At 46.7% G+C, this 143,785-nt stretch overlaps 1 protein-coding gene across 1 annotated transcript; it reads right to left on the bottom strand.

Annotated features, from left to right (window-relative positions):
• Positions 1–65,757: 65,757 nt before the first annotated feature.
• CDH20 (cadherin 20) lies at positions 65,758–112,796 on the bottom strand. The gene is made up of 11 exons (XM_037035291.1): positions 112,404–112,796; positions 103,058–103,352; positions 102,378–102,497; positions 99,630–99,797; positions 96,901–97,088; positions 88,778–89,031; positions 82,681–82,817; positions 80,513–80,634; positions 75,611–75,728; positions 71,175–71,426; positions 65,758–67,337 (listed from the first exon to the last, which is right to left on the bottom strand). Exons 1-11 carry the CDS (start codon positions 112,647–112,649, stop codon positions 66,832–66,834), a joined length of 2,406 nt encoding a protein of 801 aa, XP_036891186.1. The 5' UTR covers positions 112,650–112,796; the 3' UTR covers positions 65,758–66,831.
• Between the last annotated feature and the right edge of the window lie 30,989 nt (positions 112,797–143,785).

Below are 143,785 nucleotides of genomic sequence, written 5' to 3'. Positions count from 1 at the left end.
TCCTTGTCCCCATTCTCAAGCCCTTCTGGGTGTGCCCTAATAATGCCCCAAGCCTAAATCACACCATTCATCTTTCTGGCCTGGCCAGACCCCACTGTAAACAAACTCACCCCTACAAGGGTCACCTCTTAGAAGCCAAGGTCAAAGTCCCAACCTCTTTTTGGACAGAGTTAAATTCCTTACTACATTGTCCTGAGGCACTGAATGACTCAACCAAGGTCACATGGCTTAGCCAAAGTATTCAAATCATTAAAACTCATTAATTCTTAATAGTCTTTAATGACTGGTACAGCATATAAAGCAACATAGCAAAATGGTTAAGAGTTTGGGCTCTGGAACCAGACTACAGGGTCAGGCTACAACACTGTCATTTCTGCTCTGTGACCTTGGGTAAGTTCTCACCCTCTTTGTTCCCCAGTTTCCTCACTTATAAAATGGGGACAATAAAAAAACCCTAACCCATAAAGTCAATATGCATAAAGTATCTAACACATGTTATATACTCAGAATCTTGTTTTTAATAGTATTGAGCCATATATATATATATATATATATATATCAGAAAGCAAAATGTATTCGTGATCCTCTCTCTTTTCTCTTCCCACCCAGTTGGTGGCTGACATGTTTCCAAACCTTTTCTCTTCATGAACAGCAACAAGCAAACGATATTACATAGAGCCTACAATTTCATTTTTACCTAAGATTTTCAGCAACAGTTTATTATTTTTTAATAAATAAGAACTTCTGAAATCCTGTAAATATTGAATGACTGTGAAGAGGCTAAGCAACAAGATGACTACATTTGGGGGGTGCACAAGCCTGAGTTATATGAGCAGCTGAAAGCCACCTGGGGTCTGAGAGGCCAGAGGAGTCCTCGGATTGTGTAAAGTCGCAATAACAAATGTTTGTCCCCCGCACAGCGCTGCCCCAGCTCTCTGATTCTTTCATCACATAGAGAAATAGTATTTTTGTCAGGAAACACCGCTCTCCTGGTGCCAAAGAAGAAAAGCAACTCTGTGGAAATTGCTGCTTGCCTCAGTGGCAAATTTCCAGTTTTCCGGTTTGAAGCAGTAAAACATTGTTTTTGAGCTGTTATGCCTAGAACTGAAGAGTTGTGTGTTCAAAAAAAAAAGACAATGATGTTTAATGAAGGAAAGGTTTGACTAAGTTCCTACTATATGCCAGGCACGGGCTGGTCGATTGGAGGGAAACAAGGTCAAGAAGACCTCCTCTTGGGTCTCCTGGGTCTCTGGCCTGGCAGGGCCCACAAATGCACAAGATGTGACAAATGACGTGCTAAACAGGGGTTCAGTCTACAGACGTAGAGCTGCCTCGGAAGAAGCATTTAGTATGATGGGACAGCGTGAAAGTGGGGACATGAGCTCCGTCCTTAATCTGGGGCATCACTGATGGGGGAGGGCGCCTACTCCATGTAGGATGAAAGCATGCACCACCTGGGCATCAAAGATTGGATCTAGCAAGAAAGAATCACTAAATCAAGGCTGGTAAGACTTAGTGTCACCAACCATGGGAAGTGACCCAGTGGTAGGAGTTTCCTCCTCACTTAAGGGAGAGAGACAAGGGTATGTCCATGGGGGCAGGGAGGTAGCAGGTGGAAGTGTCCTGAAGCCTGGCAGAAATGACAACTTCCTCTCCCTCCATTTCCGGTAGAGAGCTAACTGAGCAAACTAGTAATACCCGACATTTACAGGAGTACTTCTTAACCATTCCAGGGTTTTACAGTCATCGGCATGATTTGTACTCAGAGCAATGCTATGGGGCAGGTAGGGAGGGTGACCTTTTAACCCCAGTGAGGGCAGTGGGGTCCAGGATGGTGGTGTGAGCTGATTAGTTCAAATCATTGTCTTCCTTAGTGTCTCTTAGCATTCTTGGTATTTCATTTCAGCTCTCTGGATCTCTTTCTCTTTTTTCTTTCTTTCTTTTTATTATTATTTTAAATGGGCAGGAGTCTTTAAATTACAAGGCATGCTGGCACCATTTACATTTTAAGAGGCTTAAATTTTTAATTTTCTTTTCCATCTCCTTGCAACGTTTCAGGAAGTTGCACTTCTTCTGGCAGAGCACGTTCTGCACATAGCCTGCCTACCCCCTGGATCCTGACCCCTGCAGAGCCCGGGCAGGCCTGGACTTCCAGGGACGCAGTAAAGATAATGAGAGAGGTCCAGTGAGTAGAGAATGTTCCATCGAGCTGAAGTGGGCCAAAGCCCTCACCTTGTGAAACCCCATTACGTGAAGGAGATGGCAGGAGGCAGATTTGAGTTGCTAGATTCCAACAGCCCGAGTGCTCACGGCTGACCTCACATGCCCTCTGCAGCTTAAGGCCCTTTCTAGCTTCTGTCCCACGGTGTATGATCGAAGAGCCGTGTCCTTCTCTGGCCTTGGACTGCTACATTGCATTAGGCTGTTTGTCCCCGCATTCCATGGCTGACACTGACCATGTCCATCTACCGAATTTCCTTGCAAGTGTCGTCCTCCTTGGAGTTCAGGAGAAACGGCTAGTAGCTCTGTTATAGAGTTTCCTAACTTATTTTGGTTTCCCCCTTAAGCGATGGCTTAATTGGCTTGTCTCCCTTGAGACCTAACATTTTCCTGTGGTGGAAGCACAGAAAATTAATAGCTCCTGGAATACGGAACGACAGGGCAGGGATTTTGCAAGTAAGTCTCCCTTTCCTAAGGTTCTTCTTGGAAGGGACTCCTGCCCACGTCAGTGGGCCTGCACACGGCCTGAACGCCCCTTTGCCGACTTCCAAGTCTGCCTGCAGAACGAACAGCAAGCACGCCGACCTCCAGACAAAGGGAGGTCTAGGGAGGGGTGTCAGCGCTCACCAGCTCAGGCTGAAAGGCTGAAAGAGCCATTGCTGCTGAGAAAGCTCAGATAACACACAAACCAGCAGCAGGCGTCTGGTTCTCAGTAGCCATTTCTTTGTTCTGATCGTTCAACTATCGCTCCCTTTGAGTGTATATGCACAAGACTTGTGCGTGGAAAGGGATTTCCGCCTCTGACCGTGGTGGCGTTCCCTCAGTGAGGCCGTCTGCGGAGCTCTCTGCAGTGAGTGGCAGACTCAAAGGTTAATGGAAGTCTGTAGACTTTCTGTTTTAAATAAAAATACTTGGTTTTCCGTTTTCCTGCATCAGCTGACAGTGGGTTAATAATTGTCTTCCCTCCTAGGAAAACCATGGTCTTGGTGGCGGATGCTGGGACCTTTTCATCCCTGCCTCTTTCTTTCTCCCTGTCAAGTCAGCCATGCACATTCATTCATTCACATGCTCAAAACCTACTTGCCGATTCCCTTGGTGCCACGTACACTTTGCTAGGTGCCGGGCATGTGGTAGGGCACAGGTCCTCCCTCCATCGGCTTCACAGTCTTGAAGCAGAGTACTTTAAACATGTTTATGTGGACATACACACATGTATGTGGTGTAGATACACATATATACATGATACATATATACATGCATACATACACACAAACTGCCAATTGTGATACATGATATAAAGGAAAAGAACTGAGAGACTTCAATGAAACTGGAGTGGCTGGCAATGACCTTCCTAAAGAAATGATTTTGGGGCTAAGACTTGAGAATAGATAAGGCAGGAAAAAGGAATTCGAGGGAGAGGGGACCGGCTGTCAGAAGGTCCTTGAAAGGAGTGGCCCGGTTTGGGAAACTGGAAGAAGTCCAGAGTGGCTGACAGGGGTGAGCAGGAGCCCCGTGGCGGTGCACGCGGGAGTTCTGCTGGCTGAGGGTTAGAGCCACGCAGTGTCGGGAGAAGAGTTGAGGGTTGGAGTGATCACTCCAACTGTTGAACAGGGAATTGATCGGAGGGAACCAGGAGAGGAGAGGTGTTTGTGGTAGAAGCGGAGCAGCGAGGGAGGCGGGTGAGGCGTTTGAGTTCTGTGTCGATGGGAGAACTGATAGGACCTGCTGATACATTGGACATGGAAACCACCGGGAGCAAGGTGAAAAAAATGATCCCTTTTCCTCTGACTTATGCCCCAACTCCTTAGTGAGTTTCACGTCAGGTGACCTTCCTCCAGCGACTTCGCACTTGTCTCAGCCCAGCTAGTTTTTCCACTGCGTTCCAGGACGGGACTGGGAGAGGCAAGGCGACTGCACCGGAGGTTTCTCTGGCAGAGTGAATACCCAGAGAGGGGTTTTAACTCCTGTTCTTATACAAACAATAGAGAAAATTGGAAATACTAAAGCCACACTCTGTGATAGTGATTACTTACAGGTTTTATATTATATGTGATGAGTGATTAGAAATGTAAAATGAGTTCTGTTATAAATAATTCTTCTTCACTAAGGAGTTGGCTTGCTCTCCTAATGAGCATCAGTGCTGGCCAGGAATTGGCATCTCCTCCAGGTCCGGGGATGTTTTTGTCTGTTTGGTTGGTTGCACAGTATCAGCTTGCCCCAGGATAGCTGGGTAGGGATATTTATTTTTTGGTTTTAGGCTTTGTGGAAGTGACTGTTTTCTCTTTGCTTCTGTAAATATGTCAAGTGCACTTTGAATAATGCGTCTTGGCTAATTGGCTTCCACAGGAGGCTTTGTCTCTCTTTGAAACGCTCTTAAAATTTCATCATATGTTTTATTAGTAGACAATCATACTTAATAACAAATATAATAGCGACTACATATTGAATGCCAAGAAACCATGCGCACTGCAATTTAGAAATCATCTCATACGCTGGACGCCATTGTTCCCATCCAGGCTCATGGTCGGTGAGCCTTGGAGGAGGCGCCTGAAGCCACGTGGGCTGGTTTCAAAGACAGAGCATCGCCTTGGGTGGCTGACGGAGGCCCCGGCCACAGAGTCCTCTGGGCTGAGCTTCTCTGTGGTGGCCACTGCGTGGTGTGATCTGTGATCGCCTTGGGCTTTGCCAAGGGGAGGGACATTTTAAACTGCCTGAGGAGGAAAAAGCTACCTCTTTCTGGGCCCGCCAAATGAATTCTGTCACTTCCAGGTCTAACATCCTGTGGGTTATTGCACACGCTCCTTGGTTTTCTTTTTGTTTTCAGTGTTCCTCCGTTTCACTAAAAAAGGAACCTTGTTCTCCAAGAAAAATTGAGTCGTCACTGACAAAAGTAAGAGTCAGTGATACAGTTTTATTTCGTAAAAGAAAAAAAGAGTCAGTTCTAGACTTGGTTCTGCCACAGGACACTTGTTTTTTAATTTGTAGGTATGAATATTATCTTAGATGAACCATTGACTGCCTCTTCATGTCAGTGTACAGTGGCTGATACAAAGCAGATATCTAATTGGTTCGTCAGTGTTGAACCCTAAACAAGGGATGGCGTAAGCCTTCGTTCACTCACCAAACATGGACTGGGGGCCCTCTACGTGCCTGGCACCGTGCCGTGGACCTGGGTGCCAAGAGGAAGCTGAGCTCACAGCCTGCCGGGTCAACCGGCTTGGATTCACACCTGGCTCTGCACCACTCTAATTGTGAAGCTGGGGGATTTTCTCATCCAACAGTGTAGGCTAATCAGAGTGCCTGCTTCATAAGACTGTTAGGAGGATTGAATGAGCGAGCATACAAGGCCCTCTGCATGGTGCCCGGCAGGTTGTTAGTGTTCAGTAAGGGAAGACCAAGGGGACATCAACTGCACCCCCAATGTAACGTATCTCAGCAACCACACTTATATATGCATGTCTGTACGGGGTGGGGCAGGGGGATAGTGATTTTTAATATTGGGAAGAAGAAGGATGAATATTTGGTCCAAAATTAGTTTTAAAAGCTAGGCAATGCACCTTCTCTATAACACAAACTAGGAAAGGATAACTTAGCGAGGTTTTCGACATTGGGGGTGTGCAGAAGTGAGCAGGGGTCTTCGGACCGGAAGCAGGAGGAGGAAGTGGGCAGTATAAGAATTTCTGGAGAGTCAAATTTTAGTCTGTCAGGAGGGATAGCTGGGTATGGAATAAGTGAACTTGAACCACAAGCTCTCAGTATCGCTTGAAATTTCTGTGGTTTATGAATCTATGAGGAAAGGCAGACCTGGTTTTGATGTCAATTTAGACTGTGGCAACTGGGCTACTAACTGGATTTTCAGAGCACAGACAGATATGCGCCAGTGACATGTAGACAGACGCAGGCTGGACAGGGACAGGCATGGGACCTGCAGCTATGGCAGCGATGCTGCTTGGTGGCAGCCGAGCAGCTGGTGTGAGGCTGAAGTCTGGTGTGGAGTCCAGGACAGAGTTCTGGAGGATACAGTGAGTGTGAGCCAGAGTCCTGGTGGCACTCAGCATGGGGCGAGTGTGTGGGACACTCTCCCTCCACCCCCTACCCTTCCCACCCCCCACTCCCCACCTGGGAGGCCAGGACTTTCCCAAGGCAGGCAGAGCATGTCTGCAGAGAATGCGGAGAAGGTGGGACTCAAAAGTCCAGCAGGATTGGCATCAGCAGGGAGCAGGGTTCTGATTTCTGCACTTGGGCTCAGAGAAGGGGACTGGCCAGAGCAAGGTGGGTCTTGATGACAGACCTTGAGCTCCACTTCCTCTGAAACAGTTCTGTGTCACGGGCTTTGGGGCCCAGAGCCTACCATGGACCTAGCAGCACCCCAACACCTTTATCTAACAGCTTCCTAGACTGGAGGTGGGACTGGGCTCTCGAAAGGGTCACGTCTGTTGCAGTGAGGAATGGAAAGGAGCATGAGACTGAGAAACCCAAAATTCCTTCCAGAACCTGCACAACCAATTGCTATCTTTCCTCACCTTCCTGTGTTGTAGTTGTATTTAAACCACTGCCAGGACACCACATTGCTTTACTTAGTAAAATGTTAAAAATCCAATCTACGCTATTGAAACTACATCCTGCCTCTACTAACCATATGATCTGGAATGTCCAGGGCGGCTGCAAGCTGCCATTGACTTTATTGTTTTCAATACATAGGTTAGCCAACTTAATGTTTAAAAATATTTTTATGTGTCCTTCTCTATAACAGACACATCAAAGACAATCNTAGACTGGAGGTGGGACTGGGCTCTCGAAAGGGTCACATCTGTTGCAGTGAGGAATAGAAAGGAGCATGAGACTGAGAAACCCAAAATTCCTTCCAGAACCTGCACAACCAATTGCTATCTTTCCTCACCTTCCTGTGTTGTAGGTGTATTTAAACCACTGCCAGGACACCACATTGCTTTACTTAGTAAAATGTTAAAAATCCAATCTACGCTATTGAAACTACATCCTGCCTCTACTAACCATATGATCTGGAATGTCCAGGGCGGCTGCAAGCTGCCATTGACTTTATTGTTTTCAATACATAGGTTAGCCAACTTAATGTTTAAAAATATTTTTATGTGTCCTTCTCTATAACAGACACATCAAAGACAATCATTTGTACTTCACATTGTCCACTTTTTGCTTTGGAAAGCAGTCCCTGTGCTGGGGAGTCTGAAAAAAGTGCTTCGTTATTGGTTTGGGAAAGTGGTCCCCTGGGGGACATTGCTCCTTTAATGGAAAACGCATTCCAGCTTCAAAACGGCCACACAGAAGTTCCTTCCGGGCAAGGTCTATTCAGGATACACGTTTTCCGGAAGCGTCTGTGTCCGCACAGCTGCACACAGAACCTTCTGTGAAATGCTGCTCAACAGTTGGCAGATGCAGCTGAGAATGGGGAAGTCCTTGGGAAGTGATGCATGCCCAAGCTCCGAAGCCACAGAATCCAAGGTGCTTTGTCCTCCGGATTTAAACAGGACCAACCCTGTCCACGGAGGGGCAACCAGCCTTAGTCACTGGGCCTTTCATGCCTACCCAGTTTTGTCCCTCCCTCCCTTTGAACAGGATGCTCCTTTGAGAGGGACGATTCCCCTTAATATCCTCAAATATCTGCCCACTCACAGCTCCCTCAGGTGGGAGTGTCAGCTACTGAATGCGACCAAGTGGATTCATCACCCTCCCTTCCCTCTCGGTCCCCTGGAGCCTCCTCTGTCCCTGTATTCCCCACAGAGTGAATGCCCCCACCATGTCCCTGGTGTCCAAGCGAGACAGCGTGCAGTCATTGTGCTGCAAGGAAACTGTGTGCTCCTTGGAAAACTGCGTGTCGTCTCTGGGATTCTGAGTCCGCGGGTGCTGTTGTGCAGCTCTGGAAACCGCAGTAACTGATAGAATGCAGAGCGAGGGTTAGCCATGAATGTGCAAATCCTAGTCTGTCTTTCAGAGGTTCGGCTGAAACTCCCTCTCCCATTGCACGGGGAGCTGGGTGTGCCTCTGTTTGCAGGTCCATTTCAATGTGCCTCATCTAGAAATGCGTCTTCTTTTCAATTTCTCCCCGGAAGCAGTTATAACATCTGCCCGGTTCCTGCTTTACGAGTAAAATGAAATCTTTAACATGTGTGCATTGCGTATCCCTGTGAGTCATGATTTTACCTTTTCTTTGTTGTTTTTTTTTTTTTGAATATTGCCCTTTTTTCACTCAGAGCTTCTCATCCTTCATTTCGCTCATCAGTCCTGTCCTGTTGAATGTCGCTCTAAGCTTTCTCGTTCCCTGCGGCCCCACTTGCTGCTCTCCCAGCTCAGGTCACTGTCACTTTTCACACAGACACTGCAACAGCCTCCTCCTGGTCCCCCCGGTTCCCCACCTGGCAGCCCCACCCCTCCCATGCTCTGCACACCCCAGCTCCTCCAACCGCAAAGCCATGCCTTGTGTTTCCCGCTGGAGCCCCTCCAAGGCTCTGCAAAGCCTTAGACCACCGGCCAGGGTGAGAAGTCGGGTCGTTAAAATGCATTGCGAGCTGGGCTTTCTCCTCTCTAGGTCACTCACTCTCTTTCTTCTTCAATAGGAAGGCTGACCACTGGGGGTTTTATTAAACACCTTTCAGTGTGCTGCTGATTTCTGGGCCTTCTCTGCTTGCCTCCCTTCCTCACCTGCCTTCACTGGCCTGGCTCCTGGGTACCCACTATGTCTCAGCTTAGATGTGTAGGGGTGAAAAATAGTTTTCCTTCTACCCTCCTAGTTTCAATGTCTAGGGCCTGCAAATCAAACTGGAAAAAAAAAAGACCAGTTAACAAGGGAAAAACAATTTTAATTATATACTTTGCATAGGACGTATACAAACAAAATGGAGTTCAAGGAGGAGGCTGAAATACCACCTTAGATTAAACAAAGGGAGAGGAGGGAGAGGGGTTTGGGCTTGAGGGGGGTGCGGGGGGCTGGGGAGGCCAGTTAGAGGGAGGGGTAGGGAGGAAAAGTATAGCCAACGGAATTGTCGATTGTCCTGTGATGGATTAGGTCCAGAGTAGCTCTCTCCTGGTCCAGGGACAGCTTTACAAATGGAAATTTTCTTTATACATGTAAATTTCCTTTACAACAGGAGAACAACCAGGTGCCAAAGAGAAGCATTTTGGGGCGGAATATTCTGTGGGAAGTTCTGTCTATTGCCTGCCCTGTTCTTTCTCTGTGGTAGAGTGTATGGCACCACGGGGTCACTCTCTTTACCCCGCAGGAGACTGTAATCTCCATGGAGACACAGATTGTCTTTTTAACTCTTATAGCCCCGATAAGAATTTCCTAGATGTGTGTGACTTGGGACCTGGGCATGGAGTGTGGCTCAGGAATGTGGTGCTGACTCTTTTTTTTTTTTTTTTACTAAGATTTTGGAATCGTTAATAAACTGTAGAGCTGGACAACATCCAGCTATCATCCCCCGCCCTCATTTCTTTAATAACGGGGAGCACACAAAGGGTCTTGCCACTTGGTTCCGAAGGTTTCTCGGCAGCAGCACAGGTTCCAGAGCCTTGCTTCTTGAAGTGTGGTCTTGGAGACCAGCAGCATTGGTCCTCCTTGGGAGCTTGTAAGAAATGCAGAATCTCAGGCCTGCATTTTAAAAAGCTGCCCAGGTGATTTGCATGCATATTAAAATTTGAAAAATGCTGTTCAAAGTTTCCACATTTACTAGCTAAGAGATCTTGGACACATTACTTAACCACACAGACACTTCAGCAAGTGTCAAACAAAGCTCCTACTTCATACACCTCAGAGGGCTGTTGTGGAGATTAAAAGAGTTAATATACACAACGCCTACAATGACAGCCTTGAGTAAGACCTTGACAAATATTAGCTCTTAGTAATATGATGCTTAGTAAGACAAGTCGTTGAGTGTCAGACAGCCGTCTGAAGGGGCAGCCTACTGGGAGGAGCATTCTTGAGGGCCAGAGCTTGAAAATCTACTTTGGAGATTCAGTTCAGGGAGTTCGTTTTACTAATGTGTGAGTCTCTCGCTTAGGAAAGACTCCTGTTTGTGGTCATCCTCACACGGGGCTTCACAACTAGAGCAGGGGCAGTTGGAAGACAGGGCCGGGTTCTCTGGCCTTTTTGTGAACTGTTTTATGTGTAAATTTATAATCCTGCGCATTTCTTCCTGATGGCTCTCAGGAAATGCCTCGCGGTTTTCCTTCACTCACTTTGTCTGCCTTCCCTGTTTCCCCTCTCTTGCGTCTCTGTCCTTGACATTGTCCCCTCCCTGGCCCCTCCACCCCGCTCACCTCACCAGATAGCTAATCCTACTGGGTTTTCCATTTCTGGGCTTTTCCTTGTGAACTGAGTTGGGGGCTTTCGACTGGTATAGGCTTGCATGGGAAGATCAGGGAACAGGGAGGGGAACGTTTCAGCTCATGGGTTTGAAGAGCTCGCTTCATTGTCCACGGGGTTATAGGATGGTCTGAGCAGCCAGAACAGGTCATTTTAAGGAAAGCTCTATACTGTTAAGTAATGTGGAAAACTGATCATCTCACCACTTAATATCTTGGTATGTATTGTTCCATTTTGCTAAACACATGTATAATTACCCTATCACCTCTTTGTTTATTTGCCACTGTTGGGGAGGAAACATTTTTTTTCTCCCCTTCTGTATTTTTCTGGCTGATCTAGTAATTAAAGGAACATAAAGCAGATTAACAGAAGAAAGAGCAATTCAATTACGTACATGTAGAAGCCCCACAAAGACACTGAGATCCTAGGACAAGTCGGACAGCTGAGGCTCCTGTGCTGTTCTGAACTAGGGAATAGCTAAGGGGAAGAGGGCAATCGAAAGGGCAGGCTCTGAGAAATGCACCATTCAGTGGTTTTGTTGTTCAAACAGCACAGAGTGTGCTGACACAAACCTAGATGGTACAGCCTACCGCACGCCTAGGCTAAGTGGCATTGTTACTCCTAGACTATAAATCTGTACGACATGTTGCTATACTGAGTATTTTATGCAATAACAACATGATGGTATGCATTTGTGCATCTAAACATGGCAAAGGTACAGTAAAAGCATGGTATAAATGGTCAAAAATGGTGCACCTGTATGGGACACTCACCATGAGTGGAGCCTGCAGGAACGGAAGCGGCTCTAGGTGAGTCAGTGCGTTAGTGGTGAGTGAATGTGGAGACCTAGGACACCACTGTTGGCTTTGTAAACACTGCCCCAGAACCCCTCTCCTGCCTACTTCTCCTAGGGTCAGAGATAAACCACTGAAGCTGCCAGGGCTGTTCCATGAACAGAAAGGTGGGCTGCATAGATTGGAAATATCAAGGAGAAACTGGCTGGGTAAGACACCGATCACCATAATAGTGGCTATCAGGAGGGAGTGAGAAGTGGCCTGGGGATCAATAGGAATAAGAAATCAAGGAGCTCTGGCTGATATGGCTCAGTGGATTGGGTGCCAGCCTGTGAACCAAACGGTCACTGGTTCGATTCCCAGTCAGGGCACAAGCCTGGGTTGAGGGCCAGGTCTGCAGTTTGTTGGCGGGGGGTGACGTGAGAGAGGCAACCACACATTGAGGTTTCTCTCCCTCTCTTTCTCCTTGCCTTCCCCTTTCTCTGAAAACAAATAAATAAATTATTTTTTAAAAAGAGATCAAGGTGGAGAGGTAAAGGAGCTTAGGGGACTGTCTTGGCCATGTGGTTTTGATGGTTGCACAGTGGAGCTACAGTCAGATTAAGGAACCTTGTGATGTTCATCAAAAAGAGGCTGTTTCACATGGGCTGGGTGTAGAACTGAGGCCTCGATATTTTGACTTTGGCAGTTTGGTTTCGGTCCCATTGATTGTCTCTGGTACAAAGGGCTCTCCCTGGCACTGAACTGATGGGAAAAATAAAACTCATCTACGTGTTACATTATTACAACCTGAAAATATTTTCAAGCTGTAGGACAGACTGGCCCCATATGGCCACGGAAAGCTTTTACTGAAGTGGCCGAGGCACTTCCACACCTGTGGAGGTACCTGTGGTGGACCTGGGTCCTTGTACGGGACTGTGGGTCCTCAACCAGGAATTTATAGCAATGACTCGAAGACCATCAGCTGGGTCGGGGGGCGCTGCAGTGTCCTCTGACTAGGTAGTGCTGGAGGGACAGGCTGCTTGGTGCAGACACAGGCTGACTAATCGAGATGTAAGCTGAGCAGTCCACATGGAGGTACTGAGAGGGAGAGGGAGTCAATGGCCAAGCCCCACAGATCCTGCTCCTGTCAGAGACGAAAAAACCTCCTGAACCAAAGATCTTTCCATTTTGTACAGGAAATTCAGTTTCATCATAATCTTAAGGGATCATCGTCACGGTATGAACTTTCCATCGTTGACAAGACGTCATTGTGCATCACCTGTCTGCAGTGTGATGTTTGTCTTGCCCTGCAGAAAGGTCATTTGGGGAAAAGGTTTCCTCTTTCTGGACCAGGGCCCCCAGCTAGATTCTTTAGGTGATTCGGGGAAAGGTAAACATTTTTCTCAAGTTTTCGGGGTCTTGATTGCCTTCAGGTCAGCCCTGGCCCTGCCCGCACCTGAAGAAGCTGCCCTCTGGCAGCCGGCCTGGCCTTTCCTCTCAAGGCCATCCAGCTCTGGCAGCGAAGTGCCTTGTAAAAGCAAAGACCTTCTGCATGTTTTGTGGCCTTCCTCCTGGATATTCTGAAGGGCTCAGAGATACCCGGCAAGGGGACAGCATTTGAGAAGACCTGACACGGCCTGCTGCCCTTGTCTGCACCGGGTCCTGCTACTTCTAGACCCCATGTGCGTGGGCAGGAGGCAAACTGCCCGCCTCCTGGAAGGTGGGCCTTGGGGGGCCTGGATCACCTGTAAAGCTCATCCAAAAATGGTCTGGGGATCTAGCTGAGCCTTACGGATCATCCCCACAGGTGGGCATCAGAGACTTCGGGGCTCAAGGGTTCAAGACAATCAGGGAAGCAGAGAATTCTCAGTGTCTCTGGGCTGATGCTCTTCCAGAGCAGGACTGCCTTCCCACTTCAGTTTGGGGGCTGCACGGAGCCTCCTCCACCTGGAAATGCCCATTTCCTCCTTCCCTCTTGCCTCGAGTGGCCTAGATTTTTCTTTCCTTCTACTTGAAATTCTGCTCTGAAAGAATCCCCAGGGAGGCAGGCAAGGGTGATGGAGAGAGGGAGATGGCAAACATAAATGTGGGTCTGGAGCAGACAACGTACTTCTGCACATTCACAAGAGAAAGAAGAAACACCCGCCCCACCCCCACCCCCCGCTCCACAAACAGGCGATTCACAGAGCCTGTCCATTTCCTACGGCTGCCGTAACAAAATTCCACACACTGGTGGCATAAAACGGCAGAAATGCACCGTCTCCTAGTTCCGGAAGCCAGAAGTCTAGAATCAGGGTGTCAGCAGGNGCAGGCAAGGGTGATGGAGAGAGGGAGATGGCAAACATGAATGTGGGTCTGGAGCAGACAACGTACTTCTGCACATTCACAAGAGAAAGAAGAAACACCGCCCCACCCCCACCCCCCGCTCCACAAACAGGCGATTCACAGAGCCTGTCCATTTCCTACGGCTGCCGTAACAAAATTCCACACACTGGTGGCATAAAACGGCAGAAATGCACTGTCTCCTAGTTCCGGAAGCCAGAAGTCTAGAATCAGGGTGTCAGCAGGGCCACGGTCTCTCTGACACCAGTAGCAGAAGGTCCTTTCTGGCCTGTTCCACCTTTTGGGTGGCCCCAGTGTTCTTTGGCTTGTGGTTGCATCGCTCCTATCTCCACATACCTTTCTCCCTGTAGCTCTTTACTGTGTGCCTGCCTGTTTCTGTTGCACACATTGCCTCTTTTCCCAAGGACATCAGTCATACTGGAGTCCACCCTACTGACCTCCTTCTAACATTCTGATGGTAACATTTTAACGTGATCACATTCTGACGTACTTGGGTTAAGACTTCAACATCTTTTGCAGGGGACACAATTCAACCCATTACACAGAGGAAGAATTTCAAAAAGCTAATGAGCTTATGATGCTAGGGTCAAAATCATGAGCAATCACAGAAATGCAAACCAAAAAGCTCTAATCCTATTAGTCACAAACATTAAAACGTTAGTGATGCCAAGTGCTGGGTGGCACCTGAGGGTATTGACATAGGTGGGCTGTGCCGATTGTAGGGAGAGCAGACTGGAGCTGCCGTTCTGCAGAGCAACCTTGCAGTCCTTGGCCAAAAATTTTTTTTTTAAAGGCCCTAGCATTTGNAAGAATTTCAAAAAGCTAATGAGCTTATGATGATAGGGTCAAGATCATGAGCAATCACAGAAATGCAAACCAAAAAGCTCTAATCCTATTAGTCACAAACATTAAAACGTTAGTGATGCCAAGTGCTGGGTGGCACCTGAGGGTATTGACATAGGTGGGCTGTGCCGATTGTAGGGAGAGCAGACTGGAGCTGCCGTTCTGCAGAGCAACCTTGCAGTCCTTGGCCAAAAATTTTTTTTTTAAAGGCCCTAGCATTTGGCTTCTAGAAATATATCCCAGACAAATTCTTAACCCACCACCTCCACAGGCCAGGCCCAGAGGTGTGTAACTGATCTTATTTTTAGTGACAGTGAATTGTAGGCAACTTGGATGTCCACTGAGAGAAATGACAGCAAATGTGAGAGTAAAAGGTGGGACTTCTGTTACTTTCTTGGGAACCACCAAAATTTCCTGGTGTGACTGTACCATTTTGTCCCCACTGGTGATGCAGGAGGGATCCAGTTTCTCCACGTCCTTACCAGAACTTGTTATTTCCTGTGTTGGTTTTTAATAAGAGCCGTTCTAGTGGGTATGAAGTGGTGTCTCACTGATTCGGATTTGCATTCCTTCGTGAGCAATAATGTTGGGTATCTTTTCATGTGACTTGCTTACTATTTTTAAAACAACTTCTCGTATCCATAATTGTTTCAAAATAAAAGGCTCATATGTATGTTTATATATCTATGTAAATTTAATATTTCATTCTACTTATCCATCTATCCATCCATCCACCCCTATACCCATACATACCACACAGTAATACCTTTTTGCTAGACCACAAGCAAATAAAAAGATGCACAGTAAACAGATTAGAATGGTTGCCTGTGGGGAGAAACGAATGGGATTTGGAGATAAAAAGAACAAATAAAGCAAGAGGTTCACTGAGAGGGACAAAGATGATAATCTACCGTGAACCAAGGAGTGTAATTAACTGAACCCTTTTCACGTTAAGTCCCCAAAAGTTAAAATACGATAAAAAGGAAAGCAGAGGGGTCGCATAGTTATGTCAGCAGTCATTGCCAGCCCAGCCCTGTCCCCCACCTACAGCGCTTGCTGCTGTTGGAAGACTGGTTTGTGGCCCTCAGGCCTCCTTTCACTGCCCCCTCCGTGCCTGCCCCCAACAAAGAAATTCAAGCTGGGGGTGCGTGGAGATGGGTAAGACTAGCGGTCAAAAGAAGGGTTGGCAGGAATAGCAGCGACTTTGCTCCCCCCCTCCCACCAGCTCTACAGCTGGCCCTTGTTTCCCCCTCAGTAAAATTCAGGACTCTTCTCCAGAGAATTCATCTTCTCCCTTCTAGCTGCCACATTCGCTGACATTGAAATTCAACCTTAACTTGATCAACATTCCCTGGGCCAGCAGAGCCCCAGGCCCTGAGCCCTGCTGCCCCAGCCCGTAATGTGAGCACCCCCCTGGGGTAAGCACCCCCCTCATTTGCAGGTGGCAAGAGTGGACAGGTTGTTCTTTAACAGGTGACCTCAGTTGGTCTAAAGCGTGGGGAGGAAACCAAGGGAGATTCATTTTTCTCCGGAAACTGTCACTTAGACAGCTTCAACCCTCTCTTTGACATTTCGGCATCTGCAATGCCAGCTGAGAGCAGTGGGTACAGAAAGGGGATTTAGTAAAGGGCGTCGTCAATTTTTAAAAACGCAAACAGAACTCAGAGAAGGTTGAGCCAAGGGTGGTAGGTTGGGAAGAGGAGAATAAAAGGCCTGCTTGTTTAAACTCCATTTAAATTCTTGGCTTCTTTTGAGTAAATACACTAATGGCACTCGCCAGAAATCCACTTCGAGAGCACGTCTGTGTGAGACGCAGCCCAGAGGGCAGTACTGGAAAGGCAGGGCTCCTCCTAGAGCAGGTCACTCACCAGGAGGCGCGAGGGAGGGCCGATTCCCATTATTCACGTTACAGCAGGGACACTTCCTGGTCTGCTTCGCTTAGGAAATAAGGATCTGGCAGTCCCGTGATTAAACACCGTGGACTGGTTGGGGGTGACAGCCACACCAGGGCCACCATGAGGAGCCGGCGTGGGTGGTGGGCTCGGCCATGCAGCCTGCGGCCTGCGGAGCTCACCCCTGCGAACCCGCCAATTCAGAATCCCTTCAAAGAAAATCCATTTTCTGTGAACAAAAGGAATTTGGAGATTAGAATCATAACGGGCCTGTGGAAATTTACAGGTGACAAACGCCCTTCAGGAGGGTGCCCCCTTTTCTTTCTTAGCATCAGCACTCAGATTCAGAATAACAAACAAGTAACTAGCTGGAGGGGGAAATAAATGAATTAAGGAGTTCAAACTCCATGTCCTGATTTACTTCAGAGAGCAAGTTTTCAGTATATAAATCAACCCTGGTTGCCTTTTTTTTTTTTTTTTTTGCCATTTAGGAAATTGCAAAAACAAAGAAAATGTAGAAAAAAGTGAAAAGAGTGTCCATTTTGGGGGGAAAAAAGACCTATCGCATGTGTGTTGCTTCTAGTTATTCTCAATTCAACAGTCTTCATTGCTACTAGAAAACATAAAATGTTCATATATCATAGCCCATTTAGGCGCGAATGTAACAAAATGAACTTTTGGTGACAGTGACTTGGCATGAATCCCACATGTGCTGGCACAGGAGGGGATGGCCTGGGAACTGTATTGGCTGGAATTTGCACCAGCTGAACCCCACAATTTTCATGAAGTGTGAGTGGCCATGCAAACGCAGCAGTCTTTATAGAGAGAGGTTGAGCAGCCCTCCCTAAGCCAGTGGTGATGGAGTGTGCAGCTTGGGTTGAAGCTCGAAGAACTGAGCAGGGCACCCTGCCCATGACTGCCTATGCACATGCCCACACCCGCGCAAACACGCGCGCGCGCGCACACACACACACACAGACTCTGTGCACTGCTGGGTGGGTGGCAGGTCCACCTCAGTGAAACTCCTCCCCCAGGGTTAGAAATAGTTGGGGAGAAAATTTTTTTCTCTACTCTTCTAGGTTCTTTGGCTGATCTAAAAGTTGAATTAACATAAGACAGATGAATAGGAGGAAAACAAATTTAATTATGTACACGCAAGGACCCCACAAAGACAGTGAGCCCCCAGGTAAGTCAGGCCTCTGCGCCCTTCTGAGCTCAGGCCTGGGGTGGGGTCTGGGGCTTCACACAGGAAGAGGGTGATTCACAGGATGATAACACGGGCACGTGTGTTAGGAATTCGATGTTTGCCCTGCCATACAGATGGGTTATTTAGGGAAAAGTTATCTTTTGCAATAGCTCTTTTTCTAGTCTAGGTTCCCTATCTAAATCCTTTTAGGTAATTGAGGAAGAGGTAAGATTCTTCTTGAGTCTACTAGGTCTTGATTGCCTTCAGCTCAAAATAATCCACATGCCCAAGCAGTACATTTTGGGAGGGCTCATTCTGAACCCCTTTGGTCATGCTGGACATCCCTAGAAGAAGGCCACAGCCGCTTAGGTGGTGTCCCATGAAGGCTCTAGCGTCCCATGCTCTGCCGGACACAGGTTCTGGAGGCTGTCACAGTAACTCGCCGAAGAAAAGAGAGGAGAGCCTGTGGTTTAATCATTTGGGTCGGGGTTCATCCTTTTGTTTGTGTCCCTCTAGGAAATGCATGATGTTTGCTAGTTTATTACCATGTGGAAAATCCTGGAGCCCAACCTTCCTTGCACCAAAACAAAACAAAACACCTGACTTAATTTTGAGATGCTTTATAAGATAGTCTCCCAGGAAATAGCCATTTGCAAAGTTCCCTTGGGGAGGTCAGATGTGAGAGGTTTTCTTGGGTTTGAGAAAGTAACCACTCTCGTAAAAATCATCAGCTGAGCACCTGAAAACCTGTCCTCTCTCTCCTTCCCATACAGTTAAGGGGTCCTAGGAGGCAGAATCCCCTACAGAGTGGTTGCCGAGTGACAGTCTTCAGTAATGGGCATTGTCCGCTTGGGACCACGGGCACCCAGAGGAGCCCAGAACTCCCTCTTTTGTTCAGCCTTGGCCAGGCGGCCTCCCACAAGTTCAAGTTGGGAAGCTTTGCCTGAGGGAGCATGTGGGAGCTCCTTGCAGGTGGCAGTTCTTCCCCGCTTGTCCAGCACTGAGGGTCTCCTGTGTCAGGACTCCCCTCTCCCCCGGACAAAGCCAGACATTTGGTCACCTGAACTCTCTCGGAAAAAGCAAAGCATTCCATTCAATCTGGTTTTGAAAAGAAAATAACCAGAGGTTCACTACAGGGGCTGTGAAAGATTGCTTTTATCTTAGTAATTTCCTCTCTGCTTATTTTTGTTCCCTCTTATCGGTTTCCTGGTAGTAAATCTCTTTTAAAGAAAATGGACTGTGCTTTGCTCCGGGCTGGGCAGGGAGTGGAGGCTGGGACAGCGGCCCACACTCTGCAGCCGGTTCACGACGGAGGAGCTCTCTCAGGCTTCAGTGGCTGAGAGAGGGGCGGGGGGGGGGGGCANTGAAAAGAAAATAACCAGAGGTTCACTACAGGGGCTGTGAAAGATTGCTTTTATCTTAGTAATTTCCTCTCTGCTTATTTTTGTTCCCTCTTATCGGTTTCCTGGTAGTAAATCTCTTTTAAAGAAAATGGACTGTGCTTTGCTCCGGGCTGGGCAGGGAGGGAGTGGAGGCTGGGACAGCGGCCCACACTCTGCAGCCGGTTCACGACGGAGGAGCTCTCTCAGGCTTCAGTGGCTCATGGCAGCTTCAGGCCACCCTGGGGGCGGGGGCGGGGGGCAGGGAAAGGAAGAGCGTGGTGTTGAAGGAGCTGGTCTGGGCACTCAGTGGCCTGAGAGTGGGCGAACTTTTCCAGTGGGTGTTCAGCCAGCCTCCTGGGTGTGGCTCCAGCATGCACAGCCTGGCACTCTTCCCTCCACATCAGACCTTCCTCCCCACTGGCACTTCAGGGATGAATTTCTTGCTTTGCCTGGGGAGGGGGAGAAGGGAGCAGGGACCTGGGACCGAACACTAAAATGTGTCTTGAGCTCTCCTTACACTGCCTTTCTTTTCATTTCTTCCTCCTTGCCCTTTCCTCCTTCCTTCCCTTCCATCATTTTGATCTTCCTTTTTTTGTTTTAGGGCTCAATTTTGAGCCCCATCACCTTAAAGCCCAAGTGCCACTGCTGCCCCCTGGTGTTTCATAGCTGGAAGATCTCTGTCCCAGGCTGTCCACGCCCTTGGGAAGAACCAAAGACCTTGGGCTGCACAAACAGTTGTGGATGGAGCTGAAAGGTCATTGATTAAACATGTTGGCAAAGGACACACATGCCAGCTAGGGCAACATTTCAGGTGGGGTGGCCTCTGGGAACTGAGGAGTTCTCTAAGAGAGAACACCTTGATCTTGTCTAGGTACAATGAGCTTGTGCAGGTCTTTGCCTTCAGCTGGGATACACGCACAGAGCAGCACTTGAGCGCTCAAAGTCATTCCAGATTCCTTAACATTCTCAACTACTGAATGCCCCCGTTAATAGTGTGTATGTATATGGCAAAGGGAAAGGCTTTGAGGAGTATTAATGTGCATTTCCCAGGCTTTGGTCTAGTTGGCCCTAGCTCCTTCCACTTGCCTTGGATCAAGGGAGGGGGACCATGTAGGACTGTGAGATTTGTCGAATTACAGTGCAAATGCAGGGAGAGATGAGATAGCGTTGGGCCTCTGACTCGAAGGGGAATGAAGAGATCTTTCCAGTCCATCCTAACCCCCACTCCCCTCTCCTCTTTAACACAGAAAGGCCAATCCTGGACCACCCAGCCCAGAGCTCTACTGGGGAGGGCAGACTTGATAGGAGGGTGAGATTTACTGCCAGGTGGTGGGAGCTGGGAAGCCTGACTCTTCCAGCCCCAAGGTGTTGTGAGGAGGCCTGGGGGCGAGGGAGGAGCCCTAGGGTACGTCCCTCATGTGTGCCTCACTTGGCCGTGGCTCAAGAAAGGAGAGAGAAAAGCCGAGGGCTAGCGAAGGGCTCTGCCGAACCAAGATGCTCTCTCCACATGAATTCTCAGGTCTGTCCAGCTCAACCTGGGAGGCAGCTGAGGCCATCGTAGCAGAGAGGAGGGCCTGGGAAGGCTCCCTGGGGCGCCGCATGCAGGATGCTGAGCAAAGAAGAGCCTCGGCCCTCCCCCAGGTTGGCCATGGTGAAGGGACATTGGAGCTGAGGCTGGAATCGGTGGAGGTCAGGAAGTACAGAGGCCCCCCAGGATAGCTGGCTGGCGGAATATCAGGGGCTCAGGGTCTACAGCATGAGTGAGGGTTGAGTGAGTTGGTGGAGAGGGGGGAGCCAGGTGTACCACCGGAATGGTGTCCAGTTCAGGAAGGACCTGATCGTGTTTTATACCGTTTTCATAATTCCCCCAGGAATACCAGCAGAACCAACAGTCCTACAGTCCGAATGTCCTGGCTTGTCTACAGGGGAGTAGATGCTGGGGGGAAGCTGGAGGGACCCAAGAGCTGAGTGCCTTTACCCAAGACATACTGGATACTTTCTAAAGTGTTGTTTGCAATAGCCGATGGGATTTCATTTTCAACTGGTTTAGACATTTAGTTAAAAGTTTTTAAACCATAAAAATCATGGGAGGGAGGCCCGATTACTTATGAACAAAATTAAAAATGCCATTTTCCTTCTATGTGGGTTAAGGTTAGCCATCCTGATACAGTATGTATGCCCAGGCCAATCCATCAAGGGCCATGCAAGTCTTTTGTTGTCATTCTTAGTTGTTTCTTTATTATCCCAATTCTTTGCTTTGCTCATGTCCACTGCTTCCTGAAGGCAGTAGCCCTCTGTGCAGAAGAGAAATGTGAAAAGGGGTCATTGGATTAATAGAAGTATAAGTCAACTGATGATAATACCCACTGGCATAAAGATGATTTGGATCTGAAGACAATTGAGAACCAGCAGAAAAAGCTCTTGACTGCTGTCTCCTAACGGCCTGAGAATAAAGGATACATTTCTCCTCTTGTAAAGGAGATGTATATTTGTGCAGATGCCTCCAGACCAGGAGGACAGCTACCTTGGCAGATGACAGTCCCCTGAACAACTTTTTTCAGCCTTACAGGACATCCCTTCTTAACCACACTTTCCCTCCCCTCTGGTCCCCTTCCATAACTGGCCCGTCCCTCCCAGAAGACCAAAGCCCCTTTCCTCTGTTTAGTCTAAGATGATATGCAAGCCTCGATCATCAGTCCAACTCCTCAAGAATCATTTCCTCGTGAAACTCCTGTGCACACATACGTAATTAATTTCTTCTTTGTTAATCCCACTTTTTATCAATATAATTTGTGGGCCTAGCCCATGAAAAGAGTGACCCTCCCCTCTGCCTCCATCTGTCAGCCCCGGCAGCCACTAATGCACTTTCTGGCGCTGTAGACTGGCCGACTCTGGTCTTTTCATCTAAATGGAATCATATGATATGTGGCCTTTTGTGTCTGGCTTCTTTCACTGAGCGTGTTTGTAAGAGTCGTCTGTGCTGTAGCGTATGTCAGTGCTTCCTTCCTTCTTGTGGCTGGGTATAATCCATTGTACAGACAGACCACATTTCATCTATCCATCCATCCATCGGTGGATATCGGGCCATTCTTACTTTTGTTCTGTGATGACTAGCGTGGCTGTAAACGTTGGGTACAGTTTGGGTGTGGACACATGTCTCTAATGATCTTGAGCATACACCTAGGAGTGGAAGCGCTGGGCCGTTTGGACACTGCTTAACTCTTTCGGAGGTGCCACACTGTTTTCCCAGAGACTGTTCCATCCTACATTCCCACACCCTTGTCAGGACTTGTCATCCCTATTTCTGGTGACAGCCATCTAGGGGACGTGAGCAGTAGCTCATTGTGTCAGACAGCTTTCTGGAGGTGTCGAGTCACAAACTAACCTTTTGGGTAGCTGGCCGGCGTTTCCGCGAGGCTCTTGTATTCTTAGCATCGCTCCCTCATCCTTTTCTTCCTTTTGGTTTCATAGTTCACTGCCATTGCGCCTTCCATGGCTCTCAAACAAACACTTCTATGTAGAGTTTTGAAGCAAGTGACTAATCATCTGACTCCATATAATTTTAATTGCTTTCCAGATGGAGCCATTCATCTTTGAAAGCCCCCAAATAAAGTCACCACTGGCCCCTAGTGATCCTCTGGTGGCCTGGGGTAATTTTTGTGTCCTGTCAGACTCTGCAGACAGATGTGCATCCAAACCCTGCTCTGTTAATAACTTTACTTTTTAATTGAACTTTTACCCTTCACAGGCCAAGGGGCAGGTTCAATGGCTGGTTCTGAGTTAATTACCACTGCCATTATTTTTTTATTTGCGGTGCCTGAGCAAGCAGTAAAACAGCAAGTTAAGTCACATCTGCAGCGGGACCGTGACTCAATTAGTGCTTTTGAATAGTAGGCGGCGGTAATTAAGGGCACGGCGACCTCGGCCGCAGCCGTTTGTGGCAGCCCGGCTTCAGCAAAGTCTAGTCCAGGGAAGGGGTTGCAGGGAGACAGAATAACATAGATGGAGGTTCTCCTCCACGTCTCTTGCAAACTGGGCAAGAAAATTCTTGAGAATATCTTAAGTAGATTTTGCACCATCACTTTATCCACTCCCATTTCAGAAGCTCAAAATGCAATGCGGTCCTTTGGTCTGACAAGGTAATCTTTGCAGCTCACTTAATAACAGCTGTGGAGAGCCGGGCTCCCGAGACCAAAAGCCATATGCGAGCACTAACACGTACCTGTTATGCATGTGCAGGGGGAGATTAATAACCCTTTGAAATTGGCTTTGCAAACCCAAGTCTATAAAATTTTTTCTAGTTCAAGGGCGAATGTGCCCCCCTTAAGGGGAAGAAGACGGAGGCACCGCATGGCCACTTGACTTGGGTCTACTTCCTCCAGGAAGGGTCCTGGAGAGACATCTGGGTCTTATTTGAGATTTTAGCTGATTGTATCATTGTTACAGAACACAGGGGCCAAGGACGGTATACTAATACTGAAAGGACCCCCTCCTGGACTCGATTGTCCATCGCCAATAGGAAAGACATCTCTCAATGCCAAAGATTTGTAAAAAGGAAAGGAAAGGTTTATTTCATGCTATTCATTAAATGCTATTCATTTGATATTCATTAAAATATCAAAGTCCTTTAGGATACCCACAGTCGCCCATAATGCTTCCTTTTCCCCCTGCCCTAATTCGGGGTACCGTAACTCCAGAAAAGAAGCACCCATCCAGCCCTGGCTGGTGTAGCTCGGTGGATTGAGCGCAGGCCTGCGAAGCAGATGATCTCGGTTCGATTCCCAGTCAGGGCACATGTCTGGGTTGCAGGCCAGTTCCCAGCAGGGGGGGCACATGAAAACAACCATACATTGATATTTCTCTCCCCTTTCTCCTTCTCTTCCCTTCTAAAGATAAATAAATAAAATATTTTTTTAAAAAAGAAGCACACATCGATATTTCAGGCTGCTGGCACCATCAGCTGTGTCGCCATCCAGGCAGAATCTCTAATTAATTCTAAGCCATGTGGCACCTTCTCATGGTCTACTGGCAAGAGTTCTTTGTACCCATTTCCCAAGCAAAGTCTCTCCTGCTTCTCAGGCCACGTGGCCAAAGGGAGCACCCCGAAGCCACATGGTCCTCTTCTACCAAAGCTGCAGGGGTCTGCACTCTGCCCCAAACCATGTGGATCTCTTTTCCTGGCAAAGCCAAGAGGGGGTCCTCAAAGCTGCATGGCACTCTCTCCATTGGCTGCCATATCTGCCTTTAAATCCCCGTGCCGAACTTCCTCTGTGCTCCCATTTCTGACTCCTCCCACAATCAGTTACACCTGCCAGCACTCCTGTATTATTCCAAGTTTACTGGGCTGCCATTGGGAATCTGGACAGGTATGGCCCCATGTCATGGAGCCAATTCTTTTCAAGCTCCCACACACGCACCATAAGTCGGGGGACCTGCCCCCCAGTTACATCTTGGGGGGAAGTGACTTTCATCCCCCTGGCCCCAAGCATGGCCACAGCCATTTAACATATCCAAGTGACCCGCCAAAGGCTATAGATATGTTAAATGACCATGCCACGGATTAGCTGCAAGGCTGTGGCTGTACAAAACAGCCTTGTGTGTTCCTGCTCCATGTGTCCCTTCCCCCAACTCACACCTGTGGGGGGAAAAGAGTGAGGACATCTTAGTATTTCCTAGACACCTTGAGTTCTGGACCCCATTCCAAATCCCTTTCTGGGGACCCCTTCTTGGCTGCACCCTGTATCATCATGCCACCTCTTTCTGGAGCTGCAGGCCCTGGGACTGTGTGGGCTTCTTCCTCCAGCCTGATACTTGATCCTGCTGGTAGAAAATCTCCATGGGGTATAAAGAGAAATTTGATCCAAAAGATGAGGTGTTATGAATGTTAGGTGCAAGAAGGGCAACAAGAATGGAGGCCAAGATCACCCCACATTTCACCATGTATTACGTGCATATTTTTGCCCAGATTTTTGAGGTAAAAATAAGGCTATGCATTATACAAGGGTAGTAATACCTGAAACACCTTGTACCTGTTCTTGTATCTTGTAATCATTTGTTACATAAAATTTCTTATAATTTGTTAAAAAATAAATGCTAAAATGCCTTTATAATACCCAAAACAAGTATCTAAATATACATGAATGAAAAATGAATTACAAAATTAACACGAAAGATTTTTTTTTTCCTGAAAGTTTGGGCCAAAAATGTGGGTGCGCATTATACACAGCAAAATATGGTCATACTCTGAGTGGTACTAACATGGACATCAAACCACCCTTCAGCGCAGGGCGACTAGAGGGGAGAGGCTAGGCATGAAGATGGACTGACTGTCACCCTCTGTCTCCTACACCCGAGGCAGTTCTTGTCACCCAGAAGCCTCGTCCTTCCCGGCCTCAGGACAATGCAGGTGTTGGTATAAGAGCGCTCCTCTGGGCCCTGTGTGGACCCTCACTCTCTAGTTCTCAGTGACTTTATTTGGAATCACAGGCCAGTGAAAAGTCTTTGTGTCTCCTCAGAATTCAGGTGTTGAAATCCTAATCCCCAAAGACGATGGCACTGAGAACTAGGGGGCTGTGTGGAGGGGTGTTTCACTCATGGGGGGGAGCCCTCAGGAATGGGATTAGTGCCTTACTAAAGAGGGTTCAAGGAGGCCCCTAGCCTCGTCCATCATGTGAGGACCCAGGGAGAAGGCACTGGCTGTGAACCAGGAAGAGGACCTCCACCAGAACATGATCTTCTGTCACCTCGACCTTGGACTTCCCAGCCAAGATGGCTTTTCATACTGTCTCCAACTGTCTTGTCTCAGTGTTCATGCTTCACATCCTACTCCATCAAACCTTCTTTGACCTCACTCCTAATCTCTAAGACACACGTGTATTATAAGCATTGGGCTGTCTTAGTCCACTGGGGCTGCTATAAACAATGCCACAGAGACTGGGGGCTTAAACAACAGAAATGTATTCTCTCACAGTTCTGGAGGCTGGACGTCTAAGGTCAAGGTGCCTGGGGTGGTTTCTGGTGAGAACTCTCTTCCTGGCCTGCAGAGGGCCACCTTCTCACTGTGTGTTCACCTGGCCTCTCCCCTCTGCTTGCTTGTGGGGAGGAGGAGGGGAGGGGAGAAGAGTGATCTCTGGTGTCTGTCCTTCCCCTCCCCCTTCCCCTTCGTCTTTCTGTTAGAGAGAGGAAAAGGGAAAGAGAGATAGAGGGAAAGAAACATCTGGGGTGAGAGAGAAACATACTCCCCACCCTGGGTTTGAACTAGCAACCTCGGCTTGTGCCCTGACCAAGAATTTAATCGGTGACCTTTTGATTTGTGGGATGACACCCAACCCGCTGAACTATGATGGCCATGGCTGGTGTTTCCTCTCATAGGCACACTAGTGCTTTAGGATTAGGGACCCACATTTATGACCTCACTTTTCCCTAATTACTTCCCTAAAGTTCCTCTCTCCAAATACAGTCTCCTTGGGGATCAGAGCTCCAATGTGTGGGTTTCGCAGGGTAACAACAAATAACTCAGTTCTGGGGGTCAGCCAGCTCTCCTCATGTCAGAACCAGTTTTTACTTGTTTTAATTTTGCTAATTCTTTCTCACTGGTCTTACCCACTAATTCATTAAGGAAGGGCAGAGGCAGGTCTTACTTTGGGGGTCCCCTGTGTTTCATGGGAACACAGAATGGTGAGAGAATTTCTCTATGAACCCCGCTTTTATTGAACACAGGGCTTAAAGTTTAATGAAAGAAAAGGCCTTCAAATCATTTTGCTTGGTCATCCTTAACCATACATTTCATGAGCATATATGAATTTCATACATATACTATATTCCTCCTGTATTATATTCTAAGATATACATAGAATATTAAAAACAAATACAATAAAAATTTTAAAAATTGTTAAAAATAAGTAAAACTAACTTGAAGCAAATTGATGTAATTTCTCTCTACATTTTACTCTGGAGACCACTGCCCAATGGTCAGGTTAGAGGAATAAAAGCAATGGGTTTGGAACTACTAATTTTAGATCCTGCTTTTCCACTTATCCATTGTACTATCACCTCCGAGTTGCTGAGTTTCAGCGAAATAAAAGACCCAGGAATCCCCAGGTAGCTCTGATAGGCTGAGATTCCTGGCGGAACTTCAGCCTGTTTTGGTAGCAAATACATTTGATGCATCTTCCAGTGAAGGGAGGCAGGCAAGGGGGAAAAAAGGAAGAGTTGGGAGTTTCACACTGTAAAGAGGGCCAAGGTTCGGGTTTTTTATCTTTAAAGAGCACACTTAGCATTCCAAGCCAAAGCCTGCCCTTTAGCTATGAAAATTTCACAGGAGCTGCCTTGTTGTCATTGGCATTAAGGACAGTTCCAGAAAGAAAGTTAAATTTTATTTGCTTGCAAATGAATCCAGGCTCCAGTGGGTTGAGGATGCAAACGCAGCTTGAGGTCTAGTTACTTAGTTGTGAATTAAAACACGTCCCCCCCCCCCCACCAGGGAAAAGGGTCCCACCCCTGAGGAGCCCCCAGGGGAAGAAAGGGACAAAGCCTGGGCCTCCAGAGCTGAGCCCCTATTATTATGCTAATGAGCCTGAGCAGGTGAGAGAGTGGGTCCGGGAAGGCTGGGCTTCTCTCAGATTTCCCACGCTCGTGGCTGGATCACAGGGAAGGACCTAGTTAGGTTCTTACTCTGCACTCTTTAAGGATAATTTCTCAAGAAAGGCTAAAATCACAAATCTTATACGGATGTAAAACTGAACATATGCTAAAGATTTTGTTTAACTCATACTGGTAAGGTGTTACAACCTGTTCAATGGAAATGTGGGGTGGGGGTGGTAAGGGAGGAGCACCCATCTGTGGGGTACAGGAATGTTGCAATGATGGTCCAAGTCAACCCAGCCTAGCTTTTCTATTAAGTGAAGAGAGTCAGTGGAACCCCTGGTGTAGGACAGAATGTGCATGTCTGTAACTAAGAATCACTTTACATTGCTATCAGTTGTATACAATTCATAGGGCTATAAAATAGCTTTCACGCAATCACAAAACTCAGAGAGAAGTCCTCTGAGGTCTAGACAATGCAGAGTTGTCTGTGGAAGCACCAGTTTGTCCCCACTGCTTGACTCCGGGGATCAATGTGAGAGGTACCGACTGGAGTTCACATTGGAGTTGGGTAGCGCAGGACCCTGGGGCTCCCTTCCTACTCCCAGTTCCTGTTTTTCCCTCCTGTCCTATCCTTGGGGTCAATTGAGGTTCTCAGGCAAAGCACCCACACAAAAAGATGCCCCCCACGTTCCTTGTGTTGACGCAACTCAGAAAGAATCTGGAGGCTTTGGCTAGAAATAAATGATAAAGGTTTATTCGAGGGCCTTAGGGTTTGTGCATTGGAAATACAGTGAGGAAAAAACCTAGAGGTGTTTCAAAGAAAAGAGTTGTTATGGTAACTAAGTACATTCTTCAGAATTTTCAGTCCTGCATGCTTAGCCCTAGGATTGATCCAGAACAATTGTCAGTCAGATGTCAGGTGTCTGAGTGATGGGTGTCTGGTGGTCTAGTCATGTCCAGTGGTCGGAATAATGAGTGTTAGGTGGATGTCAGGTGGTCTGGATATGTGAAACCTTCAGGCGGTAAGCAGAGGGTTGTCTGGAGGTCTGGTATGTGTCCAGATGTAAATGCAGGCCTCAACGTGGGACTGGAGAATTCCAGCAGTTTAAATCTGCAGACTAGTTAGAGCAGGAAGAGAATTGTTCACTCCTGCCTTATCCTACAGGATCTGAGTAGGTTAGCAGCCTGGCATGGAGGCTTCCTTTCATTTCTTCACTCCGTTCCTCCGCATGTATAATATTCCTGCTTCTAGTTCTCACCACTTCTGCCATACCTGGAGGAGCCTGGAGAAGGAGGACAATGCCTCGCCTTTTATGTTTCTGTGGACCTCTTCCTCCTTACGGAGCAGTGTAAGGAGGCTGCGGTGAGGAAGTGGAGGATGAAGGGCAAGGTTTAGATGCGGCTTTCAGCTGTGACGTGCCTACAGGATGTCAGGGCACTTGGCTAGGAACCGTCTCCAAATTCTCTGCTTTTTCACTGCCCCGCCCAGCAGAAGTGGAGAGGCGGGGCAAAGAGAGTGCCCAGTGGAGAGCTCAGGAGAAGAGGGGGTCTAGGACTAAGCCCAAGGGCTTTTGGGGAGTACTCCACCCAGAGAATGCTGTTATGCCAGCCAAACGACTAGATAAACTTGGGGAAAATCATAGGCAAAAAAAGACCCCAGTGGCTCATCCATGCCTTCATAATTGGATCCATGTAGTTTTGATTTTTCCATGCAAGTTCAATTTCAAAACAAAACAACAGCACGAAACAAGAGAAAAATCTCTATGTCAGTAGAAGAAACATGGGTGGGAAGTCAGTCTGTCACCATCTCGGTCAACAGACCATGACTGGAAACTGAGGCAGAGCCGCTGGGTTTCCTGGGGGAGACCCCAACGAGACGCACACAGTAGCCTCTGTCTGTGGGGATTCGCGTTCAGAGCCTCACTGAAGAATTCAGTCTTACAGTGATCGGCTTGGGAAGTATTTTGTTGAACTTACCTCAAGTAGGAACTGTGTTCCTGGGAGTGTTTCATTCCTTTAACCTTCACTGATTGAACTCATGCTGTGACCTTGCAAACTCCACATAGTGTCATGGATGGGGTTGGAATCGGAGGAAATAACCCATACATATTGATAAAACACGATTCCTGTACTCTAGCAGCTTATCAGTAAGTGAGATTTTTTTTTTTTAATGTGGAGGCTCCCAGACGTCTCCTGGACTCACACATTATCAGCTCCACCACATTTCATTGATCAAAAAATGATCACAAGTTCTGCTTGTTTGATGGGAGGGAGATAACGGCACAGTGTGAAGTGGCTTGCGTGCTGGGCTGGCGGAAATCGGGGGCCAGTAAAGAATTTATCACACACACACCTTAGCCTCAGTATATCGATATAGTGTATGAGCAGAGGAATTTCTGTCGTGGCAGAATTGTTTCTCATAGTTGTCATTATTTGAATTCTAATAAACATCATCACCAGGTATGTTTTTTAAACCCTGGCAACCTTTTTGTAAGGGAAGTGTATATTTATAAAGGAAATCTCCATTTTAGGGCTGTCTTCCTCTCTGTGTCAATAAGAGAAGGATGACACTAAATCACAAGAGGTTTTTATCAATGAAAAGGCATTGGTTTAAATCTGAATTTAAAAACCTTACTTTTGTTTACCATACTTTTCTTGGTGACCCCTCTGTAACTGGCCTCCGCTTCACCCCACCTTTCTACTTCTGTTTTTAGCTGGAAATGGCATTGAAGCTGGAGTTCTAAGCTACTTTTTTGAGTTACTGATTTTTATCCAGATGTCTCCTATGTCTACATGAGTTAGACATGTTATTAAACTTCTGTTTATATTTCTCTTGTTAATTTGTCCGTTGTTATAGGGGCCCCAGCTGACAATGAAGAGAAGTGGAAGGGGCGGCTCTCTGTGGAGCGAGCTCACACCTTCCCCACGCCCTACCCCTGGGGGGACTTTCCTCGCCTCTCTCTTTCTCCTAACCTTCCAGAGCCCTTCTTTGCCTCTAACGCTTTTCCTGAGACCATTTCTTCTACGGCTCACTTTTTCCTCTGTAGCTTTCTAAATGAACTTTCTCTTCTAAAAAAAAAAAGGAAGAAGGAAAAATAGAAGGGAAATAATTTTCCTCCCCTACACGTCAACTACGTTGGTAGGACTTATGCAGTCTCCAAGGGAGTCCAGACTCAAGCTAGAGCATTTTCTCGAATGACGGTGCACTCGGCACCCCAGGCAAAGGGCTCAGATTACTGCTTGTTCTGGTCCCAGTCCTCCTGATGTGGGTAGGATAGTCTTTTTCTCACACTGCTGAGTAAAACTCAAATGCTGTATCTCCCCAGGGTTCATTAAAATCGGTTGTCTCCGGGCATTACCTATTTAGCATCTTGTCTATATTCGACATTTCAGCGTAAGAGGAACTCTCCAAGGGGCACAAGACATGATTCTTTCAACACTTACCTCACTGTTTTTGTGTCTTGCCGAGGAGAAGGCAGCTTGATTCTCTTGCTTTTGAGTAATAAAACATAAGATTTTCCCTGTCAGGCTTAGAACAAACCCAAAGCAAAATGATAATGAGAACAAATAGTTGAGAACTCCTCTAAGAGTTTTTTTTGGGAAAATTGCTCTAAGAGAAATTCCAATCAGCATAAACTGCTTTTGTAGGGAAAAAATCGTTACTACTTTCCTCCTCCTTTACTTCAGCACTTACATTGTCACCGTAGATTCAACTCGTGCCACCAGAGGCATCACGTGCTTCCATTCTGTCTAATGCAAACCTTTGGGATCAGGGAATGAGACTGGGTGTGAAAAAGGTGTGAATACCATAGCGGATGGGGGATGAACAAGTTCTCCTGGTGGAGGTACCATGGCTCACTCACCTCACAGCCCACAGAAACGACGAGCTTATTAGTCACTCGTAGGTAGTAGATGATTGATGGAGATTCACTGAGCTGAGTCACTAGAGACCGGTGAGCCTTGGGATTGGACGTAAGATCTTAGTCTTTTCAGATGACTGTTAGGTTAAACCATGAGCCTTTCTTGGGACTGCGTATCCATTCTTATTTCTAACTGTATTCCTGAACGTTTGCACATGGTTATCTCTTCAACACGACGTAAAATCCAAGGATATACCTCGTTTATCTTCTGCTTTGTTTAAATGAGATTGAAGGCAAGTCTACTCAGCTTACTCCATTATTAGTACATAACTTACATATTCAGAAAAGAGACTCAGATATTAGGGTGTGAGAGGTAGACTGCTAACATCTTGCACGGATGTCAAACTCATTTTCACCGGGGCCCACATCAGCCTTGAGGTTGCCTTCAAAGGGCCGAATGTAATTTTAGGACTGTGTAAATGTAACTACTCCCTAACTAAGGGCAAGGAGCCCAGCGCTGCCAGGTGGAAACAAGGTGCCGGGTTGGATAAAACTGGGCGGAGAGCTGGATTTGGCCCACAGACCTAGTGTTTGCCACCTGTGTCTTAGTGTGCACTGAGTACTATAGACACTTTGTGTTAACAAGTTCTGGAGTCAGTTTCATAGCCCCATCTTGAAGAAACAGAATGGCCAGACCAGTGATTGGTTGCTTCTATGTCTCATATCCAGTTTTTCGCCCGCTAAAGTTATAGCCGCTAAACAACTGTGCTTCCTGCAAACCTAGCAACAGCGTTGTGTTGGACACGCACAGGTGAAGTATGTAGGAACAGGAAGTGGGTGAGGCGGACTGAAAGGTAGTGGTCACGTCTCCGCCCAGGATTGATTGTCATTGTTTTTAAGGGAGAGAATAGATGTAAAGATTTCTCAGACAAGTGTGGTTTCCTGGAAATACGAGTAATTGCTCCCACTGGTGTGCTCTGGAAATGCAGCGGTAGTTGCCGAGATCGCTCACAAGCTGACATTACATTTCCAGGCTGGAGTGCTGGCCTTTATCAGAGCTTCTGAGGAAAAGGCGGCTGTAAGGCTGCAGAAGGGCTGACTGCTGAGACTCCCTCCTCTGTGTCGACATTTCAGGCCCTTTAATAACATGAAATGGCCTGTGTACATTAAAATCCCCCATTAGACATTAGCTGGCTGTTAGACACCCAGGCAAGTAAGGATGGAGGGAAGAAAAACACAAGTTAATTTGTCATTTGTGAGTTAATTTGAGCCACAGAAGATGATGCAGTTTACTTTGAAGATCATTCTTTGTGAGTCTATTCCCTGCCTCGATTTTGTACACATAAACGCATGTACAATGATCTAAAAGGAATCCCCAGTGTGTAGCTCTGTTTTCCTTTGTCTAAGACTCCTTCTATTCTGAGGAAAATGGGCAAGGCCCAGAGAACCCTACGGTAGAGGTGGACTCGGGGGAAGTCAGGGCTCCTGTGGGAGGGAGTGTGCAGAGAGAGAGAAGATCCTGAGACATTCAGGGCCAGCAGAAGGTACGACTGGACTTGCAAACGGATGGGGCAGCATGGTCAGGTGGGAGGTCAAGCCCAAGGTGTGTGGCCAGGCTCCTTGGATTTTTGTCCCAGTGACTCCTGATCCTGAATGCGTCAAGGGCAAGACATGCTTCTTTAAGCTTTCCCTTCAGGATTTGGGGGCAAATTTCCAAAATCTCCATCATATTTACCTCTGCACTGGGAATCTGTCCTTTGGGTTTGCCTGTAGATGAGGTGGGTAAATTGGAAGAGTCTGGAATAATCCACAGCCAAAGTCAGCTTAAGTATTTCTGATAGAGCAACAGATTTATTTTATTATTCTCAGGTAGATGAGAGAAGAGGGGAAAAAAATCCCATTTCATGCAGATGGACATGTAAACAGTTGTACTTGAAGCAGGAGGCAATTCCTAAGGGAAGCAAAGCCCCCTTAGACCTTTGTGCCTCTCTTGATTTCCTAACATTCCTGAAGGTGCTTTTTTGGAAAGGAGGAGGCAATTACTGAGCTAATTCAGAATCATTAGAGAAAATGTAACAACAATATCAACAAACACTTAGTCTGTGCTAATCTGGGCCAGATAAGCTCTGAGATGTTAACGCTTGATGACTCTACACAAATTGATGAATCTAGAAGGTGTGACTAGTAACAAAAATGTCAGGTAGCTGATGAGTAGCTGTTTTCTTCGACTTGTTGTGTATGGAAATGTGGGAGAATCCTTTTCCAAAAATCTAAAGATTTACAGCTTTCTTAGAAGAGGTCCTGGCAAGATCCAAACGGCTCTCCTCTTTATGAACATCGTAAAACATGGCACTGACTGTATTAACTGATGGCATGAACCTACCACTGAAGTGCTGGAACATTTACCAGCAAGCCTTTAACTGCCAATCACATCCCCTCTGGGTTCATAGCATCCTGAAGGCAGTTGGCTGCCTCTCTCTTGTCCTTAGCCCGCCATTATTCTCTGTCAGGTGGGACACAGATTTCCTTTCCTCTTGCATACAAAAAAATGAAGGGTAAGTGGGGTGTAACCAGAAAGAGACAAGAAGGAGAAGACTGCACAGGGGCAAGAGTGAGAACACCTGAAATGTGTGACGTCTAACCAAAATTGGCATGGCCACGTGGTCACCTGTAAGGGAAGCCTGAGCTGTATGCTGGTGTCTTCGGAAGCCCCAAGCATGAGGTAGCATGCGGTTGGTTTGTGTATCAGTTTCTTGTTGTTATGGTAAAAAGTTACTGCAAACGGAGCGGCTTAACACAACACACGCATTGTTTTACCCTTCTTGAAGTCAGACTTCTGAACGGAGTCATCCTGAACGAAAATCAAGGTGCTGGCGGGACTACTTCCTTCTAGAGGCTCCAGGAGAGAATTTGTTCTTGGCCTCTTTCTTCTAGATGCTGCAACCACCCCAGTCTCTGCTGCCACCCTCACCTCACCTTCTTCCTCCTCTGTGGCCAAATCCCCCTCTGCCTCCTGCTTGTAAGGACCCGTAATACTCAGTGCTCCTGTGGATAATCCAGATGCTCTCTGACTCTCAAGACCCTCGACTTAAGCACATCTGCAGAGTCTGGTGCCACGTAAGGCCACATTCACAGGGTCCAGGGATTAGGACCTGGACATCTTTGGGGGTCAGGATTCGGCCTGGCATGGCTCAGTTGTTGAAGGCAGCTGGCAAATCACCCTGCACCGTTGCTTTGCGATGGGAGCACCTACAGGTCTTGGGGAAGAGTGGTAGTACACGCCCTTTCCCTCTAGGGCAAAACTGACCAATGCCAACCAAGGTCAGCTCCTGAGCTTTCTGCTAGATCGATTGACTCTCTCTGGAGTTACCTGGGCCAAGGACAACCTTCTTTAAGTATGGACTGAAATGCAAATATGTTTCCAAAGTAACATTGGGGAGGAAATTTTTCCCTTTATTTTCTTAGGTTTAGCACCTGAGGGTCTGCAAATTAATCTGGCAAAAGAGATTAGCAAGAGAAAAAAAAAGTTTAATTACAGATGTATGATGGGAGTTCACAAAGAAAGGTGACTTGAGACCATTAGAGTTTGGGATTTATACACCATCTTTGTAGGGGATAGGTAAGGGCAGGGGGGCACTCTCGGGAGAACAAATGACTTCTTTGGTGAGGGCGTGGGGAGATAAAGGGTGCTTATGGAAAAACAACTGACTTATTGCAAAGATAAATGAGCCCTTAGGGGAATACATGGGAGTTGGGATGGTTCTGGGACAACGTATTTTTGAGTGGATATGCCACTCCCAAATGTCTCTCTTTGGCAAACACACCATTTTTGTGTTAAAGGCCATTAAGAACCAGTAATTGCAGAAGCAGCTCTAAAAACAGGGCACAAGTTATGCTTTGGTAAAGGTAATTTACACTTAGAAAAACACGTTCATTTGTAAAGGTGTCTCCCCTTGGGGAAGAGGAGGAGCCTGCTTAAATCGGCGTTACACACTTCACTGAACAGCCCTTGTGTCGCACACTCTGACTAGTCACCCCCCACCCAGAAGCCCCAAAGCCGCTTCTCCTCGGCTTAGCCTCTAAGAGGGTGTACGAGGTACAGCCATCGGCCTCCTCCTTTGCCTCTCCTTTCTTTGTGCAACTCCCATGGTTGCACATGTAATTAAATCTGTTATTTTTTTTCTCTTGTTAACCTGTCTTTTACCGTTTGACTCGAGGGCCCCAGCCAATGAACCTAGGAGAGGTAGAGAGAGAAATCATTTTCTGTCTCTCCTGCGTAGCCTCCAAAAGCCTCTTGTCTCCCCACTCTCGCCATCTCTTCCTTCCGTCTTGCACACCAGCCTGCCGGCAAGTGAACCGGGAGGAGAGGAGCGGCTCTGATTCTCCAGTTAAGAAGTTGCTCAGCATGTCTCAGGGTTGTTGAGGGGGCTATGAGGAGGCGGAGGGTCGCTCCCATCAGGGGGTGCCGCTGAGCTCTCTCACCCAGACTTCCTGGGCAATGAAGGAGAAATTGTAGACAGTTCACATTGGCTGCCTACCAGCCTGGGTGGTATTTCTTGAAGTGGAAGCTCTCACAGACCCCTCCTGGGGCTGGAGCAGGGCCGACAAACTGGAGGAAGGGGGGGCAACCTTGGGAAGCTGAAGAAATCATACTGGGGCCTCAGGCCCTTTGCAGAGTTGCTTTTGCAGGACTCTGGGGATAAACGCTCAGTTGCTGATTTTAACAATCTGATTATACGACGTTAAAAATGTCACAGTTATCTTCCTTTGATAGTTACAGGCTTCGCTTGGGGTGACTCATGTCAGCCTGTGACAGAGTTCACAGGGAGGCTCTTTATCCGTTTTTAAAAAGGTTTTATTTATTTATTTTTAGAGAGAGGAAAGGAGGGAGAAAGAGAGGGAAACACCAATTTGTGGTGGCCTCTCATGCGGCCCCCACCAGGGACCTGGCCCACAACCCAGGCACGTGCCCTGACTGGGAATCCAACTGGTGACCCTTTAGTTCGCAGGCTGGCGCTGAATCACTGAGCCCCACCAAGGGTCTTTATACTTACTTTTAACATAAAAATGTTAAAAAGAAAAATGGGTACAACCCACACGTATCACTTATTTCTTAGGGGAATCTAACACATTAATTTTTTGAATGTAAGCTGCATCTGTTGGTAATAAGAACCATCCATTTAGCTCTGTTCTTTGCTAAGGCAATAAATGCCATATTGCTATTGCCTTGCTTTTGCCAGAAGTCTCAGACTTAGCATTCTCACCTGAGGGGATGAGAGATGTGTGCACAGGTACCTTTGGCAAAATTGTTCTGCAAAGTTAGATGGAGTGCCTCTGAACACAGGTCCTGTGTTTTCACTTCGTTACGGAGTGGGAAGACTATGTTTTACAGCCTGGGCATCACCCACACCGGCCAAGGAGAACACAAACAAGCAAACACATAAACACAATTTTGTGAAAGTTAGAAACGATAGGAAGGCCAGAAGCAATCTAATTTCGGTAATATTTTCAATAAATTAATGACCTGTGTTTGTGGCAGCAGATACTTGGAAAAGACCGAGCCGACAGATGGGCACGCATAAAAGCCACCGGGAAACTGGGAAGGATGACAAATCTTACCTGCTGGCCATTTTCACGCCCCTGGTTAATTAACACCCTGCTCTTCTTACCACAGATAAGTTTGTTTTTCTCTTTCCTCTAAAATTCTTTCCTGCTGTATTGTTTTCTTTCAGGCTTTGGCACAGACCCCTCCTGTGTTTGTTCTACCCCAATCAGCTTCAAATACCCACTCCGTGTTCTCCTCCACTTTCCCTGCACCGAGGCTTCCGCGGGGGAGAAAGCAAGGACGTGCTCTTATCAGCTTCCTAACAGTGTTCTGGCTCTTCATGTCTCACGGCCTTCTAGCCCCAGGGAATACAGGGTCCTTTCCTTTTCTGTAAACTGCTGTGTCTGTTCCTGCTGCCCACCCCTAAAAATGCGACACGGCGTCACTGATCCCCTCCCCCTTTTCTTCCCCTGACAAGAATTGTTACAAGTGAATTGGTTGAGTCCTGTACCTTTTAATGGCTTATAGTTTCCGATGTCCAGTTTGGCAGCCTGGCAGGATCATGCAGCTGAAAGAACATGGGATTGGGAATCAGCCAGTTTCTGGTTCATGTTCTCGTTTTGGCTTTTATTAACTAGATGACCTTGGTTGCGTTCTTTAATCCCTCTGAGTGCCAGTCAATCCAAGAATGATTCCTACCGTCCCGGTCTGCCGATGGGTCTCAGCGAAATGTGGTGCATCCCACCCCGCACCTCCCTCCGCCTCTCGGGTAGCAGGGTGCCGGGAGGATGCGGCTGTCAGTCGTGACTTTACCTTCTGCGGAGTTTAATGCCTTCTTTTCCCGCCACAGAAGAGGCAGTTGCTGGATCAAATGAAGCCCTTCTGTTTTCAAGAAGCTTCACCTGGGCTTGCAAAAGGGGCTCCTGTCTGGCCAGAGGAAACTGGGTTTGTGGTCCCATCGTCCAACGGGTGTCTGCTATACCTCCTCTAGTATTCTTTTACATATACACAATATCTTATATATAAATTACACACTTTATATATATAATTTTTAAATTTATTGACTTGAGAAAAATATCAATTTGTCGTTCTAGTTATATATGCATTCATTGGTTGATTCTTGTATGTGCAATGACCAGGGATTGAACTCACAATCTTGACATATGAGGACGATGCTCTAACCAACTGAGCTACCTGGGCAGGGGTCCCTGGTATTGTTGCTCTCCCCTTTTATTTACACTTCTCAGGGGTTTGTGGGAAAGGTAAGAGACAATATGGGATGATGCTGGGATTCCTTCTGAGCAGCAGCCCAGGAGTGCTGGAAGGTCAAAGAAGTGTAATGAAACTTACCGAGGATTTGTCTAATTTGAGTAATTCTAATCTCAGCCACTATGACCCCCTCAAAGAAGGCTTCCCTGACCATACGATCAACACTAGTTCCTCCAGTCACTCCCTTATCATTGTTGGGGGTCTGAATGAGTCTCTTTGAAATAGGCATACAGACCATTTTGACCTGGAAGCAGTGAAGACCCAGCAAACTCAAACAAAAAAATCCCAAACCCCCAAAACTTGTGCCCCTCTCATTACCTAAAGAAGTTAGATAGAGGGCCTGACCCAGAAAGGGAGGCAACTTTTACCTAAATGACCTATCTGTGTGGCAGGACGAATCTAACTAGTAAATTAAACACCCGCTTTTCTTACAGGCCTGTGAATCGCCCTCCTCCCCTCTGCAGGCCCAGGCCCTTACCTCATTCCCCAGCCAGAACAGCAGGTAAGCCTGAACTTGTCCTTGGGTCTCATGGTCTTTATGGAACCCCCTCCCCCCCACACACACAATTAAATAGGGTTTTCTCCTGTTAGTCTGTCTATGTGAAGTTACTCACTGGTCCAGCCAGAAGAGCCTGGATGGGCACGGGAACATTTTTTTTTTCTCCCCAGCATCATCATTCTGCTGTACCGGCCTCACAGCACTACCTGAAATGACTTGCTAATTTATATGATGATTAGTTTACGGTCTTTGTTCGTTTCTACCTTTGAAATAGAAATTCTATGGCAGTTGGAGATTTATTTATTTTATTTTCTGCTATAGCCTCATTGCTCAGAGCAGTGTAGGATGAAACTGGGCCAATCAATGCTTGTGACATGAACAATTAGGCTACAGATCTTGCTAATATTGGACATTGCCCTGGCATCTGTCAATGAATGAATACAGCAAAAGATCTGGCTGGGGCTGAGCTCAGATTGTCTTAAGTGACCCATTAATAAATCTGCAGGGAGAGTGGACAGGCAGGTTTCTCTGTTAGACTCTGTGTCCTCGTTTATACCCAGCAGTGACGTGGCTCCTTAGCAAGAGCCAGGCCGCAGTTAAAACCAGTTTTAGTTCATTCTTGGAGCAGCAGTTGATTTATTTCTAACTTTTAAAAGATGTTTTAGCCTGTGTTCTAGGACATTGTTCTCTCTTGACTCTTCACCTACCTTGCCAGCGCTCCATTTCTGTAGCCACTGTATCAATCTCTATGCGCCCTTGTTTTCTAGGTGACTTGTCTAGTCTCATGGCCTCAACCCCCTTTCTGTTTTGACAGCCCTCGCATTTAGAGCTTCAGCCCAGACCTTTGAATTCCATACATGCATTCCTGACAGCCCATGCGACAGTTCTACTTAAAGTTCAAGCAGACCGGTGAGCATTCACACTGGTGGCCTTGTGACTCTGCATTTTGCCTCCCTGAAGAGGCAAGGTCAGCTCTTCCTGACAGCCCTGCCGAATCTGGGCTTAGCCTTGCTACCTGCTTTCCCAGTGGGGTGAGGCAGAACTCACGGTGCGCAGGTTCCCAGCCTAGCTCTCCAGAGTGTGTCCATTCCTCCTCCTACCGGTAGTCAGGTAATGAGATTGGTAGAGTGCGTCCTGAAGCAGCAGACCATCGTTAGCCCCCAGCAGTACATTAAATAATTGGGGCTTTAAGCCATTGAGGTTTTATTTAAAAAAACTTCAGATTTTGTTTGTGTAGCATAAATTGCATATATTTAAAAGGCATAATTCAATGCGTTTTCACTGTGCATACACTGAGAATCTAAATTCTTGGCATTTTGATAGGTAGATAGGGGTATCTCATTGTGTCTTAAATTTCATTTCCCTGATGACTAATAATGCTTATTGGCCACTTGTTTTGTTTTGTTTTGTTTTTAAGATTTCACTTATTTATTTATATTTAGAGGGGAAGGAGAGAGGGAGAGAAACATCAATGTATGGTTGCCTTTTGTGCATCCCCTGCTGGGAACTGGCCTGCAACCCAGGCATGTGCCCTGACTGGGAATCGAACCATGATCCTCTGGTTCGCAGGCTTGTGCCCAATCCACTGAACTACACCAGCCAGGGCCTGGCCACTTGTTTGTCTATTCAAGTTGTTTGCCCTTTGCAAAACTGTGTGATGTGTCTTCATAGCTTTGAGTTGTAAGAGTTCCTTATATTCTCTAGACATGCTATCTGGTAGATATATGTGTTGTAAATATTTTTTCCTGTGGCACATTTTGATTTCTAAACAGCAGAAGTTTTTAATTTTCATAGAGTCCAATTTATCAGCTTTTTAAAAAATGGGTTGCGCTTTTCATGTCCTATAAGCTATTGAGTTTTAAGGTGGATTGCCAGCCAGCACTACCTGGCTATGACAGAAGCCAAATAGGCATCTTAAAACTAATGTGTCCCAGACCAGACTCCTGATTTTTACCCGCTCAGCCCTTCTCAGACCTGTTTCTCCAATGGTTGTCCTCATCTCAAAGGATGCAATTCATTATTCCAGTTTTCAGGCAAAACGAAAAAAACAAAACCAAACCAAAACACCCTTTATCCCCCCTCTCCCCATCCCACGTCACATCCAACCATTAGCAAACCGGACTGGAACCCCCTTCAAAATGCACCCAGAACCTGACCGTCTCTCTCCATCTCTCCCGCTGTCAGGCTGGTCGAAGCTGCCGGGGTTCATGCCCTGTTCGTGTGTTTTGTTTTTGGTAATTTCTATGAGTTTATTTCAACCAAACTGACGATGTGCTGGGAAGCAAGATCTCAAATGCTCTGGAGAAGGACAGCATGACAGTTCTTACACATTTGGAATTAAGGAGGGAATACAAGGAACTTGGGCCCTGTTTTTTGTTTTCAGTTTTGCAATAGCTTCCTAACAACCTTTCCCTGCCTTTCTCCCATTGTGACCTATTTTCAATACAGAAGCCAGAGGGGTATTTTTTTGAAATTTAAGTCTGATCATGTCTGTTACCCGTTCAAAGTCTTTCCAAGGCTTCCCTGGCACTCCGAGTAAAACCCAGAATCATTGCAATCACACAAACGCCCTAAACACACTCAACCCCACCGCTCCTCCCTCTCCGATACCACCCCCCATCACTCTCTCCAGTAATACTGCTCCTGCATTCCCCGCCTCCCTGTTATTCCTTCAACAGTTTATGCAAACACCTGCCTCAGGGCCTTTCATCGTCTATTCTCTCCATCTGTAATACTTCCCTCTGATATTGCTGAACTCACAAACTCCTTTATCTTCCTTAGGTCTCTGTACAAATGTCTTTTCAGCACCTGGCGTTATGTGCCTTACTATTGTTATTTTGCATGGCCTTCTCACCACCTCATTTTTATGTATTTGTTTTTCTGCATCTTTTTTCCCTGTATCCTGCCAAACCTTTACAATGTGTATTTGGTAAGGGTAAGAATGTTATTTTGTTACTGTTGGACCTTTGGGGTCTGAAAAACTGTAGGTAATTCAAGAGCATAGTGATATTCTCTGCACCTTAGTCTAATGTAACATTGTGTTTCAACTGTAATCAAACATTTTTAAATATATAAAAAGAGTGTAGTGATAGAATATTAACCAGTAGATAGCAAAGTACTTTATTCTAGATATTTAAAATTTGTATCATAATTTTTGATAAATAGAAACACTACATGTTTTTTATACTTAGAGAGCAATACCTTTACAATGTTGATTTTCCGGAACAGTCTAAATGTTTGGTATTAGAGGACAACAGCCAAATATTGGGTTAGGAAACAACCATTCAATTGCTTTTTAGAAGATATGATGTAATGATATGAAAATGCTCCAGAATAAGTACTTTTGAGTAGAATAAAAATGATGTCTGTCATATTAGTGATGAAAAAAATAAAGGCACAGATAAGAGAAGGGGAGAAAAATACAACATAGTCTTAGAAAGCTGATTTCTTAGCAATAGAATAATGAATTATTTGCCTTTTTCTTCATGCTCTCTGGAATTTTTCACATTTTCTACAAGTTTATTTTCGAACAAGCCAGTACATTTCCAGTTCTAGTGGTAACTTCACCTTTGCCCTTCCATTGAAGAAATAATTTAATTTTTTCTTAAACTACACAAGTCTCGTAACACCTAGACCAGTGTGCTTCCCTCCGTTAAGAGTGGCTGTAATTAGTTCCTCTGAGTTCACGGCGACCTAGGAGGTTAGCAACATCCTCACAGATACCAAAGCTTGGGCTCAGCTGGGCAGCAGAGGCGGAGCCAGGACTAAAATACAGGCTAATTTCTCTACCCTAAACCCCCACCCCTTTTTGGAGGCGTGAGAGGACAAAGGTGCTGGCGGTGACCATGAATTTGAAGTGATCTTCCTTCTCTGGAGAACGTGAGCCTGGCCACTCCTGCCTGGTGGGCGTAATGCGGGGCGAAATCCTCCTTCCTGGACAACGGTGGGTCTCTCCCATCTCCCACGTCTGTCTATGCACTGGCCACCGTGGCTTTAACGCACCCCTTCCCCAATTGCCCACCCCCACCCCCCGCCGGGAAACAGCCCTAGGGACTCTCTCAACATGAAAAGCCAATGTCAAAAGACCAATAAAATCTTAATTCAAGGGTAAAAACAGGTTAATGCCATCCCATTTTTAAAAGATTGTCAAGAATCACGCAATTCTAAAACTGATGGGCAAAGGGAATTTCACAAACCTTGCTTGCACTTTTAGAGAGCTCGGCTTGTCACGAACCTGGAAGGCAGAAGTGCCAGCCCGGGTGTGCCCGAGTGGCCCTCTGAGCCACACTGCTGTGTATGTGCATGGAGCTTTTGCAAGCAAAATGTATGTTTTACTCATGCTGTTATTCTAGCATTCGCTGGTATTATTCTGTAAAATATTGTTACGACCCAGTAATGATGGCATCCAAGCAAGGCACACGCCCCCACCCTCCACTTTTCCATGCCTTTCCTTCACACAGTTCCATTTACCTGTGGTCAACCCGAGTCTGAAAATATTAGAGAGAAAAATTCCAGAAATAAACAACTTAGAAGTTTAATTTTTTAAAGATTTTATTTATTTCTGTTTAGACAGAGGGGAAGAGAAGGAGAAAGAGAGGGAGAGGACCATCAGCGCGTGGTTGCCTCTCATGCGCCTCCCTCTAGGGAGGGACCTGGCCGGCAACCCAGGCATGTGTCCTGACTGGGAATCGAACCAGCAACCTTGGGATCACAGGCCGGCACTCAATCCACTGAGCCACACCAGCCAGGGCAATAACTTACAAGTTTTAAATTGTGCACCATTCTGAAATAACAGGGTGAAATCTCATGCTGTCTTGCCCCATCCTGCCCAGGACATTGGGCCACCCCTTTGTCCAGTGTCTGCATGTGATTGAGGCTCTGCACCTCTTAGTCCCTTACTCGCCCCCTGCGTTGTCAGACTGACCGTCAGGGATGGCAATGCTGTGGTCAACTCACCCTTATGTTACTTCATAATGGCCCCGAAGCACAGGAGCAGTGATGGTGGCCATTTGGACATGACAAAGAGAATCCTTCAGGTGTACGGATGCACCTGTAGAATTTGTCAGGACCTGGGGTTTCAGGCATCTGCTGGCGGTCTCAGAACAGAAACTCCCACAGGTGAGGGAGGACTACTATAGCCATAAAATAGCAATGCACGTGCTCGTGCCGAGAAAACATGTCCCCAGGCGAGGACCCTTTGATACGACGTTGTATGTGACAGGTGCGAAGAGGAAGGGCAAACGGCCCTGAGGACACACGGGGCAGTTAATGTGGGAGATGACTCCATGCAATATTAGATAGAACGCTGGGGTGGGAAATGCGGCTTTAGAGGAAAAAGATATTACAACTTGTAAACGCACTCTGAGAATACCTCTGCCCTGTTTTATGTACGCCCTTCAGACAGTCATTATGGAATTTTGCAAGTTCTATTACCCAGGTCTTAGGAGATGCGTCTTTGGTATGAAATAAGACCTCCCCATATTTTTATCACCAAAAAAATAATCCAACTTAAAAAAAAGTCAGTGCTGCTTGGCATTTAACAAGTTTCAGGCTGTCTCTTTAATAGGAAAACTGCATTTTTATATTATATAACCCATTGGTTTGAATTGCTTAGAAAGTGCTCAGCAAAGTCCCATGTGCAAATAGGTGTCAAGACATTTTTTTGCGATAAGAATCAGATAGTTACTGTTTCCAAAGCATTTTGCCCAGACATGTGAAGAGCTAAATTAATTTCCTTGAAATGTGTAGGGGGATGCACAGTTATTAATCTCATTCAGTTTCTTATTAGTGCAAAACCCACTGGAGTGTTACAGTGTAATGGTCAGCTGTCGAGATGATTTATGCCATTTATTATTTTTAAAAGGAGGGGGTGTTTCGTTTCTTCTTCTTTTTTCTATTTCCACGGATAGCCCCAGCAGAGCGAAATCCCATTCCTAGCTTCCGCAGCGCAATACCAACAGGTTTGGCTTTTCAAGTTCGGCCGCGTGATCTGTGTAGTCTCCATCTGTGGTGCACAAGCCGACGGACAGCCGATTTAATCACAGTTAAGAGCCTCTGCTGCACGGCAGTGACGGAAGTGCTGTTTCTGTGAACCAACAGAATTGCCTGCTTCTACCAAGGGTATAAATTATTTTCCCACATGGTGGCCAAACTGCGAGGAATTCTGGGAACAGTGACAAACCTCTGTTTTCTTTGGAGAGACTGGCTCCGCGACCTCAGTCCATCCGTCAAGTCAGCTTTAATTAAATCTAGTTGAATGGACTACTGCCTAATAAAGAGAAAGCTTAAAAGAAAGTCACAGTTGCCCTGGCTGGTGTGGCTCCGTGGATTGAGTGCCAGCCTGCGAACTAAAAGGTTGCCGGTTCGATTCTCAGTCAGAGCATATACCTGAGTTGCAGGGCAGGTTCCTAGTAGGAGGCATGCGAGAGGCAACAATCTCTCATACATGGATGTTTCTCTCCCTGTCTTTCTCCCTCCTGTTCTCTCTCTAAAAATGAGTAAATAAAATCTTTAAAAAAAAACAACAACCCACAGTTGGGGCACACGGGCTTTCCTGTGCCCACCAGCGGCTGAACCACCAGAATGAAAGCGCTTCAGTGCAGCTTCCTGCACCCGGAGGCCTGAGGGCGGCTTCCTTTCTGACCTCCTTGCCCAGGTCTTCCCTTTCTAATGTAGAAAAAAGGAAGCTGCAGGCTACAGCCAAGAACCAAATGGATATTTAATTAGAGTTTCAATGTTTAAAAATAGAGATCGTTAAGAAACCTCTTCCCCTTCCCTATATACCCTTTCATACAACCTTATCTTTTTCTAAACGTTGTGATAAAATATACCAAGAATATGAAACTTGCCATTTTAGACATTTAAAGGGTGCACCAGTCCCTTTAAATGGGATGTTCGGAGTGTTGTGCAACCATGAACACTAGCTATTTTCAAAACTTTCCATCATCCCAAACACCAACTCTGTGCCCGTTAAATAACGATTCCTCATTCTGTCTTCCCCGAGGCCCTGGTAGCCTCGAGCTCCTCTCTGTCTCTGAACTTGCCTCTCCCAGATGTGTCATGTAAGGGAAATGGTACAATACAGCGATGGACAAAGGCAGGTTTATCATTTTAATACAAATAAGTAACACAAGAATTAATAAATGATGGCGTGAAATAAACCTATCTCAGGTACTCACAACTGTAAGCCCTGTTTGCCCACCCCTCTAATTTGTCCTCTCTGTCCGGCTTCCTTCGTTGAACATAATCTTTTTAAGAGTCATCCCTCTCATAGCATGTGTCAGAAATTCCTTCCTTTTTTTTAACGAAAAAATTGTATTTATTTACTTTTAGAGAGAGGGGAAGAGAGGGAGAAAGAGAGGGAGTAAAACATCAAGGTGTGAGAGATACGTTGATTGGTTGCCTCCCACAAGCCCCCAACATTCCATTGCATACACAGAGCACAGTTTGTTTATCTATTCGTCTGTCAGCAGACACCTGGGCTCTTCGCAGCTTTTGGCTTCTCCCCCAATCACGTCTTGACTGTTACTTCCCCTTAGTCTGGAAGGCACATCCCCCCCTGTCGCCTGTGCAGCTTTGGCTCCACTGGTGCCTCAAATGGAAGCCTTGCCGCTGCTCTGGGCAGGGCTGGACCCCGTCTCCCCGTGTCTCTGCAGGCCTTCCTGTGCCTGCACTTGGTGTGGAGTGCGCTGCCTTGGGACTGTGTTTCGCAGTGCACCTTCCCCATGGGAGGGGTTGCTCATGGAGGCCTGGGGTGTCCTCTCCTCGTTGTCTCACCCCCAGCCCTGCAGAGTGGATGCTAATCAGTGTATGTGAGTCAAGGGCATCTGGATCTATGTGTTCCTCCTGAGAAAAAACCCCTCTCCCCTTCCCACGAGTGGTAAATACAGACCAGTGGCCTGTCCTGCTCCTCATGTCCCTCATTCCAGGGGCTGGCTGTATCATGAGACCTTTGGGAGACTCACTGTGACAAACTGCTGGGATGTTCAAGGTTCCAAGTAGAATTTATAAGGTTAATTTGCCAGAAGGGAAGGAAGACGAAGGGAAGACAATGATAACATCCTCAAGTATGGTGGAGAGAGGGTGAGCCCTGAGGATGTGCAGATCCTGGAAAGGCTAGCGTCCAAACAGGACGTGCCCGTGGACTGGGCAGGGTGGGGTAGGTGGAGAGGAGAGGTTGGGGGAATGGAAGAGGCTGAGCTGCTGGCGACAGTCCAGTCAGGTATGAAAGGAGTGTGGCAGAGGCAGCCAGCTGTTCAGCAAAGTGGTGTCCCCTCCATGGAGTGGATTTGGGAGGTGGCTGCCCAGCCAGGGTCTGTGTTGCCCAGCTCTCCTCGTTTCCAGGTGGGACCCCAGGACTAGTTCCCACCAATGCAGCACGAGAACTGATGTGCGTCCTCTCCATCTACTCTCTTTCCCTGTTTACTTGCTCAAAACAAGAACTGCAAGGTCTACAGGATGATAAGTCTACAACACGGAAAGAGCCCAAGTCTCTGAATCAGTATATGTGGAAGAATTGAAAAACATGGGCTTGAGTGGCCAGTCTACTTTGGAAGCCAGGGAAGATGAAGGGCTTGGTCAAGTTCAAGTTCAAGGGTGGGGCATGGATGGGGGGAGTGGTGGGCCAGCTCAGACTAGAAAGAGCTGGTGCTGGTGACGAGTATCGATTTATCCAAGTTTACGCAGCTGCATTAGCCAGCTAGGGGTGCCGTAACCAAGTTACATAGACTGGGTGGCTTAAACAATAGAGATGTACTCTTGTACAATTCTGGAGTCTAGAAGTCTACAGTCAAGGGGTTGACAGTGCTGGTGTCTTCTGAGGCCTCTCTCCTTGGCTGCTAGATGGCCACCTTCTCTCTGCGTCTTCACACGGCCTTCCCTCTGACATGTCTGTGCTCTGACTTCTTCTTCTCATAAGGAAACCAGTCATATTGGACTGGGGCCCACCCAAATAAGCTTATCTTTTATTTAATTTCTACTTTAAGGACTCTCTCCACACATACTCCCTTTCTGAGGTTGTGGGGTTAGTTCTTTAATATATGAATTTTCAGGGACCTAACTCAGCCCCAGCCCCAGGATGCAGACCTTTAGATTGTGGCCATCGTGAAAATGCAAATTGTTTTTCTTCCGTGAATTTTATACACATTTCAGAATAATTTATATACTCAACTCACATCTATCATCAACTCGTGTCGAAGGCTGAGCAGAGAGGGTCAGGCTGGTCGAGGCCTGTCAGGAGGTCAGCACTAGGGGGCAGCATAACAGGCAGGTGTTGCTGGGAAAAGGCGGATTGGGAAATCCTGTTTCCATCAGCTTTGGTATCAGCTGTTATGAACTCAGGGGAGTAGTGGAGAATCAGATGGGTTCTCCACTTGTCTTCTCTTTCTGTACACACTCGCGATAGCCTTTCCTCTATGGGCCAGTAGAAATGCCCATCGTAGATCCCCATAGAACGTGTTATTTTGGAAACGGCGTGCTTGGAAACACCCAATGATGCATGTAATTCTGTAAAGGTGTAGGTTCGAGGGAAGTCCAGCCCCCACACCTCCACATTTTATTATAATAAAGACAAGTTTTGTACAAAAGTACAGCAAGTGGCCAGGCCTCCGTTTTTGCTCTGACTTGGTCCCTGGAAACTATGCTATAAAGCAGATTATTGCAGGAGGCAGGTCAATCTTAAGGGATTGGAAGGTTACTTTCCTGTTTCAAAGGAATTATGGTCCAGGCTAAGGATATATAATTGATGTAAAACTACTACTTCCATAAACCTTTATCATCATACAAATAGTGAAATTATGTTCAAGGTCATAAAATACACTTGATCTTAGCCAAAAGGCCAAAAAGAGACAAGGTCATAAAACAGATATAAATGTACTATCTATATTGACTATCAAATAGGCACCGATGTGTCACAGAATATGATTATGTTATGTTGAAAATACAACTTTATCATAAATTTGATTCATTTCTAACATGCTAGCTGTACTAAATGTACAATTAACATTAAATTGGTTTGACTTACAATTCTGAGGTGCCTTTGCGGTGAGCTTTGGATGACCTGCTTCTCAAGACTTCTCAGTAACACTGTACGGGCAGGTGGAACCGACGAGTTTGGTTCTCCACGGAGGCACCTCACGTGGCTGACCGAAGAGACGTTATTCCTCATGGTCACTCTCAGAGTCCGAGTCATTGTTTTCACCCCAGCCTCTTTACGTACCCGAAGACGGACTCCACATGCATTGCGTGGCCTCTGGGACTGGCTGTCTGCTGAGTCCGTTCATCTCGTTCCTCTTCGACGCCTCTGTGACTGCAACATCAACTGTCATTCAAGAGTCATTTTAGCCTCACTCACTTCCTATTTCCGGAGCCTCCTCCCCACACTGCATCTTGCGAGGAGAGGGTGGAGAATGCAGGGGGTGAGGGGCAGGGTCCTCCTCGAGCCACAGAGCCTGGGGTTGGAAGGGCCCTCTCCCTGCCCCTTGGCAGACAGCCCGAGGGACCGGACTCTGGCCTGGCCAGGCTGACCCTCCAGGCCTGGGACTGGATTTCTAGGAGGTGATGCAAAGTTGCAGGGTCAGCTGGTAAACAGTGTCCCCTCGGCCTGGAATGTGCAGCAGCAGTGTGCCAGCAACCCTGTCCCAGAGCCATTGTCCCTGCTGCCCAGCCTTCCTGGGGTCCTGACCATCGTGCAAGCCCAGTTGTTCAGACATCCTGCGGAGCTGCCTGGATCCTTTTGCTTCAATTGACCGGCCGTCTCTGTGCCTTGCAGCTATCTCTCTCTCGTGCAGCGAGCACTGGAAGGCAGAGCCTGCAACGGGCAGTGGCAGACATTTGCAGGGGGCGTGGAGCAGGTGGATGACACTGAGATGCTGACAGTATTTGCAGGTATTTCCTTTGTACCCAGGACTGCCATTCTTGCCATGGTAACTTTGGGCATTTGAAGACCTCACTCCCCACTGCCTGGCCCACCCAAGACACCGAGGAACTGTGGAACGAGTGGGGGTGAATGAATGGCGAGACCCTGGGTTGGAAGACAACGAGGAAGGGCTCTTTAGGTTGGAATGCATGGAAAAACCAAATGCCTATCAAACTCCTCTTTTTAAAAGAAATAGTGTTATTATTTTGTTTAAAATATTTTATGTCTGTTGATTTTAGAGGGAGGGAGGGGGGGAGGGAGAGAGAGAGAAAGATTTGTTGTCCCACTTACTTATGCAGTCATTGGTGGGGTCTTGTACAATACGTGCCCCGACTGGGGATGAACCCACAACCTCGGTGTGTGGAGATGGCGCTCTACCTAACTGAGTTACCTGGCCAGGGCCCAGACTCCTTTTTAAATGTTATCGGTAAATTTCCTTTCTTCTCTTTAATTCAAGATCCTTTTTTCTACTGCCCTTATTTAGACAGAAAGGGAAATGAGAACAAATGTACCAAATCATTGTTTTGTATCTGATCATTAATTATAATTAAACATNGCAGTCATTGGTGGGTCTTGTACAATACGTGCCCCGACTGGGGATGAACCCACAACCTCGGTGTGTGGAGATGGCACTCTAACCAACTGAGTTACCTGGCCAGGGCCCAGACTCCTTTTTAAATGTTATCGGTAAATTTCCTTTCTTCTCTTTAATTCAAGATCCTTTTTTCTACTGCCCTTATTTAGACAGAAAGGGAAATGAGAACAAATGTACCAAATCATTGTTTTGTATCTGATCATTAATTATAATTAAACATAAAGACTGTAATTTAGCTTCAGAATTACTGTCATTATAGAAAACCAGGAAATGCATTTATACTAATAATTTTATTTCCACCCAAGTTTATTAATTTTAAATAACTGATGTACATTCATATGTTAACATTTAAACATTTTTTAATTTATTGATTTGGCGGGGGGAGGGAAGAGAGAGAGGAGGAGAGAAACACCAACTTGTTGTTCCACTTACTTATAAATTTATCAGTTGCTTCTTCTATGTGCCCTGACCAGGGATCAAAGCCACGACCTGCGTGTATTGGGGCTACGCTCTAACCAACTAAGCTACCTGGATAGGGCTTGTTAAATTTTTAAAAAACATATATCCAGTGAAAAGTTAACCATTCTCTCCAGCCTTGTACTGTTTTCTTCTTCCTGTGTTTCAGTCTCTAGATACAAGCACAACATAACCAGGCTTCTTATGCAATTGCCTACTTCATTTCTGCATAAACATATATTTAGCTATTTTTAAAAATATAAATGATAGCATACAATATTCATTATTCGTAATCTTGCTCTTTTTATTTAATGTACAATTTAGAGATTAGTCCATTTTACTGCATGGAGAGCAACTTCATTTTTTATGGGAATTATTTCATTGTCTACATCTGTGATAACTTAATTTTTACCGATACATAGTTAAGTTGTTTCCAATGATCATAGTTACAATTAACTTCATTTTATACATGTGCAAGTACAACTCTAGCATGAAGTTCTAGAAGGAGAATGGTTAGGTCAAAGGGTCTGTGCGTTCATAATTTTGACCCATAATTCCAAATTGCCTTTCTTGAAAGTCGTACCTTTTCTATACAGGTCTTCATGAATAATTCTCATTGGTGTGAATATTGATATGTTCTTATTCTTTCTCAGTACTGTTATTTAACTTTTCAAGTTACACTTTAAGGCCTTACAATGCACACGTCATGCTGTTGAAGATGTATTTAGAAAAGGCCTGCAATAATACATTCTCTAAACTGTAGGTGACAAGTACAGTTAGGATCTAAATGTGCAATTCACACATATTGGGAGCTTCAGGAGATCTAGGTTATTTAGCTCCACTCTCCCATTTATAGGTAAGAAACTAAGGGAAAGAAAAAACCTGGACCTTTGGTTGCAACTAACAAGAAGTCAGGCTCAACCTGGCTTGCACAAAGAAAAGGCATTGGCTCACTTTAAAGGAGGCCCAGGGTCAGTGCGGGCTTTCGGGCTGGCTGGTCCGGCCAGCTCGCCAGCATTTTCAGGGATCCAGGTGATTTTCCACCCAAGGGCGATTTCCAGTACCAATTCAGGGCTACTACTTCCTCCTTCTCCAGGCGAGAGAATAGGATGCTTCTGTAAGAGCCTCTCAGAAGAATGGACAAATCTTACTGGGAGTCCGCAACAATCCTCTTCTCATACCTCATTGGCCCTGACTGGGTCAAGTATCTCTCCTCAGCCAATCATTGGCCAGGGGACAACACACCCCCAGACCAATCAAGACTACCCCTGAAGGTCAGAGTCTAGTGAGGGGGGTGGGCTGTTGGTGAAGGACTGGTGCCCAAACAAAATGAGAAGCCCATGCCAGTTATAATGTCACGTAAATCAGTATCACAGAAGGGCTCTTCATTGTTTTTAGGTAGATAGTATGAAAAATAGAGTCGGTTGAAATCTGTATCAGTGAGGGTTCTCTGGAGAAATGGACCCCATGGGATATACAAATACACACATCAAAATCAGAAAATTGCTTTAAGAATTGGCTCTAACGTGGAGCCTGGGAGGTCTGGAGTGCGCAGTGCAGACCAGCACACTAGAGACACGGGTACGAGTTCATTTTGCAGTCTCAAGACAGGATTCCTTCCCAGGTACACTTCAGCGTCTGTTCTTCAGACCTTCCACCGACTGGAGGAGGCCCACCCACAGTCACCAGTAGTCCCGGTCACTCGAAATCAGCTGATTATACATCGTGGTCACATCTACAAAATACCTTCATGGCGGTGTCTAAACTAGTCTTTGATCAAGCCACTGAGCATCATTGCTTAACCAAGCTGACACATAAAATTAACTTTCCCTCAGTCTTTATTTTCCACTTTTATTTTCCTTAATGTTTCTGGCTTCCAGTCCCCTTGGAGCAAGTGGCTGGTGTGATTTCAGAAACACAAACCTTACCGTGAACATCTGGCCACTCCAGAAATCCCCCTGAATCATTTTTTATTCGACCCATAGGGCCCATAGAGATGTCCCCAGAAATAGACAGGACCTTGGCCCCGATTTCCAGGCAAGAACCCTGTCCCGTTTATGCTCCGATTCAGATGCAATCCGTAGTGTTACACTGTGGGGACCCACAGTAACACGCAGTCAGCCCATGACTCAGTGAGTGTGCCAATCCACAGGACCCAGACTCAGCACATTAAGGGAGAACATTAGGTTTAGAAACATTTAGTGAATTTCATCCGAGCCACCCTTGGCTGGTACACTGTTGACGGCAATGATGATGACGGCGATAATAATGATAACACACTCATTCGGCAGGCCTGGGAATAAATACAGTGCATTTGGGTGTGTGGCTTGACAAATATTCCGGAGCAAGTTATGGGATTTTAGCTCAAGCAATCTCTCGGATGATTTGAGAGCTATTTTGGTGTTAGTGTGTAATTATTAGACTATTTAAAAAGCGTTTTTCATCTGCTGCGATTCCTTTTTGAGGAGGGGATAATTTTAGCAGGCTGTAATTTGGGTTTCTACATGCTGTGATCGTTCTCGTTCATCTCAAAGTTTAAGAAAGTCTAGGCTCTTTTTACCCGAAAAGACACTTCAGTCCAGTGGCTAACCCAAAGTCATGGAATTAATTACACTTCAGAGGCAAAAACCATGTGCACACTCACACACACACCAGCCCTCCATTGATTCGAAGGGAGCTTGTGAGTGAAGGTTTCCTGATAGCTGTCAGTGTGTCATCCTGTCTTATCTCAAAACCTTCTTTCTAATTCACTGGGGACAAGTAACACAGAGTGACGCTGGGTGGGTATGTTCACTCAGGGGCGTGGAGAGAACAGAGGGACTTTGGGGAGTCGCCAAGTTAGTGCAATGGAGGAATTCTTGTCTGGTGCAGAGCCAGCCGGATGGGTTTCCTCCCTTCAGGTGTTTGAACAACTAGTCGTTAAGCCAAAGGTATCTGACAGGTCACTGCTCTCCTTCTCGGGTCCTGTCTTAAATCTGGACGTTTCTTTCTTCCCCCTTACTGGGCCTCCTTTGCACCACACCGGATGTGCCTGAGAAGGGACAGTGTCCTGATGTGTCAATGGGTTGTCACCCTATTTCAGGCTCGGGGAACTGGGAGACCTCGCTGCCAGGGCATTGAACCTGAACTGCATTCTCTCTGACAGAAGGTCTTCCAATAGCTTCCTGCGATCTGTGTGGAGATTATTGTCCTCATAATGCACCTTGCTGATGGGAAAGGAATTATGTATGACCATCTACCCTGGTTCGTTTAAAAAAGATAAAATATTGAAAGTTGGGCGTGGCTGTGACCCCATCTTCCAGGTGCCCCAGTTGTGGGGACGTTTCTTCCAGGCTTCAGGTGTGCAAGGCGCACCGCCCTCCAGCTGTAGCTGCAGGGCCGGGCGGCGCGGGCTGCAGGGAAGAGACCTCGGAGGGGACAGGCGCCCTCCCGTGGCCGAAAGAAAGACTGCCCACAGAGAGAGGCGCGCCCCGGAGCCCGGAGGCGATGTTTTGCCGCAAATATCCTTGCCCACAGAGGTAAACAAAACAAACCCAACCTTCAGCCTCTGCGGCTCTAACACCTTGACTTAGCTTTTCTCAGAGGGGAGAATGGTGGACGCTGCGGAAGGAAAGGAAGGGCTAAGGGTTTTTCCCATTTCAGCTTTTGCCCCCTTTTCCCCACTTGCCTCCCCCCAGCCCCCTGGCTGACCCAAACGTCCTCTGGACGCGCCCTCTCTCGCCCCGCTTGGCCCCCTTGTCTGCTGTAGGTCGGGTTTCGTTTTGCCTCCCAGGGAGATTCGTGGTTCATCTGTCTGCCTTCTCCGCAGGCTGTTTCCTAGAGCACGAGGGTCCCATCCTAGGTGTGGCTGCTTCCTGCGTAGCGTGTCCGGCACAGTCTGTGCTGAAAGCAGGCTCTTCGCCCCTGGGAGGGCGCAAAGGAACTTCGTCGTGGGAAGAGCCCGGGTGCAGTTTAGGATTCCCTCCTGAGCCAAGAGCGGCGGGCTGGTTTTAAATGCCTGTCCTGCCAACTCCCTGAACGGACTTAGACTTTACAGAATGTCCTAGTTCACGTGATGTCACTCAAAACACTCTTGTCTTTGAATCAACTGAGTGGATTAGATGCGATAGACAGTACCAATTAAAAAATAATCAAAACATGTGCATGTGTATTTCAGGTGCCTTAGAGAGTCAGGTGAGACTAATTTATTCATTCAGCAAACGTCTGTTTTCTGCGTGCTATGCAGCAGGAAGGTTTAGGAGCTGGAGGTCTGAGAGCAAGGTCCCAGCAGGTTCAGTGTCTGGTGAGGACCCTCTTCCAGGTTTATAGATGGCACCGTCTTGCTCTGACCTTGGAAGGTAGATACTAACTGTCTTATTTTTTTAAACAGGGAAGTATTCAGAAAGTACAGGTGACTTGCCCGAGGGGTCCAGACAGGGGATCACTGCTCTCACTCTGTATCTCTTGCCTCGTTGCTCAGCCCAGACGCCCTTCCACGAAGTCACTCTTTAGGGCTCATGCCATCTGGGTAAGTGAATGACCCCCACATTCTTGCCGGGGGGTCTTTGGTGAGTTGCAGTAGCCATTTTCAGCCATCGATTTTGGTCCCATCCCCGGTTGGCCAGTGACTTACAGAGCCGATGACATCGGGCAAGTACCTGTACCTGCGTCTCAGTTCCTTCATCCTGAAAATGAAGATGACAGTAAATGCCGGCTGCCTGGAGTGGTGTCGTGAAGATTAATGAGACGGTGCAAGGAAGCGCCCTGAGCTCCTGGGGTGGAAGACTTAGCAGAAGCACAAAGTCTAATTATAATTTCTCAACAGATTCGAGGGAGCCTCTGGGAAGCCGGTTCTTGCTTCTATATTTGGGGAGGATGCCTACGGGGGGCGGAGGCTCTTCTTGCTGCTGGCAGTCCCCACTCTCTCCTGCTTGCAGCTGGGCTTGAGGGCTCTGCTCCGACCCAGCAGGGTGTGGTCTACCCTCAGATCTCGTTGACAAGGTGAGCAGAGCCCCCCCAAAGCCCTGCCCCATCTCCCACACTCACAGGACGGAGCAAGTGCAACCCCCTTGGGACAGGCATCAGCTGGGGATCTATTACTTTTAGGGGACTTGGGAACAGTCTCTTATCTGAAGGCAGGGACGCGGTACAGACCAATAGGAATGTAAGAAGTCTGCAGGGACCTTCCAGGAAAAGCCCTCCGTATACCCCCATAAAGAGAAAAATCTGGAAGAGAACCCGTCCAAGTCACATTCTTGGCTTCCTGCCTTTAAACACAGTGTGAGATCTGGTTCTTGGAGCCAGAACCACCGGCTCGAAACCTGAAAATCACAGCGATGTTGGCCCTGATACCACTGATGAGTCACCAAGGCAACATGGGAGCTCTTGTTTATGAAAAAAAAAAAAAAAGAACTTTGCTTAGGCCACTGTTAGTGCACTTTTGTGTCACTCAGAGAGACACTCCTGATACATGGCTACGTCCACTGTAGCCTGGGGGCAGGTGCAGGCTGCAGTTGGGCATCTCTGACCTGGAATGATCCTGGCGAGGTTTTGGGACACTGGATTTTATGCAGAAAATCTGTGGCTTTGCTCATTTGCTGCCCTCCTTTGACTTCTTTCAGGTCACTCCCCTAGCTGCGCATCGAAGGATCTGTCCTGAATGGAGCGATAAACCCAGGGCGCACGCCAGCTCCCAGCAGTGGGGAGCTGAGCCTGGACTCCCTGCTTCCCATTTCTCAGCTTCCTTGGCCAGGCCGGAGCCCCCAGGGCCACCCAGGCCGTGCCCGCCAAAGCTCTTTCCACCCCGACTCACCAAAACCTGCCCCGACTGTCGTGCCCGATCAGTGCCGCAATGGATAAAAATGGCTTGACGAAGAGCATTCATCTCCTTGTGCCTAGTCGTGTTTCCAGAGTTGGTCTGGGGAGGGGGGAAATGCTGAGAAGTTTGCGACTCTTTCTGGGACCCACGGTGGGCAGGCAGCTCCTTGGCCATCTTTGTGACCGGGTCCCTCCTGAAATGAGCGCAGGAGAAACGTGCATGGTCTAGCACTCAGCCGACTTCCTCTGGCTTCAGATTTCCTGCGATTAGGGGATCCAGAATTCGTCACGGCCTTCACATTTAAAATTAGTGGTGGAAAGGAAAGAAGAGGATGAACTGCTTGTCTCAGGAAGCCACAGAACTCGAAAAGCAATACAGATTTCCTAGCCACCTTTGGGAAGTGGGATGCCTTCCCAAGACTAGTGGAGAGCCAGCAGATACTTTGAGATGCTGAAAGGAAAGAGACTGGCTGAGCTAATTAAGACTTCCCCCAAATACCACAGACTGGGAAGATGAAGGGTGAAAGGGTTGCTTTCCAGGACCACTTGTTTGCCCCAAATGGTGATGTTGCCTGGAGAACCCCATCGGCCTCTAGTGGTTTGGGAGAAAACCTTATATCACCTTTCTCCGTGGGAGACTGAAGTCTGTGCTTCAGTACAGTGGGTCTGAGTCCTCCCAAGGTTGCAATGGGCTCGTGCTCAGGTCCTTAGGGCTCCTTCCCAGCCAAAATGAGAAACGGGCTTTGCCTTACACTTGGAAGGAAAATCAGGTATACACGGGAGCCAATAGGTACCACACCTGTAGGCCAAGTCATGGAGGCAAGTAACAAATGCATAAACAGAAATTCCGTTGAGCGACGGGGTACCGGTACATAGTCATCGATGATGTGGGGGTATGTATGCGGCATCTTGCTTTTTCAGATTAACTTTGCCTTTTGCCTCTTAAATCTTAAGATTCTTGCTCTGCCCTCAGTGATTAATGATGTTGGGTTAGTTCAAACACTCCAAGCCTGCCTCTGCTGATTGGCCTGCTCCTTTGCTTGCCCTGCTGCAATCACGGATGGGAATGGCATTAAGGGACCATGGAATGGTGGGCACTCATCTGTGGATGGACTGCTTTAGAGTGGCTACCAGAGGGGCCCGGTTCATTGTTTAGTAATGGGCTGTGAAGGGAGCCAGCACTAACAGACTTAGTAATTCAGTTGTCCTAAAATCACTGCTTAGTGTGAGATGAGAGGTACAGGAAGAACAGGAGGCATGGCCACTGTTTGTTCTGGAGTTTTCTTAGCAGGTGTCTTAGAGGCCTCGCTGTGGACCAGGCCCAGGGCTAGGTCTGAGAAGGTGCTGGGAGAGGGATTAAAAGACAAGCAAGACATTGCTTCTGATTTTGATGGGGTTTATTTGGTGAAAGAAGAAGTTAGATTCATACTCTCTTTTACTCAATTCATTTCATTTATTTTTTTAAAATATTTTTTATTTATTTATCTTTTAGAGGGAAAGGAGAGAGGGAGAGAAATACCAACGTATTGTTGCCTCTCTTGCATCCCCTGCTGGGAACTGGCCTGCAACCCAGTCATGTGCCCTGACTGGGAATCGAACTTCGATCCTCTGGTTCACAGGCCCAAGCTCAATCCACTGAGCCACACCAGCCAGGGCTACTCAACTCATTTTAGACCTAAATGGGAAGGTTTAAAATGCAGGGATGTGCAGGACCAGTGTGGACAGACTCACTGGGTGAAGACTCATTGTCAAAGTGCCGAGCGTGCAGAGGAATGGTAGTTCAAAGTCATCAGGTCCATTTCCTGGTGCTGCTGTCACTGAGTGCCTCGGGTGGTGTGGCAAAGAACTTCAGGAATGTATTCTTACAGAGTTCTGGAGGCCAGGAGTCCCACAGCAAGGTACCAGCAGGGTTGCTTCCATCTTGGGGGTTCAGAGGGAGTGTCCATTCATGCTTGTCTCTGGTGGTTGTCAGCTTCCTTCGTGTTTCATGTGTTATAGCCACGTGACTCCAATCCGTGCACGTGCCCATGTGGCCGTGTTTCCTGTGTGTCTGTCTGTCTTGGGTACAGTGCTATTTTATGTCTCTTATCTCAGAATTGTATGCTGTTAATTTGGTGGAGCAATGGAAGAAAGTGAATGGAAATGATCAGTGAAATGCCTTCTTGCTCATGGGGAAAAAAAACCAACCAGGGAACATGCATTTTTGATGAGGCATCGGTAGGCATCGCTCTCTTCATGCCAGCTAGTCAGTCTCCATAACAGAAGTTAATTTTTGTCGTGGTATTAGGCTAAATTATAGCACCATAATAAGTAAATCCAAACTCTCATGGGCTTTAACACAACGGAAGTTGGTGTCTCTGTTGTACGTCAGCTGTCCCCTCTCTCTCAGACGACAAGCCAGCAGGAGGGCCTACTCAAAAGTCACTGAGGCACGGAAGCTCCACCTTGACACCAACTTTCAAGATCGCTGCAGCAGGGGCGGAAGGCACGGCAGATTCTGCATTGGCTCTCAAGGTTCCTGCTTGTGTTTTACTGTCCTGGGCAGCCACATGGCCGGGTCTAAGTATAGTGGGGCGGAGTAGAGCAGTCCTACTGTGTGCCTGTCCTACTGTGCACCCAGAACTGGCGAATTTGTGAACAGCTGGAGTGTCTACCACATTGAGACGCGGATTTCCTCGGCTCCAGAGTTGCTGCACACGGACTGCACCGGTCTTTTCAGTTTGGAGAGGGGGAGTTCTGCCCTGCGGAAGGGGACTCAAGCCAAACTGAATACGATGCCAAGTCTTAGAACACAGCCGTGTGTGATCATCCCATTTACAAGCCAAGACTTAGAGAGAAAAGAATGTATGGTCCTCCCTTGAATAATGTAGGTTCCCAAGTGTGCTGGTATTCAATAATTTAGGTTCCCAAGTGTGCTGGTTAATATAAAGGATGTAAAAATTACCTATGTACCTCAGTGTGCTGTGTATCTGTAGTTTATTCGTTTAGGTCTTGTTGGAAAACCGTGCCAAGGGCGGCTAAGTGATGACCTTCATTTCGATGGTCGCGTTTCTCCTGTACTGGTGTTTTTGGGTCCCGTGCATCTTTGGCTGGAAGGAGCCTACAGAGACTTCCGTGCTGGGAGTTTCTATTTCTGCAACCTCAAGTGCTTTTCGTTTTTTTCTCTTTGAGAGAAAATGGGAGGGTCTCATCATTTCTTTTCCTTTATAGGAGAGTGTTTAATCAGGAGGGACACAAACCAGTGACAGCGATGCTAAAGGATGATCAACTTATATTTTAATGGAACTTTGAGATTTACCAATGAACTTGACAGTGAAGGTGGCACTGAGATGAAAAGGGAGGAAGAAGCCCCAGCCTTCCATTTCAAGAACCAAACACCTCTTCTTCTTTTCTTCAGAATAAAGGGACCGCACTCCAGCGATCTCTGCTTGTGCTATTGTATGCGTGCATCTGTAACAAAAGAGCAACTTTGAATAATGAACAATCTACCTCCACAGTAGGAAGCTCCGCCACGGAGAGCCCTCGAGAACGGGGTACTTAATAATTAGAAAGATGAGCAGGAATTGACCTTCCAAGTTGGATATATGATTATTCACTGTACTGCTCACTGTCGCAGTGGGTGCCGTCACAGAGACTGTGACTAAATGCCTCATAAAGACTTCTCTGCCAAGTCCCATGAATAATGGGTTGGCCCAGCATGCCCATGGTGTGCTTGGCATATGCTTAGGTCCGTGTGGAAGTCTGCGTGTGGTGAGTGGCCTGGAGTTTACAGAGAATTTGTACCCAGTTCCCAGGGAGGGACACATTGCAAACCTGGCAGCCTGCCATTGTCCTCAGGAAATAGCCTCTTGATCCCTTGAGAGGAGATTAACCTGGGTTCTGTAAGAAACCCTGGTAATGACGTCCTATCCAATGACCCCTAGTTCCACAAAATCTTTATGTATATAGTGAAATTGTGATTTCTGGAAAGAGTGTTAGACTGGGACTTTGCAAGCATGGTCACTCATTGTTTCTCAGGTGGGTCACGTCGGCTGTCCCTCCCTGCTTTCACTGTCCTCTGTAAAGGCCAGCCTTCAATCCTCTGGGGCTTAAGGTGTAGGGGGAATATGAGTGATCAGTCATTCAGACTGTGTGCAGAGCCCTTTATATAATTCACAGGGAAGCCAATGGCATCCACATCACACGCAGCTTGGCATCCTTTTCTGGTTTTAGGTCTGTGCTTTGCTTGTGTTTCAATGTGCATGAAATGACTTGTGTGGAGGCGCTTGGCACAGTGTCTGCGTGCAGTAGGTGCTCAATAGTTGGCAGTTTCTCCCCCCTTCCCTGCTCTGCAGCTCTGCAGCGGTGAGATCAGTCTGGAGCATGCCCATGCGGCCCTGAGTCCCGTCTTGGATGTAACTAATATTCATCCTCAGGTAATGCCCCTCATTTCAGAATCCCCTCATTTGAGAATCCCAATAGTCAAAGTCCCAGAAGTCACTGGCAAATATAAAAATGTGGTGCTGCAGAAGCCAATCCTGGAGGTAAATGCCAGGTCTGAGGGTTAGTGCCCCTCAGTGGGCCAGTGAGGAACAGCAATTAGGATGAGTGAATGTCACTGCGCATGGGCCTGGCAGGGAAACACGCAGAATTGCATCAGGTTCCTGGGGCAGCCAGGCAATGTCAAGTGCAAGAGACAGAAGGAAGCCGTGCAGCCTGCACTATGAAGGTTAACTCTTCCACTTTACAGGGCAGCATTGCACCTGCAGAAAGGGGAACTCACTGGCAAGCGCAAACCTTTCTCCATTCTCTGTACCCTCTCCTCACTGCCCACATCAGCAGGGTCATGCGAATGGATGTGCCTCTGCTCAGGCATCTGCCGATTTTTTTTAAAGATTTTATTTATTTATTTATCTTTAGAGGGGAAAGAGAGAGGGAGAGAAACATCAATGTATGGTTGCCTTTTGTGCATCCCCTGCTGGGAGTTGGCCTGCAGGGAACTGGCCTGCAACCCAGGCATGTGCCCTGACTGGGAATCGAACCGCGATCCTCTGGTATGCAGGCCCGCACTCAATCCACTGAGCTACATCAGCCAGGTCAGCCATCTGCTGATTTGTTTCTCCCTGCCACCTGCCTGCAGCTGCGGGAACTGCCCCCCGGGCTGCCAGGGCAGCTGGAGGGGACTGTTGCTGCCCAGGACCTGCCAGCCTCGTGAGGCATCTGTGGGGGCCTCCACATATGCAAACACATGAAAGGGCTGAGTTGAAAGAAAAAGACAGTCCCCCAAAATGAACACCCTAACTAATTAATTAGTGTGTGTGTGTGTGTGTGTTTTAGATCCAGCCAAACTGATGGGCACATGAGGAATTCATACCTTGTTATTTTTTATGTAAAATGGGTCTTCTAAAACGTGCTATGGAAGGCTTGTTTCTAAAGGCTGCCATAGCAAGTTACCACAAGCTGGGCAGTTGACAACGTCAGAAATTCATTCTCTCCCAATGCTGGGTGTCTGAAATCAAGGCGTGGGCAGGCTCCTTGTGGAGGGAGGGTTGCCAGATCCCCTGATGCTCCTGGGCTTCAAGATGCGTCACTCTGGGCTCGGCCTCAGTGTATGCGGAGTTCTCCTTTCCATGTCTGTTTTTGTGTCCAAATTTCCCTTTTCTTACCAAGACACCAGTCATTGTGTTAGGGCACACCCTCACCCAGTATGACCTCATCTCAACTTGACTGCATCTACAAAGACCCTCTAAGGTCATGTTCACAGGTACTGGGGGCTGGGACTTGAGGATATCTTTTAGGCAGATAGAGTTTAACTCACAACAAGGCTCAAAGGTGATGCAGTGAAAAGAAGAATAGCATTTTTCAATAAAGATGCTAGAACCATTAGAAGTCCATGCGCCAGTAAGAGAAGAGCCTCAATTCACACCTGATAATCCACAAAAATAAACCCAACGTGGATTGTAGGTCTGACTGTAGAACCTAAAATTATAAAGGTTTTAGAAGGAAACATGGAAGAAAATCTTTGTGACCTTGAGTTGGCAAAGATTTCTTACAAACGACACCAACAACACAGTCTCTGAGAGAACAAGTTGATGAATTGGATTTCATCCACATAAAAAACTCTTGCCCTTCAGAGGCATTGTTAAAAGAATAAGAAGCCATAGACTGGGGGAAAAAATCTTTGCAAAGCATATACCTGATAAAGGACTTGTATATAGAAATAAAAACTTGATTAAAAATGGAGAAATACACCTGGATCCTCCACCAAATAAGATATATGGATAGCATATAAGTACATAAAAAGATGCTTAATGTCATTAATCACTAGGGTATTACAAACTAAAACCACAGTGAGACATGACAACTCTCCAATTGTCTTATTGTAATGACTGAAATGAAAAACTGACCATACCGGGTGAGGAAATGGAACTCCTATACACTACTGGTGGGGATGTAAAATCATAAAAAGATTTGGGGAAACAATTTAGTGGTTTAGGGAAAAAAAACCATATACCTACCAGATGATTCTAGCTATTCCACTCCTAAGTATTTACCCAAGAGGAAAGAAAACATGTGTCTGTACAAAGACTCACACACAGATGCTATTAGCGGCTTTACTCGAGACAGCCAAAAGCTGTAAACAACCCAAATGTCCATCAACACAGGAATTGCTGTCACCTGAATTGTGTCTCTGCCAAATTCGTGTGTTGAAGTCCTAACCTTTAATTGGAGTAAGAGAGTAATTAAGGTTAAGTGAGGTCGTAAGGTTGGGGCCCTGGTAGGATTAGTGGCTTTATAAGAGGAGACAGCAGAGAACTCACACTCTCCACCAAATGAAGACGCACCTGCAAACCAGGAAGAGAGTCCTCATGAGAACCTGACCCTGCTGGCATCCTGATCTTGAACTTTCAGCTCTGGAGCTGTGAGAAAATAAATTTCTGTGGTTTAAGCCACCCAGTGTATGGTATTTTGTCACGGCAGCCTGAGCAGACCAAACAGTGAATAAATAAACCAATAGTCTGTGCATATAATAGAATACTACTGTTCAACAAAGAGCAATGAACTATTGATATACACAATGACGTGAATGAATCTCAAAATAATGCTGAGTGAAAGAAGCCAGATAAGCCCCACCTCCACAAAAAAGTTTACTCTGTATGATTCCATTGATATAAAACTCTGTATGGAAAGCACACAGTAGTTGCTTGGAGTCGGGGATGGGTGGGCAGAGGTGGGAGAGGGGTATTAAAAAGGGGTGTGAGAAAAGCTTGGGGGGTGATACACATTCCTATCTTGATTGTGAGGATGGCTTCTGGTGTATACATACATCAGAATATGAAACTGTGTATGTTACATATGTGTGAACTGCTCCAATTTGCCTTTGCTATTTGCCGTGCAGGGATGGTCTGCTTTTTTAGATCATCAGAAAATACATGGCTAATTTTTACCTTTGCTTGTGTTCCTGCTCAGAATACAGCTGTAGACACAGTCTTAATTGATTTCTACAGATGCTCCTGCTTTCCTCCAACGTGCATTGTATAGCTTGCTGCTTTACCTCTTAACAAAGGAATGGCTGAATAATTTTACAGCTCTCTTGTCTAACGTGATCACTCTCTCCATATTCTGTCTGGTGGGGAGGGTGTTTGCTTTTCAGAGGAAGCAGTATTTGTGGTAAATTGTGGCAGTGTAAAAGAAATTAAGAAACTCATTTGGAGGGAAGAGTCTCTTCTAGCTGCATGGGAGCTGAAATGGACCTCCTATCCTGTGTTTCTCTCGCACTTCCTGTGTCACACCATTAAACATCCTCCAGGGGACCAGGAGCTCTGGGAGGTTCTGTTTAATCACTTCACGCCCAGTATCATGGGTACCACTCTTGTAGAATGTGGGGCATGAAAAGCCCCTGTGGTTCGGATAACAGCTGTTCCTGCATTTTAGTACATGCAACGCAAAGTGAAACAGCCACAGACTTATCCTCGGGGCTAGTGACAGAAAGGAAGAATGTTATTTGGGTTAATTTGCCCATGTTCAAATCACGTATTTTTTAGGTCCTAGTTTGGACTCAAGTTCATGGTTTTCCTTTAAGTTTATTTTCACATCACATCTCACCCTTAAAGAGGATGTGTGAGAGCTGCCTTTTACCGGAGGAAGGATTAGTGTGCTCAAACTGGAGATGAGAACCGGCCTGGCTGCTAGTGTACCAGGTAGACAGCACAGAGCCTATCCTTCCGGCTCCCAGACACACATCAGCCTCCGCACGCACTTCTGCCAAACTGTCCTTGTCTGGAAAAGAGGTTCACAACACCACTCTGGGGGGGGGCAGTGTAAGTGGGCAGATCATCTAATCTGGGTACGTTTGAGAGAGAGAGAGGAGAGAGAGGAGGAGGAGGAGGAGAGAGAGAAGGAGACAGACAGAGAGAGAGAGAGAGAGAGAGAGAGAGAGAGGCAGACTCTGCATCCGGGTTCTCCAAGTGAGGCAGCATCAGGGTCACCTCAAAACTTGTTACAAATGCAAATGGCCCCGGATGGGCTGAATTAGAAACTCTGGGCTGAGGCCCAACAAACTACTGTTTAACGATTATTCCAGGTGATTCTGACATAAATACACAGAAATTTGAGAACCACTACTATAACCACAGAGTGCAGAAAACTGTTTTGTTCATAGTTGTCATCAATTATAAGGACAATTGTGTAAAATATCTTTTAGTAATAGGATATCGAAGAAAGAGATCCCTTTTATCACGTATCTATAATGCCCTTATTAAGCACCTACTATATGCACCGGGCTATATTAGCTACTAGGGAGGGAGGAAAGATAAATAATATGTGGTCCGAGACTCTGTGAGCTCATTCAGTGTTGATGAGCTATAAATATCTGGTACGTTTAGTGCACATTTGTTTGTACATATTTGATTTGCCAATAGAACAGAGAATAAAACCCAGTGGCCTGACATTTTGGTGATTATGTATAAAACCCTCTCCCAAAATGAAAAATATGGGCAAAATTCACCATTGTATTGTCAATGTTCTCAAATCCGCTTTTGTTCTTTTAAGAGATGGGGGAATAATGGTTGTGAAAAGTGTTAACAGTTTGAACCATAGCTGTTCATGCGTTAAAGAGAATGCACGGCCTCATGTTTCTTTGCTATCGGCTCAGCGTTATGCACCAGCTCCAGCCCCAACCATCTGCGGCCAGGCCAGGATCACCAAGTGACCTTTTTACCTGCTCAGCAATTAAACGCATTAGCAATAGACTCTCCCTTCTATTTAACTTTTATTAAAAGAAGTGCTAGGTACTGAGATGCAGTACATCATATTTATTACCAAAATTATTAACAAATATACAAAACTTATACATGTAATTCTCTTACATCCATTTATCCTCTATAATACTGATTTTTGTTCAAGTAGGTTATCTACAGCATGTAAACATCCCTTGGATTGACCTCACACAGATTAGGAAAGCCCTCTAACCCATGCTTTTATCAGATACTTCTTTTTATTTGGCTTTCATTTGTAGCATCTAATCTTCACATTTGGCACATGGAAGAGACACCTACAGTGCAAGAGAGGCAGGTCTTCTGGCTTCCTTCTGAACGATTTTGCAGGGGCACAGTGAAAGCGCTGCGAAAACAGGCGCACTCCAACCTCGTGGAGTTCCGTTCGCTATAATGCCAGCACCTCTCGGTTTGGCCGCTAAACTTGAGTGCAGTGTCAATGCCTCTTCCTTCTCCCACCCCGCCCATCCATCCCCCATGCAAGGCCGTTTGCCTTCACTTGGTCTCAAAAGGGTTAAAAGAAATTCGATCCATCCCAGGACGAGTAGGTTACTTTCACTGAATAGCGTTTTTTTCCCAGCGTTCTTTTGTATGGGTTGGTTTATTCGATTTGATGAGCTAGCAAAACTTTGAATTAGAGAATAAAATAAAATTAAAAAAGAATCTGAGAGTAGACCTTTCTGCCCGCTTTCAATCGTCACCCTAAGATCAGAGCCTCTTTGTGGTGGAAAAGTGACAAAGGCCTTGGTGAAAGGCAAAGAAAAGCCGAGCTGGCCATACTTCACCTTGGACTCCAAGCCTTTGAATACTGTGTGTCCCAAAGTTAAAAAGAAAAGAAAAAAAAAGATAATGGGAGATTCTGCCCGCTTCTTCTTGTGTGTCCGCAATCTAACCAAGTAGTAAAGCTGACCCAAAAGGAACTCTGCTCTTCTGCGGACTGGGGCCCCTCTGCTCTTCTGCTCTCCCCGTCTCACTCTCCAGCACAGTATTGCTCATGGGGTTGGTTGCATCTCGTCCGGGAAGCATCGTCCCGGAACGCCGGGGTTCAGGGTTTTGGCGCACACGGGCCTCCGTCACCACAGGGGGGCCGGCCCTTCCGCCGCCCCATAGAGCTCGGCCAGCTTCCGGAAGCGGGGGCCCCAGTCCGTTAGAAAGTCGAAGCTCTGCTCCGAGTCCGACGTGGCCGACTGCAGGGAGCTCAGCGACCCGGCCACCGAGCCGTCCCCCTCGAACATGTACGTCTGGAGGGAGTCGAAGGGCGGGGCCCACAGGTCCATGTCGGCCTCGTAGAGCTTGGCCAGCACGTAGCTGTGGACGGTGCTGCTGACGGCGCAGGTCTGCGGCACGTGGCGGGAGAGGCTCTCGATCTCCGGCAGCATGTCCTGCCTCGACTTGGGGGCGCCCCCCACCTGCGCCTCCCGCGGGTTCCACAGGGCGGCGATGTCGAAGGCCTCGGTGTCCTCCTCGCCGCCGCCCTCGTCGTCGTAGCGGACGATGTTCTCGTGGATGTTCTCATCGTCGTCGATGGTGTACGGCTGCTTCCGGTGCCGCCGCATGGACAGGATGAGCAGCACCAGCACTGCGGGGGGTGGGGGTGGGGGGGAGAGCACAGGAAGCTGAGCCCGGAGCCCCGCCTCGCGCCCCGTGACCCGAGATGGCCTCGAGTGACCCCGGCTAGGGTGAGTTTCCGGGTGGGGAGCTCGGGGGCAGCGTGGGGGTGTTTTCAGCCGCAGGGGCTGCCTGGTTCTGACGTGTTCAGCCGGGTTGGGTTGAGACTGCGGGCAAGTGAAGCCCTGGCTGCTCTCCAGGCGGTTCGATGGGAAGTTGCGTGGAACATCTCACTGCATCAGCCTGCCACTGTGAAAGCGAGTTGTGGGTGCGTGCACCCCTCCACCTGGTACGAAATCCTGATCACAAAGCTGGGGCGCTGTGCCCTGCCCTTAGTACAGGCTGAGGATCACAGCACATCTTCTGACTCTCTAAGGAGGGATCTGCGTTTCTCTTACTGTAATGTGAAGGTCTTACAAGTGGTATCCTGCTTTCCTGCACTAGCAGCGAATATCATGTGTAGTGCACTGGCATAAAGACTCATACGCTAAGTGTCGGTCAGAAACCTTAGTCTTTTTATCTCTCCTCCAGGAAGGAGAGCCTAAGTGACCACACTTGTCCGATAAACTCAGTTCCACTGAAGAGCCTTCCGATAGTTGGAAGGGGGTGTGTGTGTGTGACTTTCTGGACCCAACGGGGTTTGCGGAAGGGAGGGAATGAGCAATGACATTTTGTATAGTTCATCGTGGTATCAGAGAAGCACCACCCGGTTAGATGCGGGCGTGCAGGTTTGGATAAAATTTTATCCCAATAAATATCTATATATCTTTTTCCAGAATGTGTTCGATGAGGTTTAAAGGAGAGCTAGACAGTATTGCATTGAACTGTTTATCTCGGGGACGGAAAGTGTTTTCCAGGAAGTGTGTTGAGGCTTTAACTGGAGAACTGCTATTGATTGTTTTTTGGGTGGGTGTTGTTACAGCTGGTGAGCAGGGACAGCCTGACAGCACTGCGGAATGAGACCCCAGTTTATCCAGGGGGAACATGGGGTACGGTCAGATGCCCAGTAAGGCAATGGATGGACTTAAAAAACTAATAATATTGCTTTTTAAATTTGAATGTAGAATATGCTTTTTGTAGATGGCGTTTAATGATGTTAATACCGAATATTTCCCCAAAGAGTTTGATTGAGAAAAACACACAGAGGAAACAATGACAGACGTTCGTGTGTTTTCTTCGTGTGCAAAAAGAGAACTCATGGACTGCAGGACTGTGGGACTTCAGAGCAAGGGGCTGACAGGCTCCAAGGGCATGGAGGCTGGGGTGTGATGTGGGTGGACGCAGACAGCACAAGTGGGGTTCGAAGTGAACAAGCTTTTCGTGGGGATCCGTAAATAGTTACTAAACTTGGTATTTTTTAGGCATGGTGCGAATCCATGAGGAGATGATGGGGAATGTGAGGACTGCTCTTACAAACCAGCCATCTCAGGAGACTGTGGACACATGATTAGTACAAGTCTGGCAGTGGGAAAGCCTGTCACAGGGTTACAGGCAAAGGGAATGCAGGGCAGGGCTAGGCGGTTCTTCCTAAGGGCCTGGAAAACCTTCACATCCGTAACACCAGGACAGCATTTCACTAGAAAACACTGGGGAGGAAAGTTGGGGGGTCTCTGAGTATCTGCCGGAAGGGGTTCTGATGGTGATGAAGAGTTAGGCAGTTCATGGGACTGGTCCGTCTCTTGAAAAATACAGATCGCTGCATATTTACTTTTAATCTGATTCTCCGAGTGTCCATAATCAGATTTAAACAGCAAGTATTGCAGGTCATCTGATTTAAATGGCAAATACTGCAGAATCAGATTTGGGAGAAGATTTGGGATTATTAATCCCAGCACCTGTTTAAAGCTTCCCTGAACAAGATAATTGGTCCTAGGGATGTTTATTCTTTAGAAACTCTAAGCACAGCCTAAAGGGCCAGTGAGCACTTTCTAGGAACTAGATACCTACTTGACATGTGAAATAAAAAAGAAAAATCCCACAAAAATAAAAATTACTGTTTATTTAATTGTCCACAAAATGTAGTGTTTTGTTGACAAGTCAACTTCGGTTTAATCTTACTCACTTTTATGAGTTGTATGTCATGTGGGTAGTGCATTCTTGGAAATAAGAGTGCCTAAAAGTGTGATGGTTTTATAATGGCTCTGCTCAGGGTAGCTCCTGACGGTGTTTATTCTCTGCAATTCAAAGACAAGGCAGAATGGCTGTGGGAGGTACAATAAATTGCCCCTTGCACACCACTGCTGACTTGAGAGCCTCTCCACTCCAGACTCTTTAAATCAGTCTGTCTTTATTGATGGCACCTCTACTCTAGGGTCCGGGTGAACTTAAAACGTGGGTGTTTTCCTAAGAGCCAGTTTCATCCAAGGCCTCTCTCTGGCGGGTTGGGTTATCCTGTTAGACACCTAAGGCCTCCCAGTGCCACCTTCTGGACACTCGGGGAATTGCAGAGAGGTTTTATTCGCTGCTGCCCACAAGGACTAGAAACAGGACAATTCCCTGTAATTCCGGGCTTCAAGGACATAGAAATGTTGCTTATTTATATACTTCTCCCTTGATGTAGCACTGAACTAAAGCAGCAGGATTAAACCATATATTGTATTAGAATGATTTTTTCTGTGAGAAGCATATTCTCCAGATCTTCCTAGCGTTCAGTTAATGTTAACATTTTGTGGTCAGGGCCTCGTTTCTGTGGTCTGACGGGGTCATGGTGCAGAGGTCAGCCTGGGACCCAGGTGGTGTGTGGGCATCCGCATGTCTGTTCTGAGTTAAGTCCCTGGTGCTTCACCCTTCCCTCTCGTAGGGTGCCGGGATTTCTTTCGTGTTGAGTGATGTTACTATTTATTAAGTCTGCTTTTCTCAGTAAAATGAGTATGTTATGAACTATAGATGTGGGGATATATGTACAGAAATTTTCTTGGTCTCAAGAACTGGTTTAGGTATTCCACTGCTTGTTTTTGAGTGTCTCCACACTCTAAAACAGTTACACGAATGGCCTTCTGTACAGGGGAGCTGGGTGGCTGCTGTGAATGTGACATGAGATGAGGAGGAAGGGACCCCCTGCCCCACCAGTGCAGGCCTGAGGGCCTGTGGGCGCATCTTTCCACTTCATCAGCAGAGGCATCCGGACCCTATTTGGTCACCGTCCCTCGGTGGATGGCCGCAGTGCCTAGAAAGGGCGCTAACGCCCAGACGGCTCATTTTCCCAGACAGCCCTGTGCTTTCACTCCATCACTTCTTTCAGACCTCTGTTCACAGGTCTCCTTATTGGGGAGGCCTCTCCTCAGCACCCTATTTAGAATGGCACCTGCCCTGTCTCTTGACCCCTCAGGACACCCTGTGCCTTGTCCTTTCTCTCTGACACTTAACAACCTCCAGAATCTGGGGTGAACACTTAGGAGAAGGAGCTGTACCTCTCAGATACAGGGGTGCAGAGTGTGGGGCCTGCCTGCATTTCAGGCCTGGCTCTGTCTTTGACATTTGTCCTTAGACCTGTCACTGGCTCCTGTGATTTAACTAGTACTTATCTGAAATGAAGGATTAGAGGAGATAATCATCGTGTCCTATCCCAAACGGTCATTTTGGCTCTGTGGTGGCAGATGAACTGCTGTGTTCTGCAGTAAACTCTGTGAACGCTGGGACGTCCGTTTTGTTGGTCCCAACACCTGCAGTGGGTCCCTGGCCCACATGCCTCCAGTAAGCGTGGCCTGGAAGACCAGCTCTGACAGCTGTGCCAGGACAGAAACTGGGTGATGTCTAAGTGAGGAAGCCTCTGCAGGACCCACAGAATGGAAGGGAGCCACCTACTCACCTAGGAGGACAAAGATGCAGGCCAGGATGGCAATGAGGGCGCCCCGGCTCAGAGTGACCGGGAGCATGTAGGCCTCAGGGCTGCAGGACAGGACGTGGCCACTGTCATCACAGCTGCACACCTGGATAGTCAGCGTGCCCGTGCTGCTCAGCACCGGCTGCCCGTCGTCCGATACCAGGATGGGCAGGTGGAAGACACTCTGCTCCTGCTGCCGGAAGCCAGACCTCCGGGTTAGGATGCGGGCCGTGTTATCTGAAGAAGACGGGGTTCCAGGGTTGACAAGGGGGAGAGGAAAGTGAGAGGGAAGAAAACGGAAGACACAGCAAGTGAATTGGTCTCTTGGTTGAGGGCAGTTATAGGGCAGGAACCCAGGAAAGTGCTTGTGGGAAGGAGAGAAGGATGTCAAACATTTCCTGCAGGCCTCCAGCTACAGCCTTGTCTGGATCAGCATTTGGATGCAGAAACCAGGATTGTTCTTGCTTCTAGGCAAAACCCCGAGGCCTGGGAGAGCAACCCTTTTTGAGATTATGTCTTTCCCTTGGTGACATAAATTGCCCAGGGCAAACTGTCAGACTTCAGATCTGACTGAAATGTCCCTGGGAAAGCTTGACAGAGATGAACTGTCAGTGGTGACTTGTGGTCCTCAGCAGCTTTCCTCGGCCGGGCGGCGTGGTGCCTCCAGGAGAAGGATGCGGAGGAGCCCACGTGTCCATGGCAGATCGCTTATTTTTGCCACTTGGGCTGGACTTCATGTCTTTTGCTATTTGCTTTATGCCTCTGAAATGCAGTCACCAGCTCCTCCTGTGCCTTCAACGGAACCTGCTCATTCAGCAGAGGCTCATTTGAAATCTTCCGATCACGTGACATACCCTGGGATTTCTCCCTGTTTGGTGGTCCGAGTTTAAGTAGTTAATGTGAACTTGGTGAAAATTTGTTCCTGATCAGCAGTACCAGTTTCCCCCCCTCTAGTTTTAAAAGGGATTAGCAGAATTATTTGTTGTTTCCCCAAAGCTGCTGTGTGTGTGTGTATTTGTATTACACTTGACTAATGTGATGTTTTGGGATCTTCTGCTTTTTTAATCTGTGTTTTCAAGTTTCCTTGAGTGGGTTTGAACTGTAAATCAGAGATACTTTCGCAGAGCTCAGATCACTTTTGGCACAGGAAGAGTTTGAGAGGTGTGTCAGGGCACACAAGCAGTGACTCTCAAGCGACTGTCACCACGAGGGCCCTCTGGGTGTGTTTCACAGTTCACAGGGAGGAGTCTACAACTTCACACAAAATTCTGAGGGTCTAACAAAGTAAATGTTATTAATATCAATATCAACATTCGGGTTCTCCTTCCCTTCTTGGACATACGTAATAAAGGATCATACTTTTCTACCCTTTGGAATTTGGACAGTTTAGATAATGAAAAATGAACGAAGTCATTCATGTCACTTCTAGGCAGAGCCATGTGACAGCTGGTGTGTGATTCTCTGTGCTCTGCCGTGGTGTGGTGCCAGGAAGGAGTGTTTGAGGTAGAGACCCAGACAGCCCAGGGCTCTGAGCCGCATGTGGACAGCTGGCTCTCCTGGGTCAGACCCTCTGCCAGCTTCCTGTGAGCAAGACATTAACTTTAGTTGTGTTACGTCATTGAGATTTCCGTATCATTTGTTCCTGCAGCATAACCTAACCTGTGCTGACTAATATGTTCCCTCTTAATTAAAGTTTCCATCTCCTCCCCTGCTTTTCCGTGGTAGCAGGTGTTGTTCACTGAGTGCTTATGTGTCAGGTGCTTTGACTTTACATGCAGTGTTCCATTTAATTTTCACAACAATTTGGCGATAATCTCTCCCTTTTACAATGAGAAAGTTAACGTAGAGAGATGATGTGATTTGGTCGAAGTCAATAATGTAGTAGCAGAGCTGGGATTTGAACTCTGGTCTCTCTGACTCCAAAGTTACACTCCTTCCATTGTGCTATGTAAAAGTTTATTTAGTTCAGTTACATTAGCTGAAAATTATTCAGCTAATTGAAATCTCGTCCTGCTTTGGCACAGGTCTTTCCTCTTACTTGCAGATAAAGATGGCAACTGGTTGCCCACCTGAGATTATATTGTTATTTCCACCTACTGCACAACCCACTCAGTTTTCTGTTTTCCAGATTTAATTGCTAGATACTGGTAGTTCTGTTTCACAGTTTTCATTTTGTTTTTTTTCAGAAATGAAAATCTTTTTTTGTTTTTCAGTTTAGTTGAGCCCAGGTCCTAAGAAAGTTGGACCAGAGCTGAATTTCATAGAAGTGTTATTCCTGCTGCACACCACGTGTTTCTTGATCTCAGAATTATTTAAGATTAAAAAAAGAGGTCAGAGCATCACGTTGCCGAGTCTGCTCCTGGAAGGGTTCTGGGCTATAACAGTCACAGAATTTTTGTTGGATACGATAACTAGGGGTTTAGTAACGAATTTGGAGAAAGTATTTGTTTCCAAGGTGACACAAAATGTTTTTCTTCTTTCTTCCTTTTTTTGATGTGGCTAAAACAAGCCCCAACTTCCAGTCCCAATCTTAATGTTTACTCACTGATTCGTTTCCTTTCCTTATATACCAAATCGGACTATACAAATCAGAGGGATTAGTAACTTCCTGCAAACCTTATAGAACTATTATAAATACCAAGTAAAGCAAAGGATGGGGAAATGCATTTGGAATTGTAAAGTGCTCTATACACACAGTACTTTCCATAATGCTCTGGGTGGTACAGAAACGCAGGGCTTTACTTGAGACAGTGCTCTGCTGTGTTCATAAAAGGGCGTCGTGTTTGGGGCATGGGAGGGGGGCTTGACAATAGACCTGTCATGTCAGGTGTTGACCAGCTTTTTTGTGAGTCTCAGTGAGGGGTCCTGTGGAGTAAGTCGTCATGAGGAGACCAAGAGTTTATTCCTTCTGGTGAGGATGTGTGAACTTCCACTGTGGGAAACCTCCCAGGAGAAGACTGGTTTCTTTTTAGAGTCATCGTGTTCCGGCGGCCTGTCTTTCTACGGCGTTGGCTCCGTGAATCGGTGCCCGGACTCACCTGTACGAAGTTTGCAGCCCTTTGCTGCCTGTTGTTTCTGACAAACACCAGCGTGGAGGACTAGAGTGACGCAGCTGGAAGTCCTCCCGACTATCCCTTGGGAGGGACAGTATCACGTGTTATTCTGTCCCTTGGGAGGGACAGTATCATGTGTTATTTTCCCAGGGTTCCCGCTGTGAGACCAGTCCCGAGGGGCCGAGCCGTGGCAGGAAGGGTTTCCTCATAAAGCACATAAGTGAACAGTTCAAAATTGGACCCGATGGGAATACCAGGGTGTTTAACTGTAGTAGTTCTGTTGTTATAATTTATGTTACCGTTCCTTCCAGAATTGTTGTGGTGATTTTGTGACAACACGCAGAAGATCAGGGGCGACTTGGGAGAATGCTTCCCAAGAAGGAAACAGGTTTGATATGCTCAGCTGTTACTAACAGAATAGCACGTGGGTGGAATTAACTCTTTAAGTCTCAGATAGTTGATGTTTGCGGTGAGGCCAGGCGTGCCTAGTCACGACTGCTTGTTGGCCTTTGTTTAGACTGTTGCAAATTGCCGATTTACGTTGTAGAACTGGAGTGAACATGGGGCCCCTGCAGACCTCCCGCCTCGAGTCCCACAGCTGGTTGGTAGCAGAGTTCGTGACAGACCCGGTGTTCACCCCACAGCCCTGAACTCGTTTTCACTGGTTCTGACTTTCTTAGGAAATGATCTGGCTGGAGCACCGAAGCCCCTCATTTGCCCCTCAGTGGGCAGGGGAGAGGCCGCTGGGTGTGGAAACCCCCCCTCGCTGATCCCGCACTCACTGGGGAGGAAGGTGTGGGATTGTACTCGGTTTGGGCAGAGCCGTGGTGGCGAGCTCTGTCTGGGGCAGGGGAGCCCTGGCTGGGTCTTCCTAAAGTCACGCAGTTGTCTCGGTGCTGAAACTGCTCTTCGTGCCCCGTATTTGCCCTTTGCCATCTCCGTTTGTTCTGGGAGCTTCTTACGGCTTCCCTCTTTGAGCCTTGCTTAGAAGTGTTCCCTCAGGTTTTCCTCTTTATCCCGCTCAGTTTCCATCATCTTTCTCAGCTTCTCCCCACGGTTACAGAACGTACAAATATGCTGCCATCTCTGGGGCAAGGACGGGTTTTTGCCTGCGTGCCTTACACAGTGTCTGGGGCGGAGCCAGCTCTCAAACCCGTGTGAACCGACTGAAGGAAGGTTTCAGGATCGGCAGAGGACATCCTTCGTCTCTGATGTTCTGAAAGAAAACCTTGAAAGGCACTGCATACCGGCATTATGGTCTCCCCTGCTAGTAAAGAGCAGGCGGATTTTGGCACCGAGTGCCATAACCCCAAGTACCAGCCCAGACCGTGGAAGAGCGTCCGTAGCCCACATCCCCTGATGGATTACCTCGGTTGTCCCTGAGGGTGAAGTTGGGGTTGCTGGCAGCCTCGGGAGCCAAGCTGTAGTAGAAGTGCTGCCCGTCGCGTGGGTCATCGTGGTCCACTGCACTCACCGTCTGGATCAGCTGAGGGAGGGACATGAACTCAGGTGAGCTGGGGGCGAAAGAAGACGCTTCAGGGCCCAGCGATATCCCAGACCCCGACATCCAACCGCAGGCTACTTTACCCAGTGAGAGGGTATCCTGACACTTACCAGGATGATCTCCATGCTGTCCCGCAAGTCAGGGTTTCGTTTTGGTTTTTTGTTGGGCCTGACTATGCTAACGTCATGGAGTGAGCATTAGCTAAATACCTCGGATGTTAGGCCTCAGCGTAACATATTCTCACACCCACGTCAGCCGTTTTTAGGTGGTCTCAGTAGAAGACTTTGAATAGACGAACTCCGGGGTGCTGCAAGGTTCTGTTCGTCTCCCACTTTTCACCCTCTCACCCCACCAGTTTAACCCCATGCTGGGGTTAGTAGTTCAGGGCCAAGTTGTTGTCTTTTAGAGGTCCCTATTTAAAAATGACCAACGCCTAGAAGGGCACATTGGCTGTGTCAGGTTAGTGGGTCACAGGGCCCTCGGTCTCTGTTGGCAGGAAGGGAGCTGGACAAGGTGCAGAGCACAAGTCCGCCAGGGTGGGATGTGCAGGACAGACCAGAGTCAGGAGCAGATCGGGGGGGCTGTGGAGAGGAGGAGGTGGGCTGGCTTCTTCCGCAGCTCCTCTGACCCAAACTTTGCCTTTTCCGCAGTGCTTTTCCAAGTAGTTAGTTGCCTCAAGGTTACGAAGACCGCGATGAAAAGCCTCCACGAGAGCGGTGTGAAATACACCTTTGCACCACTGGCAGGCCGACTTGGGGGCTAGAGAAAGGTATGGAATGGGCGGTCTCCTTCCTGTGTGTGTGTGTGCTTCTCTATCGACCAATAGCACGCACTCCTCTACCCCTGCTGGGCCGGGCCCTGGAGAGGGGACATCCTGCTGCTAAGAGCCAGCTGTGTTTCTGCTGGGGTAGCAGCCAGACAGCAGAGGTCGGCTGGGCTCAGGTGGGCTGGCTTAGTCTTTGTTTCTTCGTAAGTGGAGGGAGACATTACCTCCCTCACAGTACTCTGGGGACTGCATCACAGGGGAAGCTCCGGCAAGGGGACTTTCGGGGGACAGTGTGCTGCTCAGATCCCCTTCAGTGAAGGACTCAGCATCCCAGCCTTCACCTGTCTCTTTGGGGGTTGCCTTAGTTGCTGGGAGCCACCTGCCCCCAGTCACCACAAACTTCCAGCACAGCTCACATCCAGTGACCGACGGCAGTAGTGCAAGGGCCTGGCCATCCCGTGTCACCTTGGGAAAACTCTGGTTCTAGAGCCCTGTGAACCCACATCACGTCTGCCAGCGGGTCTGCACTGCAGCTGGACTTCTCCTTCTGCCCAGTCCTGCAAAAGGCCTTCCCTTCTACAGGCTTTGGCCGAGGGACACTCCTGAATAAGCATCTTATATTGGAACACCGTCCCCGGATATGCCTCCTGGTGAACCCAGCTGGCAACTGGCCCCTTGAAAAAAATTGGAGTGGCACTGCACTGAAGGAGAGGGGTCAGGGGGCTCTGAAGATAAACTGGCCCCACAGTCTCATCTGGCGCCAGTGCTGCGCACACCGGGTCACCCTGCTGCCCTGTCCCTGCCGAATCCCTGCCGAATCCCTGCCGAATCCCTGCCGAATCCCTGCCGAGACAAGTCCTGTACCTTCCATCTGGCCTGCAGTGCCGCACAGACTTGCTGACACACGTTATAAATAGGTGCTTTTGTTGGTTAACGGTGTTGGAAACTCATTTCAGAACATCTGACCTGTGAAATCATATGTACAGGTGAGATGGGGGCCTGAGACGTAGGGCTGGTTGGCTACAGGGCTTTAAAGAAGCTTGAGCAGAGACCCTGCCTCACCAGGTGGGGTCAGGAGCATCCTGGCTTCCTCTCCGGCCCTCTGCTCCCGTAGGGTCAGATTTCACCCTTGGCCTCCCAGCCAAGTGACATTCTGCTCAGCAGGTTTCATGCTGTGCTCAGCCCTCATTGAGTGCATCTTCTCATTTCTTCATGTGCTGCCTTCACCGCTGCTCACCGAGAGGGGCGCACGTACCCAGCGGCTTGGCAGACGCAGAGCTGACCACAGGGCCCAAAAAGTCGAACCTGAGGAGGCCGATTCCTTACAAACCAGGCACACCTCCTGAACTGCGTGCTTCTGAAAATCCTCAGAACGTGTCCCAGAACCAAAACCAAAGGGCAGGATTTTCGTTATCATGGGCTAAAGACTGGCAGCTCATAGTACATTAAACCCCTCTCCACCCCTCAAAACGGAGCGTTCCCTGTCTCAAAGGGCCTCAGAGTAGGGGAAGTCGCATTCTGGGAGGTTGGCAGCACCTCACCACCCCCCTCGTTTGGGGGGACACAAGCACACCTCCCACCTCTGCACCCCAAATGTAGCTTTCAGCGGCCAACTGAGGAAACACTGTACCTGTGGCTGAAAATTCAGGTGACGAGCCACAAGCCTGTCATACTTGTCATCTTTAGCCCAAGATAACAAAAATCCTGCCCTTTGGTTTTGGTTCTGGGACACGTTCTGAGGATTTTCAGAAGCACGCGGTTCAGGAGGTGTGCCTGGTTTGTAAGGAGTCGGCCTCCTCGGGTTCGACTTTTTGGGCCCTGTGGTCAGCTCTGTGTCCGCCAAGCTGCTGGGTACGTGCGCCCCTCTGGGTGAGCAGTGGTGAAGGCAGTGCATGAAGAAATCAGAACACGCACTCAATGAGGGCTGGGTGCAGCATGAAAGCTTTTACTATGCTAGTGAGCACTCTCTTTATATTATAGGTAAAAAATTAGCCTCTTGTCATGTCGTAGTATAAAGTAGTATGTATTTGTCATAATCTCAAAAGCAATATTTTATTATACATTGTCATAATAGAAAACAATGTATAATGCGTCGTCGTAATAGAAAACAGAAGTTATTGAGATAAAGGCCCATACCCCCTCACTCAAAACCCACCTGTGCATAGTAGCTATTGCTATTTTGGTATCTTGTCTCTCAATCTTGGTTCATACAGAGATTTTACATAACTTCAGCATGCACATGTGGTTTTTATACCTCCTTTCTTATAATAACATGGATCATTTCTTATGCTATAAAGTCTTCATTGTAACTTTTATGAGCTGTGTAAAATTTCATGTCTTTCTAGACCAGAAATTCAATGTGAAAGTAGAATTGCCCCCGACTTGTTAAAAAATTTTTAGGAGTGCAATAGACCATTGCACAGAGTTTCGAGAGTCAGTGGATGAGATAATTTATTTCAAACTCTCTACAGGACTCTCCCCCCACCCCGGAGATGGGGAACTGTCTTAACAAATAAACAGACTTGGCAGAATGGTAAAGACGTGTTGGGCTGGTCTGCGGGGAGCTCAGGGTTGTGCAGACGTTGTCTGTCTGTGCAGCAGGGTGCCTCAGGTGGTGGTGCAGGTGGGTGAGAGGAGAGAAACCAAACCACGTTACAGCGGGAGGCCTGGGTTGCCAGAGCCCGAGTTCTCGCCTTGGAGACGTGCACGTCACAAACTCAAAACCTGCACACTGATACTCTCCTGACCCGTTCGCACCCCACCCCCAGAATCCGTGGGGCCACAGCGTGTACCCCGGGGAAACGGGGCTGTCTGGGGGTCTGCTGGGTTGTAAGTGGAGGAGGAGTGCATCTTACAGGGTGGGAGCATATTCATTTAGGTTTAAAAGTGGACTTTAAAGAATACGTTTTTTTCCTGAGGGGAAACGGGGAAACGGGGCTGTCTGGGGGTCTGCTGGGTTGTAAGTGGAGGAGGAGTGCATCTTACAGGGTGGGAGCATATTCATTTAGGTTTAACAGTGGACTTTAAAAAATACGTTTTTTTCCTGAGGGTTACAGAACTGAAGTTATTTCAACTAAGTAGAAATTTGTTCCTTCAGACTGATTTTTTCCTCAAAACTCATGTGGCACGAGCAGCACTAATAACGGGTGCTTAAGTGAGGGAGGAGCGAGGACACGCAATTCTAGGTCACGAAACATGCTGAGAATCCGCATGCAGTCCCTAAACCAGGTATCTGTTGCCAGAAGTTAAGAATGGCGGTTAGGAAGATATAGAAATTAAACTATTTCCCTACTGTAAATATTTTCAGGGACTAGTGCTACACTGANGCATATTCATTTAGGTTTAAAAGTGGACTTTAAAAAATACGTTTTTTTCCTGAGGGTTACAGAACTGAAGTTATTTCAACTAAGTAGAAATTTGTTCCTTCAGACTGATTTTTTTCTCAAAACTCATGTGGCACGAGCAGCACTAATAACAGGTGCTTAAGTGAGGGAGGAGCGAGGACACGCAATTCTAGGTCACGAAACATGCTGAGAATCCGCATGCAGTCCCTAAACCAGGTATCTGTTGCCAGAAGTTAAGAATGGCGGTTAGGAAGATATAGAAATTAAACTATTTCCCTACTGTAAATATTTTCAGGGACTAGTGCTAAACTGATAAAAAGAGAGGGTTCTTCTTTCTTTTGGTCTTCATGGCGTCCCCCTTCCAGGACCCAGAGCATGCTATGAAAGGCGGTTCTGTTCAGTTCAGTTCCAAGGTGGGCGGATAGCGTATGACAGGCCAGCCGGTGAATCAGACGGTCACCAAAGCGTTCTTCAGACCGTAAGATGTGATGGAGACTCCAGATGGTTGTCTTAACCAGTAGACTGTTGCGACCTGATATACGGAAGAAGTGGGCACTCGGGAGCCTAAACTTCTCTGATGGCAGGTTTGGTTCCCCGTGACAGTCCTTCCGCACTGGGGGAGCTCACCAAGGTGTGCGCCTCGCAGGCAGCCTTACCTGGCCCGATTTGGCGTTCTCGCAGACAAAGGCTTCGTAGAACCTGGGGAACTCTGGGGCGTTGTCGTTCACATCCAGGACTCTGATTGTGACAGAAACACTTCCGACCTGGGAAGGGTTGTCTAAAGAAGCGCAAAGAAGACCCGAGGTGAGGTTTTGGACGAGTGGACGAAGTACGCGGCAGTGGCCCCCGTGTTACCCGGTGAGGGTGTGGCCAGGACACAGAGCGTGGAGGGGAGGAGGTGTGTGTCTGAGGGTGTGTGGGGTGTCAGGATGGGCGAAGGGCCAGACTTGACGGGGAGCAGGTATCAAAAAATGAGTCTTCAACAGAGGTTTTGAACCTCCCTCTTGGCTTTCATGCTTCAGGTTCTAGAATTAAAGGAGGTCAGTTCTGTGTTTGGGGCTTGAAAATAGTCCATTTATCAAAGGAGGCGTACAGTAGGGGTTTGTTCCTGTGAAACATTCTCTTCTTTGGATTATATTTGGAAGGTTTCACGTGATGGACAGGAACACAGATAGCCCTGCCCAGGGACTCAGGGGTTATCACAGGGTTGCACACACCAGTCCCTGTCTTTGGCTGGGGCAGGAGAAGTTACTCGCCATGCACAGGGAAATGTCTTTTTGGTTCTTTTTTGCTTGGCATTGCCACACAAAGACAGTTTCACAGCCCCAGTAGTCCTCCTCCCGTCTTTCCTGTTTTGGTCACCATCCCAAGAAGACAAAGTAGAAATTATAAGATGCACAAATTATTCTTATTAAATAAATTTAGTGAATCAGAACTCCTTATTCTTCTGGTTCATTTTTTCTTTCTCAAAAATACTTATGCTCTGCTGTGTTTCCCCTGTAAATATTTTTGTTGCTTGGCTAAAAAAATAATTTTTTTAATTATAACAGTGGAATTTGTTTATAGAAGGAATAATGAAAATTCCAGAAAAACGTGAGGATAACTATCACTCACAGTCCTGCCAGACATACTCAGTATATATCAGATATTGCATGTGTGTCCAAAAATGTGGAGCTTCACACACACACACACAGAGCAGGTGAGCAAAATAAAGAAGTTGGATTCAGAACATTAATATTTTAGGGCAGGATTATCTTGTGTCATTGAAATTTGCTTTGAAAGCATGGGTATTAATATCTACGTGGTAGCCTCATTTAGTCAGATTTCTATTAGACATTTAGATAATTCCATTCCTAAAAAGTTTATTGATTGATTTTAGAGAGAGGGAGGGAGAGAGGGGAGAGAGAGAGAATGAGAGACACCGATTTATTGTTCCACTTATTTATGCATTCATTTGTTGATTTTTGTACGTGCCCTGACGAGGGATTGAACCCGCAACATTAGCGTATGGGGATGATGCTCTGACCAAATGAGCTACCTGGCCAGGGCTAGATAATTCTGATTTTTAAATAATATTGCAGTAGACATTTTGGTATATAGATTTTTGTCGATATCTATTGTTATTTCTTTAAGATAATTATTGGAGGTAGAGTTCTTCAGAAGAAGTATGAATATTTTGAAGAATCTTAATACAGAAGATTAATTGCCCGATTGCCCCCCTGAATGACTGTACATACTTTGGCCAGTACATTAGTGTCTGCCATTTATCTTAACATTCACCATCACTAGGTGTTATGGGAAAAAAGTAAATAGTAAATTTTTGTTAAGTTTATAATAAACATGCTAATCTCAGTTTTTACTACTTTTCTATTCCATTTTTATGTTAATAAATCTGCATTTTAAGGTGTCTGAAATTTTCGTATACCTGTCTATAATCAGGGCCATTTGTTATAAATGCTTTCTTTCAGCCAAAAATAATATTTGGTGCTGTTTGTTCATTCCCGATCTTGTCAAATGTTAAAAGCCTCTTAGATTTCTCAGGAACTGACCCTTCTCCTCATACAGAATTCTAGCTTCTTGGTTTGAAGATGATATTTTTTTTACTGCTTTTGCATGCTTTTTAAAATCCCCAAAACAGGACAGTGCTGTACAGCAGTTTCTCAATAATTATTTGAGCTAAATATGTTCACTCACCTGAATGAACTGTGATTTTCGTTTGTTTCTGTAAAGAATACAGTTCCTGGCCCAGCAAGCTCTGGGAACTTCCACTTTCCACAGTGCTTACATCGTCACCAGATAGAGACCAGTGTATTGAGTTACTTACTCATTTCCATAGCAAGGATGGTGATGTTATGCCAAGAAAACTCTTCCCGGTCGAGGGGTCTTGCAGTCATCAGAGCCCCCGTTGTAATGTCAACATAGAAGAACCTTCCAGGGTCACTGCTTCTGTCAATGGAATATCTACAAAAACAAAAAAACCACAAAACCACAAAATAAAAACAAACAAAAACCCTGAAAACAGATTACACACATCGATCTGAATAAACATACTGTGGCATGTTACGTACATGAGAAAACCGAGTGCATGTCGAGTGAGACATGATGCTGCTGATCCTGAGTTACCGGGGCTCGGGAGACTGGGATTGCTGTTCTAGTCCCACTCCCCGCTGCCCTCCCCTGTGAAAACCGGTAATGAAGTATTGCTGCTCTAGTTTCCTGATTCATAAAATCAAGTGGAACAGGGTGCTAGACCTTAGGGCAGTTTTAAACTATTTAAAGATCAGTTTCAACTATTTAAAGTTGAAAACCGTCCAAGGCTTTTGGGGCCCTCTGAATATCAACCCCTGTGTGTCTTTGTTCAAAATGAACTTTATTGAAATAAGTTCTGAAATGCTAAGTTGGAACTGAAAAGCATGTAGTTCAGTGATTGTAGTCCCCCTAATTAATACCAGCTATTGAGAGGAAGCGATTTGCATCAGGTCCTTTGTACCGTGCTAGTGACTGACCTGTTGGCAAACACAGTGATGCATTTACTCAGTGGTGAGCCCCGCTCTGTGGAGTGTTTTTAATGGGAGGGACCAGGTCTGTCTAGGTTGCTTATTATAAGTAAACCTGGAATTCATGAATTTATGGGGCTCAGCTTGCTGGAAAATGTCATGTAAGCTAGGTAATTAACAGGGTGTAAAAAACAGATGTTTCATAACCAAAACGGCTCCTTTGGTTCAGGCAGCACTCTGAATAGCACTGTACACAGCATGTACCTGCATGCTCCGTGTGGGCCAGCATGCGTCCTTACATGGGAGAAGAGGGTATTTACAAGCCCTCGAGCCTAATGGGTTCAGACCTTTCCAGGGAAAGAGTGCTTGGTTCTGCTTTACGGTCGTCTGTCTCCTCTGAGCCGTCATGTACCTTGGTACTGGGTAAGCGCTAGAGTTCCTGTTGAGTGTGTCGTGGCAGTCTGATCCTCTGTCATCTCATCTGTGCCATTCTGCTTGGTTCCCGTTTTGGGAGATTGAGTAATTGTGGAGGGAGTTTCAGGCATCTGTATGTTTAAAACCCCCCACAAAGGATTTTAATACGCAGTCATAATTGAGAGCCATGCTGGAGAACCTTATATAGTCCTTGGTAATGGCCAGTAGTGATAATAGCTGCCATTATTGAACACCAGGCATTTTATAGCTTCTTTTTAAATTCTTACACCTTCTCCAGGAGGTAAGTATTATCTCAGTTATCAGCAGAGACCGAGACTTAGAGGAGATAAATCACTTGCAAAGAGTTAACACAGTACTTTGCAGTAGTAAGATTTGAAAAAAAAAAAAAGACATGACACACTCTAATGTATTGGGTTCAAAGTTCTTCTTAAAGTTGCCGGCTATAGGGAAACTGGGAAACTGCCATTTTGATGGGAGCAAGCTCTTTGTGTAGTGCATTGTGTTTTAAACTGCAGGTTAGTTAAGACAGTGTGGTGGGTCATGACCACTGTTGAAAGTGACGTAAAATAGCATGTATGTATACCAGACTATCACGTGCAGTAAGAGTAATGTTAATGGTAAAACTTTTGTCTCAAATATATATATCTATATACATACATACATATATATGTATATATATGTATGCATCTATATGTATTATTTAGTAAAGGTTTTGTTTTAAACATTTTTTTCCTGCGGAGATGCAGGATGGCTGTTCAGAGAATTACAGATTAAAGGGAAAGGGGGCCACCGAGGGCTAGAGAAGTTGGAATCGTTTCAGGTACGACTCCCCAAGCTCTGGGAAATTGAAGGCAGCCAGTTAATGTCTGTTTCTGCCTGAGATCCTATTTAAGGAACGCTGGTGTGGTCAGGCACTGACTTATACCCCTGACTTACGTTGACTCATGTAAGCCTCCGATAACCCTGTGAGGTAAGTACGTTATCATCCCCATTTTGCAGGTGAGCAAACCGAGGCATAGAGAAGGCAAGTCTCTTGTCCAAGGTCTCACAGCTGGGAATCAAGGGCAGGCAGTTGGGTTCCTAGTTCCTGCTCCTGACACTGGGCCATGCTGCCTTAGTGCACATGGAATGGATGAGATCATTCAAGGAAACAACCTGATCTCCTTTTGAAGACAGATTAAACCATGATAGTAAACAGTTGACTTTTTAATAAAGAGCAAACATATGCCTGCACAGTTCATTTAAAATTAACTGGAGCATTTTTTCTAGGTATAGCTAGTGATTTAGTTTTAAAGTTTACTGGCTGTTTTAAAAGTTGAATTTGTCTTAGAGCAAAAAAATACTGGTTGGCCCCTGACAGTCTTTTCTCTCCGTTCCCTACCCACGAGTAAAGCCGGCCCTTCGGCTCTGAGCCTCATGGCAGCTCTCCCAGCCACAGGCGTAGTGCCGTGGGAGAGGCAGCCTGTGAAGAGCCAGCTTTCTGCAGCCCAACGTACAAGGCCAGAGCAGATGCTACAGAGAGCGTGCGGCGGAGTGATGGAAATAACAGACAGGAAGAGCCCGTGACAGCACTGCCTCGTGACACTCCCAGGGGAGACCCTGCCTTGGAGAAGCCTCCCTCATCAGGTGGAGTCCTTTTCGACTTCCCAGACAGGGCCTGAATGGAGGCAGCCAGAGCGTTCGTGACTCGGGGATGGGGCACTGGGCCAGATTTCAGGAGGCAGGAGAACAAATTGGAAGTGTAGATACAGATGGAAAACGAGGAAACTGGGACCCACTAGTGAACTGTGTGTAGGTGGTTTTCCTTCTCTAACCATAATCATCTCACCTACTTCGGGCAGAGTAGGCACTGCAAACACATACAAAACTCCCTCAGCAAATGTTAGCCGGTGTCCTCTGGGCTCCCTGCTTATTTGCTTGGCTCAGGGCATTCTTAGAATTTGGAAGCGATTTGGTGGCTGGGCATTGTGGGCAGGCTCTTGAATCCATGCAAACCCTCCAGGATGGCACAGGACGGCAAGCTGTTTTCACGCAGCAGAAGCCTGTTTTAGTTGCCAAGTGCTTCTGTGCACCGCTTGCCAGAAATTCCTTGAGTATGCACTAAAATCTTAGGAGAACCAAGCACGGTGTTTTCATGTGTATAAAACTAAATCTGGAGACTAGTTTGGGGGTTTGCTAGTAAGTAATGGCCAGTTTATGTGCCTGAACACACCATAAACTGCCTAGAAAGGAGATTATAAAAGTCTTAATAATCTTTTTAAAAAGTTAAATGTCTCTTTATAATATTTACATTTCAGGTAATATGCTGGTTTGGGGTGATTTAATATGTAATCGCTTGTCAGAAATACAAATTTCATTTATTTGTAATAAAAATGCAGATGAATTAGATGGCCAAACAACATATGACATATGCAAATTATCTCAAAAGAAAATAACTTTAATAGGAAAATTAAGGATAAATAATTTGGGGGAAAGATAATATAGGGAAGTAATTCCCAAACGGGTGTTAAATGGTAGCTAGAAATTTGACTTTTAGGGTGTTTCTCCCCCTGAGAGTCCAGGATCCCCCGTTTTCTGCATGGACCCAGGGCCCACTCTGTGTCCCCGAGGGGCACCAGGAAGAGTTGGGCCTGTGTCTGGCACTGTGAAGCCTGCCCTTTCTCTGTGACCGAGGTATAGAGGGAGCGTCATCGCTGGTTCTGACCAGTGGAATTCTGCTTTGCCATGGTGCCTGGACCCTGGTCTGTCACCGCCAGGTGTGTGGCTGTTGCCTTGTTCTTGACAGTTTCTAGGACCTACATGGAGTCCCACCACGGAATAAACCCAGTGGGCCCTGCTCTGTGCTTCCCGCCTGTTCAGTCTTGGATTCCTTCTGACTGAGATCTATTGGACCAGACAGGCTTTTCATTGTAGACTTCCATCATGCTGACTGGTGGCTTTCAGTGGCCCATCACACGAAGCAACCCAGTTAGCCAGACAGGATCCCTTCAGTTTTTTATGCCTCATTTGGCTCCGCACCAGTAGGGGGTCTAGGTCAGCTGGCGTCTCTCTTTCCTTCCTAGATATGCCTTGAGCTAACAACTCCAGTCCTGAGAAATGCACGTTTGCTCTGGGTGTGTGTGTGCACACGCATGTCTCCTGACAGCACCCAGTCTCTTCTGCTTGTCATTTAGTAATGCGACTCCTACCAAAACCCCACTCCTGGTGCTCACCACGTGGGGGTCCAGAGTCAGTCTGGAAGGAACGTGTGGAAGTCTCCCCTGAGTGGTCTAATCGACGCTCACAAAAATGAGGTCTGACGTTTTCAAGCTTGTGTTCATTTCACATGTTTCCCCCGTAGAGTTTTATTCTCTAAGGTTTTCCCCACAATATTTTTGTTATGAATAAATTAACCAATCAGAAGACAGATTGATATGTCTGTATGTGTGTGTGTGTATATGTATTTGGCTTGTGAAAATATAAATTTATGATAGAATCTATTTCACTTATGTTGTGGTTGTTTCAATATGATATGGTTTCACTAACTTCTTCCTACCCTGTTAGTACATTTCAAAAGCTTAAGGTAGAAATATTACTCCTATAAAGTTGTTATAATACAAGATGAGCTGAGTTTTAGAAATCAAACACCAGAATTCAAACAAAATCATTTTAGCCGTTTGAACGCCTGAGAATGTACAGTGTTTACGTTTGGTTAGAGGAAGCGGATTTCCCCAGTGTAGTGATTCCCAGGAGAGAACCGTCCTGCTGAACTGCCAGGGCACGTTCTCCTCGCCTTCGAAGTAGCGCCGGGCGAAGGAGTGGCGACGGAAAAGGCAGTCAGTGAATTGGGCTGTGTTTAAAATGTGTTACCTGCACTAAAGCCCTAGATGCATCTGTGTGACTTCCAAGGATTAATGTGACAGATGGCCTCAAATCGCCTTGGAATCCTGATCTTTTGTGTCGCGCTTCAGAGGCTTGGCCATCGCTCTGGAAGGTTGAGGTGTCAACCTGTCCACCAGCTGTGTGCACTTCGGTTCCAGAGCTGACGGGAAGTGGCTGTGAGCAGCCCAGTTGGAATCATTTGGTTCAACCATGCTTTGGACAGACTGATACGCGGGCTTGCCGTGGGAGGCCCTGTGTGACCGGACCGCATGGCGGGGAGCCATTGACAACACAGGCGGGTTCTGTGTCTGTTCTTTGTGGAAATGTGTATATCGTGTATATTATTTTTCCTCACTTTTAAAGTAAAAAGGTGAAGGGTTCATAAAAATCAAAAGAATGTGCAGTGACCACTTTTATATTCACAACTAAGATTCAATATTTCTAACATTTTCACATCTGTGTTTCTGTCTGTGCTTTATTCAGGGCGTCAAACTCATGTTCACTGGGGGCCACATCAGCCTCATGGTCGCCCTCAAAGGGCCGAATGTAATTTCAGCTTCTTAACTGTTAAGGAGTAGTTACATTTATACAGTCCTAAAATTATTCCGGCCCTTTGAAGGCAACCGTGAGGCTGATGTGGCCCCTGGTGGAAATGAGTTTGACGCCCCTGCTTTATCTGTGTTAGCGGTTCTTTCAGCTGGAGGTAATTTTGTATCCCACCCTCCTCAGGGACATTTGGCAATATATGGGGACACTTTAAGTCATTACGACTCAAGGGTTGCCACTGGCATTTAGTGGGTAGAGGCCAGAGATGTTACTCAACATTGTGCAATGCACAGGACTGTCCCCGCAGCAGAGAACCAACCATCCATCCCCAGACGTCAGCAGGGTTGGGGTAGAGAACTCAGGGTGTGCATGTTGCTGAGCCAGTTAGCAGTGAGGTGTAGATGTGATGATACTTCATTATCTATAACATGAAAAGGCAGTGTTATTTAGACAGACAGAATTTAAAGAAATAGGAGAGTCTCCAGAGATGGAAGAAGAAAAGGGGGAAAGTGCTAGAAAATTTGATGCAAGGGAAGGGAAGATCCCATGATATAAGAGAAAGGTGAAATCTGTGGGAAAAACCTGATCGAGTTGTTGGTCACATCTGGGTCCTTGGCAGAAATGATCTGTATGGTGGTTCCAATGGTCACATCTTCAGGTACCTCCACAAAATAAAAGGCAGGTTCAAATACGGGGGGCTCATCCACGTCTTCCACACTGATGTGCACTGTGGTTGTGTCCTGAAAGGGGCCCAGGTTCAGAAATCGCATCTCTAGGTGAGGATTGGCTCCCTCCACTTTTAAAGTGTAGCTTTTCTTGCTTTCAAAACTCAGTGGCTGAAAAATAATGGCAGGGAAATTGATTAGCCAGCAACATACACATCAGGTTCCAAAGGACGACGGACACTGATGGCTGGTGGGTAGATTCCTCAATTCATTAAGGTGGTGGAAGAGAGCTAAGGGAGGAAATTGGGATTTTTTTTTTTTTGGGTTCCATAGTACTTGGTCTTAATATCTGTTTTAACAGCTTGGATAAAGAAGGTGGAAGGTGCTAGGGAAGGCTCAGAGATAGGGAGGAAGCCAGTTTGCTGGTTAAGAAAGCCACTGTACTTTAGGTAAGGCTGACTCGAACATGCCCACTCTTTAATCAGCATGCTCACCTTGTCTTTGGAGATGTTTGCTCCTTTGAAAAGATGTCATAATAGTTAAGAGAGAATCAGATTTGTGTTTCAGAAAACCCATACAACTTGGGCCCCGGGCTGTTGGTTTGCTTTCTTCCTTAAAAAAAAATTCTGAAGTACAAAGGCAGTAGTGATTTTTTCTAGGAAACCGTCATAGGCACACTTCACAGGAGTTCTCAGGGTACTGTGTCAGATCAGGATTCGTGTATTTAGCTTATATCATAGACACTCTTTTAAAAAGTCTTTCAGAAACTTAATCCAATGCCTTATTGTGTAGTCGCATAAGCAGACTCAGAGCTCAGAGGCTGACTGAGCTAATATGGTTACACAGTGTCAGGGCAGAAGCTCTGGTCTGGACTTTAAGTATTTCATTTAGGGTTCACCCACAAAATAAAATTCCATGTCAAAAACTGAATTGTTGTTTTTGACCTAGCCCTGTCTTCAGAATGTTTTATGTCAAAATAAATACAGCCCTTCATGCCCTGGCTGGTGTGGCTCAGTGGATTGAGTGCCAGCCTGTGAACCAAAGGGTTGCTGGTTCGATTCCCAGTCAGGGCACATGCCTGGGTTGCAGGCCAGGTCCCCGGTAAGGGATGCACAAGAGGCAGCCACACATTGACGTTTCTCTTCCTTTCTCCCTCACTTCCCCCCTTAAAAATAAATAAATAAATAAAAATCTTAAAAAATATATAGCATTTCAGGGCAGAATGTGAACTTGAATGCTATCTCTTAAGAATAATCTATTTGTTTCCTTCTTTTGTTTTTACTAAGCAACAATTCAAAACATCATCAACAAAAATATCATAGGAAGTCAGCCCATAAAATAGAGGATAGCAAAGAAGTTACTAAAGCTCAGAAGTCACAAATGACTTAATTTTTTCTAGCTCAATATTCATTCATGCTTTTCTTCATAAAATATGCTGAATCGAGCACATTTCGTGTTAGAAAAGGGCAAATGTCCATTTAAGCATCTGCTTTGTTTTTGAGAAACAGTAGTAAATTTCAATTTGTTATTTTCAGATTCTAACAGAATTTTGCTGTTGGTGTCGCTGTTGCTGGGTGACCGCTTGTTCTGTGTGCGCTTGGCACTGAACGTGGTCATCATGAACCTGGTCTCATGGAGTGCACTGTCCCGTGGGGATCAGGCTGCCTGCCTGCCTGTCTAGGCCCCGTCAGAAGGCGAGGTTCTCATTAACAGGGAAGTCTCCCTCTCAGATTGTGATGTTTGCAGGAATCATTTCATCCATTTGTTTCATTTATACTTGCTCTGTAAACCCGGACATTTATCTTCCTGGTAAATCACGTTATGTTCTTTTAAAATTCTTTCTCTACATCTAGGTAAACCAAGGTGGGCACTGTTGTTTATGTTAGGTTTGAGCTGGGTAAAGTTTTTCTGTTAAGTCATTATCTAACTTGGTGTGAATGTTGTATTTGTTTTTTAAATTAGGATGTAATTTACACACATCAAGATTTATCTTCTGTAGTGTAAAGTCCTGCAGGTTTTGACAGATGCACACAGTCATGTTTCCATCATGATACTCGGATAGAGAGCGGTTCCATCGCCCTGTTCCCCTCTGCTCCGTGCTCCTGTATGCTAAGCCCTGCCCACTGGCAGCCGCTGTTCCGTTCTGGTCTGCGCTCTGCTCCTATTGCAAGACTGTCGCATAAATGGAATCATTCTGTATCTACCGGTTTCTTTCACTTAGCACCAGACATTTGGGATTCGTCCATGGTGTGTAAATAAGCTGTTTGTTCCTTTTTATCGCCAAGTTGTGCTACGTTGTATGGATACGTTTATCCATTTGGGGAGTTTTCTAGTTTCTTATGGTTTTGAATAAAAACATTGTGAACATTTACATACAGGTTTTTGTGTGAACATAGGTTTACATTTCATTTGGGTAAATTCCTAGGGTGGGATTACAGGATTGTATGGTTAAGTGTATTTTCACCTTTTTTTTCATTAGAAACTTCCAAACGAGTTTTCGGTGTGGCTGTGCTGTTTTGTATTCCCACCAGGAGTATATGAGAGAGCTCGTTGCTTCACGCTCTTTCCACTACTGGGTTTTATCAGCATTTCCGGTTTTAGCATCCCCGTGCATGTGAGGTGCTGTCTTGTGGTTTGGATTTGCATTTCCCTAATGCCTAATGATGTTGAACATTAAAAAATTTTTAAAGATTTTATTTATTTTTAGAGAGAGATGTAGGGAGGGAGAAAGAGAGGGAGAGAAATAACAATGTGTGGTTGCCTTTTATGCTCCCCCTACTGGGGGACTGGCCCACAACCCAGGCAAGTGCTCTCACTGGGAATTGAACCAGTGACCCTTTGGTTCGCAGGCTGGCACTCAATCCACTGAGCCACACCAGACAGGGCTGGTGTTGAACATTTTTATAGCTCTTCTGGAAGAGTTCTTTATATATTGTATATTCAAATCCTTTATCATACATGTGATTTGCAGATAATTTCTTGCATTCTTTGATTTTTTTAATTCTCTTGACAGTGTCCTTTAAAGAGCAGAAAGTCTTTTTTTAAAAAAAACATTTTTTAAATTTATTTTTAGAGGGGAAGGGAAGGAGAAAGAGTGGGAGAGAAACATCAGTATTTGGTTGCCCCTGGCACACCCCCCACTGGGGACCTGGCCCAAAACCCAGGCAAGTGCCCTAACTGGGAATCGAACCGGCGACCCTTTGCTTCACAGACCCATGCTCAATCCACTGAGCTATGCCAGCCAGGGCAAGAGCAGAAACTTTTAATTTTGATGAAATCTTACTAATCAGTTTTTCTTTTATAGATTGGGATTTCGGTGTCATGTCTAAGAATTGTTGCCTAGTCAGGGTCAAAAGTATTTTCACTTATGTTTCCCTCTAGAAATTTATAGTTTTAGTTTTTTACATTTAGGTATACGACCCATTTTGAGTTTGTTTTTGTGAGGTATAAATCGAAGTTCTTTTTTCTTTTTTAAAGAATGGATATACAGTTGTTTTAGCACTATCGTTGAAGATACTAAAGTGAATTTTTAATTAATGTTAGAATTGCTTTTAAAATAAGTTGCCTAGTGATCATTACATTATTTAAGATTATTGTCTCCCTCACTTAAATAATTTTATTATTTAAAATTCAGGGAAAGCAGTGCCCTAAATACCCTAAGCTTTAAATTGCCTACAAAACATATGCTTGACTTTTCTCTCTCAAAAAGAAAAATCTACTTGTTTTTTAACATCAAATAATTGTTTATTTTATACTCATAATAGTAAATTAAAGAGCAATAATGTTTGAGAAATGAAGTTTCAAATTCAAGAAATTTCTTAGAGTTGGAGCACACAAAAGATGAAATGGCATTGTGTGCTTGAAAACTGAGTCATGAAAATTACGGCTTGAAGTTGTACCTATCGCCCTAAGCAGGCTCACTACCCGCACCACCCCCCCCGCCCCGCCCCATAGCACTGCCTTGCAGTGTGGCGGGGGCTCTTCTTAGTTCGTGTTACAAGTGCTTCTCCCTCTGCTGGTCCTGCCAGGGCACAGGCTGTGACGAGTCAGAGTTTTACTCCCCAGGGCCTAGCAAGGGCCTAAAACTTGAATCGCAGCAGAAAAGGTGGTCGCGTTGAGTGGTGCGAAAAAGGTTTTCAGTGTGAGTCTTAACAAGCACTGGTTGAGTGCGAATGTGCAGATTTTATGTCACCGTAGTTCAGTGACTCTCAGGTATACGTTTTTTCACGTGTTGACATTTGGAAATAGGGTTGCTTCTCGGGTTGTGGCACCTTTAAGTGCGACAAGGGACGGGACGCGGTTGTCTCTGTGCAAGTCGGAACAGCTCAGGGCTGTTCTCATTGTGTGTGCTTCAGCTGAGTCCGGTGCACCGTTGGTGTCACGTGTGTCGAACTTGAATGCCTTCTAAAACGTCTTCCAAAAGGTTGTATTATGATTCAATTTTGAAACATGAGTTGTGAGGGCAGAATGGCGTGCAAACACAGCAGGGAGTAATTCTGAAGTTAGTGAAGCAAGTATGTCTGTGTCTGTAAGAGTTTTTTTCAGAAACTATAAGCTAAGGAATAAGAAAGCATTGCACCATTTAAATTGCAAGTATTTTTTAAGTGGTATATAAAACAATGGTGGGGTTTACGTTTCATGGACATCCTAGGTTTGATGGAATACGGGAGTTTTGCTCTTTGTGGTCGGTCTAAGAGGATGATGGACTCAAAACTTGTTTATTGCATGCTGGAAGGTGGAAGGCATGCCGAAGACGGGAGAGTGGTGTAGCAGCGTGCTCACATAATAAAGGATGTGTTGAAAAATATGTATTTCAAATTACCTTGCAAACATTTAAGAGACTGAAAATCAATTGATTGATTACTTAAAAGCCAGAATGACCCAGGATACCTGTTAGTAAAGTGTGGTTTTATGAAAACCCCATTCTGTCAATTCAACTTAATTTTTCTTTTTGAAAAATATGTGCCTTTCAGATGGATAATAAACCTTAGGGAAATACATCAAAAATAGAACTTTTGTTTGCATTTTACACAGCACTAGTAATAACAAAGTAGGAAGATGGGGGTGGATCCAAATGTTCAGTTTGAGCTGTCAGCAGCCCTTAAAGTACTTATTACATTTCAAGTGTCCACCCAAGGTATTGACCCCGCTCTTAATCCTGTTTTCTGTCACCTTGGAAATTCAGAAGAGAGATACAGATGCCCTTGGCAGGAACTGATGCCTGTTGTGATGAGACACAGGTACAGTTTTAGTGACGACAGCGAAGGGCAGTGTTCTGTCTCATGAGGTTTCCTGTCTTCTCCAGGTGAGGGAGCCGGAGAAAGGACACTTTGAGGTTCCTTTTACACACAAAATTGTAACACTTAACATGTTAGGATGAATGTCTTGTAATAAGGTGTATGCGACATTTTAATAATTTGACATAAATTAATACTATTACATTATTATTTATAATTTTTCTATATTATTTTAAGATATAAAATTTGAAATACGGAGAATTCCCAAATGCTTTTTTTTCTGATTACTTAATTTTTAAAGAGAATTTTTACATTAAACAATCCACAATTCAAAATTTTGAGCATTTACCTTGTTTACAAGTTACCAGTCGTGATTATTAATTGTTAACTTGTGCTGCACCACATAATAGGGGAATGTTCGTAATCCTCTATTACATACTAAATTGATATTATTTCTAGTCACCTTTTATAGTTTACCACGTATTACTAATTTTTGAAGAATGAGAATGAAATAAGAAACAGCACTATTTAAATTACATCCAGATTTGTTTGATGGTTACGAAGTGGGTCTTGGCATTTTGCACTGTTTTGAGGTCATTGTACGCTGGCTGTAAAGATTTCCGGTTGACAGCATCGTGCTGGATAACCTTAACTAAGACAGGGCGACCTTGAACTCTTCCTTCTAAAGTAGCGTTAATTCAACTCTGTGGAACAACATAGAATAAAGTGATTAAACACTAACTTTTGCCACATTCTAAGTCGTGACTGTGTGGCTTTTGTCTGGGTCCTCCATGTTCCTAGTGCCATGGTTAGTTTTTAGTGTTCTTTGTCCTGGGTGGTCATTGCCTTCTCTTGGACGTAGTTTCTTCGTGTCTGCTAGGACAGGACACTCCGTTGATTTTCCTCCTCCTTCCCTCCTGGCCTCTCCTCAGTCTCCTTGCTCGTCCTTGCCCTTCTCCCGACCTCATCATGTTGAGGTGCTGCAGGGCTCATTTCACTGTGTTCTCTGACTGCTCACTCCCTTGGAATATCATCATCCTCTTTTATTTTCTTTAAGTATCGTCTATATGGTTATGACCCTCAAGTTTCTATTTCCAGCCCAGCACTCTTCTCCAAACTCCAGACTCCTGTAAACAACACCTACTACCCATCTCCACGTGGCTCTGTAGTTGGCATTGCAAACCTAACAAACGTGTCCAGAACTTAATCCCAGTATTTGCTACCCCCTGCCGCCTTCTCTACCTGCAGACTTCCCATCTCAGTCAGTGAGGCAACTTTATTCTTCTTGTTGCTCCATTGACTCCTCTCTCTTTCTTTCATATCTGCATGCAGTCTGTTAAGAAGTCCTGTTGGCTCTGCCTCCAGAATATACCCAGACTCTGACCGCCTCTCACCCCCTCCATCCCCACCACCCAGGGCCAGTCCACCATCATCTATACTGTGTGTGTTGTTGCAGTCGCCTTTCAGCTGGTCTCTCTGTTTCCATCTTTGCCCCCTGGGATCTTTTCTCAGCAGAACCTACAGAGTAGTTATTTTATAATGAAAGCCCAGTCACGTCCCACGTTTGTTGAAGTCCTCCAGCTTTCCCCCACGGTTCTTGGTGTCAGAGTAAGACCCAAAGTCCTTCCCTCAGTCTGCAAAGTCTTACACAGTCTGGCTCCCTTAGAGCTCTCTGAATATTTTCACCCCCTACTATTCTTCCCCTCCACTCTGTCTTATCAACCCCCTTGTTCTTGAGACATCCCAGGCAGAATTCCACCTCAGGGCGCTGCGCTGGTTGTGCCCCTTCCTCAGTATCTCCACGCTCATTTCCTCCCCTCCAGGGCTGCTGGTGCGGTTCTCACCCAAAGTCATTTAGACAGAGCCTCCAAGGGTTGTGTCTGTCAGCTTACCCAACTCAACACTGTGACTCTGTCCCCTCACACGTCTCTGTATAAATGTCATTTCTCTGGGGGGCCAATCCCAACCACACACTTTAAATATAAAGTCATTTTGGCTCTTCTGATACCACGTTCATTCTGGTTTGCCCCTCTTCACTTTCTCACTTTCCCATTTATTATTTCATTGGCTTACTTGCTATTTTGACTGTAAGCTCCATGAGGGCGGGGTTTTTTGGCTAATTTATTTCCCCTCTATGTTAAATGCCTAGAGTGGTACCTGGCACATAGGTAGACAATCAACATTCAAAATATTTTTGAATAAGTAATTTAATCCTGGGTCTTTAAATGTAAAAAACTTTTTCCACCTGAAGATATCTATCGATATACTACACACAAAAAATGAGAGCTTATATTCAGAAAATTTGGTAATTTAACACGTAGTAAGGGAGTTCAAGTGATAATTTCTCTTAGCAGCTATACTTTATGAAGCTTTTTTCAGGTTAATTAGCATCTGTGGATCTTTAAGTAGCAATTAAAAAATCTCTACATGTTACTTATTGATTCATAAATACTGTTATAGCTTGCTTTATTGTTATTTATGCTGTACTGTGGTAAAAAGTGAGTTATTCAAGTACAAATATTGATTGTCATTAACATCAGGGGAGAATTAAGCTATAACAGTTTTTTAAGTGGCTGAGTAGTGAGCTGGGAGAAATGACATATTTGTAATTTATTTTTATTATGACCTGATACCATCTGTGTAAAATGATGCAGCCAGTGTTTACGTGTAAGCGAAAGGAGTTTTTTCTGAATAGTGGAAAAGGGCGCTTCTCAGGGTTTGAGGAAATGCACGTCAGCAGTGCAGCAGCCCCTACTGACATCTCACGCACATTCAAAGGCTCCGTGAAAATGGTCTGGATTACCTTCTTCACAGTTATGATGCCGACTCGGAAGTTGGGGTCTGTGTTGATGTCAAAGGCGTCCACGCCATCTCCATCCACAATCGTGTACTTCATCTCTGCGTTGATTCCTTCGTCCAGGTCCTTGGCAAACACCCGCCCGACGGTGGAGCTGACGGGAGCAGATTCTAGTACGCTCATCTGGTAGTGTTCTGTGAAAAGAGGCCGGGACACACAGTCGTACTCTGTCACCGTACAACACGTATCACCACTGTCACGTCATACAAGGTATGCTGGGCACAACATCCTTCTCCTGGTTCAACAGTTAAAAGTTGAGTTTTGCTGGTGAAAACTGACATCCAAAGAGGCTGAGCAAATGGTCACAGACTCAACAGGGTGCTCAGTAGGGAGGGGCCAAAGCGGCCCGACTATAATTTAAGGGCAGCACAGGACGGAAGTGAAAATACCTCTTATCTCAGTGAATCTACCTTCAGAGTGGCAGGAAGTACCTCGCTTTTCAATCTCTGATTCCTTCCTAATGGACTGTTTCCCCAAGTGTTGATTCCTTCTGAGAAAGATGGAAAATGTAAACACTGTGTTCGTGAGTACCGTATGTACTCACATTTCAGGTACCTGTGTCTTCGTTCGTGGCCTGGCCAGTGTACTGACTACCCATTTCTGTGACCAGCTGCCCAGATTTATTGGTGCCCAGGGCTCTGTAAAGAAGGAACGGCCACGGAGAGGAAGCCCCACTGGCTCTGTGTGGCCACCACTGTGTCCCTGCACCTGGGCAGACCTCTGATGCTTCTTGTCCTCTCATTTCAGCATAGAATACCCCCAAACCTCTCAGGGCTTGTAATGTTCCCCTTTTAACCTGATACCCTGAATTCACAGTGCAGTTTAGTTTATTTTCACCTCCACGAAGTTTTATCTTTACTAACTTACCTTCTCTGGGGCTCAGCTTTTCACATTCTTCATTATTTTGTCAGTCAAATGTGACTAACAAAATCGCACAATCACATTTTCAGTACGTACTTGGTCTCTTTTATCCTAATATGCATCACAGGCTACAGGGATGCCTGGGTTGAGGCCTTGCTTTCACAAAACTTTGGGAAGGCTGATAGCAGCCAGCCAGCTCACAGTCCCCCCCCCTCCCGGCACTGGAGAAGAAATGGTGCCAGTCTTGGGCGGTGTGGGCCAGGACACTGCCTGTTTCTGCACCGGGCTGGCAGGTATTTGCGTTTTATGATCCCTTTCCATTCAATTCCGAAGTCATTGATGGATTACACTTTGCTGTTGCAGACTTTCTGGGAGAAATGAACAGGTATCTGCCTACAATTTTCTCCTTACCAGGAGGGCTGTGTGTTCTGAGTCTAAACAGATACACATCCAATTCCTTACCCAGTACCCTGCCTTTGTGTTTCGTGGAGTCTCACGAGGACTTTGTGTATACCAGTTGCACCTAAGCATTCGGCTCTCTTGCTGCATTTACATTGATAAAAGATGGCACGCTTGGTCTGGCTGACTCAAAATGCAGCTCTTCCGCTGACAGCCAGGCTTGATGCTACTTCTAGTTTAGTTGTTTTTAACCTGATTTCCTTGGTTAAGTCTTCTCACCTGGGGTTGTGTCTGCTGTGCTCGCTTCTCCAGCTGCTGCCTGTAGGCACCTGCCTCTCACCTTCGCGTCTCCATTCCACATTCGTGCCTCTGCATTTCCACTCTTCCTGAGGACATTTGATCTGCTTGTCCTGCTGCCAGTTCATATTCAGGTCTGAATTTGTCCTTGTCGTTCCTTTTCTAGTTCCATCAGGCTGCATCCTCTGTTTCCATCGCTGGCACAGTTTTGCTCCCTGTCCCCAGTCGTTGTCCCCTTAGACTCCACCCTCTGCCTGGTTCCCTTAGCAAGGAAACCACGAGGCAGAAATCCACGTTGTCTTCTTTGTCTCAGTCCATTCCCCCTGCCATTTCCTTGAGTCCTTGTTAGTTCGAGTTTGGACTGTTCTCAAAGGCTCCCATGCCCAGCCCTGCCACCCCAGCCCACGAGTGGCTCTCTGATTAGGCTTTCCTCTGTGTCTCCACCTTGCCTGAAAACTTTTCAAGACTTCCATTAGTTACAGTAACACACTGAAACTAGAGACAGGTTTTCATTTCATTAAACATAAAATTACGCTCACTACTCTATTTCCAGGTCTTTTTAGATACCTTTTTTCTTACATTCAGGTGAGCCCTAGTGGTGCGGAGATTTCATTTGCTTTGTGTCCTGTTCTCTATCTCATACCTAGAATGGTGCCTGAAACACGGAACTTTGGAATGAATGAACTGCTTCTCCCTTTGGACTGTTCTCCTTTCTGCCTGTTTATATCCTTAATACTCTAGTGTTCAGTCATTGTAGTTTATTGTGAAGGCTTCATTCTGCACCAGCCAAGTAGGGCAGCCGATGCTGCTTCTTGGTTAACTTCTGGTGAGCACAGAATGTGTACTCCCCAAGCTTCTCAGGGGCAGGGCCAAGCTTTCAGCATCTGTGCCCCTCCTGCCCAGTGTCCTTACGAAGCAGGTGCTGCCCACCTGCTTGTGAACTGATCAGCTGAGATGGTAAAGTGGGTCACTGTTGTGGTTTAGTTTCCCTGCTTGCTTTCTCAAGGTGGGCTGTGTCACCCCGTGTTGTGATGAGGGACCCAGCTCCTCTCCTTCATCTCTGTAACAGGCTACCCCTCTGGCCCCAGAGCTGAACTCTTCCCTGGCTAGATACTCACTCTGAGGAAAGCGGGGTGGGTTATCATTGACGTCCGAGAGAGTGATGTTGACCGTCGTGGTCCCAGATAACCCGCCAAGCTGCCCTCCCATGTCCTTGGCCTGGATAATCACTTCGTAGTATTCCTTCGCCTCTCGGTCCATGTTCATGAGCGCCGTCCTAATCACACCTGCGGGAGAGGAACAACTTTGTTCTTAAAAGCAAACCACAAGTCCAGTGTTTAAGGTTGGGTTCCAGGTTTCTCTCTTGTGTTTTGTTAATATCTAGAGTATTGATGCAAGTCACCTGTATTTTGTCAAACTTGAGGTCGGAATCTCAGCTTCAAAAGAGGCTGTGCTTACAGGGATGGCGAGTAAATGCAGTTCTGGCGGGAAGAGCACAGCAGGCTCATTTCCTCGGCTGCATTACTGGGAGAGAACAGCAGGTGGCAGCAACGGTTCTCTAACCGACTAGGGGTGCTGTATCTCTCTCACTACGGAAACGGGCTCAAGGCCGAGAAAACAGACTTGGTGTGTCTGCAGATGGGAGATTTTAGAGCTGTTTTCCGGCCCCTAAAACCCTTGTAGTGGGAATAACTCTTCTGTTGGCAAGGCACTGCCGGTGTGCATTTTCCTTCCTTCCTAATACCTGTAAGCAGGGTTGGAATTCTGATTTGATTTTCCTTTTGTTAGACACTCATTCTGTTTTGTCTTGTTCTGCTAACCTCGGTGCTTCGTTGAATTCCACGAGCTAGAACATGAGAGTTGCTCTGTGAGTTATTTTGAACACGCACAAGGGACGGACCTCCGCAGACACCGTGCAGCAGCATCGTGACGTACTAATGCGGTTTCATTAAGAGGGGTCTAAACCCAAACCCAGTGAAACGCGTTTCATCCTGTCGAGGATGTGTGGTAAGGGTCTAACTCTTAACCCTTCCACGTAGAAAAGTTGACTTCTGTACACTCCAGGCAAAGATGAAAGACGTGCTCCCTGCAAGTTCATGACATGACCCTGGGCTGAGCAGACCTGTGCGTGCCAAGGGGAGCCACTGGGAATCCCAGACCGGGCCCCAGTTTACAGCTTCTCATCTTTACACCGCGTTCTAGTCACAGCCTTCTAAAGTGAACTAGTCGGGCTTTCCTTGTTTAAATGCCCTGTGGGCACAGCGGGAACCATCTTTTCATGTATTTTTGACCTCAACACTAAAGATAGCCCCTGGGAGCTGTCAAAATAGTGTAAGGTTCCTCTTAGAATATCAAGGACACTTCACCCTCTTTCTGTCCATGCTTTCTTCCCCTGTGGGCGCTCTCAGACCCTCCCCTGTTTTTAGAATTGTTGAGGTTACTGTTTCATAGACATCCCTAAGTGCAACTTTTTTATTTTCTCGTACTAATATATATTCTTTCACTTTTTGTTCTTAGGATATAATTTTCTGAATGCTGGGTTTCTCTCAGGACTTCTGGGGAAAATTCTATCAGGTTGCTAGTAGAGATGAACTTTTTCTCTTTCGAATAAGCAGATGACTCTGAGCGTGCACCATTGGCTTTACCTTATGGTAGTAGTAAGTTTCTTTATCCAAATTCCTTGTTAATTACTCTTAGATCCTTAATTCTCCTGGATATAAAATGGGGATAATGGCACTTCCATATATTTTAAAAAAGTACAAAATTTGGAGGCTCACGTGTGGTAAGGCTCATGAAAGTATGGTAAAGGGGGAAAGCCCAGCAGAAGTGCAAGATAATAATGATACAGTCGTTACTCTGTCCACTAAAAAGTATGGAAGGGAACTCTTCACAGGTAAAACAGATTCCGTAATTAGAGCTCTCAGGTAAAATTGAAAACCAAACCGAACCATGCCTCCGTCAATTCGTACTTTTCTGCCACACTGCCCCTTACCGTCCCGTTCTGTGTGCTGTCCTCCCCGTCAGAGCTTCCCACTCAGCATCCCCTTTGCGGGGGCCGCATCCCTTGGTCTGTGCTTGTTTTCCTTATCCAAACCTGTCTGGACCAGCCTCCGTGCATTCTGGCCTTTTTCTCCACTTGTACAGGGTGGTTTTGTGGAAAGAACGTCAGACCGCATGTCAGGGACCTGTGTGCAACTAGAAGCAGTTTTTTGAGGTCTCAAGTCCCGATTTCCTTTCCACTGTGTTTTGCTGTGTCTAATGCGCTGCCCTGTATAATGCACACCCACAATCTTGTGTGCTTCATACACGGGATTATTGTAACCATTATTATACCCATGGTACGTAATCATTATACCCATGTATGATGCACATCCTTATTTTTCCTACAGAAATTTGGGCAAAAAAGTGTGCATTGTACATGGCAAAATACGGTGTCAAGTGAATGGCGATGAACTGGATGATTCCCCTAGGGCTCTTTCTAGTTTCAGAATCAGTGATTCTGGTTCTCTGTTGAGCCAGGTTAACATGTCAGTCCTCTCACATTGTCCTGGAGTTACCAAAGACCTTAATCCCAGGAATAACTGCAACCACAGGAGTTTTGGAAAGCTGATGAGGAGGCGCCTCTGTGGAGGTAGGCCTTCTGGCCTCCCCGGCCATGCCCTGCACACTGTCTGTACACAGCACCGCACCACTCTCGCCCACCAGGGCGGTGCTGGTTTGCTCTTAATCCCAGAGCTTGTCACAGTGTTCTCTGGTTAATACACTCCCTGAGAGTCCTTGAAAAGGAGAGTTGGGTCTGTCACAGCAGCAGCTGCAATTTTTCAGGGAATAAAGCAAGCGCCCACCTCGACCGCTGCGTTGCATACCTGACTTGGAGTCCACAGAGAAGTACGGCTGGCCCTGGAGAATGCTGTATACCACCCGGGCGCTGTTGCCGTAGGTCGGGTCGTCTGCGTCTGTGGCTGTCACCTGGATGACTGAGGTCCCTGAGGAAGACAGATGGTGGAAACCTGTTCACGTCGAATTGCTCAAGGCTATGTGTGATTCTGAGTGGGCAGTCTTAAAGCATTGACTCATGTTTTGTTTGCTTCTTGGAAGGGCCCGTGTCCAGGGCAAGCTTCCATAGCTCCTGTCTTCTACCACTTAGATGGTAGGGAGGCGAACTGTGCTTTAGATTCTTAACAACCAGTAAGGACAGCACAGTTTTTTGGCTCTTCGTTGCTTTTTTGATTATACCAAAATGCTTCTTCCTTATGAATCATACATTATCTATCTATCTATCTATCCATCCATCCATCCATCCATTTATCTGTTTTTTTATTTTTTAAGAACTAGAACTGAATAACAACATTAGGCTAATGACTAATTTTTTTTTTCCTATGGCTGATTTCAGTGTTTATGTGGTTTTCTGCCTAAGGACTTGGTTGTCAATATTGGTTCAGTTTTATAATTTGTGAGCTGTTTTGCACATTCTCTCCTGTGATTAGAGAGGGGACCTTCTATAGAGGAATTGCTCTTTAGGAGAATCAGTGAATCTCCACCTTACCCACTGGTGACATTTCTGGCACGGTGGCAACATAAGGTCCGTCCAGAAACTTGGGCTCATTGTCGTTGATGTCTTGGATTTTGATGATGAACTCTGACTCTGGTTCCATTGGCCTGCCTGTCCGCCTGTCCAGGGCTTGTGCCCTTAGAGTGTACTGGGCCCTCTCCTCTCGGTCGAGCCTCTGGATGGCGTGGATGTCCCCTGTGGTGTCATCGATGGTAAACACGACGCCTGCGCCTTCTCCTGAGAGGATGTATTTGATGGATCCGTCCCCCCTGTCCATGTCTGAATGGAGCTAGGGGGAAAAAGCACCAAGATCTCATTACAGATAATGAATGGGTGTCAGAAAGAAATTGAGCCTTGGCTGGTGTAGCTCAGTGGATTGAGTGTGGGCCTGCGAACTAAGGGATTTCGGTTCAATTCCCAGTCAGGGCACATGCCTGGGTGCAGGCCAGTTCCCAGCGGGGAACCCACGAGAGGCAACCATACATTGATATTTCTCTCCCTCTCTCTTTCCCTTCCCTTCTAAAGATAAATAAATAAAACCTTAAAAAAAAGAAGTTGATTTTCAGTGTGGTTCTAATACATGATCTCCTTTAAACAGGAAGAATTTATTTCATTCAAATGTTTAAAATGTTCCTCTACAAAAACTAATACCCATTGAATAAGATTGTATTGAAGAGCGAATGTAGGCTGGCGAATAGGTAGTGGTTTTCCCCGTTGCATCAGCGTCAGTGTAACTTTTTGGGTTCCTGTCCCTCGGGCACGTAGCAAGTAGGAAGGGGCTCTGGGCAGTGCAGGTCCCCAAGCCCGAGAGCAGGCTCACGCTGAACGAAGAGGAACCCAGCCTTGCTGCTGCAGTTTTTAAAAGTGGAGAAACCTAAACATTTTCAGATAAGAAAGTGTTGATATAGGTTAAGTTTTGGAGTTTCAGAAGCTTTAGGAAAATTTCAGGTTGGCTGAAAGGTTGATGACATGATTGGTAAGTGGGCTGCGACTGCTGCCTGAGGAAGGATTCTGTGACCTGCAGGGCTCTGCAGGGCAACTGTTCCGTGGTCCTGGCCCTGTGGCCTCACTGCTAGGACTGGCTCGCTTATGTGTCAGGTGTCAGAAGGGGGCGCACTGCAGTTGTTACTCTGCCCTGATGCATCCCCTTTTCCGTGAGACCAGTTCCTAGATTGATGACTGGGTTGCTCAAGTGTCAGTGGGTGGCTCTGTCAGGGTCAGACTTTTATCTATTCAGCCAATCATACTTCCTCCCCAACTACTTGGTAATGACCCCTGAAAGGAGTGCGGGGGCACTGTTTTCATACTAAGCCTAGAAGTAAATTTCTGCATCTCTAATTGTGGACAATACACAGAGGTGGCAAGAACCCTGGGATGTTGTGCTCTGTATGATTAATGAACAGTCTCTCTCTAAAGGGGGCAACAGAAAGTCAGTTACACTGAGCCAGCCACCACTGACTCGGTCGCTGCAGGGGCACGAGCACTTTGACTCCGTGATGGAGTGATGAGACTTAGCTCATCAGACAGACAACCAGTGTTAGGCTTAGGCGAGAGAGGCAGATATATCTGGCCTGAATGGTATGTCAGTTACGAATTGAGTGCCCTTGACGAATTATCGTTTGTAACTCTCAATTTGTCAAATTTGTACATGTAGAGAACAGTATGAACTCTTACTTGAAGGGCTGTTGGGATCACTAGACGTTAATGTGCACAGTGCCTAGGACAGCGTTTCACATGACGGGAGCGCTGTAAATGGCGCTGATTTAGGATGATGGTGGACGCGCATAGGGAGAAAGGTGTTACCATGTTCAGCTCCTCTCTGCCCCCTTCAGCCTTTAGGAATGTCGCAGAGATGGCAGAGCAGCCTGTTGGCCTTTTAAAATGGAGAGTTCACGCAGAAGGTGCCCAAAGCATTGCCGGGACCCTGTTACTCTGAGAATCGAGTGGCACAGGCACCAAGGAGACACCTGAAGATGTGCTCCCAGCGCCCTCAGACGGGGATGGGCTTGGAGGTCGTGGCTGGCTTCGAGCTGATCTCGAATTGACTCGAGGCCAAATCATGCAGGCAGTGATTTTCTGCCTAGAGGAATTCAGCTGTGTCTTATCTAGGGAAGGGAAATAAGAGAGCAAAATTGACCGAAAAAATAGCTATGGATTTTTTCTACTTAGAGGATTCTATTTAGAATATGAAGTGCTCACATTACCTCATTCCTTATGCAGTATTATTATGACTTTTTGCAACCCAGACCTTCTGTTTTTGCAGTTAAAAAAGCAGAGGTGCACAGCTCTTCCTGTGTAGAAGAGAAAGCCATTTTATCCAGACTTGGCCACAAAGAAGTGAAAATCCACTCTGTGTTGAACTATGTTCCCAGGAAGAGGAATGACATTGGGAGAAGGAGGATAAGGATCTCAGGGTTGTTTTTAAATTAAAAAGTATCTACGCACACATGTGTTTGCATATATACATACCCACCTACATCTAAATATAAATGTAGCTGTAGGTAATGCTGAGTCATGTGGCATAGGACTTCCACTTAGGATGAAACAGGTTAGTTCAGGGCTTGGTGGATTATTTAGGGGGGAGAGAAACAATAGACGCTGACATAAACAAAGAACCCAGGACTGTTTTGAGATGTACTAATTGTTGCCTAAATAGTTTTGTTCTCTGAACCATAACAAAGCTAAGTACACTCGTGATCATCACGGGCCAAGTTTAAGTGCTCTGCCCATGGAGAGAGCTCAGTAAGTAACTGAAGGCTAAACATCTTTGCTGTTGCGGAGCAGGTTCCGGTTCCTCCAGAACTGGCTGGCTGGCTGGCTGATGTCAGTAGCCTGGCCGAACCTCTGATCTGTGGTCTTTGTTTTCATCCAATACCAGTGAGCTGGAAGAGTTTAAAGGCCTCTCTCCATTGCAGCTGCAACTTCCTTGAAGTCAGGACCCCTGTGGCTTTCATCTTGGTGTGGGTCCTCACGTGGAGTAAATGCTCAAAAATTTTTACTGAAACAGTGGTGTAAGGTGTGGGGTGAGGGTTAAAGCTTTTTGTGAAATCATTTTACCTTTGTTTGAAAAGAGCTAGCAAACATCTTCCAAGTGGTTTCTGAGCGTGTGTGTTTGCTACTGCATCCCTGTAAGGGAGTTGAGTGTGTGTTTGCTGGTACATCCCTGTAAGGGAGTTGAGTGTGTGTTTGCTGGTGTATCCCTGTAAGGGAGTTGAGTGTGTGTTTGCTGGTGTATCCCTGCAAGGGAGTTGAGTGTGTGTTTGCTGGTACATCCTGCAAGGGAGTTGAGTGTGTGTTTGCTGGTGTATCCCTGTAAGGGAGTTGAGTGTGTGTTTGCTGGTGCATCCCTGTAAGGGAGATGAGTGTGTGTTTGCTGGTGCATCCCTGCAAGGGAGATGAGTGTGTGTTTGCTGGTACATCCCTGTAAGGGAGTTGAGTGTGTGTTTGCTGGTGTATCCCTGTAAGGGAGTTGAGTGTGTGTTTGCTGGTGCATCCCTGCAAGGGAGGGGGAAGGGAGGGAGAGTGGAGGGAGGGAGCGTGAGGACACCACAGAAAATCAGGGGGGCCCTGCTCATAAACGGGGAGAGTGCCAGCTACGAAGGGGCCAGGATCTGCTTAGAGAGAACTGGTTTCTGGGGAATATAATTGTATCAGGTCAGGATCCAGTCAGATACCATAACCTACACCTGTTATTTCAGCAGACAGTTGAATACGAGAAGGTAAAAAGGGACCCTGAGGTATGAGAGGGGTTGTGTCTCCAGGACACAATGAGTGCCCCTCTGGCTGTGGGAGCAGAGGGCAAGGGTCAGGCCCTTAGAATCCAGATGTTTGGAGGAGTCTGGGCCTGCCACCCCTGAGGAGGGAGTGCTGCCCCTTGGGGCTAGGAATTCAGGAGCTTAGAGGAGGTATTTTCAGCTCCCCTGCCACCACAGAACTGAGACACCTGAGAAGGGGATGCCATTCCGTGGTGCTGATGTTTGTGAGGGGCTCTGACAAGGCTGGTGCTGGGCATATGGACAGAACCCAGAAACTGGAGTCAGTTGCTGTCTGGGTAAAAGGAGTGAGTCCCTTCCCCCTCCTCCTGCCTCCAGTGGTTCTCCCTCTAGAACATTCTACTGTCAGAACCCACCAGGGAGCAGGTTGCAAAGGGAGAAATTGTGGCTTGTGCCAGCAAGTCCCAGCAGCAGGGTCCCAGAGCAGAGTGCAGAGAAGCGAATACGGAGCTGAGTGTCGCTAGCCCAGCGACCAGTGTAGCAATGTGCACTTGATAGGAAGATTCACCGGCCACAGGTGCACATCTGGCTGTGGGAATTGCAAAGAGGAGACCTTATCAGCTTTCCCTGAGTCACTGTGCAGATTGGCACTGTAATAAAAATGTCTTGTGTTTATCCACATTTAATTCACCTAACGCTGACTGAGCAGACGCTCTTTGGAGGAAGGTAAGGAGCACATAGTCATGTACGAGGTCTGTCTGGAAAAAGTCCAGCCACTGTTGATATAACAATAATGGTTTACATGACCTCAACGTAACCAGGCAGACAGGGAGAGTGGACTGGAATGCACATGTGTGAACAATGACGACTTCACTGTACTGATCAGTGGGGGTGGTAGATGCTGGCGAGTGAGCATGTGTACTGTGTGGTAGTCACATTCAAAATGACTGAGTGAGTAGAACAACGAATCTGCATCAAATTTTGCATTAAGCTTGAACATTCATCCACAGAAACTATCCAAATGATTCAGAAGGCCGCAGCTATGGGCAGCTATTGATTGGAAGCTTCATCCCGACAATGTGCCTACTCGTACATCATGTTTTGTGCAGTTTTTTTGTGAAACATCACATCACCCAGGTGACTCAGCCCCGCTACAACCCAGATTTGGTGCCCTGTGGCTTCTGGCTTTTCCCCAAACTAAAATCACCTTTGAAAGGGGAGAGATTTCAGACCATTGATGAGATTTAGGAAAATATGTTGGGGCAGCTGATGGGGATTAGGAGAACTGTGTGAGGTCCCAAGGTGCCTACTTTGAGGGGACTGAGGTGTCGTTGTCCTGTGTACAGCGTTTCTTGTATCTTCTTCAGTAAAGGTCTCCTTTTCATATTATGTGGATGGATACATTCTGGACAGAATTCGTATGTCTTGGGAAAACATCCCCCACCCCCAGTCTCCTAGACAGAATGAGACGGGTGGATGTTCTCCTTAGTCTGACACTTCTTTAGTCTGAGATCTTCAGCCAAAGGAGTAGTGACTGATGGGAAATACCCACAGATTAGGAAAAATCTTAGTTGATATAGGATTTTTAAAATGAGGGTGAATTTCAGTCCTTTTGCCCCCTTCACAGCGCCTCGTGGAGATCCGGGGTGCCGCGTGTGGTTCCACAGCTTCCCAGCTGTTAACCTCGGCCGGACTCGGAACGCGGGGCCGTGCACGAGCGCAGGCTCTCCGCACCCCTCTTTGCATGTGTCAGTACAATCTAGCTTTAGCTCAACTCTGCCTGTCCCCGGGAAACCCAGTGTGGACTCCGGAAGGCCATACCAATTACGGCCGATAATTGTTGCCGTGCTCCTTTCTGAAATAAGCAAACAGGCAGGCTCTCTAAACAGACATCTTCCAGAGCTCACGGTGACAAGCTGAATGCTCCTGGGGTGTAAAGGGAATGAAAAGTAGATGAGTCTCTTTCAAAAGAAAGGGAAGGGCTGAAGTGCCTGGTACGTGAATAGATAATTATCCTCATCGTGTGGAGGTGGCCCACCAGTGCGGGGTGAAAACTTGCACTGGTTGCTGGTGTGTTGGATGGACAAGGTGACTAGAGGGGTGCCTGGGATGTCCTGTGTCCTGGGGTGGGGTAAGTAGGAGAGGGTGAGTCCTCATCGTGAGAACCGGAAGGTGCCACAGAGCCAAGAGCTCCCAGTGTCAGGAGGCAGGCAGGCTTGGTTGGACTCCTGGTCCCATCCGGACACTGCTGCCCTTCTGTGTGGCTTTCAGGGCCCCGTCTAAAGTCAGGGCCCCGTGGATGCCGGGCAAAGTAAACGAAAGCCAGTTGCTCTGGTGTCAGATTCTGGGCTGTGTTTTCATCTGGGCTTTGACTGTTGGTTACCTTTTGTGTAATTCGGGCGATGAACAGAACCTCTGTGAGCTAAGTTCTCTAATTATCCAGAAGTGGAGAATGATACTTCCCTCACAGCATCGTTAAGGGAGTCAAGTGGTCTCTGGGTGGATGTGACTGGCTGACACACAGAGTCATCTGTCTGCGTCGTGGGATGCCAGGTCTGCTGGGTTTTTCGTGTAGGAAGGTGTGGGGGAAGCTGGGAGGGGTGTCTCAGTGTCTCCCCTTGGGAGGAGGGAAGAGGGCTCTAAACTCCGTGCAGACAGAGCAGTTACTGAATACATATGCATTTTCCTAAAGTTCTTTTAGCAGTAGCCATATATGTCCAGTTGGGAGAAACAGTTTACAAATATTGAGTAGCTAGAAGTGTTTGGAGTTCTGAGTAGGCGGAAGATGTGTGCACGATGGAAGTGGCTTTTCTGCTGGGACCCCGAGGAATGTGAATGTGACCGAATGGAGAGTGGGGGACTGCGTGTCTGGGGTGGGACAGTCTCATGGATGTACATCTGGGGTAGGGACAGGTGTCATATGTGTGTCAGAGCCAGTAAGGAGACCCAGCTCACCTGGGTCAGGACTAGATTTGAGAGTCTATAGAGGAGGGCTGTGTCCGGGCTGAGGAGTCATTTGCTGAAAGTCCTTGAACTCTATATGCTAAGAGCACTGAAGCACAGAGCTTTCTTAATCAGAGGAGCAACAGGATGGAAAGGATGCCTGGAGGAGAAAAATGTCCTGAGCCCTGGGGGAAGGATGGATGAGCCTTTCCACAGGGAGGCAGGCAGGGCCTGCTTAATCTGATGCCGGGGAGCAGAGGGGCCGCAGCGATGACCAGGCCTGCAGGGGATGAGCTGAGTCTGAAAGACGGGCAGGACGTGTTGACAGGGTGTGGTGGTTGGTGGTGGGCGCAGAAGGGAGAGAAAGAACGGGAGGAGCTGAGGGAGCTGCTACTGCTCTTACCACTGTTATTATTACCACTTCCACTATTGCCACTGCCACCACCGCTATCACCACTGTTCCTGTGACCACCACCACCGCTGTTACCACTGTTCCTGTTGCCACTGCCACCACTGTTCCTGTGACCACCCCCCCCATCCCCACCGCTGTTACCACTGTTACCACCGCCACTACCACCGGTGTTACCACTGTTCCTGTGACCACCACCACCCCATCCCTACTGCTGTTACCTCTGTTCCTGTGACCACTGCCACCACCACCACCACTGTTACCACTGTTCCTGTGACCACTGCCACCATGACTACCACCACCACCACCTCTACAACTACAGGGTCACATTTACTACAATTTTCCTCTCAACTGGCTGCTGTGCTAAGTGCTTACAGTCTAGTCTGGGGCTTTGGGCAGTGCATGTGTAAATAAACACATAACTTACATGCTGTAGGTTGTGATTAGAGCTGTAGAAGAAATACGGTAGTGAGAGACTCTGACACAGGGGACTACCTTAGAGATTGGCTTGGGAAAACCCAGATCCGAATAAGGAGGAGGCGATAGAGAAACCCGGAGAAGGGCCTTTCATGATGAGCTAACAATAAGGCAAAGCTTGGCAAGTTGTAGAACGGACACGGGCTGTGTCCCTGGAACACACAGGTGAGGGGGGGAAAGAGGAGCGTGTGATCCAGAGCCCGGGAGGCAGCTGCGTCAGGCAGCAGTGGCCTTGTAAGGTGTGTTCAGAGTGCCGTGGGAAGATGGCGAAGGATGGAAGCAGATGGCATGGTCTGACTCACGTGTTTAGAGCTCATCTGTGGGGAAGAGCTTGGCGGAAAGTGTGGGGGAGTGAGGGCACTGGCCTGGAACCTGGGTGTGTGCATGGAGGGAGAGAGTGGTGGAAGTGGAGAGGAGAGAAAGAAGGGTTTGGGGTTGATTTTGGCATGGGGTTGAATTGGCGGGTGGAGAGAATGCAGGGGCAGGAGAGGGTGGGGGGGTGATCACAGGTTTCTGGTTTTAGGAACTGGGTGATAGCGATAGGAATATAGAGGAGTCCGGGGAGCAGTCGGTCGGTGCGGGAACGTAAGAACTCTAATGGGTACACTGCGTCTGGGGCCACTCTGAGTCACACATGCGGAGGAGGGTTATGAGGCTGGGGCTCACATGAGTGGTCTGAGCCAGAGACGCAGGTTTTGGACTCACGGGCTTACAGGTGGAGTTTCCAGCTGCAGGGTGGTGGGTCCACCCAGGGAATGAGTGAGTGTGGGAAGAGAAGAGGCCTAGGACAAAGCTTAGTGAGACCTCCAGTGACTGGGCTCAGGGAGTAGGAGAGGACCAGTAAGGAGGCTAAGAGGGAGGAGGAAAGATGGTTGAAGGCCACGAAGCCAAGAAAGGATTGTGAATTGAGGAGGAGGGGCTGGCTTGTCAGCAGCGTGCAAGGCCTCTGTTGGAGGGTTCCATAGAATGCAGCCGCTGGCCGTGGTTGGGGTGTATCCTTAGGTACGTGGAAACACAGCTTTAGCGCACTGGTGGGGGCACAGAATCAGATAACTGGGCTAAGAAGTGAGTGGGAGTGGAGGGAAGAGTTTATGTAGACAACTCTTGAGAAGTCGTTCTCGTATTATCTATCCCATCAGACATTTAAAGAAACAGAGGCTGATGGGGCTTAGGGACCTGTCCAAAGTCCTGCAGAAGGAGTGGGCAGAGCAGGGTTTGAACCGACATCTGTTTGACTGTGAAGCCCATGTTCTCAGCCTCTGTGCTAAGTACGTGTTCAAGTTATCATCAGAATGAATTATTTATTTTCTAATTAGTTCTTTGTTTTCCATTTCCTCTCACTGGGTTGCTTTCACAAAATAGTCTCTGATTAACAACCAGATAGTGTAAACATAGGAGAAAGCCTGGATTAAAAATGAAATGATAGATATATCAAGGGGATTTGAGTGTAAAGTTGATAAATATGCTCATCGATTATCTCCAGCTATCCTTTAGTATAGAGCACATACTAGGATATTCTGAAATGAAGTACGTTTTATTCTGTACCCCCCTCCCCATTAAATTCGGGCCTTGGACGACGCCTGTGGGAATGCTCTGAGGCGGGTGGGAAGTCTTTCCTTTCTGACTGGTCACCTGACAAAGCAAAAACCAGGGTCAGCTATCGACCAAGGAACACACCACTAGTTCAAGTTGTTCTTAGGCTTCAGACACAGGCTAGGTGAGTTTTCATAGTCAGTTCTTAGTCAGTTTCAGTATTTAACATCCTGATCATTTTTTCTTTCTCTTTGGTAGTTCTTACCTTGCCGACATACAGAGGGTCTGTTCCAGTGTACTCTTCCAGAACAAAAAACTGGTTCCAAACCCAGCTCCTCTTTGTCCGCAAGTGTGCCTGTGACTTGTCTGACGGGAGTGCCTCTAATTTGCCTGGTGGTGTTGGTGTGCTGGAGAGAACAGTGGTCGTAAGGTCCATCAGTCCCCAGAAGTACAAGGACATGCCAAGTCCAAGCCAGCTCTTTGCATTGCTCATTCTACCGGAAGTCCGCATGGGGTTGCCAGGCTTTCGGAAAGTGAAGCCCAGGACGGTGAGCCACTGGAACGTGAGAATTGTCCAAATAAAAAAATAATGAGGTTTATTGGATACTTATGCTTCCCAAATGAGATCCCAGTTGAAGTCAGTGTGCTTGAAGTTGACTTCCTGTCAAGTTAAGGAAAACACAATGTAAAGATGTCAGAATCTTTCCCCGCGGGCTTGTAGCGAGTTTTCAAAAAATGTCAGTAGTCAGTTTTCTACTCAACAGATTAAAGGGTCTTAACGTGGTACTGCTTTAGAAATGCTTGAGAAATAAATAATATTTTGATAAAGACAAGACAGTTTTTCTTGCTATAATCAATCCCAAACCTTTGGATATGGACTTCAGTAGAATAAAATTAGTCAATAAATTTCTTCTCATTGGTAGTGTAGCTGAAGGGTTATGCTGTATTATTGATTGGCTTGAATTAATAGTGTGCACTTTGAAATATTTACGATCAGGCAGCCCTCTAAACTCTCACAAGGGGCGTTCATTTCCAAAATTTACAGCTAATAACTAATATTTTCATTAACCCAACCGCTTCTCGTGGCTCATTAAAAAACTCAAAGCAAAATCCAGCTATCTTTTTGCCACCCACAAGTACCTTGTGCCTGCCGCACATGACTGACAATGTTAGGGGACTTGGACTTCACTTAGGAAGCAGCCAGGGGGCGCCTCTCCGACTCGAACGGTTCTCTGAGCTCCCAGTGGGATTCAGGTTTCACACTGTGCGCTGTGGCTCTGCAGCGGTGACGGGCTGCTGGCGTGACCTTTCTGGGGTCTGCGTGCCAGTTAATCATTGTACCATTCTCCAGACTCTGAGTGCTGTTAGTCACATGCTGCCGTGGGGCGCTAAGAGTCTAGCCTACAGATTTTTTGCGCCGCCCCCCCCCGCCCCCATCTGAAAGACTCATTGAGTCAGAGGGATGTGGACTTCTGCCCTGGGGACAGCGTGTCATCAGTCAGACTTCTTTTGTTCTGTGAAGTCGGATTAGCTGTGGACCTCACCCCTGGGCTGTGACCTCATCAGCCTTTTCTTTGGCTGGTGTAGCAGTTAAATCACTCTGTCAAGAACAGCCAGACTGTCGTCTGTGGGCCCAGTATTTTCACTGGTATGTGGAGGTCTGCTGTAGTCTTCCAGAACAAATGTGTGTCCTCGGGGGTCTGAGGCCCACACACCCATAATGCTCCACTCCTGCAGGTGGTTCGAAGTGAGTGCCTCGGCGCTAGCTCAGTTACCACCTGGCACTTTCCTCTCCGATGCCCACTGTTAACACGAACACGAGGACTAAAAGGTATCCTATAATCATTTCGTATAGTCCCATTTCATGTCTGTGTAAGGAATCACTTCAGTGAGAACTGATAGAGAGGGAAAAGCTGAGGGGGAGACTTTGGAGGTTCTGCAACAGAATGGGAGGCTGTGCCTCTGGTGGGTTGTGCTCTAAGGCCGAGTGTCTGTGGAGTAAAAGCGAGCCAAAGTGCCTTATTTAGGGCGCCGTGTTTGCTACTAAAGAACACTGGTGTGCTAGAGAGTGGGTCACCTAGTATGAGTGGTCCTTTCTCTCTCGACCAGTAGAAACCCAGCTCATGTTCTCTGATCCCTAAGGGGAGACGTCTCGAAGAAGTAACTGTGATCCCAGAGATGAATGATTGGTAAAGATTGGTAAGGAATGGCTATGCTGTTTCAGGGACATAGATGATGGCTAAATGACACTGCAAAAAAAAAAAAGCTGTTGCCAGAATACTGTGATTGGTAACCATAAAGGGATTATTCCCTCTGTTGTGAGAGACAAGCCTGTCTGCAGTTTCCCCAGAGAGCACCAGACTTATGAGTCAGCCCCTTGAGCTCCCAGTCTGTCTTCATTACCTCTCACTGGTTTACTCTGGTGAGCTTCTGTTTCTCACGTGTTAACCAGGGCCAGTCCTTCTCCACCTGCCTCACAGGACTGCCTTGAGGGTCTGCTGTGATAATGTAGGCGACGGTACTCTGAAAATGACAGGGAGCCCACGGCCATTTGAGGGGTCACATAAGGAGAAATGACCCAGGTTGTACATGGAAGTGATGACACTAAATCTGAAACATGTCTCCTGGGTGCTTTTTATTGGACCAGAATTTGGAAAAGGCTTAATGTAATGTATGTTATTTCATAGACTTTGACATCTGTGATAAGTTCTATTGGGCATTCTGCCCAAGAATTATTTTCTATAATTTTGATTACTTTTTCTGGCCAGCTTTAGCATCTTGCTTAGGGTTCGAAGTGCACAGGTGCACATGTGTGGGTGCAGTGTGCGGACGTCCCTTATCTTGCTGCCCCTGGCTAAATTTTATGGACCGAATGAGATTTGAGGAAGTGTTGAGGGGTTGTAAGTCCATCTTGTACAAAGTGGACGTGCACTCTTGCCCGAAAGAGCCCCTGCTGTACCTGTAGGTGTCATCTGAAGAGCTCGGGGCGGAGGCAGGCAGCCTTTGGAATCTTTGTGATGAGCCTTGGGCGGCAGATCGTCCCCTCAGTTCCCACCTCCCTCTCCTGTCGGCTGCGCCTGCTACACAGCAGCGCAAAGCCCTTGAGTCCTCCCCCCTCACTGAGCACGGAATGGCTTCTGGGTGGTTAGGACTGTGGAGCCCTTGGTGACTCTGTGAAAGCTCTGGTGGCCCCTGTTCCCCTCTCATGTCCCCTTTTACAACCCAAAGCCTGCAGTGCCTGGAAACTCTATGGTACGTAGCTTGACAGCTACTATTGATAGAAAACACTTAATTCCTGTTGTCTCATAGTGGAGTGCATGAGAAATACTTCTTGCCTAACTTTTTAGAAAGTAAAGTCTGTATTATACAATAGTTACATTATTCTGTGCATAATTAGAGCTGTTTCTATACAAGCGAAGATCAGAAATACTAACCAGTTTGCAATTGTTATGAATAATATGGTTCTCACGGTCATGCTTTTCCCTGCAGGATAAGAACAGTGATGGAAGTGGGCTAATTTCTGTTGTTCTTAGGAGAGAAGAGGCCGGTATGTGCGTATTTGTGGAGTAGATCTGCCTGGAGAACTGCGTGTGCCACATGGAGACTGCGTTAGTGGGAATTGACTTCTCTGTTAAATGAGTCTTTTAAAAGTTTCCCCCTCATCCTGCCTAAAGAAAAGCAAATAGCTTGGTAATGAACACAGTGGGAAGAAATTAAAGTTGTACATAAAGTGTGCTCTCAGTGGATTGTTTATTTTGTTACTGGAATTCCTTGTGAAATTTAAAGTAGGGGGAAGGGATGGTTACTGCTTTCTTATTGAAATGCACTGGGCTTTTATAGTCTCCTTCTGATTTCTCTCTTCATTATCCCAGTTTTCTTGAGCTTTTCATGGTTAATGGAACTACTGCTTGGTAAACTCAAACGACATCTCTGCAGAAGCAAAACATCAGTTGCCTCTGCTGGTGACTCCCTATGATGTGGGTGGGTGTTAATTTTCTGATATGGCCTCATTCCTTCTCACAGATAAATATAGAGAGTGGTGTCGTGGTTTTAAGCAGCTGTACTTCTTACGCTATCACTTTTACTTATAGAAAGAGCCTCAAACATGCCCTTAAGAAGAAAAATGAAAGTTTGTGAAGGTTGCAGATACACAGTGCAGTGTGGTGGTGGACCACGAGGTGCATCAGCACTCGGTCAGAACACAACTCAGTGCAACAGCGTTAGCCTGTCTCCCAGTCACAGATTTCTCTTGAGCAATGCAAATACACACATTTACTTAAGGGCCAAAGTTCTTGCAGGGGTGTCCAATCCACAGCCTGTGGGCTGCATGAGGACCAGAATGGCAATAAATGCAGCCCAGCACGAAATTGTAAATTTACTTAAAACATTATGAGAATTTTTTTGTGATTACGTGCCACAGTGTATTTGATGTGTGGCCCAAGACAGCTCTTCTTCTTCCAGTGTGGCCCAGAGACACCAAAAGGTTGGACAGCCCTAGATAGAGTATAGGACCTACAGAGAATGAAACAGGTGGTATGGGCATAAAGTAGAATGGAGAGTTCATAGATAGCTTTGAATATGTAGAGTTCACAGACAATAAAATTTCCATTGTAAGATGCCATAAAGAAAGTATTTCCAGTGCTCCCATAAACAGACTTCCAACCCCCCTGAGTCTGGGTGTGTACGTCTGTGCACCTGACCGAAGCCTGCCACTGGGGACCCGTTCTGGAGAGGGTGTGTGGTGTGGTTTTGTATGCTGAAAGACGAGACTGGTCCCTGGCTCACCGTCTCTTTCATCAGCTGCAGACCTCCCACACCACGAGTAGACGTGTCATCCCTGTTTCATGGCTGTGAACTCCCGGCCTACTCAAAGCTGCCCCTCTGTGGACGCAGCCAACTCCCAGCAGAGTGAGAAGAGGTGGTCCAGGGACCAGATCCCCCTGCATTTGGGATGTACTATCGCTCCCACCCTCTTCCTCCACATCTCACCTGCCGCACGACTTTGCCCCCTTCCCAAAGTTAACATCTCTGGCATGGGATGTGTCTTAAAATCAGTGTTCGCATTCAATGTGGTCATATTTCCTTCCCCTACCCTTCAGAGAAGCTGTAAATAAGTTGATGTTGTGACTGGAGTGTAGGAATTAGTGTATTGCCTTCTTTTTCAATTGAACAGAAAACACAAAGAATACTTAATTTCCATGGAGATCTCTTGGACAAGTTGGCCATCGTTCTTGTTTATTCTAATTTTCATTATTTATAGTGCTGTGAACTCCAGGTTCCTCAAGAGCTGCGGAAATCCTGAGGTCCAGCTCTGACAATGTTCACTGGAGCCATTCTCAGCCTCCGAAACCTGCCCTTCCTCTCCACGCATTCCTTTGCTCTCCTTTTGTGCCCCACGGCCAGGCTGGTTTTTGAGATAGAGTGCTTTTTGTGGGACTCAAAAATGGAATGATGGGGCTGATGTGGTTGAGAGGGAGAGTTCAGGAGAAACATCTGGTTTTGTGTTAGGATAGATGCTGTGTGGGGGTCAGAGGGGTGGAACCAAAAGTAGAAGGGAGCTGGAATCATGCAGTTGAGAGCTGACTTTGAAGAAACCGGTCAGCCCTGCACAAAGCCTACGTTGTGTGTCCTATGTGTGTGCCGAGCCTCTAGGTATAAATTCCCCAGCTCAGGTCTCAAGTAAAGGAATTTCCGCTTCAGAAACCCCTTCTCTAGAGTTCACGCCCCATTCCTCTTTGTCTTCATTCTCATTTCAATCATTTTTTCCGATTGAGGGTGCCCTGTCTTTCTTCCCGTATCATCCAAGGACAGAAATATTAACAGGTTGTTACTGATCCTGTCACATAAACGTAGTGAATGTTTAAATCCTGAAGGAGTCAGGAAGTTTTTGACCTACTTTACCTTTCCTTTTGTCTCACTTGTAATCAAAGCGAATGGACATGTAGTTTGGTCCATGGGCAGTTGCCATGGCTGCAGTTAGGAACGATCAATTTTGATTTTTCAGAATTGTCTCACATGCTCACTGTTTCTAGTTTGAGTGACATTTATAATAGCATTAAATGTGTGCTTGTTCATTTTAAAACACATATTTTAAATGTACATTTTTGGCTGAAGTGTTTCTTTGATAAGAACTTGCAAATAAATGCCACTCAGTGTTTCCTCTTGTAACTTTGCCTTTGTACAGAACTTCAGGGAGGCCGAACGATCCTGTAGCCTTCCCTGGACCGTAAAGATTAACTGATAGGAAAAAGAGTTTTGGGGAAACATTTGCTATATAAAATTAAGACTCGATTTGATGGTTATTTGAGTACCGGCTACATTCAGTCAAAGAATGGTTTGTGAAGCCAGCCGAAACTGAGTTTCGCTTCCAGCCCTACCACTTCTCATCCTCCCAGGCCTGTGCGAGGGACTTACACGGCTTCCGTCTCAGTCTGTCATCTATGAAGCGGAGGTGAAATCACGAGGCAATTGTCAGAATTAAGTGAGAGGACATCTCTGGGGCTTGTGGCAGGGTGTTTGGCAGGAGGCAAGAGCCCTGTGCTTGAAAACTGTGGGTGCTTCGTGCTGTTAGTTCCCTTTCCCTCCTCCGGGGAGTTCACAGTTTAGAGGGGGAGGTATTAGCATTGGTACTAGTGTAGAAATGGGAGTTAGGGGTGGGTGTAGGCGTAACACCGGTGCTGGCAGTGGGGGTCCTGCTGGGGCATCACAGCAGAAGCCATAGGAGGGAGTGCTTCCTCTGTGCCAGGTGATGTTAAGTAATCTATGTTTACTTTGTCATTTAACCTTCATAAGAATTCTGTGAAAAGGTATTCTTTTCCCATTTTACAAGGAAACAAAACTAGGAGGAGTGTGCTGGCGTGGCTCCTTCCAGCTCTCCTGAGACCTGATTTGTGCATCTCTCCCAACCCCTACGAATCAGCTGGGGTGTGAGTGTTTGCACCGTGGCTACTGGCAAACGCTACAAAACAGGGAAGTGGATGGACTGGGTTTCTTTTTCAGGAGTGACTCTGCAGCATGTACTTCATACATGACTGACTGTAACACAGATCTGCTCATGATAAGGGCCACAAGACCCCTGACAGCAAATGCTAGGCCATTCGAAGAGGGAGAAATGATTTCTATCAGGAGGAAAAGGTTTGAGGTAGCACAGGAACCAGACCTTGAAGGATATTGAGGAGGGCATTTTAAGTGGAAGAAACTTCAAGTGCCGAGGTGCAGATGTGGGTGGCAAAGGGCCTGTGTGGGAGAAAGGGGTCCATCAGGAGAGTGATCAGAGACGCAGGCCACAGCTGCTAGGAGCTCTGGGTAGTGCGGGACTGAAGTGTTCTGAATGTATTCAGTTGTTCATAGCAAGCAGTTAAATGCTTTTGAGCCTACAGGCATAACTGGTTAAATCTTTCAGTCCTGCTTCTGGAGAGGGGTGGGGGAGTGAGTTGGGAGTCCAGGGAAAACTGGCGAGGAGAACTTCAGCCAGGGTCGCAGGGGTGAAGAAGGTTGGTGAGAGGTCTGAGCTCTTGAGGAGGCAGACCCTCCCCTCGCTTACAAACTGGGCGGAGTAGAGCACAGGCGGCAAACACAGGCCTGCAGATGAATCAGGCCTCCTCCTCATTTTCTCCAACCAGCTCCTTGTTTCTACCCAGTGGCAGCCCCGAGCTCTCACTTAACTGTTAAGGAGTAGTTACATTTACACAGTCCTAAAGTTACATTCGGCCCTTTGCAGCCCCCGTGGGGCTGATGTGGTCCCCAGTTAAAATGAGTTTGACACCCTCGGGTTAGAAGGAAGGGGGCTGCGGGGGTGGGTGGCGAAACAATGACAAGAAAACTGTGCTTAGGTTATAGCAGGAGGTTGGGAGGAGGCATTAGTTAGAGGCAAGATAATACATTTGGTTTTAGACTTAGGATAAAAAATTCATTCTTCTATGGCTGATTATTAAAAGAAGTGAGGCAAGAACTTTCTCTTTTTTAGTCTAAAACTCCAAAGGAGGTTTAGGCAGCCCATCGTAATCAAAACAGTCTGGTACTGGCATAAAAACAGACACATAGATCAATGGAATAGAATAGAGAGCCCAGAAATAAACCCACACCTTTGTAGCCAATTAATATTTGACAGAGGAAGCAAGCACGTACGATGGGCTAAAGATAGTTTATTCAATAAATGGTGTTGGGAAAATTGGACAGATACGTGAAGAGAAATGAAACTAGACAACCTCCTTATACCCCACACAAGAATAAATTCAAAATGGATCAAAGACTTAAATGCTAGACCTGAAGCCATAACAATCCTAGAAGAAACATAGGCAGCAAAATCCCAGATATTACCCATTAGAATTTTTTATTTTTAGCTCATAGAATTTTTTTATCAGATGTGTTTCACCAGGCAAGGGAAACAAAAGAAAAAAAAATAAATGAGACTACATCAAACTAAACAGTTTTTGCACAGGAAAGGAAAACATCAGCAAAATAAAAGACAGCCTACAGAATGGGAGAACATATTTAATGATATATCTGATAAGGAGTTATTATCCAAAATTTATAAAGTACTTAAAAAAGTCAACATAAAAAAACAATTCAATTAAAAAATGGGTAACGGACCTGAATAGACACTTCTCCAACGAGGACATACAGATGGCCAGTAGACATGTAGAAAGATGTTCAGTGTCACTAACCATCAGAGAGATGCAAATCAAAACCACAGTGACATCGCTTCTCGGCCTTTTGGCTAAGATCAAGTGTAAAACCACAGTGACATATCACTTCACATCTGTCGGAATGGCTGGCATCAATACATCAAACAAACAAATCAAACACATTAAAACAAGTGCTGGCGAAGATGTGGAGAAAGGGGAAGGCTTTTGCACTGTTGGTGGGAATGCAGACTAGTGCAGCCACTGTGGAAGGAAGTGTAGGGATACCTCAAAGTGGACCTGCCTTTTGACCCAGCAATTCTACTCTGGGAATATATCTAAAGGACCCCAAAACACTAATTCAAAAGAACATCAGCACTCCTGTGTTCAGTTATTTATAATCGCCAAGATATGGAAGCAGCCCAGGTGTCCATCTCTGTGGATAAAACAGCTATGGGCCGTGTACACAATGGAGTTCTACTTGGCCATAGAAAAGGAGAATATTTTACTCTTTGCAGCAGTGTGGATGGACCTGGAGAACATCATGCTAAGTGAAATAAGCCAGTCAGAGAAAGACAAATACTGTATGATTTCACTCATACGTGGAATCCCAGCAGAATAGAGACAGATCCATAGATGGAGAGCAGATGACAGTAAGGGAGGCGATTGGGGTGGAGAGAGATAATCTACAAAAAGTGAATAGGATTCATGAATATGTGGCGATTGATGGGAGGAGAGTACGAGGGGACTAAGGAATAATGGGAAAAATACAATGAAGATTAAACTTAAAAAAAGCAAAAAAAAAAAAAAAAAAAAGCACGTGAGCTCCTTCCTCTTCCTGAGAGCCCCTCTCCCTGCTGCTGAGCACCTGTGCTGCGCAGGCGCGCTGATGCTGGCTGACCGGGTGGATTCGGTGACAGTCAGCAGAACGTCACTCAGCTAGGGACTTCTGACCACAGATACTCTTCTTTTACCTCAGTTTCACATTGGAATCACGGGTATTCGTACCTTTTTTTAATAATGTATTTTATTGATTATGCTATTACAGTTGTCCCCTTCCCCCACTTCATTCCCCTCCATGCTGCGCACGCTCTCCCGCCCACATTCCCCCCTTTAGTTCACGTCCATGTGTCACAAGTTCTTTAGCTTCTACATTTCCCACACTACTTTTGCCCTCCCCCTGTCTGTTTTCTTCCCACTGTCTGTGCTACTTATTCTCGGTTCCTTCTCCTCCCACTCCCCTATTGCTAACCCTCCATGTGATCTCCATTTCTGTGGCTCCACTCCTGTTTTAGAGGTCTGCTTAGTTTGCTTTTGTTAAAAATATTCTGTAAAATCGTTAATGATCTAGATAAAAACCTGAAAAGAGACAGAATGTCCATGCCCAAGGTCACACAACCCTCTGTGCCCTGACACGATGAGAGCCCATCTCCTTGTTTAAGCTGTGGCCACACCCCTTTGAGTGGGAGAACAGTTCTCAGACCGGGAAATTCGCTCTGGAGCTGCCCCAGAATGCACTGCTGCAGGGAGCTGCGCTATGTTAGAGTCTGCTGATCCCGGATTGAGGCCGTGTACCCACAGATCCCAGCTGCCCCGTAGGAGGTGATTGTAGAAGACATTGTCTGCAAGTCCGAATCTCGGTTTTTCGTCTGGGTACCAGTGTCTCTTGACCTCCCCACCGGAGCATGCCCAGCCATCCGTGTGTGACAGGGTGGTTTCTCTGCTCTGTGGACTGCACTAGCGACCTGCCTCCAGTTATACCACAGTAACGTCATCGTGGGGCAAAGATGGGTTCACTGTCCTCATTTCTCTGGACTGTTTTAATTCCCTGATGGCTCTCTAGCTCAGTAACTGGAACTGCCTTTCAAGCAAGTGAGGTGGTCTTAACTGGAACCCTGAACAGAGCCCTCCTGCTCCCCTCCCCCCACCAAAGCCTGGTCCAGTTAGCCTGTGGTAGAGTCACCGACTATGTACTTAAGTTTGTGTTCTTCCTCCGGAAGTTCTGCCACGTGAACAGGGACTTAGGGGAGAAGAGATTCCCAAATAGCCCAAGGCAGATCGGTCCCAACCAGGTCCTTCCAAGCAAAGTGGCGCTGCTGTGGACCCTGCAAGTGACCGGCAGCAGTAGCCGTTCTGAATCCAGGGCCTTTTCGGTCATTTCAGACTCATCCGAGTGCCATCCAGTTTTGGCATCAGGATCGCCAACCACATGGAGACCTGGTCAGGGGCACAGATGCCGCCTCATACACTGAGGAGTGGAAAGTCCGGTCCACCAGTCCTTCCTCATTTGACCTTGCCCTGGGTCATTCGGACACTAATTCCTGTTTTCTGGCCAGCTACTGCTACTACTATGAAACAGTTCCCCTCAAAACCATAGTGGCTTAAAGCAGCAGCCACACTGATAGTTTCCGTGGCTCAGAAACTCGGTGCGCCTTGACTGGGGGGTTCTGGAGTGGGGTTCTCCGGCATCTGCCGTCAGATGGTGCTAGACCTCGACGGCAGTGGTGTAGTGCAGTCCGGGGCTGCTGGGGAGGGTCTGACCTGTCACCCGGTCTGGTTTTGTGCCTTTTTGTGTGTGCTTTCCATATGGGCCGATTGGGCTTCCACGGTGGCTGGTGCAGCGTGGTGTGAGGTCGGGGCCCCAGGGTGAGTGCTGCGGTTCTCAAAACAGGAGCTGCCTCACCTTGTGTGGTCCTTTCTATGACCTGGCCTCAGACTTTCCCCAGCTTCACTCCTGCTGTTTCCTGTGGTTATGAGCCTCTCACAAGGTCACACACATGAGGGGAGTGGCCAGGTTCCAGGAGAGCTTGTGAGATGGGCAATGCCCTTGTGGCCATCTTTAGGAAGTGCAGCCTGCCCCACCTGCGATGTCAGTCAAGCTGGCTGAGTTCAGTGGGGGGAACTTTTGTAACCTCCGGAGAGCCAAGGGCCGATAAGCTGTCCAGGATGACAAGCAAGTTTTTGTATTCAGAAAGGGATGGGAGAAATAGCTATTGTTTGGTTTAAAAAGCACGTATAGAACAAGTCCTACCTAAATGGTGTGCTTCTCGTTTATGCTGTGATATAGCTGGTGTATCTACAGAAGGGGGTTCTATGTGAGCTGTATATGCAAAACCGTATTTAGTACTGAGGGACTGGAGAGTCGTTATTAATGGATCATGGGCAAGTTCAGTGCAGTGGGTGTTAAGTAATATTTTATAGTAGTAAGCTGTGTATTAAGTGTTTATTGATTGTTTATAATTTTCAGAATATTTAAGGTCATGGTCACTAAGCATTGAGATTTCACCATAATGGAACAAATTAAAGTGATGTTGGTAAAGATGTGTCTTGGCTTTACACACCTGGCTCTTTGGAGAAGTATTAGAATGGAAACAGAGCAACAATGAGCAAAGTAAAATGCAGTAGCATTTGGAAGTGGGAACTCAGTGAACAAACATAAGACTTGTGGGTCATAGGGACAGCTTCCAGGTTGGCTCCTTTGCGGTTTTTTTTTGGTTGGGTCTCTTGTTGTGCTCACTCTAGCCTGGGGCGCAAGCGGCACTTCCTGCCGTGGGAATCCAGAAGTCAGTGTACACGAAGATTCCTTCCGTCCCCTGACCCCTACCCATACATGGTTACTTAAATCTGTCGAATTTAACTAGTTATACCTTCTAAGTCTTTCTCAAATCCATCTTTCTCTCCATTCCTCTTTCCTTAACCAGAGTTCCGGTCTTTTAAATTTCATACATTCACCTCACACGGTAGCAGCTTCCTGACTGGTGATGTTGTTCTAACCTGTTCTCTTATCAGCCAGAGGGATCTTACCAGGCCACTCACCTGCTACAAGGTCTTTGATGGCTCCCCGTTTCTTAACTGTTAACATCTAAACTCCTTCACAAGGCACTTCAGGCCCCACAGATCTGGCTCCTACTTATGGGTCCAGCCTCCTCTGTCCCTGCTCCCCACATGTTTTTCTGTCCATCAAAATAAACCACAGCTGCTCTGTTCTAAGACCTTCATACACTCATTCAAACACGGATACCTTTCCCAGGCTCTTTGCTTAGCAGTCTCTTTCCCAGGAAGCACTTGGTAGTCTTTACCGGGCCTGACTTCGGAGTCCCCGTGCCCCTCTGGCCCTTAGGCCAGCAGAGCCCGCATCTGCTCTCCCCACCTGTTTGTGAATTCTCTCAGGACAGTGACTGTTCCCTCTGTATCTCTGCAGTTAGGACAGTGTTGGTACCAAGCAGGAATTTAATAAAGGTTGGAATAGAATCACATTAAATAAAAGTGAACAGTGATTTGGTAATATACTTTTCTCATTTCAAGAGAATCGTGGCTCTTGTCCGGCAATATTAGCAGCGGAGGCATCGGAGGAACCACCGGGCGGGCCTGGGCCCCTCACCAGAGCATTGGCACTTCGTGGGGGTGAGGATGGGAGTGTGGCGCAGGCCCGGAGGCATCCGCAGGACCCTAAAGACCAAAGCTGTAGTGGCTGAGGAACGGAAAGGACTCTTCAAGGCTCCTGGAAAGGGTCAAGGCGCAGCTTAATAATGACATCAGATTTTAAAAACCTGTCTTCACTGAAGATGGGCATCTGCTAGGAATCAGGAGCAGGGCACGTGGCCTTCGTCAGTAACAGGAGAGGTGTAAACTAGGATGGATGTTCTGACAGTGAAGTTTATAAACCAGACAGGTTGCTTATGGGGATTAAGAACTCTCCTGCCTTTTGGGGGCTCAGGCTGAAGGTGGAGCAGGAATTGACTGCAGGGAAGGAAGTTGCCCACTGACTTCTGTGTGCGTCTGCCAAAGGTGCGGGTGAACCAGAGGAGCTTCAGTCTTTTAGAAATCCTGTAAATCACGATATTTTCAAACGCTGACTTTACCTCAGAGTACCCATTTCCAACATTTCCCTCGTACTTGCCCAGGAAGAGTGTTGAGTTTGCAAGCACACATCGAAAAGACTTAGTGTCCACTCTACAGTGCAGTTGGAGGGGATGACGGTGCTTGGTTCTAGCTGTTTCTGCTTTCACTTGCTGTAAAGTATCAGTGAAAGAAAAGAACAGCTTTGAATGACCTGCTCATTGACCTCGGGTAACGCTGGTGGAGAGATAGGATCGCCAGCTCTGTTGGGGGAAAAGTGTGTGCCTCCCCTGGGTTCATGCCGGCACCCCTTCCCCTGTCTGGCACTCGGTGCCGTGGGTGGTGCCGCAGAGCCGTTCGGATGCTGCTGGTGGGAGCCGAACTGGCAGCTCCAGCCCCTGTACGTTTATTTTTCCTGTTGGTAAAGGGACTGGCTTGCTGTGGGATGGAAAATGCTCTTCTGCGTCTTCTGCAAAATTTAATTTATTATTTCTTTCCACTATAATCCCTCCTATAATTTCATCTTTCCTGTAAAGATTTATGAAAAGAAATCCACATAAACTCTGCAAGTTTTTGTTCTTATATTGTAAGGCTATGAAGAGTTTTAACAGGAACCAGTCCACATATTTTAATCCATATTAAGGAAAAAGATTTTGCAAATAAAGTAAATGAAGGTTAAAGAATGAGGCTAAGAAGAAAGCCTTATTAATGGGAAATAATTCTGATAAATCAAACTGATTCTAGTCTTAATAGTCAATTTAAATAATGGAATTGGTTAATAGCATCAAATGAGAATTAAAGAAAGGGATAAAATCTATTTCCACAAGTTGTTTCAAAACAAGACATTCACTGGCCGATGCCATATTATAGCGGTCTGATTATACTGTACATAATGAAGCATGCCCTCTGATAAAGCCCTGCTGGGAGATGTGTTCAGTCAGATGCCTTTGATATTATTTGAGTGAAAGCTACTTTGGATTCAGAAGAATCAAAGAGAAAAATCTTTAGCTCCGACAGTCAGTCTCAGTTCACTGTGGACGCTCGTGCTCCACACACAGGCCACCCCAATCCACTGCCAGAGATAAGCACAAACCGACCTGGTTGTGACCTCAGACTTGTCTTTCCAGAAGCCAGGGACAGAAATTTGTTTTGTTTGGTAACCATGTTCTGCACTGATTGTTCATTTCTAAGACAGAGATTTTCTGTTGTCAGGAATGTTAATGCACACCGGTGACGAGAATTAACAGCCACCCAATCAAAATTTAAAATTATTGTCTTGGCTAACTTCGTTTGGCTCCCAGAGGAACTAAGTCAATGCAGTCATTTCCTAAGACAGTTTTTCTGTGCCATTGGCCAGTTTAAAACCACATTTTGTGAATATATGTCATAGAAATAGCAGATGGCAAGAAAAGTTTCGTAACTTACTTTTCTTCTTCTTCCGTGGAGCACACTATTTTTGCATTTTCCTGAGCTTGTCGCTTTAGCTGTGGCATTCACTTCATGCTGCCAGCTCCCCCCTGGATGCCAGGACAACCGAAGGTGGCCTTCCCTTTGCCAGTTGGAAACTGGTCTTTAAATTACAATCAGCTCTAAAGGAGCTGGGTGTGGGGAATTGAGTCCAGTAACTTGGGAGAAGTCTGCACAGAGCTAAGGCTTTTCTTCCCTCTCTGCCTGTGCCATGGGGTCAGAATGCCTCTCTTGAGGAGAGATGAGACCCAGCCAGCCACCAAGTTGCTGATGCAACCTAAAGCTATTTGGAAAGGGAGTGAGAACAAACGGCATCACTTATGTTGGGTGATTAGCAGAGAATGATGTATGGGGGTGGGAGGGAGCCTGGCGTATACAGGGAAGGGGGGCTGGCAGTTGCCCTTGTCTAGAGGGGCGAAGGACAAAGAACGCTGTCCCTGAACATTTGAGGCCCTGGGGGATTTCTTAACAGGATCAAACAGCAAAGGACTATTAGCGGCGTTGTATAGTGAGAGGTAAAGTTCTTTGGACATGTTGGCAGCTGAAAATATCTAGTGGCAAATAAATATGAGCTACTTATGTATTTCAGAAACAGAAGATAATGAGAAGGCTAACAAATTGCACGTCTTTTTCACTTACCCTTGCTCAGTGTTTCCAGGAAGTAAATGCTGTATCTCAGCCGAGCTGCTCTGTCACATTATTGTTAATTAAATAATACTCCCTAAGAAATCTGTCATTACCGGCAGTCAGGAATGGGTTTGCCGAGTTTGCTGGAGGCCGTTAATGCTCCACAAACAGGCTCTTAATTGCCATAAGAGGCAATTTCATTGGGGACTGTAGTTCGCTTTTCCCAACAATTTTATAGTGTGTGTTAGATCTTCAACTTGCTTTTTGTTTCTATATCTGGAGTTCCATAAGGCTAGAGGAATCATTCTGTAATGATTCGTCTATTGAATTAGCCTTTCGCTGTAGTGGAAAGATGCACGTTGTCACAGAATCTATGATCCCCCTCCCCCATTTCCATGATGACCGAAGAGAAGCAACTAAAAACAGATTTTAGAATTAACTGAATTTCCCTCTGTTTATTCCATTACTTATTCTTTGAAATAGGTGACTTTGCTGGGAGAAGTGACTTCTGGTATGTCTCGGATGTGACCCTGACATTACTTCTGATCGGCTGTTCTCCGGGCAGACAGGAACATCAGACAGGACAGTTGTCCTTAGATACAGTTGAAAGGGGGGTGATGAGGATATTCTGCCTCAGAGAGGAACATGCGCCACAGCCTACAATTAACAGTGGCCTTTTCTTCAAACATTTTACTTCTCTTCATAAGCAGAGAATAAGGACATATCTAAGAAAAAGTCACCCCCCAGTGTTATAAAACCCTCCATACACCGTTTCAAAAAGAAGTGTCATATCAGCCTTTTCTTAAATGACCTCTTTTTCATCATAATGTAATATGTTTTTTTACCTTTTGACTAGTACTTTGATTTTTAAATAAAGTTATTTATTTCACAGGAATTGCACTTCAGACTGCATCTCAGTGGTATTTCATCCTAATAGTTTCATTTGGTTGAATTAATGTGAAGCTCTACTTTAGTGAAGAGCCAGGTGGAGAGAGAGAGGGAGAGGAGGAGAGAGAAAAAAACCTTTGTCTGTAATAAAAGCATAATTCAGCTGGATACTACTAAAACATACATATCTACATTATATCAGTGATTTACTGTTCTGTGGTCAGAGGAGTTTCTTCTCTTTCTTCGCCAAGTTGGTGTTTTGTTGTCTCTCATCACTTGGTGTTCTTCCACTCTGCTTCCCCCGCCCCCAGGTTCTTGTCTCTCTTTTTCCCATTGAGATGCGAACTGGCAGGCATCTGGGCCGGCATGCGGGGACATGGCCGAGCACCCTCGGAGAGAAGCAGGGCCTCCTTTTGCCGGGACCCTGGCTGCTGCGCACCACTGCACACAAGGGGCAGGGCCGCCCTCACGGCGGGAACTTTGCAATAATTGCCAGAACAAATTGAGCTCAGATTTGGCTGATCCTCCCCCTTTTCCGTTGGAAAATGGAGGGAATGGGAGAACAAGGCCGTTTGTGACCAGTGGCATTGTAGCGTGGAAATAGATCAGATGCAGCCAGTGCCCACTTGTGGGCATGTGGCGTCCAGCGAAGGTAAGACGCGATCCCACAATCGCCAGGCTGACCGCGCCTTGCCCTCCCCACGCCTCCAGGGCACCCGGTGTTGATGCAGATGCGCATGCGCAGCAGTGGGCAGGGGCGTGGGTGGGGCCTCCGCACGGCCTGCCAGCGGCGGTGAGCACACGTGGATGGGACTGGTCGGCGCTCCTCTTTTCATTTTGATTTTTAGTATTTTTATGTCTGAATACTGGGGAAGGAACCTTATTTAAAAATGGGTTACATGTTTTTCTTACCCATTTTTTCACAGAGATCATCGATACGGTTTTTACACATCGGCAGTATGTCTAGATCCCTTTCTGTGGTGTGTGTGTGAGATTACGTGTTTATTCATTAATTCCACGTGTATGCAGATGGCTGGAAACTATAGTGAACATATGTAAATGTTAATGTAAAAGCAGGGGTGACTTTTATATTTGTTATATACGCAATCATGTATATATTCATACTCCTTAGGTTGTTTTATTTTCATTTTCATAGGTTGATTTTAAATCTACAGATTACCATAGGCTCACTTCCAGAAATCCTCCCACCTTAATGGGAGACACATTGGGACTGAGGGTTACATGTGCAGCCCAGGCTGTGCACTGTCTTGTCACTACAGGACAGTTGGGAGGCAGGGCTCTCAACACACTGGGCAGCTAGCCTGCTGTATCAGAAAGGCTGGAGTGGCCAGCCCGCCTGTTTCGGTGGCAGCCAAGCCTATATATTTTTAATAATGCTATTTAAATAAACGTGTGTGTCTGTGTGTGTGTGTCTGTGTGTGTGTGTGTGTGTGTGTGTGTGTGTGTGTGAGAGAGAGAGAGAGAGAAAGAGAGAGAGAATTCTCATTCAGCAGGGGTTCAGCCTGGCTCAGCTGCTTCCAAAGCAACTGGAGGTGGACAGACGAGGCTCTGCTGCCAGTTTTGAATGGCTTTCCATCTGCCCTGGCTTCGCCTGGAAATAACCAGTCAGGCCAACGGTTTCTTGCTATTGTCTAGCTTTTACTTATTAATTTTTTCTGCTCTGAAGCAGAGGCTGACATGAAACAAACATGACATTTCCCTTTGAACATTGCATTCTGGAGTTGGCTTCATATTTCTAGGAGCACAGTGCTATTGCATTTCCTTCCCAGTTTTGTGAATATCACAGGCAGTTTGCATATGAAACTCCCATTTGGAGGCAATTACCACGTTAGGGTTTTGAGATTTCAAGGGTGGAGGTGTTTGGTTTTTGGTGGTCATGAAGGGATAGTTGTAATGAATGCACATGGTTTCCTTTGAACAGCAGGAGATGAAGAAAAGGGGTGAACAAATTAATAATAAAGAACACATTTGCCAGTCTTCTATTAGCAATTTTAAAGGAGACACAGCAAAAAGTGAAGTCATGCAAATGTGGCTTCTTCAAGAACTTCATTAGCATTATCCACAAGCTATAGGCTATAATAAGTGGCCACTGGGGCCCTGTAGGTCATGGCTGTGGCCAGCTCACTGCAGCTGAAGGAATGCTTACTGCAAGGCGAGTCCCCTGGACACAATGTATGAGCTACATATCACAGTGTATTATCTCAGCCAGTTGCATGGTAGTGACTTGAAATTGGAAGACTTCTAATGTAGCAAGCAGAGAGAAAAAAAATGCTGGAGGAATACAGTCTAGCAGAGAGACCAAATTTGCTTGTGCTTAAAATGGGAGATAAGGAAAAGAGCAATCTTAGAAGAGAGTTACCAATGGTCTTTAATACTGTGCTCTCGCCCTCTCCAGGCACACATACCCCTGCACATAGAAACAAAGAGATTTCCCTCATTTGTAACATCCTCAGCCTGTCCAAATATCTTGAATCTTTAGGGGATGTAAGGAAAAGGAGCTGCTTTAGGATGAAATAAGGATTTGAGAACCCCGGCAACCAAGATAGTCATTCTGTTCTGTACCCATGCAGTGAGTAGGCAAGCTACACATTCTAAGGCAGTTTCACTTTGAACTTGTGATGGGTCCTAGCTGCTCTTGCAGACCCAGTTGAGGCACATTGACTGGACAGTGGGAACTCTCACTAGAAAGGGCTGTGCATCATCTACAGGATCCCACTCTCCAAGTGGGAGGCCACCTTGTGCCGTGCAGCTGAGTTGCCTGCGTCCTGATCTCTGCTCCATCTCCAGGCTGTGGGAACTTGGGCAAACACTTCCCTCGTTGTGCTTCCCTTTCCACACCTGCACAGTGGAGCTGATAGTAGCTAGTTCGTGCATCTGCTGGCAGCGTCAGGGTATGGGAAGTGCTGGAAACCGGGCCTTGGTGCCCTGGCGGTGTCCCAGCAATATGGTGCTAGCCAGAGGCTGGGCTGCTCCAGCTTTGTTTGTAACACGGACTCGGCTCCTTCCTCCCCCGCCCCCCATCCTCTCCACTCCAGCCAAAGCTGCTTGGAACAAGGTTAGACAGTTGAGTTCAGCGAGGCCAAGCAGGTCTGATTTCCTGGAAATGTGGACTTGGGGGGCTGTTCTGCAGAGGCAGCTCAGAGGAAGTCTGGAGGAGAAGAGGGGAGACGTTGGAGGGCAGGGGAGGAGAGGAGGCTCCTTCTGCCAGTCCCTACCCTTCAGGAAGCTGACCTCAACTCCCCTCCCTCCGCTTCTGCGTGGTTCCTCTGTAACTGCATCCCTCTCCCCCTTCCCCTGAAACCCAGCTTGGGCCCTGTCTAGTGTGGCCCTGGGTTTGGGGTGTCATCCCATGACCGAAGGGTTGCAGGTTTGCTTCCCAGTCAGGGCACATCCCAGTTGTGGGTCCCAGCATGGATCTGGGTGTGCACAAAGGCAGCTGATTGATGCCTCTTTCGAATTGATGTTTCTCTCTCTTTCTTTCTCCCCCCCCAAAAAAAAAAGCAAATGAAAATGTCCTTGGATGAGGATGTAAACAAACAAACAAACAAACAAAACAGCCTGGGAGATTTTTGGTTCTCTCAGACCCAAACTTTACTGGCAGGACTAGCCTCAAGTTGCAGACCCAGAGAAGAATAGTTACAGTTTCAGGATTTTCGTCGAGTTACCTTCTCTCCTGACCTCTGTGTTGTTTCAAACACCTTTACTCATCAGGTGAATCGCGGAAGGTGGAGTCCTAAGAACTGCCCCAGAAGAACTGGCGGCGATGTCCCAAACTGTATGGTCTGTACCCTCCCGAACACCGATGCTGAAGGAAACGCACTGGGTGCAGCCGTAAGTGAAGTAGTCACTTTCTATGGCAGGGGTTAGAACAAACGTCTGAGCACGTGTGAGTTAGCCGAGGTAGAATTCTTTCTTTTTGTAAATGGTGAGTAGAGTATCAGGCTCAGAATGATTATCTATCGTAAATCTTATATTTGCACTGGTTTTAAAAAAAATAAGGGTTGTTTCAAACAGTGAAAGGAAGTCGTTTGCTTCTCCTAAGAGGCGTGCCTTCGTTCAGCTTTGTGCTGTGCACTTGCTTTCCCAGCCAGATCCCCACGTCTGGGAAGGTCACTGCGGTTCTCTGGTTGCAGGGAGGGCAGTTTTTATCGACTCAGCCCTCACAAATGTCTCCTGTCATCAGCTTTCTGGATGCTTCGATGCTCTATTTTGTTCCGCCTTCATGTTTCATTTCAATGCTAAATAAAATTTTATTTTATTAAGATTTTATTTATTTATCTTTAGAGAGGAAGGGAAGGAGAGAAGAGAGAAATATCAATGTATGGTTGCCTCTCATGAGTCCCCTGCTGGAAACTGGCCTGCAACCCAAGCATGTGCCCTGACTGAGAATCGAACCGCGATCTTGTGGTTCGCAGGCCCGTGCTCAATCCACTGAGCTACACCAGCCAGGGCTCAATGCTAATTTTTAAAATGAGCTATTAAAATTCACCTGGTTTGGTAGCAAAAGTCTAGACCATAACTCTTTTCTGAAATTTAAGAATATTTTTATTGCTAAAATATGAAAGTTTAAAAATACTTTGGAGACTGACTGTCAATTCATTCTTGCAAACCTGGTAACTCTAACCAGCTCCAGGATTCTTAATGCCATTTCAGCTGTATTTTCGTCAGTGTGATGGGAAGTGTTGGTGTTACTAGCAAAAGGTTCATACAGTTGGAGGACAGGAGTGGTGCCGTTTTTTGTAGCAGGTGGCAGTTGTGACAGTCAGAGGGACTGTTAGGGTTGAGAAAGGCTGGGAGGCCGGAGGATGACGAGTGTTGATCGGTTTGGCGCTGTTTGCTTTTTACCAGTTGTAGGGGACACAGGCGTGCCAGCGCCTGGGGACAGTGCCCCTGTTTTTGTTTTCAATCGAAAATAATGTCAGGGGATGTTCTTGGCTAAAAGGCCAAGTAGTTTATTGTTAGTGAGCTCTGTGGTGAGCACCTTTAAAATACTCTGTAGGGTTTACTCGGGCGCTGAGGTTGTTTGCTGTTCCAAGGCGCTTCGGAATCACTGATTCCGTTTGTGGACACTGTCGTTTCCTGGAGTTACGTGTGAATCAAGATTAGCGTGATTATGTGATAGGTACTGTTGAGGACTTTAAAGATAAGTTCAGTGGCTCCGTATCATTTGTTTTTTGGTGAGAATAATTTCCACCCAGACTGGGATGGAGGGTTCTGACTGGTTTCACCATAGTGGCAGCTTCAACTTGAGCTCTGGGCTTGGTTCATTCATGTCCGATTTCCAGTTTGAGAGGTCTGGCTGTTTTTCATCCTGACACTCAATGTCCTCCAAGTCCCAGACATTGATACATGGGCGTGGTTGCCTTCGGCTTCTTTGTGACATTGAGTGACAGCCCACATTCACTCCAGTGTTTAGGTCAGGGATTCTGTCGTGAATGAAGTTTTGATAAGCAACTGCCAGCCCCCACAGCATGCTCTTGCAGACTGCTGGGGTTGAACAGCGTATTAATCAAAGCTTCCAGAGACAGATGGAAGGGGGTGTTCCTGGGCATCGCCCGGCCTTTCTGGCAGTGGTGGGAGAGGGCAGCGGGAGACAGTGCTGTGTGGTGGGTGGAGGGCGCGGGTCGGGGGAGGGAGCACCAGACCGGTCAGGACCAGAGGGACAGCGAGGAGAGGGGAATCCCACAACTTCAGAAAGAGGTTGGACTTTTTATTTTCACCTCGTTGAACCACTAAACTGTTCTTTTCTCAGATGTTCCCTTGCGTTTTTTGAAAGTTAGGGACAGATAACTATGCTGCATGAGCAGATAAACCCTGAGCTTACATAACGCGTATAATGCTGTTATCAGTAAAATTTTGAAACAAAATGATTGTAGTGGTACATATTTAATTATGTGCCCATGTCTTACTGTGTGACATGGTAATAATGGCACGGGAGTCACAGAAACAGCGTAGCTGGCATTACTCTTAGTAGGGAAGGGAATTAATACTTATTGAATTGCTAGTGTCTGGGGGGCTCCATGCTGGGTGTCCCCTGCACACATGCTACCTCGTTGAATGCACAGCTGAACGAGGCATTTCCGGGGCCACTGTGGGTGGGGGAGGGGGAAGTTACACTTCCAGGCCCTTCAGAAGACCCAGTGTTCGGTTTTCTTAGGCAGGGGCACACATTTTCCTCAGGTGTGGCGGCCTGTGCCCTGTCCTGGGTCTGGGAGTTTGGACGGCCTGGGCCTGGAATCAGCCACAGACGGACACCGTGAGGACACAGCTTTCCCCTCTGTATCTGACCTCACCTTCAAGTTTTACTAAGGGCGGGGTTCACCCTGCAGCCTGCGCTCCAGCCTTCAGGTGGGAATGCTGTTTGACTACAAGGAAGCAGAACCTGACGCAGCTTCTCCTTGGAGTTTGAGGGAATGTGGGTGGGAAACCAGCTGCAGCCCCCAGCTCTGCTGTGTCCCCCTCCCCTCGAGCACCCTGGGTGGGGGAGGGGCCACGTGGTGTGCTTCAGGAGGAAGCCCCTCCCCCCCACCGATCCCACCCCTTCTAGCCCGGTTATTGACAGGCTGACATTTCGACATTTCGCTGTGTGGAGTAGGACTTTTTTATCTTTTGGGATTAGGGAATTCTTTGAAAGTCTGATAATGATCTTGACTCTGATCCCCAGAAAAAGGTACCAATAGTTACACTCCAAGTGAGGACCACTTGAGTTAGATACTTGCCCAGACTGCCCAAGACAAGCTCTGGGAGGAAGGGGGAGTAGGTAAGGTGAGCAGCGCAGCCATTTACTCTTCAGGGTGAGCCACTGGTTTTATTCCTCTGCCCCCTGCGCTGTGCTCCCTGCAGCGGGAGCTGGTGAGGGGAGGTGCTAGGAGGTCATTTTGTGCTCTGAGATCTTGGGGGGAAGGGAGGCCCAGCTGGGGGAGATGGTAGGGTAGTCAGGTGTGTAGCCTTCCCACAGAGTGGGCGGTGGGCAGTGGCAGCGGCGTGACCAGGGGCCTCATCCCAGATGCAGGCCGGCAGACAGCTCCCGCCCCCAGACGTAGGGAGCCAGAATCGGCACTGTGACAAGGTCCCACATGCAGGTTTGAGAAGGGTGGGTGTGTCAGCCCTGGGTGGGGAGCTGGGCCGAGGGTGGAGGGCTGGCACCCCCCAAGGCCTGGGAGGAAGAGAGGAGGGCCGGAGCAAGGAGAGAAAAGGGACCTGGACACTCACGGGAGTTGGGGAAATTGTAAGCCTGGGAAGAAAGCGACACTTAAAAACAGGCACAGAAGTGTGACAACAAAGTGGTTTACCACAGCACGTCAAGTCCCGAAGGGTACCTGACTTAGTGGTGGGAATCGTTTCAGCTGGTATCAAAGAATCGTCTGTCACGTGAAGTTATTTGTTATCCTGGTGAAGTAAATGACTTCACACAGACGTCCGTCTCTGCCCCTTGATGACTCTTTTGAACGTGTAACTTTGTTTTCTTAAACCCTGCACCCCCCGGGGAAGGTGATGCACTTGAAAATCCACAGGCTCTTAAATTATTAGCTCCCATCATTGGTGCATCCGCCACTGACTTACCTTGATTCCTTATTTTCTTTTTTTAAAAAAATATTTTATTTATTTTTAGAGAGAAGGGAAAGGAGGGAGGAAGAGAGGGAGAGAAACATTAATGTGTGGTTGCCTCTCACTCACCCCTCACAGGGGACCTGGCCTGTGACCCAGGCCTGTGCCCTGACCGGGAACTGAACCTGCGACCCTTTGATTCGCAGGCTGGTCCGCAATCCACTGAGCCACACCAGCCAGGGGTTGATTCCTTTTCTGAGAGAACCTGTATCAGTTTCTTGTTCAACACCTTTCATTAGCAATGTTGCTTGATTTCTAACAATTTGTTAGTTTTGCCAAGGCAGGTGAGAAGAAATGATAATTTTCAGAGCAAAGAGAGAATGGTGCTCTCATTTAGGTGAAGTGAAGGCTGGGCCGTGTCACTGAGAGGACGAGAGCCACACGTGGTGGGTTGAGTTGTTTCCAAACCCCTGCTCCTGGGAATGTGACCTTATTTGGAGGTGGAGTGTCCGCACATATTATCAAGGTAAGGTCATTCATTCCTTAACTCAGGAAGACTGATGGCCCTGCGAAAAGAGAAGCCAGAGACCCAGAGGGACCGTGGTCACAAGAAGGTGGAGGCTGGAGCCGTGCTGCTGTGAAGCCTTGGGACTCCCAGGGCCTTCCAGCGCCTGCAGAGGAGAGGAAGGCTCCTCCCACTAGTGGCTGGGAGGGAGCAGGGCCCTGCCCAAACCTTGACTTTGGACTTCAAGCTTTCAGAACTGAGACAATACATTTTTGTTGTTTTAAGCCACCCAGTTTATGGCCCTTGCTATCGAAGCTCAGGAAACAAATATACCATGCTTAGCCATTTTTCTGCAGGTACGAATCATTTTGACCCAATTTTGGATGAGTTCATTATTTCTGTATACTCCTATTTGAGACGGGACAGTCATTCTAGTCATTAAAGAAACTTGAACATTTTAAAATTTAAATCCCCTACTTGTATAGGCCACTTTTCTATAAGTGGACTATATATGCTATGCTTTAAATTTACCTTTTTACAAAATGCCAGAGTTTTAATAGTTCTTTTAAAATTAAGATACTCATTTGTATTATGTTAGTGAAAAACATAACAGTGTCTTAACAATTGTTTAGCACTTAACCACCTGTGATATTTTAAATTAGGTTCTGTTTCAAAAATATTGAAAGATGGGGGTGGGCTGGGATGGCAGTAAAAGACAGAAAATTGTACTTGAACAACAATTAAAATAAATGAATTTTAAAAATATATTGAAAGATGTATTTACTTCTGCCTGGCTGGTGTGGCTCAGTGGACTGAGTACCGGCCTGTGAACCAAAGGGTCGCCGGTTTGATTCTCAGTCAGGGCACATGCCTGGGTTGCAAGCCAGTTCCCAGTAGGGGACGTGTGAGAGGCAACCACACATTGATGTTTCTCTCCCTCTCTTTCACCTTCTCTCCATCTCTAAAAGTAAATAAATAAAATCTTAAAAAAATGATAGGTGATGTACACTCATAAATGTTGAGTAACTATTAAATAAAAACCGGTAACCATTAAAGAGATGACTTTTAAAAAAAAGATGTATTCACTGCTAAATCAACAAACTATTTGAAAATAGACTTAAAACGTAGTTAAATATTGTCCGATGTTAGTAGCTACTGGTGTCTAGGATATCTACTTATTGGGAAAAAATGGCAAAAACGTGAAGAAAATACAAATCGCTAAGGAAAAAGGAAACACTGCAAAATAGCTTATGTAATAAGTACACCATATGGTCAGAGGATGTGAAAAATCTCCAATTTATTTTGAGACCAGGGTTGTTCGACCCTGCAAATCACCTTCAGGAAAGGATGGTGGAATGGCCCACGTCACCCCCACGGGTGTCTGTCGTGAGTGTGAGGTCCAGGACTGGGGGGAACTGCCAAGGGGGCAGGCACTCCTGAGCCACCGTCAGTGGGGTAAGCGCAGCCTTTGCGTGCTGGGGCCCAGTTACGTCGTAACCTCCCTACACTCCGTGTGGTTTCTGTGGCTGGCTCATCCACTTATATTGGATGCATTTTGGATCCTATTACACTTCCTACTTCTTGTTGTTGCCTGAGAGAAATTTAGCATGTTTTGTACAGCAAAGGAAACCATTAACAAAATGAGAAAATGACCCACTGAATAGGAGAATGTATTTGCCAGTGATACATCTGATAAGGGGTTAATATCCAAAATTTATAAAGAACTCATTCAACTCATCACTGAAAAACAAATAACCCAATTAAAAAATGAGCAGAGGACCCGAATAGAGACACTTCTCCAAAGAGGACATACAGATGGCCAATAGACATGAAAATATGCTCAATGACACTAATCATCAGAGAAACACAAGTTAAAATCACAGTGAGCCATCACCTCACACTGGTCAGAAGGGCCATGGTTAGTAAATCAACGAGACGCAACCACTGGCGCGGTTGTGGGGAGAAGAGAACCCTTGTGGGCTGTTGGTGGGAATGCAGGTTGGGGCAGCCACTGGAAAATAGTACGGAGTTACTGCAAAGAATGAAAAATGCAAACTGCCTTTGGACTTAGCGATTCCACTTTTGAGAATTCATCCAAAGAAACCCAAAATGCAAATTCGAAAGACTATATGCACCCCTGTGTTCATTGCAGCATTATTTACAACAGCCAGGCTGTGGAAGCAGCCCAGGTGCCCATCAGTAGTCAAGTGCATAAAAAAGCTGTGGTGCACTGGGTACTACTCGACCATAGAGAAGAACGAACCCCACCATTTGCAACAGCGTGGTTGGACCTTGAGGACATTATGCTAATTGAAATAGGCCAGTCAGAGAAAGACAAATACCATATGATTTCGCTTATGTGTGGAGTCTAAAGAACAGTGTAAACAAAACAGGAACAGACTCAGAGAGAATGGTTGTGGTGTGGGGGCACTGGGTGAACAAGGCGAAGGGATTGAGAATTACAAACTGGCAGTTACAAAAGCTCATGAGGATGTGAAGTACGACACAGGAAATATAGTCAATGATACCGTAATAATTATATATGGTGCCGGCTGGTTCCTGGAAATATCAGGGAGAAGACTTCGTGAACTCTATGACCACTATGCATTCACCTGAAACTAATACAGAGTAATCTGGAGCATAACTTAAATTGAACATTAAAAATGGAAATTTCACATTCATTATGTCATTTTGAATGCAATGGCAGGAAGACTGGTTATAAAGGAATCCAGGGGAGCTTATTCCGAGATGGCTCTGAGATTTGAATGTCATTGCAGAATTCTATCAAGGTCACTTGTATTTATTTTCATATGAAGTTTTTTAACTTTAAAATGCCTTTGTACTTCCCAGCTCAAAATTCTAATCGCTTTCAGTGAGCTCAGTCTCTATGCAAAACTTGCTTTCTGCCTGCCAAATTGAAAGCATCTGGATGGAATACTGAATTTAAGTCATTTTTTCCTAATGTGTCCTTCTTTAGAAGAAAAGAAATCAAATCCAATAACATCATGCAGAGAGGATGGAAAATAGTTCCGATGGGAGCTTTGTGTTTCAACAGTTGGTTGGATTTAAGTGTGCAACACTGTCCCTCTTCCCTGTGTGCCTCCCCGCCCTCGGATCTCAGTGGTTGATTGGCAGTCTCACAGAGTTACCGCTTTGGTCTTTCCATTCTGTCTGCAGCCCCTGTCTGCCCTGGGGAATGACTAGTACTCCTAGTGAGTTCCTGAGGTTAATCGGGGCCAGGTACAGACAGGGTTTCTCAGACTTGAAAGTGCATGAGAATCCCCGGAGGGTCTTGCTAACGTGCAGGTTTTATCAGGTCAGTCCAGGAGGGGCCTGAGCTTTTGTATTTCTGAAATTCTCCTTGGTGGGGTACGCAGCTGCTGCTTGGAGTAGTGCACTCTACTCCACTCTACTCCAGTGTGGAGTAGAAAGGTTGGTCCACTTTGGGAATGTCTGGCTTCAGGCTCATTTTCGTGGTCCAGGCTCTCCTAACACCTGGCAGTTCCTGGGCTTGGGCTGCTGAGTGCATTCAGGGTTTAGCTTTCAGCAGCGTCTCCTGCACGTGGATGCAGTTCCATGGTTGACACTTTCCCTTTCATCCCAGTTCTCTCCCCTCTGAGTGCACTGACCGGAAGTTCAAAACTCAGGGCACGTAGGAGCTTGCCTTACAGAGAAAACATTTTTAATTGACCAGAGTGAAGGGAAACAAGGAGAGATGAGTATCTGCTTTGAGTTTATATTCTGTCATGGAAGATTCCAGAATGTAATTCTACCAGCGGTGATTGAGTTTCGTTAGTATGTACTTAGCATTAAGGTAAGTAATAGTTGGAATGATAGCAGATTGAGGCATTTAATGTTCAGCTTTCCAGGTGCTCTAGATAAAAGAAATTACAGTAATATGACTGAAGCTATTATATCCACAGAAGCACTTAAGACATAGATATAGTGTTCCGCTTTGGAGCTATCATGGTGCAATTAACTAGATGGTATTAAGAAGAAGTTTCTTAAAACACTTAAAGTTGTAAAGCTATGCAGAAATAGGTCTGTGCTTGGCAAATAAATACAAACAAGGACTAGAGTCATTTTAATGGACAATGAAAGAAATCAACAAGCCCAATGCTCGGTCCCTGTGGATGAGATTTAAAGCAACAAATCTGCTACTTTATGCCGTTCACGTAAAAATGTACTTAAACTTGGAAGACTGGCTCTGCTGTCACCTTCCCACACAACAAACGCAAGTCCTGGGCTGCTTGCTTTTTCCATTCGCACACCATGGTTGGGCCACTCTGCTCTCCAGTACTTATGCACCATCTCCTTTCAAGTGGAGGTACTGCCTGTGGGCCCTTCAGCTTCTGCCCAGATCCCGATGAGTCATGGACTGCACGCGCCATGAGCCCTTCGGCCCGACTCTCCCACCCACAGGACTCTGGACTGCCAGACGCAGAATGAAGTTTGCGGAGAACACAGTCTTGTCTGCGGTCTGCCAGAGCTCAGACCCAGCTGCCCTGCTTTGGGGTGGGGGAGGCTGTGGTGGGCCTCATGTGGGATGCCTCCGTGACGGGCCGCTTTGCTGACGCCCCCTCTTCCCTAAACATTACAGGGATGGGACTAATAAACTATGATTGAGGGCTAAATAAATTGTTAACAACTTACAGTGTTTTGGGGTGCTTTCTGGAAATGGATATTTAGGAATTCCTTTATTCCCTTAACTAGGCAAAATCCTATTCTAAGAGAGAGTAAATAGTAGGTGATCTATTGGTTCTATATTATAGTCACAGTACGCTAAGAGAGGCTGGAGGGGCAAAGGGAGGAGGTCATGGAGGATGAGAAGGCGCCCAGGTCGCGGTCTCACACCAACAAGGAGGCAGGCAGGAGGAGAGAAACAGACAGAGAGGGGACGCAGAGAAGGCAGGGAGTGACCGAAGGACATGCGGCCATGTTCAGACACTCATGCTGTGCCCTGTGTGTTTCCTTTAAAAACATTTGAAGAGAGTCTGGTTTCTTTGCTTATGATAAGAGGCAGCTGAAGACCCAGGTTGTTCATTGGAGCACCTGTATTTTAAAAATAGGTACAGAATACAGAAGAGAGGGAGGGGCCTTAAATGAATGGGGGGAATGGTAATGGGAAAAGGGCAGTGAGAGCACAAACAAGATACAGGGAGGTTTCAGCTGCAGTGAGGCCGACCAGCCAGGGCAGTGGAGGCTGGGTCTGACTGGGTGGGAAAGGGGGAGGGGCCAAGAGGCGGGAGAGCCCCCAGCTTCCTCTGTTGTCAGTGTTGGCTGGACTCGGGACAGCACCCCCTTCCCACTCATACGTAGCTAAGGTCTTGCCACATGCTGCCTGTTCTGTGTTCCTTATTTTATAACGGCTCCAAAGAAGTAAAAAAACGCAAACATTCCCCTCCCATCACATTTGATTTCTCCCCACAGTTCTGTGAAGTGGACAGGACAGGCATTAATACTGATGGTGTCTCGTCCCATCTACTGCCAGACGAGGAGACTGAGGCTGGGGATCAAACTGCTTGGAGGAAGTGACCAAGCTCGGAAGGGTCCGTGCAATGAACACTCACAGCGGCTGAACACGGAGTGCTCCGCCACTACGGCACTCTGGGCAAGTGTTTTGGCCTTTCTGTGCCTTCATTTCCACATCTGTAAAGTGGGGAGGGCTGTACGAGTACCTGGCTTTCAGAGTTGTTGTCAGTGTTGAATGAAACAGTACAACAGGCACTGAGAACAGTGTCTGGCAAAAACAAGTGCTAAGTCAAGGCTACTTATTCTTATTGTAATTATTAATGAAGGCAGCCACGTGGAGCCCGTGTTTTGGATCCACGGCCACAGCTCCTACTGGTGAACCGGGGTTAGGCAGCTACGGGGTGTCAGCACTCAACCAAAGGGCACCACCTCTTTTCAGAGTTGGGACTGCTCCCAGGGCCAGGCTGCTGCTCTGCTGTGGGAGCTTCGTTTCTGACCGGAGGGAGATCTACTGGAAATGGCTTCATTCATCAAGGTTTCTTTCTTTCTTTCTTTCCTTTTTAAAAAAAAGATAATCTGTTTCTGGAGGAGGACAGAAGAAGCCAGAGTGGGTTTCATTAAAAGGACAAAAAGACTAAATGGAGCGAGTGTTCTCTGGAGCTGAGAGGGGTCTCCATGATTCAGGCCGATCCTTTCCTTTCTGGGTTCCTCCTTCATGTGGACCCCAAACCAGGGTGCCCATGGAGCCCAGCGTTCCGGGAGAGGAAAAGGATCTGGGTGGCCTACGTGGGATGTGACCCTCTGGAGAACTGGGGGACAGGATCTGCCCCCTGTGGAGCCCCCTCACTAATCCACACTCACCGGCCGGCCGAGAGATCAGGATGACTCTTTCCCCTCTTGAGAGAAAAGAACAAAGTAACTAGGCTCTGGAAGAGAGCAGATTTTCTGCCAGATTATCCAAGAACTCTCTTGAGTCACAGAGCTCAAATGAAGAATGCTTATCAGTTGTTCTCTTTCCCAAACTCACTCCCAAACCTGTGCTCCTCCCCTCTACCAACTAAAACAGTGAAAATCTTCTCTATTGTATAAGAAATAAAAGTAAATAAAGAGAATCTGTTTTCATTGCAAAATGTCTCCCATGCAAACCTAGGTTCTTGTGGCTAAAATTGTCTTTCTCTGAAGACCTCTCCTTCCAAAGTCTTTTTTGAAAAAAAGTTATGTAATTATATAGTTCTGTTTAACTGTGAATAACTTCCTGCTCCCCACCGCCCCCAACTTAAAAGCAGCGCTATTAAAATAGACTGGAAATTTTTAGGGACTGGAAAAGATTGGGCTTGCAGGTCTTAACCACCAAACGTGGGAAGTGCATCACCTGGTGGTATTACCCATGAACAACAAGCAAAGACAAGTGAGGGTCTCGTGGAACTTGGGAGAGGAATCTGCACATCCTGTGCAGAACACAGAACACCGGGTCACAGTTTGTATTTGACAGTCTGAAAGAAGGAAGGAAAAAATGCGAGCCAAATACCATCAAATGTACTAACACTTATTGTCTGTCAGCCACTTGGACTCCAGACTGGGAGCAAGTAACCGGAATGAGGCCACTCCAGGCTGTAAGCTTGTTAAAAGATGGGGCTGTGCGAGTTCAGTTTTCAG

Source organism: Sturnira hondurensis, unplaced genomic scaffold, assembly GCF_014824575.4.
Source record: "Sturnira hondurensis isolate 20B ecotype Veracruz unplaced genomic scaffold, ASM1482457v3 Scaffold0001872, whole genome shotgun sequence".
Lineage (NCBI taxonomy): Eukaryota > Metazoa > Chordata > Mammalia > Chiroptera > Phyllostomidae > Sturnira > Sturnira hondurensis.
The sequence above is the reverse complement of the archived record's forward strand: the minus strand, read 5'-3'. Positions and strand labels throughout refer to the sequence as shown.

Excerpts from the sequence above, each read along its gene's own strand:
- CDH20 (XM_037035291.1), bottom strand. The coding sequence starts at position 112,649 with ATGCGGACTTCCGGTAGAATGAGCAATGCAAAGAGCTGGCTTGGACTT. Across the intron at positions 102,498-103,057 it reads GCCAGAAATGTCACCAGTGG|GGACCTCAGTCATCCAGGTG; the intron begins GTAAGGTGGAGA and ends TGTCTTCCTCAG. Across the intron at positions 82,818-88,777 it reads GTGACCAACAACTCGATCAG|ATATTCCATTGACAGAAGCA; the intron begins GTTTTTCCCACA and ends TTGTTTTTGTAG.